The sequence below is a fragment of the Sphaeramia orbicularis genome, chromosome 2 (genome assembly GCF_902148855.1).
Source record: "Sphaeramia orbicularis chromosome 2, fSphaOr1.1, whole genome shotgun sequence".
Classification (NCBI taxonomy): Eukaryota; Metazoa; Chordata; class Actinopteri; order Kurtiformes; family Apogonidae; genus Sphaeramia; species Sphaeramia orbicularis.
Window position 1 is genome coordinate 442,483 of NC_043958.1, and position 132,405 is coordinate 574,887.

Sequence of the window (132,405 nt, forward strand, 5' to 3'; positions counted from 1 at the left end):
AAGAGAAAATAAATTCTAAAGTGGGTGGGGTCAATAAAATACCATCATAAATAACCTATAAATAACAACAGCTTTAAATGCTTGTCTTTGTTTTAGTGAGCGTTATGGGAAGCAGTGATGTAATAATATAATAATTACACCCAAAAGAAAAAAAAAAAACAGAAAAAACCACAGGAAATGTAGCTAAAGCAGACATCTAATGGTCAAAACAGCCACAAATGAAGGTTGAAAACATTAAACTTAAGATAAACAGACCTTTTACAGCGTCGATAAATTCATAATTTCCCCCTAAAAGCTACAACTAAACTCAAGATAAAAAAAAAACAATTAAGAATTAATGTTCCTAATGTTTTGGCCTCAGCTGGACTTGAACAGAAGTGCAGAATTCTGCAAGTGTGTTCCACCAATCAGCACTGTTCAGCACAAAGCCCCACCCCTGGAGAATTCTGGGAATCTGAGAAGTCCCATCCCCCGAAACGGGAATGTGTCTTAGTCGGGAATTTAAGTGGAAACACAGACGTTTTTTTAAAATCCAGGATAATTTAAAGTCCCTGATGAAGTTCATGAGGTAGAAAATGGATGTTCTGGCTCTGTTAGCTTAGCTCTGTTAGCTTAGCTCTGTTAGCTTAGCTCTGTTAGCTTAGCACTGTTAGCTTAGCTCTGTTAGCTTAGCACTGTTAGCTTAGCTCTGTTAGCTTAGCTGTGTTAGCTTGAAATAAGATTTAATAAGATAAAATTGAAATAACAATTTCAAGATATATTGAAAAGTTCCTCTGTAGGTGATTCTGTCTGATTTAAGTGTGATGAGACATTTGAACGAGAAATGACAGAAATACACCTAGAGTTAGATGTTTATGCAGTTACTGCCCATCGGTGCTGGTCTGTGGACTCTTTGGTCCAGGTGGTTTTGGTCTGTGGACCCTTTGGTCCAGGTGGTTTTGGTCTGTGGACTCTTTGGTCCAGGTGGTGTTGGTCTGTGGACTCTTTGGTCCAGGTGGTTTTGGTCTGTGGACTCTTTGGTCCAGGTGGTGCTGGTCTGTGGACTCTTTGGTCCAGGTGGTTTTGGTCTGTGGACTCTTTGGTCCAGGTGGTGCTGGTCTGTGGACTCTTTGGTCCAGGTGGTGTTGGTCTGTGGACTCTTTGGTCCAGGTGGTTTTGGTCTGTGGACTCTTTGGTCCAGGTGGTGCTGGTCTGTGGACTCTTTGGTCCAGGTGGTGCTGGTCTGTGGACTCTTTGGTCCAGGTGGTTTTGGTCTGTGGACTCTTTGGTCCAGGTGGTGCTGGTCTGTGGACTCTTTGGTCCAGGTGGTTTTGGTCTGTGGACTCTTTGGTCCAGGTGGTGCTGGTCTGTGGACTCTTTGGTCCAGGTGGTTTTGGTCTGTGGACTCTTTGGTCCAGGTGGTGCTGGTCTGTGGACTCTTTGGTCCAGGTGGTTTTGGTCTGTGGACTCTTTGGTCCAGGTGGTTTTGGTCTGTGGACTCTTTGGTCCAGGTGGTGCTGGTCTGTGGACTCTTTGGTCCAGGTGGTGCTGGTCTGTGGACTCTTTGGTCCAGGTGGTGTTGGTCTGTGGACTCTTTGGTCCAGGTGGTGCTGGTCTGTGGACTCTTTGGTCCAGGTGGTGCTGGTCTGTGGACTCTTTGGTCCAGGTGGTGCTGGTCTGTGGACTCTTTGGTCCAGGTGGTTTTGGTCTGTGGACTCTTTGGTCCAGGTGGTTTTGGTCTGTGGACTCTTTGGTCCAGGTGGTGCTGGTCTGTGGACTCTGGTCCAGGTGGTTTTGGTCTGTGGACTCTTTGGTCCAGGTGGTGCTGGTCTGTGGACTCTTTGGTCCAGGTGGTTTTGGTCTGTGGACTCTTTGGTCCGGGTGGTTTGGTCTGTGGACTCTTTGGTCCAGGTGGTGCTGGTCTGTGGACTCTTTGGTCCAGGTGGTTTTGGTCTGTGGACTCTTTGGTCCAGGTGGTGCTGGTCTGTGGACTCTGGTCCAGGTGGTTTTGGTCTGTGGACTCTTTGGTCCAGGTGGTGCTGGTCTGTGGACTCTTTGGTCCAGGTGGTTTTGGTCTGTGGACTCTTTGGTCCAGGTGGTGATGGTCTGTGGACTCTTTGGTCCAGGTGGTTTTGGTCTGTGGACTCTTTGGTCCAGGTGGTGTTGGTCTGTGGACTCTTTGGTCCAGGTGGTTTTGGTCTGTGGACTCTTTGGTCCAGGTGGTGCTGGTCTGTGGACTCTTTGGTCCAGGTGGTTTTGGTCTGTGGACTCTTTGGTCCAGGTGGTGCTGGTCTGTGGACTCTTTGGTCCAGGTGGTTTTGGTCTGTGGACTCTTTGGTCCAGGTGGTGCTGGTCTGTGGACTCTTTGGTCCAGGTGGTTTTGGTCTGTGGACTCTTTGGTCCAGGTGGTTTTTGTCTGTGGACTCTTTGGTCCAGGTGGTGCTGGTCTGTAGACTCTTTGGTCCAGGTGGTGCTGGTCTGTGGACTCTTTTGTCCTGGTGGTTTTGGTCTGTGGACTCTTTGGTCCAGGTGGTTTTGGTCTGTGGACTCTTTGGTCCAGGTGGTGCTGGTCTGTGGACTCTTTGGTCCAGGTGGTGTTGGTCTGTGGACTCTTTGGTCCAGGTGGTTTTGGTCTGTGGACTCTTTGGTCCAGGTGGTTTTGGTCTGTGGACTCTTTGGTCCAGGTGGTTTTGGTCTGTGGACTCTTTGGTCCAGGTGGTTTTGGTCTGTGGACTCTTTGGTCCAGGTGGTTTTGGTCTGTGGACTCTTTGGTCCAGGTGGTGCTGGTCTGTGGACTCTTTGGTCCAGGTGGTTTTGGTCTGTGGACTCTTTGGTCCAGGTGGTGCTGGTCTGTGGACTCTTTGGTCCAGGTGGTGTTGGTCTGTGGACTCTTTGGTCCAGGTGGTGCTGGTCTGTGGACTCTTTGGTCCAGGTGGTGCTGGTCTGTGGACTCTTTGGTCCAGGTGGTGCTGGTCTGTGGACTCTTTGGTCCGGGTGGTTTGGTCTGTGGACTCTTTGGTCCAGGTGGTGCTGGTCTGTGGACTCTTTGGTCCAGGTGGTTTTGGTCTGTGGACTCTTTGGTCCAGGTGGTGCTGGTCTGTGGACTCTTTGGTCCAGGTGGTTTTGGTCTGTGGACTCTTTGGTCCAGGTGGTGCTGGTCTGTGGACTCTTTGGTCCAGGTGGTTTTGGTCTGTGGACTCTTTGGTCCAGGTGGTTTTGGTCTGTGGACTCTTTGGTCCAGGTGGTGCTGGTCTGTGGACTCTTTGGTCCAGGTGGTGCTGGTCTGTGGACTCTTTGGTCCAGGTGGTTTTGGTCTGTGGACTCTTTGGTCCAGGTGGTGTTGGTCTGTGGACTCTTTGGTCCAGGTGGTGCTGGTCTGTGGACTCTTTGGTCCAGGTGGTGCTGGTCTGTGGACTCTTTGGTCCAGGTGGTGCTGGTCTGTGGACTCTTTGGTCCAGGTGGTTTTGGTCTGTGGACTCTTTGGTCCAGGTGGTTTTGGTCTGTGGACTCTTTGGTCCAGGTGGTGCTGGTCTGTGGACTCTGGTCCAGGTGGTTTTGGTCTGTGGACTCTTTGGTCCAGGTGGTGCTGGTCTGTGGACTCTGGTCCAGGTGGTTTTGGTCTGTGGACTCTTTGGTCCAGGTGGTGCTGGTCTGTGGACTCTTTGGTCCAGGTGGTTTTGGTCTGTGGACTCTTTGGTCCAGGTGGTGATGGTCTGTGGACTCTTTGGTCCAGGTGGTTTTGGTCTGTGGACTCTTTGGTCCAGGTGGTGTTGGTCTGTGGACTCTTTGGTCCAAGTGGTTTTGGTCTGTGGACTCTTTGGTCCAGGTGGTGCTGGTCTGTGGACTCTTTGGTCCAGGTGGTTTTGGTCTGTGGACTCTTTGGTCCAGGTGGTGCTGGTCTGTGGACTCTTTGGTCCAGGTGGTTTTGGTCTGTGGACTCTTTGGTCCAGGTGGTTTTTGTCTGTGGACTCTTTGGTCCAGGTGGTGCTGGTCTGTAGACTCTTTGGTCCAGGTGGTGCTGGTCTGTGGACTCTTTTGTCCTGGTGGTTTTGGTCTGTGGACTCTTTGGTCCAGGTGGTTTTGGTCTGTGGACTCTTTGGTCCAGGTGGTGCTGGTCTGTGGACTCTTTGGTCCAGGTGGTGTTGGTCTGTGGACTCTTTGGTCCAGGTGGTTTTGGTCTGTGTACTCTTTGGTCCAGGTGGTTTTGGTCTGTGGACTCTTTGGTCCAGGTGGTGTTGGTCTGTGGACTCTTTGGTCCAGGTGGTGCTGGTCTGTGGACTCTTTGGTCCAGGTGGTGTTGGTCTGTGGACTCTTTGGTCCAGGTGGTGCTGGTCTGTGGACTCTTTGGTCCAGGTGGTGCTGGTCTGTGGACTCTTTGGTCCTGGTGGTCTGTGGACTCTTTGGTCCAGGTGGTGTTGGTCTGTGGACTCTTTGGTCCAGGTGGTTTTGGTCTGTGGACTCTTTGGTCCAGGTGGTTTTGGTCTGTGGACTCTGGTCCAGGTGGTTTTGGTCTGTGGACTCTTTGGTCCAGGTGGTGCTGGTCTGTGGACTCTTTGGTCCAGGTGGTGCTGGTCTGTGGACTCTTTGGTCCTGGTGGTCTGTGGACTCTTTGGTCCTGGTGGTGTTGGTCTGTGGACTCTTTGGTCCAGGTGGTCTGTGGACTCTTTGGTCCAGGTGGTTTTGGTCTGTGGACTCTTTGGTCCAGGTGGTTTTGGTCTGTGGACTCTGGTCCAGGTGGTTTTGGTCTGTGGACTCTTTGGTCCAGGTGGTTTTGGTCTGTGGACTCTTTGGTCCAGGTGGTGCTGGTCTGTGGACTCTTTGGTCCAGGTGGTTTTGGTCGGTGGACTCTTTGGTCCAGGTGGTTTTGGTCTGTGGACTCTTTGGTCCAGGTGGTGCTGGTCTGTGGACTCTTTGGTCCAGGTGGTTTTGGTCGGTGGACTCTTTGGTCCAGGTGGTGCTGGTCTGTGGACTCTTTGGTCCAGGTGGTGCTGGTCTGTGGACTCTTTGGTCCAGGTGGTGCTGGTCTGTGAACTCTTTGGTCCAGGTGGTGCTGGTCTGTGGACTCTTTGGTCCAGGTGGTGTTGGTCTGTGGACTCTTTGGTCCAGGTGGTGCTGGTCTGTGGACTCTTTGGTCCAGGTGGTGCTGGTCTGTGGACTCTTTGGTCCAGGTGGTTTTGGTCTGTGTACTCTTTGGTCCAGGTGGTTTTGGTCTGTGGACTCTTTGGTCCAGGTGGTGTTGGTCTGTGGACTCTTTGGTCCAGGTGGTGCTGGTCTGTGGACTCTTTGGTCCAGGTGGTGTTGGTCTGTGGACTCTTTGGTCCAGGTGGTGCTGGTCTGTGGACTCTTTGGTCCAGGTGGTGCTGGTCTGTGGACTCTTTGGTCCTGGTGGTCTGTGGACTCTTTGGTCCAGGTGGTGTTGGTCTGTGGACTCTTTGGTCCAGGTGGTGCTGGTCTGTGGACTCTTTGGTCCTGGTGGTCTGTGGACTCTTTGGTCCAGGTGGTGTTGGTCTGTGGACTCTTTGGTCCAGGTGGTTTTGGTCTGTGGACTCTTTGGTCCAGGTGGTTTTGGTCTGTGGACTCTGGTCCAGGTGGTTTTGGTCTGTGGACTCTTTGGTCCAGGTGGTGCTGGTCTGTGGACTCTTTGGTCCAGGTGGTTTTGGTCTGTGGACTCTTTGGTCCGTGGTTGGTCTGTGGACTCTTGGTCCTGGTGGTGTTGGTCTGTGGACTCTTTGGTCCAGGTGGTGCTGGTCTGTGGACTCTTTGGTCCAGGTGGTTTGGTCTGTGGACTCTTTGGTCCAGTGGTTGGTCTGTGGACTCTTTGGTCCAGGTGGTTTGGTCTGTGGACTCTTGGTCCAGGTGGTTTGGTCTGTGGACTCTTTGGTCCAGGTGGTTTTGGTCTGTGGACTCTTGGTCCAGGTGGTTTTGGTCTGTGGACTCTTTGGTCCAGGTGGTTTTGGTCTGTGGACTCTTTGGTCCAGGTGGTTTGGTCTGTGGACTCTTTGGTCCAGGTGGTGCTGGTCTGTGGACTCTTTGGTCCAGGTGGTTTTGGTCTGTGGACTCTTTGGTCCAGGTGGTTTGGTCTGTGGACTCTTTGGTCCAGGTGGTGCTGGTCTGTGGACTCTTTGGTCCAGGTGGTGCTGGTCTGTGGACTCTTTGGTCCAGGTGGTTTTGGTCTGTGGACTCTTTGGTCCAGGTGGTGCTGGTCTGTGGACTCTTTGGTCCAGGTGGTTTTGGTCTGTGGACTCTTTGGTCCAGGTGGTGCTGGTCTGTGGACTCTTTGGTCCAGGTGGTGCTGGTCTGTGGACTCTTTGGTCCAGGTGGTTTTGGTCTGTGGACTCTTGGTCCAGGTGGTGCTGGTCTGTGGACTCTTTGGTCCAGGTGGTGCTGGTCTGTGGACTCTTTGGTCCAGGTGGTGCTGGTCTGTGGACTCTTTGGTCCAGGTGGTTTTGGTCGGTGGACTCTTTGGTCCAGGTGGTGCTGGTCTGTGGACTCTTTGGTCCAGGTGGTGCTGGTCTGTGGACTCTTTGGTCCAGGTGGTTTTGGTCTGTGGACTCTTTGGTCCAGGTGGTGCTGGTCTGTGGACTCTTTGGTCCAGGTGGTTTTGGTCTGTGGACTCTTTGGTCCAGGTGGTGCTGGTCTGTGGACTCTTTGGTCCAGGTGGTTTGGTCTGTGGACTCTTTGGTCCAGGTGGTGCTGGTCTGTGGACTCTTTGGTCCAGGTGGTGCTGGTCTGTGGACTCTTTGGTCCAGGTGGTTCTGGTCTGTGGACTCTTTGGTCCAGGTGGTGCTGGTCTGTGGACTCTTTGGTCCAGGTGGTGCTGGTCTGTGGACTCTTTGGTTCAGATTCCAGTTCAGGTGTTTTTTTTTTCTAAAACCAGGAATGAACTGACGATGAAAGAGTCAATCACGGGGGCAAACGTAGCGTCTGTTTGTCGTCGTCATGGAAACCTGCTGTACTTCTTTCTGCAGTGTCCGTTTCCGGGGCCTCTGCAGTTCCACACATTCCTCTTTTTTCCGTCAGGTCTGTTTCTGGCTTTTCCCCACAGTCATTACGTTTACGTTTTGCTGTTTTCAGGCCAAAACATTTATTAAATTCGACGGAAATGAGTGAATTTGAAGAAACAGAACTGAGGTCTGTGTACGACGGAATGGATGAATGCGTTTTTCGTGTTTTCTGGTGGTTTTTCGCAGAAATGACGCTCGTATTTTAACTGGAACCACAGAGTTTTTCGACCTTTGACTGGAATCACTTCTGTTTTGGACACTGTTGTTGTTTTGTGTCGTTTGTTTGTTTTTTTTTCTGTGTTTCTTGGTTCATTTCGACTCAGTCGTTGTTGTTGGTTTTATCGCCGCTTTAATGCGTCGTCTGATCTGTTTTTCAGACTCATTAAATAATTGTCTCGTATTTAAAGTGCCTGTTTATGTCGATTTGTTTCAGTCTGAAGTGTTTTTTTTTTTTACTGGCATTTGGACGAAACTGTTCAATATGAGTTTCATTAACCTGTACAGACCCAGAGCTGCTGTTGGCTCATTCCCCAGTGAATATGCCAATCAATCCCAGTTTATTTATGTAACACTTTACAACAACATAAAGAAATCCAAAGGGTTTTATCTAAAAACAGGATTAAATTAGACAATAGAAACAGCTTTTCTCTTCAATTAACCTTTTCTTAAGTGATTTATCATTTCTTCTAATATTATCCTCTGTAGTTTATTTTTCAGTGTAAATCCTGTATTTTCTTATGTTTAATTCACTGATCATATGGATTAATCAGTCCATCTCAGATTAAAGTTGAAGGTTATTACATGAAAAACAGAGAAAACTGAAGAAAAAGGGAATTTTACACAAATATATGAGTCATTGAAAGTCAAACCCAGTGTGTCCATCCACTGGCACTGGTCCAACTGCATGGGTTTGACTGGAGAATGAATGCTGTAGAAGATGACGGTGTTTCCACGGTAACTATGGAGCCTCTGAGCGTCCAAATATGGTCATATCTGATGACCATGAAAAGATGAAGTACTGTATTTTACACCAATTATTGACATGGATTGATCAGATTAGTGGATCAGCAGGAATTAAACAGTTTAGATCAGTAGATGGGTCTGGTTAAAGGTGGACGTTTGGGTTAAAGGTGGACGTTTGGGTCTGTAAGGGTTAAAGGTGGACGTTTGGGTTAAAGGTGGACGTTTGGGTCTGTGAGGGTTAAAGGTGGACGTTTGGGTTAAAGGTGGACGTTTGGGTCTTTAAGGGTTAAAGGTGGACGTTTGGGTTAAAGGTGGACGTTTGGGTTAAAGGTGGACGTTTGGGTTAAAGGTGGACGTTTGGGTCTTTAAGGGTTAAAGGTGGACGTTTGGGTCTTTAAGGGTTAAAGGTGGACGTTTGGGTCTGTAAGGGTTAAAGGTGGACGTTTGGGTCTGTAAGGGTTAAAGGTGGACGTTTGGGTCTGTAAGGGTTAAAGGTGGACGTTTGGGTCTGTAAGGGTTAAAGGTGGACGTTTGGGTCTGTAAGGGTTAAAGGTGGTCGTTTGGGTCTGTAAGGGTTAAAGGTGGACGTTTGGGTCTGTAAGGGTTAAAGGAGGATGTTTGGGTCTTTAAGGGTTAAAGGTGGACGTTTGGGTCTGTAAGGGTTAAAGGAGGATGTTTGGGTCTTTAAGGGTTAAAGGTGGACGTTTGGGTCTGTAAGGATTAAAGGAGGACGTTTGGGTCTTTAAGGGTTAAAGGTGGACGTTTGGGTGTTTAAGGGTTAAAGGTGGACGTTTGGGTCTTTAAGGGTTAAAGGTGGACGTTTGGGTCTGTAAGGGTTAAAGGTGGACGTTTGGGTCTGTAAGGGTTAAAGGTGGTCGTTTGGGTCTGTAAGGGTTAAAGGAGGATGTTTGGGTCTGTAAGGGTTAAAGGTGGACGTTTGGGTCTGTAAGGGTTAAAGGAGGACGTTTGGGTCTTTAAGGGTTAAAGGTGGACGTTTGGGTCTGTAAGGGTTAAAGGAGGATGTTTGGGGCTTTAAGGGTTAAAGGTGGACGTTTGGGTCTGTAAGGGTTAAAGGTGGACGTTTGGGTCTGTAAGGGTTAAAGGTGGACGTTTGGGTCTTTAAGGGTTAAAGGAGGACGTTTGGGTCTGTAAGGATTAAAGGAGGACGTTTGGGTCTTTAAGGGTTAAAGGTGGACGTTTGGGTGTTTAAGGGTTAAAGGTGGACGTTTGGGTCTTTAAGGGTTAAAGGTGGTCGTTTGGGTCTTTAAGGGTTAAAGGTGGACGTTTGGGTCTTTAAGGGTTAAAGGTGGACGTTTGGGTCTTTAAGGGTTAAAGGTGGACGTTTGGGTCTTTAAGGGTTAAAGGTGGTCGTTTGGGTCTTTAAGGGTTAAAGGTGGACGTTTGGGTCTGTAAGGGTTAAAGGTGGTCGTTTGGGTCTGTAAGGGTTAAAGGTGGACGTTTGGGTCTGTAAGGGTTAAAGGTGGACGTTTGGGTCTTTAAGGGTTAAAGGTGGTCGTTTGGGTCTGTAAGGGTTAACCTGAACAGTTTGTGTTGTTCTTGCTGCAGATGAAGAAATAATCGCAAATAACTATTGTATAATTGTGATAAAATGGTTCAAAGGTCATCACATTCAACCTAAACTTCCAGAAAATATGTTAAAGTCTGGTTCAAGATCAACTTTTCAGAGAATTTTCACTTGTTCCATTGGCAGATGTTTTGCTTAATGCAATATATTTTTTAATTGTTTTATATATATATATATATATATGTAACTTTGTTTTTTTGCTTAATTGAAGATTTTTTTTCTTGAATGTAGCACAAAAAAAATTAAGCAAAAAATCATGAATTAGGAAAAAAAATCTTCAATTAAGCAAAAAAAAGATTCAATTACACAAAAAAATTCTTCAATTAAGCAAAAAAAAAAAATCTCGAATTAAGCAAAACAAACCTTGAATTAAACCATAAATCTTGATATAAGCAAAGAAATCTCAAATTATGCAAAAAAAAATCTGGAATTAAGTTAAAAAAAAAGGTAAATTAAGCAAAAAAAATTTTGAATTAAGCAAAAACATAAATCTGGAATTAAGCAAAAAAAAAATCTTGAATTAAGCAAAAAAAAAATTTGAATCACAGAAAACAAAAACTTGAATTGAGTAAAAAAAAAAAAAAAAACTTCAAGCAAAAAAAACAAACCTTGAATTAAGCAAAAAAAAAAAACCCTCTTCCAGTGGAATGGGTGTAAATGCTGTTGTTCAGATCAGTGTGACTCTTTTTTTCAGATCTGTCGTCTGTGTTCAGTACTTCTGTCTGTGTTCAGTTCTTCTGTCTGTGTTCAGTTCTTCTGTCTGTGAATCAGTTCTTCTGTCTGTGTTCAGTTCTTCTGTCTGTTCAGTTCTTCTGTCTGTTCAGTTCTTCTGTCTGTGTTCAGTTCTTCTGTCTGTGAATCAGTTCTTCTGGAGGTGATTCTGTCAGATTTTAAATGTGATCAGACATTTGGAACAGAAATGACACAAACAGATTTTAGAACCAAATAAAACAATTGAACCCAAACGAACCAGTGTAATAATATTCCTCCTCTAATCTAGAACTTTATCACATTAGTTGTTTTGTTTTCCAGACCCTGTTAGAACAGAAAGCCTCTGTCTGTAATATAATGCAGACGTTCCACACACACACACACACACACACACACACGCACACACGCACACACACACACACACGCACACACGCACACACACACGTTTAGGTTTTTAAGGTTAATCAGGTGTTTGTTTTTTTTATCTGACATAAACTCGTCCACTTCCTGCTGAACGTTCTCTGTTTTTCTGTAAACACGTCTGTGTATTTGTCTTCGCTGTCGCTCCGTTTGACGTCTGTGGAGGTCAGTGTCAAACCGGCGGGAAAACGGAGGCGGGGTCAGAAATAGCGCCGTTCGTTCACGCTCGGGCGCCATCCGTCACGCGCCCCGGCCCCGGCGTTTATCGACACGGGTGGCTGCCGTCCCAGTGCTGACGCCGCGGCCTTCCGTCTATTTGTGTTGGTCGGAGGTCTTCTTCCTCCTCGCCGAGGTGAGCCGTGGCGGACGACACCCTCCGCGACGCCGGGCATTCATCACCGTGACGGCCAGGAAGCGGCGCATCACTCAAAACAGTCCCCTGTGTTTCCCGCTCTCTCGCCTCCAACATCTGTATCTGCGGAGCCCCCCCCACCTCATTAAGACATCACAACAAACGCCGGCGCCGCTAATGCCGAGCCGCCGCCGCTCAGGTGTTATTCTTAGCCCAGGATATCGCAGCCTGTTTCTCATGTTCCTCCAGAACTAGGTCTTTGTTTCGTTTACAGATGGCCCGTTGGAGTCCTTCCCCGCTCAGCTGAGTCCACCCCCCCACCCCCACCCCCGGCCCCCCTGGTGGGGGTGCCAGCGGGGTAATATGGATGTTAGCTGGGGAGCACGCTGACAGCCCCAGAAGCGACAATTTAATTCATTGTATTTTAATTATCGCTCTCATTCAGCTCCAGGCCTTTTCTCGGCCGTCCCTCTCGTTATCAATGGCCCGTCCGCTCAGATAATAAACTTTAGCTTTAAGGTAATTACTTAATCTGGACAAACCTGTGTGTTAAGCAGCGCTATTAAGCCGGGGGGCGATAAATCAGCCGTGCATTGGAGGTGGCTGATTACTCGACGGCGCAATCAGTCTTTGAACCTCGCCGTCTTTAAGTACCTAAATTACACAAACAGCATGCTAACGCCGCGCACAAGCCAGCAGCGCCTCGTTTGGCTAATGCCACACCACGACCACGCCAGCTCACCTCCAGCACGCCATGATGCATGGATGAGGTCTGAGCGAGGCTGACGGAGGCTGATAAGGACAGGGGGGTCAGGAGGGTCAGGGGGGTCAGAGGGGTCAGGGGGGTCAGAGGGGCTTGGACCCTGGGATCCTGGTCCTGCACTGGAAACAGTCTAAATCTGACCCAGTGTATTTGTGTCATTTCTGTTCCAAATGTGTGATCGCACTGAAAATCAGACACAAAGGTCATCACATCCAGCCTGAAGTTCCAGAAAATATGTTCGTCTGGTTCAGCTCACCTGCACCGTCAGACAGAAGAAGTGGTTTACACACAGTAGGTCTGAGGTCGGAGTTCCACCCATCTGAACAAAGAGTTTACACCGCTTCCACTGGCCCATTTTTCTGCTTAATTCAAGATTTGTTTTGTTTTGTTTTTTTGGGCTTGATTACAGATTTTTTTAAATTAATTTATTTATTTTTGGCTTAATTCAATATTTTTTTAATTAATTCAATATTTTATTTTATTTTTTTTGCTTAATTCTAGTTTTTTTTTTACTTCAAGATTTTTTGCTTAATTACATTTTTTTCTTAATTCTTTTTTTTTTTCTTATTTTGAGTTTTTTGCTTAATTGAAGATTTTTTTGTGCTAAATTCAAGCACAAAAAATCTGGAATTAAGCAACAAAAAAAAAAAAAAAAAAAAACTCTTGAAATAAGACAAAAACATCTTGAATTAACAAAAAGCAATCTTGAATTAAGCTAAAAATCTTGAATTAAGCAAAAGAAAAAAAATCGGGAATTAAGTAAAAAAAAAAAAAGTTCTTCAAATAAGAAAAAAAATCTTGAATTAAGAAAAAAATCTGGAATGAAGAAAAAAAATCTGGAATTAAGCAAAAAATAAATAAATCTGGAATTAAGCAAAAGAAAAAAATATCTTGAATTGAGCAAAAAAAAAATCATAAAATGTTCATATCAATCCGACGTTGACAAAGACGAAAACAAAGGAAATTTTATCCATAAATTTTTTCCGTGTTAGTTTTGTAAACACAATACAGTTTCAGTTAGTTATGGTTTTTTTCTTTTAATTATAGTTTTTATTTATTTCAGTTAACGAAAATGTTTTATCAATTCTAGTTTTCGTCATTTCGTTGGTTTTTGTTAACGATAATAACCTTGGTTGGGTTCAGAGTACTGGTTGGAGAGGTTTTTTGCGATATTTGGGATGTTCGGATCAAAAACTAACTTTGTCGCAGGCATGCGGTGTGACGGCCGAAGGAAACCCGCTGGCGTTCCGGCGTCACTAACTCTAACTTTCATCCACAATAGAACGACAATAACTCAACAACTGTTTCTGTCCAACAAACCTTGGACTTGAACGTTTCAGGACGAGTGCAGTGACGACTTCAGACGAACTCGTAACTTTGTAAAAGATTTCACTGCCAATAAAAAAAATAAAAAAAATTTGTCGAGGATTTGATGGACGTTTGGAGGACTGAGGTCTGGAAAACCCAAACTCCTGGAAAATAAACCCACTCAGGACACGGAGTATGGATTAAAGGTGAGGATCTGGATTAAAACCAGGCTGTTTGGGGTCACCGTCAGCCAGGCCCCCCCTCTTTGGGGACCGGCCCTGGTCTGGGTCCAGTCCCCGTTGCCGTCGCCCTGGTTTTGACCAGACCGGCTTATTCCATCACCCAGACAGATCCATTGTTCTGCCGCCACGGGGAGAACAAAAGGCGAGCGCTCATGAGGGTTCAAGAGGTGCGTTTACCTGATTCACAGGCCCGGGCCCCCCCAGGCCCCCCCGTCAACCCCCCCCCCCTTTGGGCGTAGGCGGCATCCTGCCCCCGCTCATACTCCAGCCATCTATTAGTCTTAGGCTGATGGCATTTGTTTTAGCAGCGCTGCAGTGGCGGACTCCAGTTTTTCATCGTCACCCCCCCCCCCCCCCCCCCCCCCCCCCCCCCGTACAGACACAGCACAAACCCAGGGTCCAGGACTCCATTAGTCACCGAGGTCCATGATGGAGACAGTTTTCCAGAGGTTTAACCGCAACACACGGGTCTGTGAACGCATCACAAAAGAGCTACGATGAAAATGTCACCAACAAACATCAGTCAAGATTTTTTTTTTTTGGCTCAAGTTGAGATGTTCTTCTTAGTTCAATATTTTTTTTTCTTAGTTCCAGATTTATTTATTCTTTTTTGTGTAATTTGAGATTTTTTTATTTGATTCCAGAATTTTTTTTTTGATTAAGTAATTTTTTTTTTGCTTGATTCGAGATTATTTTGCTTAATTCCAGAATTTTTTTTTTTTTGCTTAACTCAGTTTTTTGTTTTGCTCAATTCCCAAAAAATGTTGTGCTTAATTTAAGATTATTATTATTATTTTTTTTACTTGATTCAAGATTGTTTTCTAAATTCAAGCGGAAAAAAAAAAAAAAACTGGAATTAAGCAAAAAAAAAAATCTGTATTTAAGGAAAAAATGATCTGGAATTAAACAAAAAATAATAATCTGGAATTAAGCAAAAAAAAAAAAAATCTGTATTTAAGGAAAAAATGATCTGGAATTAAACAAAAAATAATAATCTGGAATTAAGCAAAAAAAAAAAATCTGGAATTAAGCAAAAAATTTTGTGCTTAATTCAAGATTTTTTTTCTTATTTCAAGAGTTTGTATGGTTTTTTTTTGCTTATTTCCTGATTTATTTATTTTTTTGTCTCAATTCAAAAAATTTTTGTGCTTAATTCAAGATTTTTTTTCTTAATTCAAGATTTTTTTCTAAATTCAAGCAAAACAAATCTGAAATCAAGCAAAAAAAATCTGTATTTAAGCAAAAAAATAATCTGGAATTAAGCAAAAAAAAAAAATCTGTATTTAAGGAAAAAATGATCTGGAATTAAACAAAAAATAATAATCTGGAATTAAGCAAAAAAAAAAAAATCTGGAATTAAGCAAAAAATTTTGTGCTTAATTCAAGATTTTTTTTCTTATTTCAAGAGTTTGTATGGTTTTTTTTTGCTTATTTCCTGATTTATTTATTTTTTTGTCTCAATTCAAAAAATTTTTGTGCTTAATTCAAGATTTTTTTTCTTAATTCAAGATTTTTTTCTAAATTCAAGCAAAACAAATCTGAAATCAAGCAAAAAAAATCTGTATTTAAGCAAAACAATAATCTGGAATTAAGCAAAAAAATGTGAATTAAGCAAAAAAAATAATAAATCTGGAATTAAACGACAAAATCTGCCAATGGAAGAAGTGGAAATGATCTCGTTCAGATTTGTTGAAATCAGATTTTCCAGATCTATTGTCTATAAATCCGTTCTTATATCTGCCTGAAAAGATGAGCTTAAACCAGACTTCAACATGAAAACGTCAAACTAACAAACATCTGAAATCCTGAACGTCACATGAAAACGTTCCTTTGAAATAAACATAACCTAAAATAAAATGACCAAAAATGTCACATGAAAACTTTGCAAGAGCTGAGATGAAAGTGTAAGAAGATGAAACACTGAACACATCAGGAAAGAAATTATATTAAAATGCTGCAAAAAAAAAAAAAAAAAAAAAAAACATACAGTGAAAATATTAGAAGATGTAAAACAAAGACACAATGAGGTGTAACCAGGGTGTGATTTGTCCAAAAAAACGGAGGGGGGGGTGCAGTCCATAACTAATGTAACTAACGCTCGCTTGAAACGAAAGTGAAACTTTCCGTACTTTCAACGTCCGACTCCTGCTACAGCATTTGGCCGATAATGTTATAACTTATTATGTTATTGACTCAGTTATTACATTTGCAAAGATTTTTTATTTTTTATTTTTTTAACCAGGCCTGAAATTTCCTGAAATTTTCCTCCAACTCCGTCCAGAATGTTTTCACTTATCTTCCACACAGACAAACTGACGCCGCCTAAACCAGAGCCTCGTTGGTGGAAGGAACCGAACGCTGAAGTCAGAAGCTGATGTTCACTTCAGTGTGAACAGTGACGTGGACTCGGTGAAGCTTCAGCGTTTGCACTTTTACCGCCGTCTGTTTTTAGTCGACTGGAGGAAACGCCGGCTGGATCTGCCCCCCCCCGTCGGCCTGGGGAGTCCGCCGCCGTCCCCTCAGGTCTGTTGTTTGGGGAGGGGCTGTCCATCAGCCTGTCAACCCCAGAGTGAGAGGGATGGGCCTGGACTGCTGACTCACTCGGGCGGGGGGGCCCCTGGGAGCCCCGCTGCCCCCCCACCCCACCCTCTTGATACCCGGTGGAGGGCGGATAATGATCCGTGGCCCTGACCCTGGTGCCCCCCAGTCCCAGGTCACCCAGTCCCATTCCAGTGTGTGAGGAATGCTAATGCCAGCCACACATCAGCTGGATCCTCCCTCTCCTCCCCCTCCTCCCCCTCCCTCCTCCCCCTCCCCCTCCTCCCCCTCCTCTTCTTCACTCCTCCTCCTTCATCGTCTTCTCCAGTTTGTAATTAACAGGATGAGAAAACTGGACCTGAGGCGATCGGAGACGACGACAGAAACCGAAAGAAAGAAAAACCTGAGAAATCTGTTAACGAGAAAAACAACCCGTTCATAAAGTCGTCATGAAAACACGCGCTTTATCGCAACATTTGATCAGCTCCGACGCTTTGTGGAAAGCACGGGGGTCAAACATACGGCCCATGGGCCAAAACCGACCCCCAAAGGGTCCAGTCCAGACCAAGAAATGTAATGGTTGGCGATTTGGACGTGATGGTGCGTTCAGGGACTCTGAAGGGTTAATGATTTGTTCTTGATTTTGGATCTGACAGAGATTCCACAGGTTTCAGATTTTTACGTATTTACTAAAAAATGTCGCAAAATTTTACTTGCACTGTTCAGTTGCTGCCTTGACCGTTGAATTTCCCTGTTGTGGGATCTATACGGTATTTATTGCATAAATATATGCAAAAAAAAATGCTGGAAAAGACAAACCAAATAAAATAGGTTAAAAAAGTGTTTAAAAAACAAGCAAAAAAAAAGTTTGGCAAGAAGGACGAAAAAATTAGCTTGAATATCATGTAGGATAATTGTGAATAACATAAGACAGCATAAAAAAAGTTCTGGAAAACTTTAGGAAGGACATGAGTTAAGTGACCATATTTGGACATGATGACACAGGTCTGGTAAACGTTCACATCAGAAACTGAGAAAAGGTTGAATTTTTGGAAAAGAGGAGCAGACGAGTGGAGTGTGTTAGGAAAACTGAACATTCTTCAAAAGGTCTGTTGAATTAAGACAATCTTACAGAGGTCAGCGGGACAGGATGAAAGATTAATTAAGCACGAATAAAAAGTCAAACAGGAACGATTTATCAATGAACGGACTCTGCTCTGATTTTTTTTTACAAACAAGATCAGTGTCGGATTTCCAATTCAATTTATCATCTACAATAACAGCTACAAATGTAACGTAAGAAACTGGAATTATTTCAAAGTTATCTGAGAATAATTTGTTGGTTTCATTGTTAAACTTCTTATTTTTGTTACAAAATATATGAGTATACATGAGTGAAAGTACACTATATGTGGGTAAAAGTACACAATACACGAGCAAAAGTGCACTATGTCCGAGTAAAAGTACACAGTATCAGAGTAAAAATAGACTATCTGAGTGAAAGTACACAATATATGAGTAAAAGTACACAGTATCTGAGTAAACATACACAACATATGAGTAAAAGTACACAGTATCTGAGTAAACATACACAATATATGAGTAAAAGTATGCAGTATGAATAAAAGTACACTATATCTGAGTAAAAGTACACAGAATCTGAATAAAATAAATAAAATGCTTCATTTTTGTTGTTTATTTAAATACTTAAATATCGTCCTCAGTATCAGTCTCAGTAGAACCCCAAATTCTCCTCTTTCTTCCGCAGACTCTCCAGAAACACTGATCGTAGGTGGGGGTGGCTGTGTTCGGACCAGGTGGAGGGTGGGCTTAACTGTTTACAGGGCTGTGTTCGGACCAGGCCCGGTGGGCGCCGCAGACTCTTCCCTGGCGCCGTCAGCTCAGCTTTGAGCCGACGCCGGCGCTTCCCTCCGCTGCGTCCGTCAGCCCGTCGAGTTCAAAGCCCGTCTAGCTGCAGGTCTTTGTCGAGAGCTCGGCTGGAGATCTTTTATGTTGAAGATGTAGGATTTCTTAGGACGACTTTGATTATTTATTTATTCCACTTCTCTTGTGTGATAGCGCCAATATTTTACACGAAAGTGCTCGACTGGCTGTGAAATCCGTCTTGCTTTATTGTAGCGCTTTTGCTTTGAAATCTGTTTTTTGAAGTCTGCCTCGTCTAACCCTCTCTCCTTCTCCTTCTTCTCCCTCTTCTTCTCCCTCTTCTCCCTCTTCTTCTTCTTCTGTGCTTTCTGTTCTTGTAGCCCCTCCCCACCTCTTCCCCACCTTCCACACGCCGATCCCCATCGACATGCGCCACCACGAGGGTCGCTACCACTACGAACCCCACGCGCTCCACGCCATGCACGGGTAAGTGAGTGCACGCCTTCATCCAGTCCCCGGAAGCATCAGAGCGTTTTGACGCAAATGGTTTTTTCCTCTGGCGCGTGTTCTTCAGAGGATTTGTCTGATGAGAGCTGAGCGTCCGTCAACTTCGGTATCAAAAGCTACCACCACGACGACGATGACGCGTCGACTTCCAAAGTGAATAATCGATGCGGCTTCAGAGTTTCCTTGAGTTACTGATGGGGTTTGATCGGCCGGTCTTCGGGAATCAAACTCCCAGATGATCGCAGAGTTGGTGTGAAGTTCAATCTGCCCACGCTGCCTTTGAGCAAGGCGAAAAATGTCACGAAAGATCCAACGAGACGAGTGCCACAAAAGATGTAACTGACGATTTTGCAAAAGATGTGAAAAGATGAAAACTTTACCAAAGAGGGAACGAAATGTAAGTAGTCGCTTTTCCACTGACCTTCAAATTGAGCGAATATAACTTACGCATAAAAATTTACCTAATGGAAAAACCACAATTTTGCGTCCGTCAACTTGGGTATCAAAAGCCACAACGACGACGTCGATGACGCACCGACGTCCAAAGTGAATAATCGATGCGGTGTCAGAGTTTCCTTGAGTTACTGACGGGGTTTGATCGGTCGGTCTTCAAGTATCAAATCCCCAGATGATCGCAGAGTCGGTGTGAAGTTCAATCTGCCGCCGCTGCCTCTGAGCAAGGCATCTTATGTGTGTGAAAAGACCTAACCAGCCGAAAAATGTCACAAAAGGTCCGAGACGACTTTTACAAAAGATGTAACATTGACGATTTTACAAAAGATGTGAAGAGATGAAAACTTTGCCAAAGAGGGAACGAAATGTAAGTAGTCGTTTTTGCATTGACCCTCAAATTGCGCAAATATAACTTGCACATAAAAATTTACCGAATGGTAAAACCACAATTTTGCGTCCGTCACCTTCAGTTTCAAAAGCCACAATGACGACGTCGATAACGCGCCGACGTCCAAAGTGAATAATCGATGCGGCTTCAGAGTTTCCTTGAGTTACTGACGGGGTTTGATCGGTTGGCCTTTGGGGATCAAACCCCGGATGATCGCAGAGTCGGTGTGAAGTTCAATCTGCCGACACTGCCTCTGAGCAAGGCATCTTACCAGCCAGAGCCGGTGTGAAAAGACGTAACCAGGCAAAAAATGTCACAAAAGATCCAACGAGACGAATGTCACAAATGATGTAACACTGACGATTTTGCAAAAGATGTGAAGAGACGAAAGCTTCGCAAAAGAGGGAATGAAATGTAAGTAGTCGCTTTTGCATTGACCCTCAAATTGCGCAAATATAACTTGCGCATAAAAATTTACCTAATTGAAAAAAATGACAATTTCACCAAAACTCTCATTTTTCGAATAAAAGTTTTTGCGCTGGAAAGAGGTGGTTTTTTGGGCATAGCGCAAATGGTATATCACGCAAAACTGCAATGGAAAGACTTTTTTCCACAACTAGAGTCAGGTGAATAAAAAAAACGGATGTTGACAGAGTTTGTATGTGTGGACACACCAGGGAACCAAATTTTCTTTTTTCAATTTAGTACAAGATTAGAGGGGTAATATAGAATAACTAGAAAAGCACTCGGAGAGCGCAGACCTCCGCCAAGGCAGATCAGACAATAAATACTAAAAACACCAAAAATGAAGCAAATAATGAAGAAATTACCAAAATAAACACTAAAAATGATTTTAAAAAAATTAAGCAAATGCTGAAGAATATTAACAAAATAAACACTAAAAATTATTTTAAAAAAATTAAGCAAATGCTGAAGAAAATTGCCAAAATAAACAACAAAAATGAAGCAAATGCTGAAAAAAATCAATAAAATAAACACTAAAAACGACAAAAATGAAGCAAATACCGAGGAAAATTAACACAATAAACACCCAAAATGAAAAATGAAGCAAATGCTGAAGAAAATTAACTAAACACTAAAAAGGACAAAAATTAAGTAAAAGATGAAGAAAATTAACAAGATAAACACTAAAAACACAAAAAAATTAAGTTAATGTTGAAGAAAATCAATTAAATAAACACTAAAAACAACAAAAATGAAGCAAATGCTGAAGAAAATAAATAAAACAAACACTAAAAAGGACAAAAATTAAATCCAAATTGTTCTTTTTGACTGTGATTGGATGAGTTGAGTGCCCCTCCAGTCAAAGTCCCGCCCACTTGTATAGTTAGGTTGACCGTTTCCTACTTGTTGCACCTTTTACACTTCTGTTCCACCTTTCTTTGCTTTCATTGGTCGTTTTTTCTACTCGTTAATTTTTTCATCTGTTTGGTCCAAATTAGCTTCGCAGTGGCAATAAATAAAACATCCAAAATACTGGAGGAAAAGTAGAACGTAGATTCAGAAAACCAGAAGAACATGAGGTCGTAAAAGTATGTGTGCAGGTCCGTTAGCGGTGTTACCCCCCCCCCCCCCACACACACACACACACACATCCATTAATGGCTGGTGGTGGACTTAATCTGAGCCCACGGGCTACGCCGATAATTACACTCCCCGAGTGGCGAGGTCGAGGGGCGGCCTCCTGCACGTGTTGCCACGGCGCTGGTGGTGAGGCCGCCGCCCCCCCAGCCCCCCGCACACGCTCAGTGCAACACACCATCCTGTTTGTTTACCTTAGGGAAATTTAGAGTGGACGGAAACACAGTGAAAATGAAACAGAGCTGGAAGTAAAAGTAGAAATGACAATGAAAACACAGAATCTGAGTAAAAGTACACAGTACATGAGTAAGAGTACACAGTATATGAGTAAGAGTACACAGTATATGAGTAAGAGTACACAGTATATGAGTAAAAGTACGCAGTATATGAGTAAAGTACACCAAAGGTGAGTAAGATTACACAATATATGAGTAAAAGTACACAGTATATGAGTAAGAGTACACAGTATATGAGTAAGAGTACATAATATCAGAGTAAAAGTACTCAGTATATGAGTAAAAGTGCGCAATACGAGTAAAAGTACACTATATATGAGTAAAAGTACACAGTATATGAGTAAGAGTATATAATATCAGAGTAAAACTACTCAGTATGTGAGTAAAAGTGCACAGTATGAGTAAAAGTACACAGTATATGAGTAAGAGTACACAGTATATGAGTAAGAATACACAATATCTGAGTAAAAGTACACAGTATCTGAGTAAAAGTACACAATATGAGTAAAAGTACACTATATGTGAGTAAGATTACACAATATATGAGTCAAAGTACATTATATGTGAGTAAGATTACACAATGAGTAAAAGTACACAATATATGAGTAAAAGTACACAATATATGAGTAAAAGTACACAGTATATGAGTAAAAATACACTCTATGTGAGTAAGATTACACAGTATATGAGTAAAAGTACACAGTATTAGACTCATTTTTATAAAGAAAGTTCAGTTTATTCACATTCTTTTGGTGAAATGATAGTTTTTAAATGTAAATATTTTTATGTAATTTTACTTTTTTTAATTCTGTCTGTTATTAAATATCTTGTGCATGTATTGGTCTGTGCGTTATATTAAAAATAACCTGCGATATAATAAAAGTTGAAACTTCAGCTTATTCGCTTTTTTTTTATTTTTATTAAATGACAGTTTTTAAATGTAAATATTTTTTTTATGTATTTGTACTTTTTTTCCGCTAAAACAGCCCATTTTTCCTTCCGTAGAAATCGTCATTATTATGTAATCATGGTACCGGTCCGGTCCATCTGCCCCCCCTCCCTGACCTGAAATGAGTTGGACTTCCTGTATCAGCGTGGGCTGGGGGGCGCAGCTCCTCCATGTAAATCCTCCTCTCTGATGGTGATGCATACTTGGCGCCTGGACTCGTGCAGGGTTATTCATCACGGCGCCGGCGGAAGTGGAGGGCTGTCCGCCGACTCGGCCACCTTGATTAATGTGATTTGATCTTGACAGTGGACCCCTAATTCATCAAGACCTTGATCTGGCTGTCGCGCCCCCCCGCCGCCCCCCCGCCTGTGCCAAATTCACCTAATTACAGGAACATTGCACAGCAAATTAAGTGCGTTGTCATTTGTGTGCTGGTGCGGTGCTTTATTATGAGGCCGTGGCAGCGTGACAGAGGTCCGCTGTGTGACTGTCGAACATGACACTTCCACGCCGTCCCCTTCATCACTGTTTGCATATCCCATAATGAGCGCAGGCCTGCTTGGTTTGTCAAGGCTGTCATAAAAGCAGTAGAGGAAGTGTCTGTTGTTTTTGGGGGTTTTTTTCACACTGCTTTTTCTTCCAAATGACAGTGAAGGTAAAAGGAGGAGGAGGAGGAGAAGTTCACACTCGTGCCTCGTTTGTCTAGAACTTCAGAGGTCTGAGAAGACGAAGCAGGTTTAGAACGGAACGTAGCGACCCAGTAACAGACCCGGTTCAACCAGTATGGACCCATGACAGAGGAACAAACAAACACAAGTTCAGTTCCTGTGGTCTGGATGAAGAAGGAGGTCAGTCTAACTAGAATACAAGTGGGCGGGACTTCCACTGGAGGACAACTCAACTCAGCCAATCACAGTCCATGTATGACTTTTGTCAGTGACCAATAGGAACTCGACTGATATCTGGAACCACTGACATGTTAGAGACCAGCAGAGTATGGACCAGAGATGGTTTATTTAGTTCACTGTCTTCAATTTCAATTGTTCAATTTCTTTCATAATTTGCTTCATTTTTGTCCTTTTTCGTATTTATTTGGTTAATTTTCTTCATAATTTGCCTCATATTTTACCCTTTTAGTGTTTCTTTTGTTAATTTTCTTCAACATTTGCTTCTTTTTTTTGTTTTGTTTTGTTTTTTTTGTTTTTGGTACTTAATTTCCCTCAATTTCCTTCATTATTTGCTTCATTTTTGTCATTTTTGCTGTTATTCTGTTCATTTTCAGAAGTCCACATGTGACTTCTATCAGTGACCAACAGGAACTAGACTGATATCTGGAACCATTTACATGTTAGAAACCAGCAGAATATGGACCAGTAGAAGGAAAGGAACATTTACAATATTTACAAAAATTCATCAAAAATCATATATTCCTCAAATCTGTGAACAAGCTTTGTAGACGTTGTCCCAATGAAGCTATATATAAAAAAAAAATCAGAAATGAATCTGACCAGTGGTTTCAGAGAAGATTGTTGAAATCTAGACTTTGGTGACCTTGAATTTGACCCTTTAAGGTCATTCAAGGTCAAAGGTCATGAGCCCAAATGAAAGTCCATATGCGACTTCTATCAGTGACCAATAGGAACTAGACTGATATCTGGAACCATTTACATGATATAAATCAATAAAACATTAGAAGGAAAGGAACATTTGGAATATTAATAAAATTCGGCAAAAAATTCAAAAATCTAAATTTGTCAAAACTGTGACCAGAGTTTATAGGCGTTGTTCAGCTTTTGCCTCATTTTTGTTGTTTTTAGTTTTTATTTAGTTAATTTTCTTGAGCATTTGCTTCATTTTTGTTGTTTTTAGGGTAAATTTGTCAAAACTGTGAACATCGGACATCTGCGCAAAACTTTCCCAATATTTACTAAATGTTGAAAAAACAGAAGTACATGTCATTTTTTCTGTGAAGTCACAAATGCATTAATTTGTTTGTTTATTATCGCGAGATGACATGAGATGTCATTCCACAAACATGTCGACAAATGTAAATATAGTGTTTATTTACAGATATATTCATTATTACTGTATATCAGCTACCTCTGTCTCCTAAATTATAAAATTATCGGGTTTTCTGGTGTGTGCACACATACAAACACGTTTCTTTTAAAACTCTTCTCTTGTTGTAGCATCCGTCAACATCCGTTTTTGTTTTTTTTTTTTCATTCATGTGACTCTAGTTGCAGAAAAAGGTCTTTCCATTGCAGTTTTGCGTGATATATCATTTGCACTACGCCTGAAAAACCACCTCTTGCCAGCGCAAAAACTTTTAATCAAGTTTGGGTGAAACTGTCGTTTTTCCATTTGGCAAATGTTTTGTCATTAGTGTAATTTGAGGATCAATGGAAAAGAGACTAGTGACAGTGGATGGACACACTGGGTTTATGTTCAGTTAATGAGAGATTTGACTGAAAAAGTCACTTTTTCTTCAGTTTTCTCTGTTTTTGATCTAAAACTCATTAACTTTAATCTGAGCTTTAATGAACATCTACATCAGGGGTGTCCAAACTTTTTTTAAAGAGGGCCAGATCTGATAATGTGGACATTGCCAGGGGCCAGTGGTCCCTTCGGACGTTTTTTAAACAGTAAAAATTACATATAAACGCGCTGTTCTACAGCAAGTTTATTTTCATTGTCACAATATCATTTTTTTAAATGGCAGTGTAACCAAATCTGAGCCACTCAGGTGTGAACAAATTTTAAAAAAAAAAACAATTCTGCCTTCCTTTCACATCTGGAGTCAGATAACATAGAACAAACTGTGTGGAGTATCTGAAACATCCAAGAAGTTGATAAAAATCTTAACCCCACATTCATTTTAAACGTGACTTATATGAGTAATCATTACTCATATATTACTCAGTAATGCAAAGTCTGTTAGCATTTAAGATGAAAACATATGACTCTTACTCTTGTCTTTCACAAAATTATTCAGAAAGTAATATTTGTGTCACATCTACAAGTACATAACACCAGCAATTATAGGCAACTAACCTGGCAACTTGGTATCCTGCCCTGGTGGTGAGTTCACTGAACTCAGGTTCACATGAAGAGTCACTGTTGAGTTTAAAGCAGCTTGAATTTGCTTCACTTTTTCGGAGCACACACTCCCTGCTAGCTTGTCATATGCGTTAGCATGTTTTATCTGCTAGTGTCTCTTTACATTGAATTCCTTAAACAAGGCAACAGTCTGTTGACAAATTAGGCAAAGATAATTGCCTCGATTTTCAGTGAAAAAAATTGTACTTCCCATCTCTCCTGGAAGCAGCGGCCCTCACTGTCAACTTCCGTTTTTTTATTTACAGGCGCCGTGGTTAGAAATTAGCGAAAAGGAGAGCAGAGCCAGATAGAGTTAGAGTGGTGCTGCCACCATGAGGTGAAAGGAGAAACTGCATTTTGAACCTTTTATGATTCATGTGCTCGGTTCAACAGTCCAGCGGGCCATAAATAACACATTCTAAAACTGAAGCTGTGGGCCGTATAAAATCTGACCGCAGGGCCGTGATTGGCCCCCGGGCCGGACTTTGGACATGCCTGATCTACATGATCAGTGAATTAAATATAAGAAAATACATGATTTTTATTGGAAAATGCAAAATGCAGAGGATAATATTAGAATAAAAGGTGACTTATCACTTAAGAAACTGATAGTTTTGTTGAGCTCAACTTTAAAGATTCATTTTCAATCCTCAGTTATTGACAGTTTAAAGATGTAACAAAGGAGAAAATGTAAAGAGGAAGCATAAAAGACAAAAGCAGACGGATGACCTGGGATTCACTGGAGGATAATGTTTAGTTGTTTATTTTACGACAGTCAAGACCATCATCAAGGCTTAGAACATGAGTGGTACTTTGAATATGAAGTGTTCTCCGGTGACGTTTGGAGTGTTCAGGATGATGGAAGGACTTTCAGAGCTCACTCATCTGTTTGTTTGTATCTAGGTCAGTTCTTCTGCATGCGGCTACAGGAGGAGGCCACTGGAGTTGGGGTGGGGGGTGGGGGGGGGGGTGGATGGTGGGGGGGTGTGGGGGGTGGCTGTTAAGTTTGAGGCGTCGGCTTCACGCCGCAGACTCATAAACCTACAGTGGGAGTTTATTCAGCCGCTCACCAGACGACGTGATTTATCTAAATCAGAGCCGGAGACGGGACTCACTGTCACACCGTTATTCATCTCCTGCGTCGGCGAGAAGCCGCGCTCGCACACGGATCGGTAATAAAAAAAAAAAAAAAAAAAAGAGGCGAGAACGTAGAGAAACCCACTATGAACACATGCAGCAGAATGCACGAGAACTTCTGCACATCTGACAGCCTTTAAGAGGCACTTCCACCGGAGAACCAGGAAGGGAGAACCCTGTTCCCTGGACCTGTGTTCCCCAGTACCAGTGTTCCCTGGACCTGTGTTCCCCAGTACCAGTGTTCCCTGGACCTGTGTTCCCCAGTACCAGTGTTCCCTGGACCTGTGTTCCCCAGTACCAGTGTTCCCTGGACCTGTGTTCCCCAGTACCAGTGTTCCCTGGACCTGTGTTCCCCAGTACCAGTGTTCCCTGGACCTATGTTCCCCAGTACCAGTGTTCCCTGGACCTATGTTCCCCAGTACCAGTGTTCCCTGGACCTGTCTTCCCCAGTACCAGTGTTCCCTGGACCTATGTTCCCCAGTACCAGTGTTCCCTGGACCTATGTTCCCCAGTACCAGTGTTCCCTGGACCTGTCTTCCCCAGTACCAGTGTTCCCCGGTACCAGTGTTCCCTGGACCTATGTTCCCCAGTACCGGTGTTCCCCGGTACCAGTGTTCCCTGGACCTATGTTTCCCAGTACCAGTGTTCCCCGGTACCAGTGTTCCCTGGACCTATGTTCCCCAGTACCAGTGTTCCCTGGACCTATGTTCCCCAGTACCAGTGTTCCCCGGTACCAGTGTTCCCTGGACCTATGTTCCCCAGTACCAGTGTTCCCTGGACCTATGTTCCCCAGTACCAGTGTTCCCCGGTACCAGTGTTCCCTGGTACCAGTGTTCCCTGGACCTATGTTCCACAGTACCAGTGTTCCCCAGTACCAGTGTTCCCTGGACCTATGTTCCCTGGTACCAGTGTTCCCAGGATCTATGTTCCCCAGTACCAGTGCTCCCTGGTGCCAGTGTTCCCTGGACCTATGTATTCCAGTTCCAGTGTTCCCCAGACGTATGTTCCCCAGTACCTATGTTTCCCTGGACCTACATTCCCTGGTATCTATGTTCCCTGGACCTATGTTCCCCAGTGCCAGTGTTCCCTGGACCTATGTTCCCCAGTCTAACATGCATGATATGTACTGAGGAACATGGGTCCAGGGAACACTGGTACTGGGAACACTGGTACTGGGGAACATAGGTGCAGGGAACGCTGGTACTGTAACTGGTAGTTACATTAGTTATGGACTGCACCCCTATGTACCCCCCCCCCCCCCCAAACATTACTGAATTTGATGAAGGGCCCTTCCATGGGGGCCCATAATTGGTATCAGTGCCCCAGGTTTGGAACAAGGAGACTAAGGGGGGGGGGGGGGGGGGGGGGGGGTTCTTCTGTGTGAGTATCAGTATCATGCACCATGTTATGTTAATGGTGAATTTCACTTATTGAGCTCCACCCCCCCTTTGGTGATAACATCCACCCCCCCCCCCCCCCATGTATAAGCTCCCTCACCTCAGACCCACTCCCACCCCCCTGCTCAACTACTCAAAGGGGGGGGGGGGGGGGGTGGAAGGAGGGAAATGATGAGGTAAGGGGGCGTTACCTATGGAGCACTATAACCCCCCCCATCTCAGTATTGGGTTTATGGGGGGTGGGGGGGACAGAGGCTCATGTTGACATAAAGGGGCGTTTGTTCCTAAAAGGTTGACGACCACTGATCTAGTTCCTATTGGTCACTGATAGAAGTCATACATGGACTGTGATTGGCTGAGTTGAGTTCTCCTCCAGTGGAAGTCCCGCCCACTTGTATTCTAGTTAGATTGATCTCGTTCATCCACAGGACTGGAACACAGACACAACCTGACAACCGCACACAGCCATGCATTTTTTTTTATTTTTTATTTTTTGGGGGGGGGGTATTATTTTCATTATTGATTATTTATTTATTGATGTCTGTATTTCTTTGGTGTAAACAAAGGCTGTGCGTGCGCTTCACCTGCAGGTTCGTCTCCATCCTACGTCAATAATTGAGTGGATGCGAGGGGATGATTACTGCGGCTGATGCAACGCACCGCTCGCTCTTGATGATGGCGCTGGTGTTTGAGCCAATCCCACTGACTTATTGATGACGGAGGCGGGGCCTGGTGCGGCGCTGCAGCCTTCGCCTCCTCCGGCCTCTTTTTCACACACTGTTCACTTCGACTTCAGTTCCGTTTACGCCGACGCAACAGACGGCGATTTGACCCGTAAACGACCACGTGACGGCGGTTTTATTCACCAGCACAAACAAACAGAGCTGAGGTTGTTTTATCTGGAAATGAATAAAAGACACTTTCACTGACGGGTTTGATCACCTCTGATCAGTTTACACATGTGTGGATCAGCTCTGCTCATTTGATTTATTAGTTTATTGGATTTTAGTTGTTTGTTTGTTTTTTTGAGTTTTTCTTTATTTCATTCACTTTTTGACCATTTTATTGATTATTTAGTTTATTTTATTCATTCTGAAATCATTTTATTCACAATTTTGACCATTGTTTTTATTCCTTTTTTTTGGGTCTTTTTTAGTTCATTTTATCGGCTATTTCATTTTATTGATCATTTGGAAAAGTTTTCTTCAGTTTATTTATTTGATTCACTTTTTGACCGTTTTATTGATTATTTTGTTTATTTTATTCACTCAAACCACTTCATTCACAACTTTGACAATTTTCTTGATTATTTTTTCATCTTTTTTTGTTCATTTTATTGACCATTTATTTCATTTTATTGATCGTATTGAATATTTTTCTTCATTTATTTCATTCACTTTTTGACCACTTTATTGATCTTTTTTCATTTCTGTTCACTTTAGTGATTATTTTCTACATTTTAATACAATAAATGTTATTAACTTTTTGACCATTTTATTGATTATTTTATTCAATTTTAATTCATTTTATTCACTATTTTGACCATTTTCTGGATTTTAAATTTTTTTAAAATCCTTTTTGCTCATTTTGTTGAGCTTTTATTTAATTTTGTTGATTGTTTGGAATATTTTTGTTCATTTTTACCGTTTGAAGTTAACTTTTCTAGATTTCGTTCATTTTTTCCTGTTCCTCCTCCGTCTGATAAATAATAAACTGAATAAATATTGATTATTGATGTTGTTTCCACATCGTCATCCTCTCATTTTGTGATATTTTTGTTTTTGTGTTTCAGGCCGGCCTCTCTGAGCGGCGGTCCCGTCATCTCGGACATCTCCTTGATCCGTTTGTCTCCCGCCACCGTGGCAACCGGCGAGTCGCCCTTCAGCCCCCCCCACCCGTACGTCAGCCCCCACATGGAACACTACCTACGCTCGGTCCACGGCAGCCCCACCCTGTCCATGATCTCAGCCGCCCGAGGCCTCAGCCCCGCCGACCGTGAGTCCTGTTCTACTGTTACGTCCAATATTATATAAATATTAGATCGAATATTAAAGTATTAAACATTAAAGTATTATATTGAATATTACTGAAATGTACAATAATCATCCAGTTCAAGGTGATGAAGCTTTTATACGTTTGATGCACATGTTTGGAAAAAAAAAAAGATGAAAAGTATCCAGAATGAACAAAAATAATGAACAAAATGAACCAAGATGGAAAATAGGTTCATAAAACAGTGATGAAAACAGGTGAAAATGAACAAAATAATGAAACAAAAATATATTAAAAAAAGGAAACAAAAATGAACAAAAATAATGAAGCATAAATAAATAAATAAATAAAGGAAACAATGATGAGCAAAACAATGAAGCAAAAATATAGCAAAATTAAAAAACAAAAAAAAAGGAAAAAAATGAACAAAATAATGAAACAAAAATTTCGCAAATTTTAAAAACAGGAAACATAAATGAACAAAATAATGAGGGGAAAATGTAACAAATTTTTTTTTAAAAAGGAAACAAAAATGAACAAAATGAAGCAAAAATATAATAAAACTTTAAAAAAGGAAACAACAATAAACAAAATAATTAAGAAAATAAATAAAAATGCACCCAGATCAAAAGGATCAACAAAATGGACTAAAATGAACAAAATAATGCAGATGAAAATGGAACAAAATGATCAAAATGAGACAAACTGAATCAAATAATGAATCTAATCATTCAAGTTCTGTGGTTTTTCTCTATTTTTGTCCATTTTTTTTATATTCACTGTGGGGGTTTTTTCAGTATTTTGTTGATTTTTGTTAATTTTCTTGTTTTTGTTGATTTTGGTTTAGTTTCTGTATTTTGTTGCTTCTTTTCTGATCATCTCATGGATGCTTTTTTAAAATTTTTTAGTTTATTATGATTAATATTTCTTTCTTCATTTTTCTCTCTATTATTGTTTTTGTTTTTTTTTTTGCAGTGTTTTTTTTTTTTTGTCTTTTTCAGCGCCACCTGAACCACTGATCAGCACAGTTTGTTTAAATTTTCCAGTTTTGGGTTTGTGTTCGTCTTTCGGTCGCTCCATTTTTATTCATTGTTGTCTTCGAACCTCGTCCATCTGAAGAAAATCTGCCACATCCATGTGACCACACCTCAGCTGGGTCCGCCTTTCGTGTTTTTCTCAACAAACCGGTATAAAAGTCAGATCTCCTCGCTTTGTTTTTTCATCTGTTCAGAAGATCTGGATCCACATTTACAGATCCCAGGGGTGGGGCGGGGTTCGGGGCCCCGGCGGTGGCTCCGACCACAGGTTCCCCCTTAAACCTTCAAATCAAAGAACGTCTTTTCCCTCCAGTTCAACAAATGCAGCTTCATCTGAGATTCACAGCTTCACTGAAGTCGACAACAAAAGGGAAAAATTAGAGGAAAGACGAGAGGCTGCGACTCCTGAGGTTCATTCAGAGGAAAAACATCTGCTTTTCATGTCAGAACGGCCTTTTAAAAACACAGGATTTACACCTGGAAACGGTCTCCAAGGAGATGAAACCTACCTGAAATGTCGAAAATGGCCTTCAGACTCAACCTCATACACAACAGCCTGCCTCAAATATGAACAGAAATTTAAAAATAAATAAATAAATCCACTTATTTAAGGAGCGAAGACCTGCAAAGTTTAGCTTATTTAACATTAAAATACACAAAACCAGTGTTTCTTCACAAAGTATCTGAAAATAGTAAAAATATCTGATATCCTGCCTGAAATATTATCAAATATGAAAATAAATAAATAAATACTCTTATTTAAGAAGCAAAAACCTGCAAAATTTAGCTTTTTTATTTACATTAAAACACAAAACCAGTTTGTTCACAAAGTATCTGAAAATAGTAAAAAAAAAATATATCTGATATCCTGCCTCAAATATTATCAAATATTAAAAAAAAAAAAAAAATCCTCTTACTTAAGGAGCAAAAACCTGCAATGTTTAGGGTTTTTTACATTTATTGACAGAAAATATGTCATATCATGTCTATAAGTTCATGTTTGTTCATAACACAACAGATATTTCTTTACTTTGGTCTAACTGATGCGTAAAAAACCTGCTCAGTATCAAATATAATGAAGAAAAAGCATCAAATCTGCAGAAGCTGAATCCTGATGAAATGACAATAACTTTGTTTTTATGCTGGAAAAATGTCACATTGTGTAATGTGTCAAACTAAGTTGAGTTTCTATCTGAGGCTAAAATATTTGTTTTATTTTCTCAAGTATGATCAGAAAAGACAAAGAAAAGCCTCAGATCTGCTCGTCTGAGAAGTCCGTTTGAGTCCGATTTGAATCTGAAACCTTCAGTCAGTTCTTCCAGATTTGAACAGAATTCAGTTCAATGATTAAAAAAAATTAGTGCTGGGCAGCAATTAAAATTTTTAATTGCAATTAATCATGTGGATTTCTGCGATTAATCATGATTAATCGCATAGTTATACGGGGGTGGGGGGGGAGTAGCCGTCATCAACAGCGTGTATTTCCTTTCAGTGATATTTCAGACTGCAGTACTCTGGTGATTAAAATAACTGCACATGTCAGTTCTTCCAAACACCTGTGTCCCCCCCCACCATCTGAAGACATTAAAATGAAAATGTCCATGGAACAGACCGCTACTGTTACACATGTTTATGTCCACACAGGTTTATTTCCACTTGTGAGTGATTGACAGGAGTCTTAGTCCCACTAATCAGTACTAATACTAATAAGAACAATAATATGTGATGTTCAGTTGTTCAAAGTAAACAAAGGGGGCCCTCTAGTGGTGGGAATAAGTGTCACTAATGTATGTTTTGTCCTTGCGGTGTTCCCGTAGTCAGTTCGGACATAAGAAGGAACTAACAGACACGTTTCTTTCACTCTGTTTGTATGGCCCCAAAAACGTTTGTCTGTGAGTATTTTATGTTCAGTTGTTGTCAGAATGAATAGTATCAAATATCTCTGATGTGAACCTTTGTTTCTGGAAAAAAAGATGTTGTAAATCTTAAATTAATCTGTAAATGCTAATCATTAGCGTGTCTATGAATTTTCCCATTGAAGTTAGCATCGACCTAGTGATCTTTTTCCCATTCATTTAAATGTATAATGCCATGTAAATGTACTAAGGCAGTGAACAGAACTCAGATTTAGTTTGTATGTGTCAGTTTTACAGTGAGTCTACAGGAACAGATTTGGACACAAGTTTTGGGCGTCTGTCTTTTCTTGGTAAACCTGTTGTCTATCTGCAGCTAATCGCTACACGCACACAAGCAGAAGAATAGGAGTTAGAATAAAACCGCATTAACAGGAGATTTTTAAAAATTGTCGGCGTTATTTAATGAATGCGTTAACGCGGTAATAACTCATTAACTTGCCCAGCTCTAAACATTTTTTTTATATCAGATAAGATGAAGAATGGCATCAAATCTTCAGTTTTCAGAAGCTAAAACAACATTCAGCCATTTTCAACAGGATTTCACTGGAAAAACATCTGATCGTGCTCAGTTTAATTTCCGTCCGTCCTGGACCAGAGCCCCTCCCCCTCTGACTCCACCCCCTTTGTCTTCCAGTGGCCCATGAGCACCTGAAGGACCGTGGCCTGTTCGGACTGGCCCCGCCCCCCCCAGGGACCAGCCCAGCTGAGTACTACCACCTGATGGCGAACCACCGCAGCCCCTACAGCGAGCTGCTGATGCAGGGGGCGGGGCCAACGGCGGGGACACACCCCCTGTCTGACTACATCAGCCCCATTGACGGTGAGTCAGACCGGGATCAGGTTTCACCTGAGGACACGGGGGGCGGGAACAAGACCAGGACTGATCTAATCTGGACCGGTCCAAAAACCAGGTCCCAGGACTTAGACGACAGTGTAGGGGACAAGACCGAGACTGAACTGATCTGGACCGGTCCAGTCTAGAGGTTGGTCCGGTCTAGAGGTCGGTCCAGTATAAAGGTCAGTCTGGTCTAGAGGTTGGTCCAGTATAAAGGTCAGTCTGGTCTAGAGGTTGGCCCAGTCTGGAGGTAAACCCAGTTGAGAGGTCGGTGTGGTCTAGAGGTCGGTCCGGTCTAATGGCCGGTCCGGTCTAGAGGTTGGTCCAGTATAAAGGTCAGTCTGGTCTAGAGGTTGGCCCAGTCTGGAGGTGAACCCAGTTGAGAGGTCGGTGTGGTCTAGAGGTCGGTCCGGTCTAATGGCCGGTCCGGTCTAGAGGTTGGTCCAGTATAAAGGTCAGTCTGGTCTAGAGGTTGGCCCAGTCTGGAGGTGAACCCAGTTGAGAGGTCAGTCCGGTCTAGAGGTCAGTTCAGTCTAGAGGTCGGTGCGGCCTAAAGTGTGTTTTATGACATCATTGTCTTGTGTTTGCGACTTTTTCTCAGTCTGTCGCGTCTTTCCAGACTTTTTCATCATTTTACATTTTTAAGTTTTTCCATCTCATCACATCTTCATCATTTTCATCCCAGTTTTCATTCTTATTAATTTTTCTTTAGTTTCATCTTACGTCTTTTTTCGTCAGTCTTTTGTCTTTTTTCGTCAGTCTTTTGTCTTTTTTCGTCAGTCTTTTGTCTTTTTTCGTCAGTCTTTTGTCTTTCTTCGTCAGTCTTTTGTCTTTTTTCGTCAGTCTTTTGTCTTTTTTCGTCAGTCTTGTCTTTTTTCGGTGCTCTTCCGTCTCTGATTCGCTGTGGGTTCATTCTTCTTCGTCCTAATCGTTACTGGTGTCACTGTTTTCTTTTTCTTCTGTTCTTTTCCTGGTCTTCTCTTGTCGGACGGTCTGTTCGGTGGCTTAATGCATGAGTCTCACCTGCAGCAGCTGATTCTTCCCAGCGCTGCTTTAGGACAGACCCTTTTTCACTCCCCCCCCCCCCCCTCCCCCCCTTACACCCCCCCCCCCCCCCCTTTTCCCAGCTGCTGTGCCATCGTTTGAACCTACAACCTTCAGTCCGCCAGTCGGAAAAGCCCCGCCCCGGGGACGCTGCGCACACATTGGTCCAGTCACATCAGTCGGCAGTCGGAGGCCTCCCAGTGTCGGCCGCTGATATAAATCACCACTGGGGGGGGGGGGGGCTCTGAGCCGGAGTGGAGCGGGGCTCTTCCATTGGTCCATTCATCAGGGGAAGTGGCACATTAATAAACATATCTCCCCAGAGGTGAGACCGAGCAACAGAGATGAATACGAGTGCCCGGTCCGAGCCGCCGCCGTCCCCTGATAACCGAAACAAACGCACCTGACCGGCTGCGCCCCCCCCCATCCTCTCGACACCGTCACCCTGAGCCACGCGTCAACTTCAGCCGCTTAAATGTCCAAATTAGCGTCCCATGACGACGCCCCCCCAAACGCTAACGTCTTTAGTAATAAACCCACGTCCCTGGAGGAAGCGCCGTCGACATTGTTCCTCTTTTGTCGCATTTGTTTTGTCATCATTCACGTCCCCGCTCTCGACCGACTGCGAGTCTCAAAGCGACGATTTCCAAACAGGTAACATATGTCGGAGAGACAGACTTAGAAACAACCTTTTAGCCCCCGTCATTAAGCAGCAAACGGAGCAGGATTAATGGAGGCGCCATGACGGCCTCCGAGCCGCGTTACGTAAAAGAGTCTGACAAGATGGACGCCAGACGATGAAGGGAAGGAGGCGGACTGTAAGACGGAAACCGGTTCAGTGGCGGACATTTTCATCTGGTTTGGTGATTTTGTCACCGTGTCTTTGACGTTTTAGATCAGACTGACTTCAGTCCACATTCAGGTCCACATTCAGGTCCACATTCAGGTCCACTTTCAGGTCCACTTTCAGGTCCACGTTCAGGTTCACATTCAGGTCCACAGTCAGGTCCACTTTCAGGTCTACATTCAGGTCCACATTCAGGTCCACCCAAACAAACCCATGCAGTGACATCCATCCCATAATATAAACCTATATTTGGACATTATTATGGTTTTGGATCCCAGAGCCCTGGTAGAAAACAAAGCCCTGAACTCAAGGCGTCCACATACTTTTGTCCACATGTTGTTCTTTCTTTAGTTTTATTTCTGACGTTCCCAAACTGGACCGTCCCAGTCTGACTGTGGTTCTGGTTCTGGTTCTGGTTCTGGTTGTGGTTGTGGTTCTGACCCGTACGTCCCAGTCTGAATGTCCGTTTCCAGCTCAGACTCTGGTTCAGATCCATTCTGTGTAAATGACCTTCATTAAAGCCAGTGGAGCTGCAGATGTTTATCTGAACTCATTAAAGGAATTCAGAGAATTAGTGTGAGTGCACTGATGACAGATGAGGGAACGGGGGTGGGGTCAGCACACGGCAACGGAAAACCGCTTTAGAATGAGTTTAGAACGGGTTTAGAACAGGTTTAGAACGGGTTTAGAACAGGTTTAGAACAGGTTTAGAACAGGTTTAGAACAGGGTTTAGAATGGGTTTAGAACAGGGTTAGAACGGCTTTAGAACAGGTTTAGAATGGGTTTAGAACGGGTTTAGAACAGGGTTAGAACGGCTTTAGAACAGGTTTAGAACGGGTTTAGAACAGGTTTAGAATGGGTTTAGAACAGGTTCAGAACGGGTTTAGAACAGGTTTAGAACGGGTTTAGAACGGGTTTAGAACAGGTTTAGAACGGGTTTAGAACAGGTTTAGAACGGGTTTAGAACAGGTTTAGAATGGGTTTAGAACAGGTTTAGAATGGGTTTAGAACAGGTTCAGAACGGGTTTAGAACAGGTTTAGAACGGGTTTAGAACAGGTTTAGAACGGGTTTAGAACGGGTTTAGAACAGGTTTAGAACGGGTTTAGAACGGGTTTAGAACAGGTTTAGAACGGGTTTAGAACGGGTTTAGAACAGGTTTAGAACGGGTTTAGAACGGGTTTAGAACAGGTTTAGAACTGGTTTAGAACGGGTTTAGAACAGGTTTAGAACGGGTTTAGAACAGGTTTAGAACGGGTTTAGAACGGGTTTAGAACAGGTTTAGAATGGGTTTAGAACGGGTTTAGAACAGGTTTAGAATGGGTTTAGAATGGGTTTAGAATGGGTTTAGAACGGGTTTAGAACAGGTTTAGAATGGGTTTAGAACAGGGTTAGAACGGCTTTAGAACAGGTTTAGAATGGGTTTAGAACAGGGTTAGAACGGCTTTAGAACAGGTTTAGAACGGGTTTAGCGGAACAGCTTTAAAATGGCTTTAGAACAGATGTACAACACCCCAAAGTGGAAAGAACTCTGAACAGTCAAAAGGTTTAGAACGGGTTTAGAACAGGTTTAGAGCAGGTTTAGACCAGGTTTAGGACAGGTTTAGACCAGGTTTAGGACAGGTTTAGAGCAGGTTTAGGACAGGTTTAGACCAGGTTTAGGACAGGTTTAGACCAGGTTTAGGACAGGTTTAGACCAGGTTTAGAAGGGGTTTAGACCAGGTTTAGGACAGGTTTAGACCAGGTTTAGGACAGGTTTAGACCAGGTTTAGGACAGGTTTAGACCAGGTTTAGGACAGGTTTAGACCAGGTTTAGAAGGGGTTTAGACCAGGTTTAGGACAGGTTTAGACCAGGTTTAGACCAGGTTTAGACCAGGTTTAGGACAGGTTTACACCAGGTTTAGACCAGGTTTAGGACAGGTTTAGAGCAGGTTTAGGACAGGTTTAGACCGGGTTTAGAACGGGTTTAGACCAGGTTTAGACCAGGTTTAGGACAGGTTCAGACCAGTTTTAGAGCAGCTTTAGAGCAGGTTTAGAGCAGGTTTAAGACAGGTTTAGAGCAGGTTTAGAGCAGGTTTAGGACAGGTTTAGAGCAGGTTTAGAGCAGGTTTAGGACAGGTTTAGACCAGGTTTAGGACAGGTTTAGAGCAGGTTTAGGACAGGTTTAGGACAGGTTTAGAGCAGGTTTAGAGCAGGTTTAGGACAGGTTTAGAGCAGGTTTAGAGCAGGTTTAGGACAGGTTTAGAGCAGGTTTAGAGCAGGTTTAGGACAGGTTTAGAGCAGGTTTAGGACAGGTTTAGACCAGGTTTAGAAGGGGTTTAGACCAGGTTTAGGACAGGTTTAGACCGGGTTTAGACCAGGTTTAGACCAGGTTTAGGACAGGTTTAGACCAGGTTTAGACCAGGTTTAGGACAGGTTTAGACCGGGTTTAGAACGGGTTTAGACCAGGTTTAGACCAGGTTTAGGACAGGTTTAGACCAGTTTTAGAGCAGCTTTAGAGCAGGTTTAGAGCAGGTTTAAGACAGGTTTAGAGCAGGTTTAGGACAGGTTTAGAGCAGGTTTAGGACAGGTTTAGAGCAGGTTTAGACCAGGTTTAGGACAGGTTTAGAGCAGGTTTAGAGCAGGTTTAGGACAGGTTTAGACCAGGTTTAGGACAGGTTTAGAGCAGGTTTAGGACAGGTTTAGAGCAGGTTTAGGACAGGTTTAGAGCAGGTTTAGGACAGGTTTAGACCAGGTTTAGGACAGGTTTAGAGCAGGTTTAGGACAGGTTTAGAGCAGGTTTAGGACAGGTTTAGAGCAGGTTTAGGACAGGTTTAGAGCAGGTTTAGAGCAGGTTTAGGACAGGTTTAGAGCAGGTTTAGGACAGGTTTAGACCAGGTTTAGAGCAGGTTTAGGACAGGTTTAGAGCAGGTTTAGGACAGGTTTAGAGCAGGTTTAGAGCAGGTTTAGGACAGGTTTAGAGCAGGTTTAGAGCAGGTTTAGGACAGGTTTAGACCAGGTTTAGGACAGGTTTAGAGCAGGTTTAGGACAGGTTTAGAGCAGGTTTAGGACAGGTTTAGAGCAGGTTTAGCCCAGGTTTAGGACAGGTTTAGAGCAGGTTTAGAGCGGCTTCCACAGCCCCCCAGACGGTGACAGTTCAGTTCTTTGTAAACCCGTCCACAGCTGGACTGGACCCTGGCCTCATGTTTGACACCCCCGCTCTAGATTCAAGATTGTTTATTATTGTTTATTATTTTGTTTTGTTTACAAACAACAACATTTGCAGTTTTCAGCTAAAACACAAACTTAAATACACAGATTTATTAAATGAGTGGTGTCAATCACAACAAACCCCGCCCCTCACATGTACTGTAGCTTATTTTGGTGTTGATCCAGATGATGTCATCATGTCTAAACCTGTGCTGATGTCATTGATGATGTCATCATAGACATATTTGGCCCATTCTAAGTAAATGGGAAACACCAGTAATCTATAAACCCAGTCTGGTCTGAATTCAAGACCAGAACCAGAACCAGAGGTGGAAGACCGGACTGAGGAAGACCACCTTCTTCTTCTTCTTCTTCTTCTTCTTCTTCTTCTTCTTCTTCTCCTTCTCCTTCTCCTTCTTCTTCTTCTTCTTCTTCTTCTTCTGGAGCTCCAGTTCCACAGCGTCCTGCCGTTCAGGTTTCTTCGTGTTTCCTCCACCGCTTCCATGAAAACGAAACTGCGTTCTCCATGAAAATCCATCTCCGTCTGGTATGGATGGAGTCGTCGTGCGTCCGAGGGGTCCGGGTGTCGGGGGGAGGCGGCCATCGCATCAATCAAACGGCGCCGTCAGGACGACAGGGAGGGAGGACGTGGGTGATGATTTCCCAGTCATGACTTTGTATTAGAAGAGCTGAACGTCCCACAGTCTGATATGAAGGATGTGCAGCATTTATCACCCACATCTGTCACCCATGGAAACGGGGGCGGAGCTTCTATTCAACAGATGGAAAACTGATCTGGAATCTAAACCAAAACATCTAAGCCGTACAGACCCACAGCGACTTTTAGGTCAGTTTTCTCTGTATTTCACATTTCTGAAGGGATTTAGCACCATTTATTCAAACACTGTCTTTCTTATTTTGTGGGTTTTGTTTTTTTTTTTTTTCAGTGTTAATCATGTTTTTTTTCCTGAATTTAATTCACTGATCATGTAGATGTTCATTAAAGCTCAGATTAAAGCTGAGGTTTATTCTATCAAAACCAGAGAATGTTTTATTTATTATTTTGTACATTTTCTCATTTGCTTTTGTTGATTTTGTTTATTGTTTTACTCGTTATGTTCATTTTCTTGCCTTTTTAAAATTCTTTTCTTCATTTTAGTTCAGTTTGTGGCTCATTTTGTCAGTGTTATTTATTGAATTGTTTTTACAAATTTTTGTTCATTGTTTTCATTAGTTTGGCTGTTTTTGTTCCTTTTGTTGTTTCTTTTATTATTTTTTTGACTCAGTTTTTGTAAATGTTTTGCTTGTTTATCCACTGTCATGGATCCAACTCCACAGGTTTTACTGGTGAATCAGTGTTTACATTTTTTATTCACTTTGTTCATTTTATTGCCTATTTTCTCCCTGTTAGTTATTTTGTTTTGGCTTATTCTCTCAATGTTACTAATTATTTTGTTGATTTATTAAATTCTGTTCATTTTATTCATTACTTTCACTGTTTTTGTTCATTTTGTTGCTTATTTTAGTCTTTTTTTCTATTTTACTTTTTTGTGCTTATTTTTTCCACATTATCCATTATTATTATTTATTTATTTTTTAAAATTCATTTTTGTTCATTTTTTCCACTGTCATTGATCCAACTCCATAAGTTTTACTGGTGAATCAGTGTTTACATTTTGGATTCATTTTGTTGTTTATTTTCTCCATGTTATTATTTTGTACATTCATTTATTTTTTAAACTTAATTTTAGTACATTTTTTTGCTCGTTTGAGCGTCATTGATCCAACTCCATGGGTTTTACTGGCGAATCGATGTTGTAGAAGATGACAGTGTTTCCATGGTAACTACACGTCCATATATGGTCATATCTGATGACCATGGAAAGACTGAGAACCGGCCCCTCCCAGTCTCGTAGACTGACAGCTGTAGTGCCCGCCCCCATTGACTCATTGAGAGCAGGCCCCTCCCAGTCTCGTAGACTGACAGCTGTAGTGCCCGCCCCCTGTTGACTCACCTGTGTCCCCACCTGTGTCCCCAGCGTCCCGGTTCTCTGGCCCCCGCCTGACGCCACGCCTTGGCAGGAAGCGCGCCCTGTCCATCTCGCCGCTGTCGGACGCCGGCATCGACCTACAGACCATGATCCGCACCTCGCCCAACTCGCTGGTCGCCTACATCAACAACTCGCGCTCCGGCTCGGCCGCCGGCAGCTCGTACGGGCACCTGTCGGTCGGCGGCCTCAGGTAAGACCACGCCCACACAGCGGGTGAAGGCGGTCCTCAGTCCTAATCTGACGGTGATGTCCCCGCCCCCTGCAGCCCGTCCTTCCCGTTCGCCAACCCCATCAACCCCATGGCCTACCAGCAGCTCCTGTCCCAGCAGCGGGGGCTCGGAGCCTTCGGACACGCCCCTCCCCTGATCCAGCCGCCGCCCACCTTCGCCGGCCGCCAGCTGGGTCTCGGCCTGTCGTCGCTGCCGGCCGCCGCCCACAAACGAGACCTGCCGTCCAAGGTGAGACACACAAGAACAGCGGAGAACCGAGACTGAAAGAACCTGGTCTGGTCTGCAGTCACCTCCTCCTCTACCTCCTCCTTCTCCTCCTCCTCTACCTCCTCCTCCTTCTCCTCCTTCTCCTCTTTCTTGTTCTCCTCCTCCTTCTCCTCCTCCTCTTCCTCCTCCTCCTTCTCCTCCTCCTCCTCCTCCTTGTTCTCCTCCTCCTTCTCCTCTTCCTCCTCCTCTTCCTCCTCCTTCTCCTCCTCTTCCTCCTCCTCTTCCTCCTCTTCCTCCTCCTTGTTCTCCTCCTTGTTCTCCTCCTCCTCTTCCTCCTCCTCCTTCTCCTCCTTCTCCTCCTCCTCCTTCTCCTCCTCTTCCTCCTCCTCTTCCTCCTCTTCCTCCTCCTTCTCCTCCTCCTCCTCCTCCTTGTTCTCCTCCTCCTTCTCCTCTTCCTCCTCCTCTTCCTCCTCCTTCTCCTCCTCTTCCTCCTCCTCTTCCTCCTCTTCCTCCTCCTTGTTCTCCTCCTCCTCTTCCTCCTCCTCCTTCTCCTCCTTCTCCTCCTCCTCCTTCTCCTCCTCTTCCTCCTCCTCTTCCTCCTCTTCCTCCTCCTTGTTCTCCTCCTCCTCCTCTTTACTGTCTGTCTCCTGACATAAATTTGTTGATCCATAACATGATCAGATTTTGGATTCACTGTTCACACAGTGTGATGGTCCAGTTACTGTCTGAGTAAAAAAAAAAAACTTTTAGTTTCTATTATTTCATTTAATTTATTCCCAAAATATGGATAAAATCACATCTAGAATCACATTTACAATCTGAGGTTCTATTGTATTTTTCACATAAATTTTCTTTGTGTTTTTTAAACAGTTGCTCTTCCATAGAAATACATAAAATAATAAGTGAAGTAACTTTTCAAAGTGTTTGTTTGGTTTTAAATAGTGTCTGTTCTTCAGTATCTGTGTGGAGCCTCCACAGTTCTGGACCCTTGAACTAACTGACACTGGGACTCCTACAGAAGTGTCTGATGACCTGTTTTCTTTTCTTTGACGTTCTTTACATCCTAATTACTGAGCACACACACACGCACACACACACGCACACACACGCACGCACGCACGCACACACGCACGCACACACACACACACACACACACACACACACACACACAAACACACACACACGTCCAAATGCACATGTAAATGACTCCACTCATATTTAAATCCGTCTCACTGATGTGACCCAGACAGAACAAATACAAACAGACTGAAAACTTCCGTTAGCGCTCCAACTGCAGGTTCCTTTGACAAGTAGATGGAGTGACAGCGGGGACGGCCAATCACATGTATGTTAGCAAAACCACAGAGCCAATCGGAGAGCGATATTTACATTAGAGGCGGGACTTCCAGTAGCGACCGACTGTTAACCCTTTGTGTTCCAGAATCAGTGACTAAACGCTACAGACAGCAGATGGACTGAGAGTGAGTACACAGCAGAGGATGGAGACTGGTACAGATGAGTCCTACACACCTGCCTGGACCACTGCAGGTGTGTGTGGTACCTGGACCACTGCAGGTGTGTGTGGTACCTGGACCACTGCAGGTGTATGTGGTACCTGGACCACTGCAGGTGTGTGTGGTACCTGGACCACTGCAGGTGTGTGTGGTACCTGGACCACTGCAGGTGTGTGTGGTACCTGGACCTCTGCAGGTGTGTGTGGTACCTGTGGTACCTGGACTACTGCAGGTGTGTGTGGTACCTGGACCTCTGCAGGTGTGTGTGGTACCTGTGGTACCTGGACTACTGCAGGTGTGTGTGGTACCTGGACCTCTGCAGGTGTGTGTGGTACCTGGACCACTGCAGGTGTGTGTGGTACCTGGACCTAGACCTTAGCAGCAGGTCCCTGGAGTTCTGTAATGTTCAGTGGTCCTGACACTGGGCTGTCCTTCTGTAGTCCAGACCAGTTGGGTCCAGCAGGTCCTGCAGTTGTGCACATGTCCTTCTGTAGTCCAGACCAGGAGGGTCCAGCAGGTCCTGCAGTTGTGTACATGTCCTTCTGTAGTCCAGACCAGGAGGGTCCAGCAGGTCCTGCAGTTGTTCTGGTTCTCCTTGTTCTTCACTAACGTCACTTCTCTGCAGTTTGGTGCTGGAATATTTCAGACTCTAATTCCTTGTGTGTGAAACCAGGTCAAAACCTGGGTCTGAACCCTGTCCTGTTCTGGTCCCCTCAGAACCCAGGTGGTGACCCTGCTGTCAGCAGCACCGTAGACTCCGCCATCACCAAGAGGTCAAAGGTCAAGAGTGAAGCCCAGGGTCTGAACTCCTCGCCTGCTTTATCTCCGGTATGAACACATTCAGTTGAACTCAACAGGAACTAAAAGCAGCTGCATTTCTGCCACTTTCACGTGTGTTTTCTGGAAAATTATGGAACGTTTTTGGATAAATTTCAGAGTTTATTCAATAACAAGTTGAATATACGAGGTTGTCATCATCAATATTCCCTTAAAGTTTAATGTTAGATGTTTCTTCTTGAAAGTAGGTGGTTAGAAGTGGAAGAGAATTAATATTTACAGTCAGAGCAGGAAAAATATTTTGGAAGAAGAACATGTAAAATCAGAGTCATGGATAAAAAACCCAAACTTCTGTTTGTTTCTGTAAACGGGTTTGAGTCTGGTTTGGACTGACTCCACATGTAAAGGGTTATGACAGAACTTCTGTTAGGATTTGGCGCTATATAAATAACATTTGATTGATTGAGTGGAACAAATGTCTGTTGCATTTTAGAAGCAACAATAAAAACTAAACCCAAACAAACCAATGTAATGATATTTAGTCAGTAGTTAGTGAAATATTGATGTTTCTAAATTATATGGACATAAATATTGGGACACATGTCTACAGCTGATCATGAGGATTTGACATAGAAACATAAATATTTATGATATTTATCCCATCATATAAGACTATATTATTATCTACTAGATAATAATATAGTTTTATGTTATGGGATAAATGTCATTACATTGGTTAATTTGGGTTAAATATTTATCTTTGTTTCCAAAATGACTCAGACATTTCTCTCAACATTAATTTTGTTTTGTTTTTTTTGTCCATGACTGATTTTAAATGTTCTTTCTCTAAATTTCTATATTTTTCCTGCTCTGACTGTAAATAATAATTTTCTACCACAACAAACGATCAACTTTCTTCACATTTCACTTAAACTTGAAGGAAATATTGTTTCTAAATTATATGGACATAAATATTGGGACACGTCTACAGCTGATCATGAGGATTTGACACAGAAACATTAATATTTATCATATTTAGAGCTGCAACTGATTAATCGATTAGGTGATTGAAGCGAATGCAAAAATTCCTGATTCAATTAATCAACTCAAATTGAAGGGAACTATTCTGTTGCAGTTTTCCTGAACTGAAGCTTCTTTGTTCGTCACAATAAGCGTCCGTGTGAAACACAACAGTGGAACCAATGTTTACCAGCAGAGAAATGAAGGAAACAAAGCTTTGATTCAGGAGAATTGTGGTTGAATGATTTGTTTGGATCACTTTGAGATGATTAATGGGTTGCAGCTCCAATCATATCTATCCCATAATATAAACCTCTACTGTGGCATTAGTTCCCAGATCCCTGTTAGAACAGAAACAGCTGAACTCATGGTGTCCACATACTTTTGTCCACATTTATCTGCTGCCTTTCAGCTCCGTCAGGCTGGGAAACGTTGGGTTTTTGAAGCAGTTCTAAACTGTCGCTGTGATTCTTGACCCCTGGGACCGGAGCCTCTGGTGACCCCCGTGTAAAAGACGTCTGGGATAAAGAAAAACTCCAGCTGATAAGAGCTTTGCATCCCTTCCTCCTCCTCCTCCTCCTCCTCCTCCTCCTCCTCCTCCTCCTCCTCTCCCTGGCCACTGTAAACTGTGCCAGAGCACTTCATTTTCATGAAATATTGGCCGGGCTTTATTGTCATGTGAGGAGCCTTTTCCTCTTTCTTTGACAAATTTGCGGCTGCTCTCCGATAGCAGGGCAGGTTTGGCCGTGATGCATGGGGACGGCGGTGCGCGGCGGCGTCTTGGGGCCACTAGAATTGATGAAGATAGCGTGTGCGTGGGGCAGACACAAACATGCTGCAGTCAGCGAGTTGTGTGTCGCTGCGAATCGCTGCGAGTCGCTGCGAATCGGTGAACAGGAAGCCGGGTGGGACGGACCACGCGTCAACGTACGAGGCAGGAAGAAGCGCTTGAATACGTTAGTCTGATGTTTAGTTGAACTTTCCGTGGCAGAAAAAGATTTGTTTTACAGAGTTTTCCTGTTGGATTTTTTTCGCTCACCGCAGCTGCGTCTGTTAGCTTTAAACATATTCTCCGACGAAAATACTAGTTGGATTCATTTCAAATTTGTTAAATACACTATAAAAAAATCTGTAATTTATCAGAATTTTCACTGTTTATTTGACAGATTTTTCCTGTATTTTTAAGATACAGGAAAATATTAATGTAATGACAAAAACAGACTGTGATTTTACATGTCAAGAGTAAAATAACATGAAAAAAAACTGCAACTGTGAATAAACAAAAAAATGTCAATTTTTTTAAAAGAAATTTTTTTTCTTTTTTCACAGAAAAATACAGTTAAAATACATTAGCAAATGTATCACAATTTCATAAATATTTCTTTTGTATTTATGAGATTAAACTGTTAATTTAAAGTTTAATACTGTAAAAAAAATAAAAAGACATAAAATTACTGACAGTTAACAGTAACAGAAGTATTAGTTCTGTCAGTTGAACCAGACTTGTTTGTTCATTGACAAATATATTGTGTAATTACAGGAGGTTTCACAACAAAAATGCTGAATAAATGTATTTTTGTGAATGTATAACATGTATAAGCACTGATAAACTGTCCAAATACAGTTTTTATCAGTGGATTGGACAACTGAGTCTCACTGAAAATTATTTATATATATATTTATAGGGAATTGGATTGTTTTAATGCATGTAAATATTCTTTATTCAACATTAAAAAGTAAAAAAAAAAAAAAAAAAAGAAGCAAAATCTCATGTAAAGTTAGGGCAAAAAACTGTATTTGAATTATGGAAAATTACCGTATTTTTATGAGATGTTTTTTTTTTCCCGTTATTTTACAGTATTGTTCTGGCACCCCTGCTGCCGGAATAATACTGTTTTTTTTTTTAACGTTTTTTTTGTTACCTCCGCCAAGGAGGTTATGTTTTTGCCAGGGTTTGTTTGTCTGTTTGTCTGTCCGTTAGTGTGCAACAGAACTGAAAAAGTTATGGACAGATTTGGATGAAATTTTCAGGGTTTGTTGGAAATGGGATAAGGAAGAAATGATTAAATTTTGGTGGTGATCGGGGGTGGGGGGGCCCACGGGGGGGGGGCACTGATCAGCCTTGGCGGAGGTCTGCGCTCTCCGAGTGCTTCTAGTTTTAATTAGTTTTTAGAGCAGGTTTGATAGTTTTTATTAGTGTTCATTTTTTTCTAAATGCTTCGCTGTAGTTCAGTTGTAGTTCAGTTGTAGTTCAGTGGTCTCTCTTCTTCTCTGTCGTCGTATTCAAATAAATCCCAGACAGGACTCTGCTGCTTTCTTTCTCCATGTTTCCAGGTAGAGTGGGGTTGTGGCGTTCACGTCAGCGCCGTGTACAAACAGACGTCACATGTTTGTGGCGGCGGTTGTCAAACCAATCCGACTCCAGCCTCTTTAACTTTACATGAGGGCTGGGACATGTTTACGCTGTAATTTACAGTCGAGTCCACCTGCACATGTGCAAACATCGCAGCTCATTTAGCCGCTGAAAGACCACGAGCTAACGTGACGGAGGCGACTGTTCGTTAGCAATTCCTTCAAACATCTGACAAAAGTATCGATCGGATTCATTTCTAATTTCATCGGTATCTTCCTCGGGACAGTGTCGACAAAGTCTGTTCACAGTTTTGAGGAATTTTGATTTGTGAATTTTTGAGGAACTTTTGTAAATATTCTAAATGTTCCTTTCCTTCTACTGGTCCATATTCTGATGGTTTCTAACATGTAAATGGTTCCAGATTTCAGTCTAGTTCCTATTGGTCACTGATAGAAGTCATATATGGACTGTGATTGGATGAATTAAGTTCTCCTCCAGTGGAAGTCCCGCCCACTTGTATAGTTAGATTGATGTGCATCCAGACCACAGGACTGGAACCTGATAGAACATCAGAACAGAGGCTGACCTACAGGGCCTGTTAGGACTGTTGTTTGTGTTTGCAGAACCATCATGGCAGCCTGTTGGACCTGAAGGACGACATGGACCGAGACGAGTGCAAACAGGAGCCTGAGGCGGTCTACGAGACCAACTGTCACTGGGAGGACTGCAGCAAAGAGTACGACACGCAAGACCAGCTGGTCCATGTACGTACCCACCAGACCACCAGTCCATCACTCCACCAGTCCACCAGACCACCAGTCCATCAGTCCACCAGTCCACCAGACCACCAGTCCACCAGTCCACCAGACCACCAGTCCATCAGTCCACCAGTCCACCAGACCACCAGACCACCAGTCCATCAGTCCACCAGACCACCAGACCACCAGTCCATCAGTCCACCAGTCCACCAGACCACCAGACCACCAGTCCACCAGTCCACCAGACCACCAGACCACCAGTCCATCAGTCCACCAGACCACCAGACCACCAGTCCATCAGTCCACCAGTCCACCAGACCACCAGACCACCAGTCCACCAGTCCACCAGACCACCAGACCACCAGTCCACCAGTCCATCAGTCCACCAGACCACCAGACCACCAGTCCATCAGTCCACCAGTCCACCAGACCACCAGTCCATCAGTCCAACAGTCCAGTAGACCACCAGTCCACCAGTCCAATAGTCCAGTAGACCACCAGACTACCAGTCCACCAGACCACCAGTATACCAGTCCACTAGTCCACCAGTACCCCAGTCCACCAGTACACCAGTACACCAGTACACCAGTCCACCAGTATACCAGTACACCAGTATACCAGTATACCAGTACACCAGTATACCAGTATACCAGTATACCAGTACACCAGTCCACCAGTATACCAGTACACCAGTACACCAGTACACCAGTATACCAGTATACCAGTACACCAGTACACCAGTATACCAGTCCACCAGTATACCAGTACACCAGTACACCAGTATACCAGTCCACCAGTCCACCAGTATACCAGTACACCAGTATACCAGTACACCAGTACACCAGTCCACCAGTATACCAGTACACCAGTATACCAGTACACCAGTACACCAGTCCACCAGTATACCAGTCCACCAGTACACCAGTATACCAGTACACCAGTACACCAGTATACCAGTACACCAGTATACCAGTATACCAGTACACCAGTCCACCAGTACACCAGTATACCAGTATACCAGTACACCAGTATACCAGTATACCAGTATACCAGTACACCAGTCCACCAGTATACCAGTACACCAGTACACCAGTACACCAGTACACCAGTATACCAGTACACCAGTACACCAGTATACCAGTATACCAGTACACCAGTACACCAGTCCACCAGTATACCAGTACACCAGTATACCAGTCCACCAGTATACCAGTACACCAGTATACCAGTACACCAGTATACCAGTACACCAGTATACCAGTACACCAGTATACCAGTACACCAGTACACCAGTATACCAGTCCACCAGTATACCAGTATACCAGTCCACCAGTATACCAGTATACCAGTACACCAGTCCACCAGTATACCAGTATACCAGTACACCAGTATACCAGTCCACCAGTATACCAGTATACCAGTCCACCAGTATACCAGTATACCAGTATACCAGTATACCAGTACACCAGTATACTAGTCCACCAGTATACCAGTACACCAGTCCACCAGTATACCAGTACACCAGTATACCAGTATACCAGTACACCAGTATACCAGTATACCAGTATACCAGTACACCAGTACACCAGTATACCAGTATACCAGTACACCAGTACACCAGTATACCAGTACACCAGTACACCAGTCCACCAGTATACCAGTCCACCAGTATACCAGTACACCAGTACACCAGTATACCAGTACACCAGTACACCAGTATACCAGTACACCAGTACACCAGTCCACCAGTATACCAGTCCACCAGTATACCAGTACACCAGTACACCAGTATACCAGTACACCAGTATACCAGTACACCAGTATACCAGTATACCAGTACACCAGTATACCAGTATACCAGTATACCAGTCCACCAGTCCACCAGTATACCAGTATACCAGTACACCAGTATACCAGTATACCAGTATACCAGTCCACCAGTCCACCAGTATACCAGTACACCAGTATACCAGTATACCAGTACACCAGTATACCAGTATACCAGTACACCAGTCCACCAGTATACCAGTACACCAGTACACCAGTATACCAGTATACCAGTATACCAGTACACCAGTACACCAGTATACCAGTACACCAGTACACCAGTATACCAGTACACCAGTATACCAGTACACCAGTCCACCAGTATACCAGTACACCAGTCCACCAGTATACCAGTCCACCAGTCCACCAGTATACCAGTACACCAGTATACCAGTACACCAGTATACCAGTACACCAGTATACTAGTACATCAGTATACCAGTCCACCAGTATACCAGTCCACCAGTCCACCAGTATACCAGTATACCAGTCCACCAGAATACCAGTCCACCAGTATACCAGTACACCAGTATACCAGTACACCAGTACACCAGTACACCAGTATACCAGTCCACCAGTCCACCAGTATACCAGTATACCAGTACACCAGTATACCAGTACACCAGTATACCAGTATACCAGTATACCAGTACACCAGTACACCAGTATACCAGTCCACCAGTATACCAGTCCACCAGTATACCAGTATACCAGTCCACCAGTCCACCAGTATACCAGTATACCAGTCCACCAGTACACCAGTATACCAGTATACCAGTACACCAGTACACCAGTATACCAGTATACCAGTACACCAGTATACCAGTATACCAGTATACCAGTACACCAGTATACCAGTACACCAGTCCACCAGTATACCAGTACACCAGTACACCAGTACACCAGTATACCAGTACACCAGTACACCAGTATACCAGTATACCAGTATACCAGTCCACCAGTCCACCAGTATACCAGTACACCAGTACACCAGTACACCAGTATACCAGTACACCAGTCCACCAGTATACCAGTATACCAGTACACCAGTACACCAGTATACCAGTCCACCAGTACACCAGTATACCAGTATACCAGTCCACCAGTCCACCAGTCCACCAGTATACCAGTCCACCAGTACACCAGTATACCAGTATACCAGTACACCAGTACACCAGTACACCAGTATACCAGTACACCAGTACACCAGTCCACCAGTATACCAGTATACCAGTACACCAGTACACCAGTCCACCAGTATACCAGTCCACCAGTATACCAGTACACCAGTACACCAGTATACCAGTATACCAGTACACCAGTACACCAGTATACCAGTCCACCAGTATACCAGTATACCAGTACACCAGTCCACCAGTATACCAGTACACCAGTCCACCAGTACACCAGTACACCAGTACACCAGTCCACCAGTACACCAGTCCACCAGTACACCAGTCCACCAGTCCACCAGTATACCAGTACACCAGTATACCAGTACACCAGTATACCAGTACACCAGTCCACCAGTACACCAGTACACCAGTACACCAGTCCACCAGTACACCAGTCCACCAGTACACCAGTCCACCAGTCCACCAGTATACCAGTACACCAGTATACCAGTACACCAGTATACCAGTACACCAGTATACTAGTACATCAGTATACCAGTCCACCAGTATACCAGTCCACCAGTCCACCAGTATACCAGTATACCAGTATACCAGTATACCAGTCCACCAGTATACCAGTACACCAGTCCACCAGTATACCAGTACACCAGTACACCAGTACACCAGTATACCAGTATACCAGTACACCAGTATACCAGTACACCAGTATACCAGTATACCAGTATACCAGTATACCAGTCCACCAGTCCACCAGTATACCAGTACACCAGTACACCAGTATACCAGTACACCAGTCCACCAGTATACCAGTATACCAGTACACCAGTCCACCAGTATACCAGTCCACCAGTACACCAGTATACCAGTATACCAGTACACCAGTCCACCAGTCCACCAGTATACCAGTCCACCAGTACACCAGTATACCAGTATACCAGTACACCAGTACACCAGTATACCAGTACACCAGTACACAAGTCCACCAGTATACCAGTATACCAGTACACCAGTACACCAGTCCACCAGTATACCAGTCCACCAGTATACCAGTACACCAGTACACCAGTATACCAGTATACCAGTACACCAGTCCACCAGTATACCAGTCCACCAGTATACCAGTACACCAGTACACCAGTACACCAGTATACCAGTATACCAGTACACCAGTCCACCAGTATACCAGTACACCAGTACACCAGTATACCAGTACACCAGTACACCAGTACACCAGTATACCAGTACACCAGTATACCAGTACACCAGTATACTAGTACATCAGTATACCAGTCCACCAGTATACCAGTCCACCAGTCCACCAGTATACCAGTATACCAGTCCACCAGAATACCAGTACACCAGTATACCAGTCCACCAGTATACCAGTACACCAGTACACCAGTACACCAGTATACCAGTCCACCAGTCCACCAGTATACCAGTATACCAGTACACCAGTATACCAGTACACCAGTATACCAGTATACCAGTATACCAGTACACCAGTACACCAGTATACCAGTCCACCAGTATACCAGTATACCAGTCCACCAGTCCACCAGTATACCAGTATACCAGTCCACCAGTATACCAGTATACCAGTACACCAGTACACCAGTATACCAGTATACCAGTACACCAGTATACCAGTATACCAGTATACCAGTATACCAGTACACCAGTATACCAGTCCACCAGTCCACCAGTATACCAGTACACCAGTACACCAGTATACCAGTATACCAGTACACCAGTATACCAGTACACCAGTATACCAGTATACCAGTATACCAGTCCACCAGTCCACCAGTATACCAGTACACCAGTACACCAGTACACCAGTATACCAGTACACCAGTCCACCAGTATACCAGTATACCAGTACACCAGTCCACCAGTATACCAGTCCACCAGTACACCAGTATACCAGTATACCAGTACACCAGTACACCAGTCCACCAGTATACCAGTCCACCAGTACACCAGTATACCAGTATACCAGTACACCAGTACACCAGTACACCAGTATACCAGTACACCAGTCCACCAGTCCACCAGTATACCAGTATACCAGTACACCAGTACACCAGTCCACCAGTATACCAGTATACCAGTACACCAGTATACCAGTACACCAGTATACCAGTATACCAGTACACCAGTACACCAGTATACCAGTCCACCAGTATACCAGTCCACCAGTATACCAGTATACCAGTCCACCAGTCCACCAGTATACCAGTATACCAGTCCACCAGTACACCAGTATACCAGTATACCAGTACACCAGTACACCAGTATACCAGTATACCAGTACACCAGTATACCAGTATACCAGTATACCAGTATACCAGTACACCAGTATACCAGTACACCAGTCCACCAGTATACCAGTACACCAGTACACCAGTACACCAGTATACCAGTATACCAGTACACCAGTATACCAGTACACCAGTATACCAGTATACCAGTATACCAGTATACCAGTCCACCAGTCCACCAGTATACCAGTACACCAGTACACCAGTATACCAGTATACCAGTACACCAGTACACCAGTACACCAGTACACCAGTACACCAGTACACCAGTACACCAGTACACCAGTACACCAGTACACCAGTACACCAGTACACCAGTACACCAGTACACCAGTACACCAGTATACCAGTACACCAGTACACCAGTCCACCAGTATACCAGTACACCAGTACACCAGTATACCAGTATACCAGTACACCAGTATACCAGTATACCAGTATACCAGTATACCAGTACACCAGTATACCAGTACACCAGTCCACCAGTATACCAGTACACCAGTACACCAGTACACCAGTATACCAGTATACCACTACACCAGTATACCAGTACACCAGTATACCAGTATACCAGTATACCAGTATACCAGTCCACCAGTCCACCAGTATACCAGTACACCAGTACACCAGTATACCAGTACACCAGTACACCAGTACACCAGTACACCAGTACACCAGTACACCAGTACACCAGTACACCAGTACACCAGTACACCAGTACACCAGTACACCAGTACACCAGTACACCAGTACACCAGTACACCAGTATACCAGTACACCAGTACACCAGTCCACCAGTATACCAGTCCACCAGTATACCAGTATATTTGAGCAGTGTTTTTCCAGACAGTCTGGTGCTCCTTTTCCGTGCGTAGTTTCCTTGAACAGCGGGTGTGTGTGGTCGTCCGTCTGTCTCACTCCTGTGTGTGCGGTCGTCCGTCTGTCTCACTCCTGTGTGTGCGGTCGTCCGTCTGTCTCACTCCTGTGTGTGCGGTCGTCCGTCTGTCTCACTCCTGTGTGTGGTCGTCCGTCTGTCTCACTCCTGTGTGTGCGGTCGTCTGTCTCACTCCTGTGTGTGCGGTCGTCCGTCTGTCTCACTCCTGTGTGTGTGGTCGTCCGTCTGTCTCACTCCTGTGTGTGCGGTCGTCCGTCTGTCTCACTCCTGTGTGTGTGGTCGTCCGTCTGTCTCACTCCTGTGTGTGTGGTCGTCCGTCTGTCTCACTCCTGTGTGTGGTCGTCCGTCTGTCTCACTCCTGTGTGTGCGGTCGTCCGTCTGTCTCACTCCTGTGTGTGCGGTCGTCCGTCTGTCTCACTCCTGTGTGTGTGGTCGTCCGTCTGTCTCACTCCTGTGTGTGTGGTCGTCCGTCTGTCTCACTCCTGTGTGTGCGGTCGTTCCTCAGCACATCAACAACGACCACATCCACGGAGACAAGAAGGAGTTCGTGTGCCGCTGGGACCAGTGTTCACGGGAGCAGAAGCCCTTCAAAGCCCAGTACATGCTGGTGGTTCACATGAGGAGGCACACCGGAGAGAAACCGCACAAGTGCACGGTGGGTAACAGACGGTCACCATGAGGTGGAAGGAGGAGCAAAACCAGGAAATACAGAAGACTATTATTATTATTATTATTATTATTATTATTATTATTGTTATTATTATTATTATTATTATTATTATTATTATTGTTATTATTATTATTATTGTTATTATTATTATTATTATTATTATTATTATTATTATTATTGTTATTATTATTATTATTATTATTATTATTATTATTATTATAGTAATGACAACTTAAAAGATTCCAACAAAACAAAAACATTTTGACAAAATAAGCAACAACCTGAATAAAACTGGGAAAATAAATGAAGACATTTAACAAGATAAACAGCAAGAGACAGAGCAGTGCATAAATTAAGCAACAAAATTACTGTAAACAAGCAAAACAAGCAACAGTTAAGCAACAAAACTCACAAAAATAAGCACAAGATGAAAAAAATGAACAAAGTAAATGAATGAAGTCATTGCTGCGTTTTTCGTACGTTTAATGTTTATTCGTGGAAATTCAGTCGAAAAAAAACAATTGAACAAAACAGAACAAAGGTTCACTCACATGCAACAGGATTTTTTCTGTTCCTGACATGCACATGTTTGATGACCCAGAAAAACCCAGAAAAAACCAAAAAAAACCCAGAAAAACGAAGAAAAACCCAGAAAACCCAGACTGGAAACAGACTTTTCACCCAGTCCTGTTCCAGTAGAACACTGGCCCATCAAAAGTGCCCAAAACCGGCCCACTATACGGTCCAAAACCAGCCCCCCAAAGGGTCCAAAACCGACTCACTAAAGGGTCCAAAACCGGCCCACTAAAGGGTCCAAAACCGACTCACTAAAGGGTCCAAAACCGGCCCACTAAAGGGTCCAAAACCGGCCCACTAAAGGGTCCAAAACCGACCCACTAAAGGGTCCAAAACCGGCCCACTAAAGGGTCCAAAACCGACCCACTAAAGGGTCCAAAACCGACCCACTAAAGGGTCCAAAACCGGCCCACTAAAGGGTCCAAAACCGACCCACTAAAGGGTCCAAAACCGACCCACTAAAGGATCCAAAACCGACCCACTAAAGGGTCCAAAACCGGCCCACTAAAGGGTCCAAAACCGACCCACTAAAGGGTCTAAAACCGACCCACTAAAGGATCCAAAACCGACCCACTAAAGGGTCCAAAACCGACCCACTAAAGGGTCCAAAACCGGCCCACTAAAGGGTCCGAAACCGACCCACTTAAGGGTCCGAAACCGACCCACTAAAGGGTCTAAAACCGACTCACTAAAGGATCCAAAACCGACCCACTAAAGGGTCCGAAACCGACCCACTAAAGGGTCTAAAACCGGCCCACTAAAGGGTCCAAAACCGACTCACTAAAGGGTCCAAAACCGACTCACTAAAGGGTCCAAAACCAGCCCACTAAAGGATCCAAAACCGACCCACTAAAGGGTCTAAAACCGACCCACTAAAGGATCCAAAACCGACCCACTAAAGGGTCCAAAACCGGCCCACTAAAGGGTCCAAAACCGACCCACTAAAGGGTCCAAAACCGACCCACTAAAGGGTCCAAAACCGGCCCACTAAAGGGTCCAAAACCGACCCACTAAAGGGTCCAAAACCGGCCCCTGGTATGAATTAGTGAATAGAAAAATAAATGTTCAAAACAAACCTATAAAAAATATTAAAACCAATAATAATGATAATTTTTTTTAAGAATAGAAAAAACGTTGACCAGTCAGACGTTGAACTGGTTTTGGTTCGACTGTCGGCTGAAGTTTAACATGAAGTAAAACACTGTCATCAAAACCTGTAAAGAATGAAAACTCCAGCTGTGTTTCTTTAATGTGAGTGTAAAACAGGTGTTTTTCTGTTTGACTTTTTGCAGCGCACATGCAGTACATGTAACCACGGTGGTGTTCTAACAGTATTCCGTGCTGCTGTTGTTTTGATCGTTGCAGTTCGAAGGCTGTTCGAAGGCCTATTCTCGTCTGGAGAATCTGAAAACCCACCTGCGTTCCCACACTGGAGAGAAACCCTACGTCTGCGAACACGAAGGATGTAACAAAGCCTTTTCCAACGCCTCGGACCGAGCAAAGCACCAGAACCGGACCCACTCCAATGAGGTACCAGGAAAGAGTTTATGGAAAAAACGACTGGAATTAGAAAAAACGAGTGAAAAACAAACGAATGAAGAAAAACAAAATGAGAACAAAAAAGAATAATAATGAATAAATGAAACGACAAAACTGGAACAGGAACACAGAGTGTTTATTATGTCATTTAGAACGTCCCTGATTAAAATTTACAGAATTTTGGAATCGTGTCCAAAATGTCCATTTTTGGACGTCATACTATAGCCTTAGTAAAAAATCAATTTTAGAGCATGTTTGAAAAAAACCTTGAAATGTTTTAAATTAACCTGAAAATCCCCAGAGAGTGTTTATTATGTCATTTAGAAAATGCCTAATCACTTTTGAGACAATTTTGGAATCATGTCCAAAATGTCCATTTTTGGACGTCATACTATAGCCTAAGTAAAAAATCAATTTTGGAGCATTTTTAATAAACACCTTAAAATGTTTTAAATCAACCTGAAACCCCTCAGAGAGTGTTTATTATGTCATTTAGAACATCCCTAATCACTTTTGAGACAATTTTGGAATCGTGTCCAAAATGTCCATTTTTGGACGTCATACTATAGCCTTAGTAAAAAATCAATTTTTGAGCATGTTCAAGAAACACCTTAAAATGTTTTAAATCAACCTGAAACACCTCAGAGAGTGTTTACTATGTCATTTAGAACATCCCTAATCACTATTTAGAGAAATTTGGAATCATGTCCAAAATGTCCATTTTTGGACGTCATACTATAGCCTTAGTAAAAAATCAATTTTTGAGAATTTTTAATAAACACCTTAAAATGTTTTAAATCAACCTGAAAAACCTCAGAGAGTGTTTATTATGTCATTTAGAACATCCCTAATCACTATTTAGAGAAATTTGGAATCATGTCCAAAATGTCCATTTTTGGACGTCATACTATAGCCTTAGTAAAAAATCAATTTTTGAAAATTTTTAATAAACACCTTAAAATGTTTTAAATCAACCTGAAAAACCTAAGAGAGTGTTTATTATTTCATTTAGAACATCTCTAATCACTATTGAGAGAAATTTGGAATCATGTCCAAAATGTCCATTTTTGGACGTCATACTATAGCCTTAGTAAAAAATCAATTTTGGAGCATTTTTAATAAACACCTTAAAATGTTTTAAATCAACCTGAAACCCCTCAGAGAGTGTTTATTATGTCATTTAGAACATCCCTAATCACTTTTGAGACAATTTTGGAATCGTGTCCAAAATGTCCATTTTTGGACGTCATACTATAGCCTTAGTAAAAAATCAATTTTTGAGCATGTTCAAGAAACACCTTAAAATGTTTTAAATCAACCTGAAACACCTCAGAGAGTGTTTATTATGTCATTTAGAACATCCCTAATCACTATTTAGAGAAATTTGGAATCATGTCCAAAATGTCCATTTTTGGACGTCATACTATAGCCTTAGTAAAAAATCAATTTTTGAGAATTTTTAATAAACACCTTAAAATGTTTTAAATCAACCTGAAACACATCAGAGAGTGTTTATTATTTCATTTAGAACATCTCTAATCACTATTGAGAGAAATTTGGAATCATGTCCAAAATGTCCATTTTTGGACGTCATACTATAGCCTTAGTAAAAAATCAATTTTTGAGCATTTTTAATAAACACCTTAAAATGTTTTAAATCAACCTGAAAAGCCTCAGAGAGTGTTTATTATTTCATTTAGAACATCTCTAATCACTATTTAGAGAAATTTGGAATCGTGTCCAAAATGTCCATTTTTGGACATCATACTATAGCCTTACTAAAAAATCAATTTTGGAGCATTTTTAATAAACACCTTAAAATGTTTTAAATCAACCTGAAACCCCTCAGAGAGTGTTTATTATGTCATTTAGAACATCTCTAATCACTTTTGAGACAATTTTGGAATCGTGTCCAAAATGTCCATTTTTGGACGTCATACTATAGCCTTAGTAAAAAATCAATTTTGGAGCATGTTTAATAAACACCTTAAAATGTTTTAAATCAACCTGAAACACCTCAGAGAGTGTTTATTATTTCATTTAGAACATCCCTAATCACTATTTAGAGAAATTTGGAATCATGTCCAAAATGTCCATTTTTGGACGTCATACTATAGCCTTACTAAAAAATCAATTTTGGAGCATTTTTAATAAACACCTTAAAATGTTTTAAATCAACCTGAAACACCTCAGAGAGTGTTTATTATTTCATTTAGAACATCTCTAATCACTTTTGAGACAATTTTGGAATCGTGTCAAAATGTCCATTTTTGGACGTCATACTATAGCCTTACTAAAAAATCAATTTTGGAGCATGTATGAAGAACACCTTAAACTTTTTAAATCAACCTGAAACACCTCAGAGAGTGTTTATTATTTCATTTAGAACATCTCTAATCACTATTTAGAGAAATTTGGAATCATGTCCAAAATGTCCATTTTTGGACGTCATACTATAGCCTTAGTAAAAAATCAATTTTTGAGCATGTTCAAGAAACACCTTAAAATGTTTTAAATCAACCTGAAACACCTCAGAGAGTGTTTATTATGTCATTTAGAACATCCCTAATCACTTTTGAGACAATTTTGGAATCGTGTCCAAAATGTCCATTTTTGGACGTCATACTATAGCCTTACTAAAAAATGAATTTTGGAGCATTTTGAATAAACACCTTAAAATGTTTTAAATCAACCTGAAAAAATTCAGAGAGTGTTTATTATTTCATTTAGAACATCTCTAATCACTATTTAGAGAAATTTGGAATTATGTCCCAAATGTCCATTTTTGGACGTCATACTATAGCCTTAGTAAAAAATCAATTTTGGAGCATTTTTAATAAACACCTTAAAATGTTTTAAATCACCCTGAAACACCTCAGAGAGTGTTTATTATGTCATTTAGAACATCTCTTATCACTATTTAGAGAAATTTGGAATCATGTCCAAAATGTCCATTTTTGGACGTCATACTATAGCCTTACTAAAAAATCAATTTTTGAGCATGTTCAAGAAACACCTTAAAATGTTTTAAATCAACCTGAAACCCCTCAGAGAGTGTTTATTATTTCATTTAGAACATCTCTAATCACTATTTAGAGAAATTTGGAATCATGTCCAAAATGTCCATTTTTGGACGTCATACTATAGCCTTACTAAAAAAATCAATTTTTGAGCATGTTCAAGAAACACCTTAAAATGTTTTAAATCAACCTGAAACACCTCAGAGAGTGTTTATTATGTCATTTAGAACATCCCTAATCACTTTTGAGACAATTTTGGAATCGTGTCCAAAATGTCCATTTTTGGACGTCATACTATAGCCTTACTAAAAAATCAATTTTTGAGCATGTTCAAGAAACACCTTAAAATGTTTTAAATCAACCTGAAACCCCTCAGAGAGTGTTTATTATTTCATTTAGAACATCTCTAATCACTTTTGAGACAATTTTGTAATCGTGTCCAAAATGTCCATTTTTGGACGTCATACTATAGCCTTACTAAAAAATCAATTTTGGAGCATTTTTAATAAACACCTTAAAATGTTTTAAATCAACCTGAAAAACCTCAGAGAGTGTTTATTATGTCAGTTAGAACATCCCTAATCACTTTTGAGACAATTTTGGAATCGTGTCCAAAATGTCCATTTTTGGACGTCATACTATAGCCTTACTAAAAAATGAATTTTGGAGCATTTTTAATAAACACCTTAAAATGTTTTAAATCAACCTGAAACACCTCAGAGAGTGTTTATTATTTCATTTAGAACATCTCTAATCACTATTTAGAGAAATTTGGAATCATGTCCAAAATGTCCATTTTTGGACGTCATACTATAGCCTTAGTAAAAAATTACTTTTGGAGCATGTTAAAAAAAACTCTTTAAAATGTTTTAAACCAACCTACACTACACCAGAGAGTGTTTATTATGTCATTTAGAACATCCCTAATCACTTTTGAGACAATTTTGGAATCGTGTCCAAAATGTCCATTTTTGGACGTCATACTATAGCCTTACTAAAAAATCAATTTTTGGAGCATTTTTAATAAACACCTTAAAATGTTTTAAATCAACCTGAAACCCCTCAGAGAGTGTTTATTATGTCATTTAGAACATCTCTAATCACTTTTGAGACAATTTTGGAATCGTGTCCAAAATGTCCATTTTTGGACGTCATACTATAGCCTTACTAAAAAATCAATTTTGGAGCATGTTTGAAAAACACCTTAAAATGTTTTAAATCAACCTGAAACCCCTCAGAGAGTGTTTATTATTTCATTTAGAACATCTCTAATCACTATTTAGAGAAATTTGGAATCATGTCCAAAATGTCCATTTTTGGACGTCATACTATAGCCTTACTAAAAAATCAATTTTGGAGCATGTTTAATAAACACCTTAAAATGTTTTAAATCAACCTGAAAAACCTCAGAGAGTGTTTATTATGTCATTTAGAACATCTCTAATCACTATTTAGAGACAATTTGGAATCGTGTCCAAAATGTCCATTTTTGGACGTCATACTATAGCCTTAGCTAAAAAATCAATTTTGGAGCATTTTTAATAAACACCTTAAAATGTTTTAAATCAACCTGAAACACCTCAGAGAGTGTTTATTATGTCATTTAGAACATCTCTAATCACTATTTAGAGAAATTTGGAATCGTGTCCAAAATGTCCATTTTTGGACGTCATACTATAGCCTTACTAAAAAATCAATTTTGGAGCATGTTTAATAAACACCTTAAAATGTTTTAAATCAACCTGAAACCCCTCAGAGAGTGTTTATTATTTCATTTAGAACATCTCTAATCACTATTTAGAGAAATTTGGAATCAGTGTCCAAAATGTCCATTTTTGGACGTCATACTATAGCCTTACTAAAAAATCAATTTTGGAGCATGTTTAAGAAACACCTTAAAATGTTTTAAATCAACCTGAAACACCTCAGAGAGTGTTTATTATGTCATTTAGAACATCCCTAATCACTATTTAGAGAAATTTGGAATCGTGTCCAAAATGTCCATTTTTGGACGTCATACTATAGCCTTACTAAAAAACGATTTTTTTGAGCATGTTCAAGAAACACCTTAAAATGTTTTAAATCAACCTGAAACACCTCAGAGAGTGTTTATTATTTCATTTAGAACATCTCTAATCACTATTTAGAGAAATTTGGAATCGTGTCCAAAATGTCCATTTTTGGACGTCATACTATAGCCTTACTAAAAAATCAATTTTGAGCATTTTCAAGAAACACCTTAAAATGTTTTAAATCAACCTGAAACACCTCAGAGAGTGTTTATTATGTCATTTAGAACATCCCTAATCACTTTTGAGACAATTTTGGAATCGTGTCCAAAATGTCCATTTTTGGACGTCATACTATAGCCTTACTAAAAAATCAATTTTTGAGCATGTTCAAGAAACACCTTAAAATGTTTTAAATCAACCTGAAACCCCTCAGAGAGTGTTTATTATGTCATTTAGAACATCTCTAATCACTTTTGAGACAATTTTGGAATCGTGTCCAAAATGTCCATTTTTGGACGTCATACTATAGCCTTACTAAAAAATCAATTTTGGAGCATGTTTGAAAAACACCTTAAAATGTTTTAAATCAACCTGAAACACCTCAGAGAGTGTTTATTATGTCATTTAGAACATCCCTAATCACTTTTGAGACAATTTTGGAATCGTGTCCAAAATGTCCATTTTTGGACGTCATACTATAGCCTTACTAAAAAATCAATTTTGGAGCATGTTTGAAAAACACCTTAAAATGTTTTAAATCAACCTGAAACACCTCAGAGAGTGTTTATTATTTCATTTAGAACATCTCTAATCACTATTTAGAGAAATTTGGAATCATGTCCAAAATGTCCATTTTTGGACGTCATACTATAGCCTTAGTAAAAAATCAATTTTTGAGCATGTTCAAGAAACACCTTAAAATGTTTTAAATCAACCTGAAACACCTCAGAGAGTGTTTATTATGTCATTTAGAACATCCCTAATCACTTTTGAGACAATTTTGGAATCGTTTCCAAAATGTCCATTTTTGGACATCATACTATAGCCTTACTAAAAAATGAATTTTGGAGCATTTTTAATAAACACCTTAAAATGTTTTAAATCAACCTGAAAACCTCAGAGAGTGTTTATTATTTCATTTAGAACATCTCTAATCACTATTTAGAGAAATTTGGAATCATGTCCAAAATGTCCATTTTTGGACGTCATACTATAGCCTTAGTAAAAAATCAATTTTTGAGCATTTTTAATAAACACCTTAAAATGTTTTAAATCAACCTGAAACACCTCAGAGAGTGTTTATTATGTCATTTAGAACATCTCTAATCACTATTTAGAGAAATTTGGAATCGTGTCCAAAATGTCCATTTTTGGACGTCATACTATAGCCTTACTAAAAAATCAATTTTGAGCATGTTTAAGAAACACCTTAAAATGTTTTAAATCAACCTGAAAACCCTCAGAGAGTGTTTATTATGTCATTTAGAACATCTCTAATCACTTTTGAGACAATTTTGGAATCGTGTCCAAAATGTCCATTTTTGGACGTCATACTATAGCCTTACTAAAAAATCAATTTTGGAGCATTTTTAATAAACACCTTAAAATGTTTTAAATCAACCTGAAACACCTCAGAGAGTGTTTATTATGTCATTTAGAACATCTCTAATCACTATTTAGAGAAATTTGGAATCGTGTCCAAAATGTCCATTTTTGGACATCATACTATAGCCTTACTAAAAAATCAATTTTGGAGCGTGTTAATAAAAACTCCTTAAAATGTTTTAAATCAACCTGAAAAACCTCAGAGAGTGTTTATTATGTCATTTAGAACATCCCTAATCACTTTTGAGACAATTTTGGAATCGTGTCCAAAATGTCCATTTTTGGACGTCATACTATAGCCTTAGCTAAAAATAAATTTTGGAGCATTTTTAATAAACACCTTAAAATGTTTTAAATCAACCTGAAACACCTCAGAGAGTGTTTATTATGTCATTTAGAACATCTCTAATCACTATTTAGAGAAATTTGGAATCGTGTCCAAAATGTCCATTTTTGGACATCATACTATAGCCTTACTAAAAAATCAATTTTGGAGCATTTTTAATAAACACCTTAAAATGTTTTAAATCAACCTGAAAACCCTCAGAGAGTGTTTATTATGTCATTTAGAACATCCCTAATCACTTTTGAGACAATTTTGGAATCGTGTCCAAAATGTCCATTTTTGGACGTCATACTATAGCCTTAGTAAAAAATCAATTTTGAGCATTTTTAATAAACACCTTAAAATGTTTTAAATCAACCTGAAACACCTCAGAGAGTGTTTATTATGTCATTTAGAACATCCCTAATCACTTTTGAGACAATTTTGGAATCGTGTCCAAAATGTCCATTTTTGGACGTCATACTATAGCCTTACTAAAAAATCAATTTTTGAGCATTTTTTAATAAACACCTTAAAATGTTTTAAATCAACCTGAAACCCCTCAGAGAGTGTTTATTATGTCATTTAGAACATCTCTAATCACTTTTGAGACAATTTTGGAATCGTGTCCAAAATGTCCATTTTTGGACGTCATACTATAGCCTTAGTAAAAAATCAATTTTGGAGCATCTTTGAAAAACACCTTAAAATGTTTTAAATCAACCTGAAAACCCTCAGAGAGTGTTTATTATGTCATTTAGAACATCCCTAATCACTTTTGAGACAATTTTGGAATCGTGTCCAAAATGTCCATTTTTGGACGTCATACTATAGCCTTACTAAAAAATCAATTTTGGAGCATTTTTAATAAACACCTTAAAATGTTTTAAATCAACCTGAAACACCTCAGAGAGTGTTTATTATGTCATTTAGAACATCTCTAATCACTATTTAGAGAAATTTGGAATCATGTCCAAAATGTCCATTTTTGGACGTCATACTATAGCCTTAGTAAAAAATCAATTTTGAGCATGTTCAAGAAACACCTTAAATGTTTTAAATCAACCTGAAACACCTCAGAGAGTGTTTATTATGTCATTTAGAACATCCCTAATCACTTTTGAGACAATTTTGGAATCGTGTCCAAAATGTCCATTTTTGGACGTCATACTATAGCCTTAGTAAAAAATCAATTTTGGAGCATGTTCAAGAAACACCTTAAAATGTTTTAAATCAACCTGAAAAACCTCAGAGAGTGTTTATTATGTCATTTAGAACATCCCTAATCACTATTTGAGACAATTTTGGAATAGTGTCCAAAATGTCCATTTTTGGACGTCATACTATAGCCTTAGCTAAAAATCAATTTTGGAGCATTTTTAATAAACACCTTAAAATGTTTTAAATCAACCTGAAACACCTCAGAGAGTGTTTATTATTTCATTTAGAACATCTCTAATCACTATTTAGAGAAATTTGGAATCGTGTCCAAAATGTCCATTTTTGGACGTCATACTATAGCCTTACTAAAAAATCAATTTTTGAGCATTTTTAATAAACACCTTAAAATGTTTTAAATCAACCTGAAACACCTCAGAGAGTGTTTATTATTTCATTTAGAACATCTCTAATCACTATTTAGAGACAATTTTGGAATCATGTCCAAAATGTCCATTTTTGGACGTCATACTATAGCCTTAGCTAAAAAATCAATTTTTGGAGCATGTTAAGAAACACCTTAAAATGTTTTAAATCAACCTGAAACACCTCAGAGAGTGTTTATTATGTCATTTAGAACATCCCTAATCACTTTTGAGACAATTTTGGAATCGTGTCCAAAATGTCCATTTTTGGACGTCATACTATAGCCTTACTAAAAAATCAATTTTGGAGCATTTTTAATAAACACCTTAAAATGTTTTAAATCAACCTGAAAAACCTCAGAGAGTGTTTATTATGTCATTTAGAACATCTCTAATCACTATTTAGAGAAATTTGGAATCGTGTCCAAAATGTCCATTTTTGGACATCATACTATAGCCTTACTAAAAAATCAATTTTGGAGCATGTTTAATAAACACCTTAAAATGTTTTAAATCAACCTGAAACACCTCAGAGAGTGTTTATTATGTCATTTAGAACATCCCTAATCACTATTTGAGACAATTTGGAATCGTGTCCAAAATGTCCATTTTTTGGACGTCATACTATAGCCTTACTAAAAAATCAATTTTTGAGCATGTTTCAAGAAACACCTTAAATGTTTTAAATCAACCTGAAACCCCTCAGAGAGTGTTTATTATTTCATTTAGAACATCTCTAATCACTTTTGAGACAATTTTGTAATCGTGTCCAAAATGTCCATTTTTGGACGTCATACTATAGCCTTACTAAAAAATCAATTTTGGAGCATGTTTGAAAAACACCTTAAAATGTTTTAAATCAACCTGAAACACCTCAGAGAGTGTTTATTATGTCAGTTAGAACATTTCTAATCACTATTTAGAGAAGTTTGGAATCGTGTCCAAAATGTCCATTTTTGGACATCATACTATAGCCTTACTAAAAAATCAATTTTGGAGCATGTTTGAAAAACACCTTAAAATGTTTTAAATCAACCTGAAAACACCTCAGAGAGTGTTTATTATTTCATTTAGAACATCCCTAATTACTATTTAGAGAAATTTGGAATCATGTCCAAAATGTCCATTTTTGGACGTCATACTATAGCCTTACTAAAAAATCAATTTTGGAGCATTTTTAATAAACACCTTAAAATGTTTTAAATCAACCTGAAAAACCTCAGAGAGTGTTTATTATGTCAGTTAGAACATCCCTAATCACTTTTGAGACAATTTTGGAATCGTGTCCAAAATGTCCATTTTTGGACGTCATACTATAGCCTTACTAAAAAATCAATTTTGGAGCATTTTTAATAAACACCTTAAAATGTTTTAAATCAACCTGAAACACCTCAGAGAGTGTTTATTATGTCATTTAGAACATCTCTAATCACTATTTAGAGAAATTTGGAATCGTGTCCAAAATGTCCATTTTTGGACGTCATACTATAGCCTTACTAAAAAATCAATTTTGGAGCATTTTTAATAAACACCTTAAAATGTTTTAAATCAACCTGAAACCCCTCAGAGAGTGTTTATTATGTCATTTAGAACATCCCTAATCACTTTTGAGACAATTTTGGAATCGTGTCCAAAATGTCCATTTTTGGACGTCATACTATAGCCTTACTAAAAAATCAATTTTGGAGCATTTTTAATAAACACCTTAAAATGTTTTAAATTAACCCGAAAAACCTCAGAGAGTGTTTATTATGTCATTTAGAACATTTCTAATCACTATTTAGAGAAATTTGGAATCGTGTCCAAAATGTCCATTTTTGGACATCATACTATAGCCTTACTAAAAAATCAATTTTGGAGCATGTTTGAAAAACACCTTAAAATGTTTTAAATCAACGTCAAACACCTCAGAGAGTGTTTATTATTTCATTTAGAACATCCCTAATTACTATTTAGAGAAATTTGGAATCATGTCCAAAATGTCCATTTTTGGACGTCATACTATAGCCTTAGTAAAAAATCAATTTTTGAGCATGTTCAAGAAACACCTTAAATGTTTTAAATCAACCTGAAACCCCTCAGAGAGTGTTTATTATGTCAGTTAGAACATCCCTAACCACTTTTGAGACAATTTTGGAAATGTGTCCAAAATGTCCATTTTTGGACGTCATACTATAGCCTTAGTAAAAAATCAATTTTGGAGCATTTTTAATAAACACCTTAAAATGTTTTAAATCAACCTGAAACCCCTCAGAGAGTGTTTATTATGTCATTTAGAACATCTCTAATCATTTTGAGACAATTTTGGAATCGTGTCAAAAATGTCCATTTTTGGACGTCATACTATAGCCTTACTAAAAAATCAATTTTTGAGCATTTTTAATAAACACCTTAAAATGTTTTAAATCAACCTGAAACACCTCAGAGAGTGTTTATTATGTCAGTTAGAACATCTCTTATCACTATTTAGAGAAATTTGGAATCATGTCCAAAATGTCCATTTTTGGACGTCATACTATAGCCTTACTAAAAAATCAATTTTGGAGCATTTTTAATAAACACCTTAAAATGTTTTAAATCAACCTGAAAAACCTCAGAGAGTGTTTATTATGTCAGTTAGAACATCCCTAATCACTTTTGAGACAATTTTGGAATCGTGTCCAAAATGTCCATTTTTGGACGTCATACTATAGCCTTAGCTAAAAAATGAATTTTGGAGCATTTTTAATAAACACCTTAAAATGTTTTAAATCAACCTGAAACACCTCAGAGAGTGTTTATTATGTCATTTAGAACATCTCTAATCACTATTTAGAGAAATTTGGAATCGTGTCCAAAATGTCCATTTTTGGACATCATACTATAGCCTTACTAAAAAATCAATTTTGGAGAATTTTTAATAAACACCTTAAAATGTTTTAAATCAACCTGAAACCCCTCAGAGAGTGTTTATTATGTCATTTAGAACATCCCTAATCACTTTTGAGACAATTTTGGAATCGTGTCCAAAATGTCCATTTTTGGACGTCATACTATAGCCTTACTAAAAAATCAATTTTGGAGCATTTTAATAAACACCTTAAAATGTTTTAAAGTCAACCTGAAAAACCTCAGAGAGTGTTTATTATGTCATTTAGAACATTTCTAATCACTATTTAGAGAAATTTGGAATCGTGTCCAAAATGTCCATTTTTGGACATCATACTATAGCCTTACTAAAAAATCAATTTTGGCGCATTTTTAATAAACACCTTAAAATGTTTTAAATCAACCTGAAACCCCTCAGAGAGTGTTTATTATGTCATTTAGAACATCTCTAATCATTTTGAGACAATTTTGGAATCGTGTCAAAAATGTCCATTTTTGGACGTCATACTATAGCCTTACTAAAAAATCAATTTTTGAGCATTTTTAATAAACACCTTAAAATGTTTTAAATCAACCTGAAACACCTCAGAGAGTGTTTATTATGTCAGTTAGAACATCTCTTATCACTATTTAGAGAAATTTGGAATCATGTCCAAAATGTCCATTTTTGGACGTCATACTATAGCCTTACTAAAAAATCAATTTTGGAGCATTTTTAATAAACACCTTAAAATGTTTTAAATCAACCTGAAAAACCTCAGAGAGTGTTTATTATGTCAGTTAGAACATCCCTAATCACTTTTGAGACAATTTTGGAATCGTGTCCAAAATGTCCATTTTTGGACGTCATACTATAGCCTTAGTAAAAAATCAATTTTTGAGCATGTTCAAGAAACACCTTAAAATGTTTTAAATCAACCTGAAACACCTCAGAGAGTGTTTATTATGTCATTTAGAACATCCCTAATCACTTTTGAGACAATTTTGGAATCGTGTCCAAAATGTCCATTTTTGGACGTCATACTATAGCCTTACTAAAAAATCAATTTTTGAGCATGTTCAAGAAACACCTTAAAATGTTTTAAATCAACCTGAAACCCCTCAGAGAGTGTTTATTATGTCATTTAGAACATCCCTAATCACTTTTGAGACAATTTTGGAATCGTGTCCAAAATGTCCATTTTTGGACGTCATACTATAGCCTTACTAAAAAATCAATTTTGGAGCATTTTTAATAAACACCTTAAAATGTTTTAAGTCAACCCGAAAAACCTCAGAGAGTGTTTATTATGTCATTTAGAACATTTCTAATCACTATTTAGAGAAATTTGGAATCGTGTCCAAAATGTCCATTTTTGGACATCATACTATAGCCTTACTAAAAAATCAATTTTGGCGCATTTTTAATAAACACCTTAAAATGTTTTAAATCAACCTGAAACTCCTCAGAGAGTGTTTATTTTTTCATTTAGAACATCTCTAATCACTTTTGAGACAATTTTGGAATCATGTCCAAATTGTCCATTTTTGGACGTCATACTATAGCCTTAGTAAAAAATCAATTTTGGAGCATGTTTGAAAAACACCTTAAAATGTTTTTAATCAACGTCAAACACCTCAGAGAGTGTTTATTATTTCATTTAGAACATCTCTAATCACTATTTAGAGAAATTTGTAATCGTCTCCAAAATGTCCATTTTTGGACATCATACTATAGCCTTACTAAAAAAATCAATTTTGGAGCATTTTTAATAAACACCTTAAAATGTTTTAAATCAACCTGAAAAACCTCAGAGAGTGTTTATTATTTAATTTAGAACATCCCTAATTACTATTTAGAGAAATTTCGAATCATGTCCAAAATGTCCATTTTTGGACGTCATACTATAGCCTTAGTAAAAAATCAATTTTTGAGCATGTTCAAGAAACACCTTAAAATGTTTTAAATCAACCTGAAACACCTCAGAGAGTGTTTATTATGTCATTTAGAACATCCCTAATCACTTTTGAGACAATTTTGGAATCGTGTCCAAAATGTCCATTTTTGGACGTCATACTATAGCCTTACTAAAAAATCAATTTTTGAGCATGTTCAAGAAACACCTTAAAATGTTTTAAATCAACCTGAAACCCCTCAGAGAGTGTTTATTATTTCATTTAGAACATCTCTAATCACTTTTGAGACAATTTTGTAATCGTGTCCAAAATGTCCATTTTTGGACGTCATACTATAGCCTTACTAAAAAATCAATTTTGGAGCATGTTTGAAAAACACCTTAAAATGTTTTAAATCAACCTGAAAAACCTCAGAGAGTGTTTATTATGTCAGTTAGAACATTTCTAATCACTATTTAGAGAAGTTTGGAATCGTGTCCAAAATGTCCATTTTTGGACATCATACTATAGCCTTACTAAAAAATCAATTTTGGAGCATGTTTGAAAAACACCTTAAAATGTTTTAAATCAACGTCAAACACCTCAGAGAGTGTTTATTATTTCATTTAGAACATCCCTAATTACTATTTAGAGAAATTTGGAATCATGTCCAAAATGTCCATTTTTGGACGTCATACTATAGCCTTAGTAAAAAATCAATTTTTGAGCATGTTCAAGAAACACCTTAAATGTTTTAAATCAACCTGAAACCCCTCAGAGAGTGTTTATTATGTCATTTAGAACATCTCTAATCACTTTTGAGACAATTTTGTAATCGTGTCCAAAATGTCCATTTTTGGACGTCATACTATAGCCTTACTAAAAAATCAATTTTGGAGCATGTTTGAAAAACACCTTAAAATGTTTTAAATCAACCTGAAAAACCTCAGAGAGTGTTTATTATGTCAGTTAGAACATTTCTAATCACTATTTAGAGAAGTTTGGAATCGTGTCCAAAATGTCCATTTTTGGACATCATACTATAGCCTTACTAAAAAATCAATTTTGGAGCATGTTTGAATAAACACCTTAAAATGTTTTAAATCAACCTGAAACACCTCAGAGAGTGTTTATTATTTCATTTAGAACATCTCTAATCACTATTTAGAGAAATTTGGAATCATGTCCAAAATGTCCATTTTTGGACGTCATACTATAGCCTTACTAAAAAATCAATTTTGGAGCATTTTTAATAAACACCTTAAAATGTTTTAAATCAACCTGAAAAACCTCAGAGAGTGTTTATTATGTCAGTTAGAACATCCCTAATCACTTTTGAGACAATTTTGGAATCGTGTCCAAAATGTCCATTTTTGGACGTCATACTATAGCCTTGCTAAAAAATGAATTTTGGAGCATTTTTAATAAACACCTTAAAATGTTTTAAATCAACCTGAAACACCTCAGAGAGTGTTTATTATGTCATTTAGAACATCTCTAATCACTATTTAGAGAAATTTGGAATCGTGTCCAAAATGTCCATTTTTGGACATCATACTATAGCCTTACTAAAAAATCAATTTTGGAGAATTTTTAATAAACACCTTAAAATGTTTTAAATCAACCTGAAACTCCTCAGAGAGTGTTTATTTTTTCATTTAGAACATCTCTAATCACTTTTGAGACAATTTTGGAATCATGTCCAAATTGTCCATTTTTGGACGTCATACTATAGCCTTAGTAAAAAATCAATTTTGGAGCATGTTTGAAAAACACCTTAAAATGTTTTAATCAACGTCAAACACCTCAGAGAGTGTTTATTATTTCATTTAGAACATCTCTAATCACTATTTAGAGAAATTTGGAATCGTGTCCAAAATGTCCATTTTTGGACATCATACTATAGCCTTACTAAAAAATCAATTTTGGAGCATTTTTAATAAACACCTTAAAATGTTTTAAATCAACCTGAAACACCTCAGAGAGTGTTTATTATTTAATTTAGAACATCCCTAATTACTATTTAGAGAAATTTCGGAATCATGTCCAAAATGTCCATTTTTGGACGTCATACTATAGCCTTAGTAAAAAATCAATTTTGAGCATGTTCAAGAAACACCTTAAAATGTTTTAAATCAACCTGAAACACCTCAGAGAGTGTTTATTATGTCATTTAGAACATCCCTAATCACTTTTGAGACAATTTTGGAATCGTGTCCAAAATGTCCATTTTTGGACGTCATACTATAGCCTTACTAAAAAATCAATTTTTGAGCATTTTTAATAAACACCTTAAAATGTTTTAAATCAACCTGAAACACCTCAGAGAGTGTTTATTATGTCATTTAGAACATCCCTAATCACTTTTGAGACAATTTTGGAATCGTGTCCAAAATGTCCATTTTTGGACGTCATACTAAAAAATGGTGGTTGTGTATTTGTAGAAGCCGTACATCTGTAAAATCCCTGGCTGTACCAAACGCTACACCGACCCCAGCTCACTCAGAAAACATGTGAAGACGGTCCACGGACCTGAAGCCCACGTCACCAAGAAGCAGCGCGGCGTCGGCGACCATCAGCCCAGACCGCCGGCGCCGCGAGAAAATGGAGAGAACGAGAGGGTTCACAGCGACCGGATCCAGAGAGGAGACAAGAGCTCAGATGACAGCGGCTCCCCTAGAGGAGTGGAGGACTACCTGCACATCAAGTCCATCAAGACCGAGACCTCAGTGGTGAGACGCAAAGAAATGAGCTGAACCACTGAGTGACAACTGAACTATAGAAATGAACACAGTAGAAATGAACACAGTAGAACAGATTTTTTTCACAAAATTTTACAAATGGAAACAAACACTATAAATAAGACAAGAGAAAATACAACTGTACAGAATATGTATACGAACAGTATTAACAGCATGTATTACTAAAAAATCAAAGTATATATCTATGAACAGTAGTAAACCAACACTAAAGTACGGAACATTCAGTACACTAATGTTCCATCCCTTCTGTGTTTCTGCTGTTTCCTCCTGACGCTAACCCTCTGGATGCTAACCCTCTGGATGCTAACCCTCTGGATGCTAACCCTCTGGATGCTAACCCTCTGGATGCTAACCCTCTGGATGCTAACCCTGCTGCTCTTCTTTCCTACTGGACAGACTTTGCTAAGGTGAGCCTCATATTCTAATACATTCAAAGTCTGTATGCTGGGGGGGGGGGGGGGAGACAAGCCATATTTGACCCCCATCCACATAGAATAGAATACCATAAAATAGAATCAAACAGAACAGAATAAATGTTCAAACTTACACAGTGAGCACAACACAGAATAGTTGAACTTAATAGAATAAATGTTCAAAGTTAAACACTGATAACGACATAGAATAGAATACAATAGAACAGAAGAGTATAAAATACATTCTATAGTCTGTTGTATCCTGGGGTACATAGTCCAGCCTGGGTGGGGGGGTGTGGCCTGTTACACCCCCACTATAACACAGTGGAATTCAGTGTTTGGGTCAAACTGAGCGGAGATAAAGCGTCCCATCCTTAAATCTGAACTCCGTCTTCAGAGGTGGATTTGTTCAGAAAAGCGGAGAAAACGTGCCTTTCATCCTGCACATTTATGATTCACAGACAGACTCAGACCATCTGTAATCTACGCTGCCCCCCCCCCCCCAAAAAAACACCCATTATTTACAATTAGGCTGTAGGAGGATAAAAGAGCCCATGATGCACTGCTCCACTTCTCTGACGGAGCTGCTGCATCCAGGACTGAACTGGAGGTTTCTGTAAACACATACAGAAGCATCGGGATCAGAGCGCTTCTTAATTCAAGAAATTGTCCAAATTGGAAACATCATGATGCAACGGTGAACAACTTCGAAGTCGACTCCATCACAAACCGTCCGTTTGTTTACATACCGAACCAAAACCGAAACTAAAACGTCACTCGGGCCTTTTCAGAATGAAGCCATTTCTGTGTTTGTTTCTGCTGCAGCTGGAATTCTGAAAAAAATGAGTGACGGTTTGTTTTAGGTCTGGGTTTGGTGTGTAAACGAACAGACTGTGTTTGGATTCAGGTGCATAATCATGTATAATGTGTGCATTATACTTCGGCTATGACTCTAGGTTTTAACAAAAAAAAGCACAAACACTGACAATTTAGAAAGAATTCTTTAAGATGGAATGAATTTACCCTTACATCTTTAAGTTATTATTTGTCTTTGCATTATGTTTATTTTTGATTCTGATTTTATTTGCTAATTTATTTGCCACTAATCACGCTAATCGCTAACCCCAAACCTAAAACTTACCAAAAATCGCACTAGCTGCTAATCGCACTAAAGGCATGCTATTGTACGTGGTGTGAATATACACGCTGAAAGCTTCTAATGCGTTCAGACAGCACGCCAAATAAAACTGGTGTGTTATCGGTACACAAGTCATCATATCACATTGCGTCATGACTAGGGGTGTTAGAAAATATTGGTTCTGCAATGTATTGCAATATTTTATTTCACAATACTGTATCAATATTTTTAGGTATTTATTCAAATGCAGATATGGCAGAGGTTCATTTTTGTTTTTCTTTAGTGCTTATATCTTATTATTATTAAATAATGGTTATTAGAAGCAGATGGTTGTTGTTAGTTATGAACTAATATGAACATTTGAGCAGGATCTTATTCTGTAGTTGTCTGTAAAATATAATTCAATTTTTCAAGGAAATAATCATTAAAAAAAGAAACAGACAAAAACTTGCCTTTAACAGTCTCATATCAGTATTGTGATTTGCATCGTATCACCAGATTGTTGCCCTGGTCATGACACGTTTGGTTCAACACGTACTCTAACTCCATGCACACTAACCTGGGACTTCTGACTCCACTTGGGCCCAGGTGCATCAGTCCAGCCCTGGCGGTCGGTCATCATGTAGCGGCGAACCATCACCACTTGGCAGCGCCACCGACAATGACAGTGGAGTAGAAATGGCGGCGCCCAGCGGGGGGGGCTGGGGGACCTCAGCACCCTGGACCGCCTGCCCTTCGTGGAGTCCGCGAGCTTCGAAGACTCCCCCGGTGGGGTCGCAGCGGCGGGCTTCGGAGGCGGCTCGGCACCAGTCCACGTCTGGAGCGCCTGAAGAAGCAGAACACAGTGAGGGACTCCTGTCGGTGGGCCGGCACCCACAGCCCCCGGCAACGAGCTGCCACCCATACTGCCGAGCAGTGAGTACACCTGGGACCGCTGGGACCACCCACCAGCTCAGGGTCCACATTCAGACCAAGATGATCTGCACAAAAATAACACAATAACGTACAAATGTTTGACTGTTTTAACGCAAAAAAATAAGACATTATGAAAATATTTACAAACTGCATGTGAATAACCTGAAGAAACTGAACACTCAGAAAAACAATGCAATTTTAACAACATGTTTGTATAATGTTCATTACAGATCAGAGCTACACAACACATTTAAAAACTGGCAGAATGTCAGTAAAAGTTCACTTAATTTTCTTTAGATGTTTCAGGTTCTTCATATTTGTTTCAGTTATTCACATTTTACCGCTCAAGGAGAGTTTGTTCATGTAAATATTTCCATAATTTAATGGTTTTTACGCACTAAAACAAAGAGAAAAATATGGATTTGTCATTATTTACAGGCGTAATGTAGAATTATTCTTAAACCATGAATTATTGGGTCGTCCAAATCTGGTCCTCGGGGGCCGGTATCTGCATGTTTTAATTAATGGTTCAGTTAATGATCAGCTCGTCAAGAGGGAACTATCTAAAACATGTGGATACCGGCCCCCGAGGACCAGATGTGGAAACCCCTGCTTTAGATCATATTGGTCTGAATGTAGAACCTGAACTAAAACCAGTTCGTTCTAGGTTCAGCTGGACTAGTTTGGCTCTTTTGAAAACATTTCTTCAGAGTGGACCAGACCAGCTGAACCTATAAGAACGATGACCTAGATAAATGTGAACTTACACACACAACGCCCTGACTGTTAATATCCTCAGTGTAATTTCTGTCCTCCTTCATATGGGCTAGACTGGAACCTTTGGGGGGCTGGTTTTGGGCCTGGGGCCGCATGTTTGACACCTGTATTCTAGTTTGTTAATCCTCAAACATCAAAAGCTGAATGGTTGTCCTCTGCTTTCAGGGTCCTTCTTGGAGAGTCCAGGTGTGGGTGGTGGTCCTCGGTCCTTCCCTGGTTCCGGTGATCTGAGCTCCACTCAAACGCCTGGGCTCGGAGGTCTTCCAGAGCGCCGGGACAGCACCTCCTGCTCCCTGAGCTCGGTTTACACCTTCAGCATCTCCCACTGCTACTGGAGCCAGCGCTCCAGTCAGGCGTCGCAGCTCAGCGCCAACAACGTCAGCTCTGCGGACATCTCATGACGCTCGGCCTCCTCAGCCTGACTCCGGCCCAGCGCTACCGCCTCAAAGCCACGTACGCTGCTGGTGTCTTAGCCACCTTAGACCGGTCCAGGCCAGGAAAAAACTGCCAGTTTTTCCAGTCAAGGTTTTCTCTTTGGATTCTGGTACTTTGAGACATACTCTTCTAAATAAGCTCTGGGGCCATCTTGAATTTTGCCTCAAATTCAATATGGCCGCCAAAATACCTAAAGTGTTATGTGGAAGAAGCCTATTAGGTGAAATGCTAAATTTTTTTGATGCGTGAGTCGGGTTTTTTTCAACCCACGGGGCTTTTGTGGAATTATTTTACTCACCCCAACCCGCCAAATGTTCTAATTTATCCCACAGTATGAATTTGGAGAGTGCAAAAATTTGACTAAAGTTATTAAGAGTCAAAGACGTCAAAGTTGTTTAAGTTCAGATCAGTATTGGCAAAACTAATCCTAAAAAATATCAGATCTGAAGGAAAAAAAATGGTATCCCAGGTCAGGACATTGCTACCACCAACGGCGTTCTGTTAGCATCACAAGTTAGTGCCAATAAATTCACCAAATAGGCTTCTTCCACGTAACATTTGACATATTTTGGCAGCCATATTGAATTTGAGGCAAAATTCAAGAGCTTATTTTGAAGAGCATGTCTCAAAGTACCAGAATCCAAAACCTTGACGGGAAAAATTGGCAGTTTTTTCCTGGCTTGGACCCGTCTACATGTGGTTTCTACCGACAGGATCGTAAATAAACCCTCAACCACGGACTTGGACTAATTCGTGGAACCAAACGTGATCGTGTACCAGGTGTGGTGTTCTTGTACAGTTTGATGATTATTTACCAATGGCGGTTTTCTATCCTTTGGAAAAGCCATACTTTGTTTTTTTGCCTTATGGTTGGTAGTTGAATAGCCGTATTGGACTGTAAAGATCCCTTTTACTAAGTGCCTGGCTCAGCCAATCAAACATGAGGAAATGTAACCAGGCAGTGACTGAATGCCTACATTTGGAATGTACCATCACCTGCAAATTCTTAAAAAACTGTTTGATCGTTCCATTTTTTCCATTGCTGAGTTTACAGTCGCTGTCATCATCGCAGACTGGAATTATGAGCCTGTACGTTGATAAATCACTTTTTGCTCTTGCAGAATGATGAACAGACTTGTCAAATACAGAACATCTGAGGAGACACTGTTTTTTTCTTTCCTTTTCTACATGGTTGTACCGGTTGATTTGTTAATATCATTTGTACATTTTTATCAAATACAATATTGACATTGATTTTTTTAAACTGAAGGTGTTTGGTGTTGTTTTTCAAATACATTAAACGCCTGTAAAAGTGCAGGTGTCAAACATGCGGCCCGGGGACCAAAAACCGGCCCACCAAAGGGTCCAATCCGGCCCCTGGGCTGAGTTTGTGAAATGCAAAAATTACACTGAAGAGATCAACAACTATTTTAGTTCAGCTTCCACATATAGACATATACAGAGTGGGTCAGACCAGTACAATATTATCCTATTAAACCGATAAATAATGAAAACTGCAAAAATTATCTTTGTTTTAGTGTAGAAAAGTAAAATTACATGAAAATATTTACATTAACAAGAAGAAAATGTGAATAATCGGAAATGTCTTAAGAGAAGTAAATGCAACTGTACCAATATTTTATCATATTAAACTGATAAATAATGAAAACTGTGTTTTTTTCCAGTATTGTGCAGCCCTGAACATAATCACTACAAATTTTTCTTTATTTTAGTGAAAAAAAAAGTAAAATAACATGAAAATGTTGACGTTTACAAACTATTCTTTGACAAAAAAATGTGAATAACCTGAACAAGTACAAATAACCTGAAATGTTTAAAGGCAAAGCAGTGTAATTGTATTAATATTCTGCCTGTTATTAGATGTTTTATGTATTTGTAGATCCATAAACTGAGGCGTGTTATTCACATTTTTAAGTAAACTTGGAAAAAAAACAACTGCATTATAGTTAATGTACACTATATGGACAAAAGTGTGTGGACACGTTGAGTTCAGGTGTTTCTGGGATACAAAACAATAATGACTAATGTCAGAATATAGTCTTATATTATGGGGTGAATATCATTGCATTGGTTCGTTTGGGTTGAATTGTTATCTTTGCTTCTAAAATGACTCAGATGGTTTGGACTGAATTTCTCTCTTTTTTTTTTAATCTGTGGCTGATTTTAAACGTTCTTCCTCTAAATTCCAACAATAATTTTCTACCAAACCTAACCATCCACTTTCATCACATGTCACTGAGGAAGAAAAATCTAACATTAAACTTCACAGATTATTAGAGATTATTATTTGCATTTTTTTTACACTGACATATTTCTAAAAAAAAAAAAAAAAAGTACTTATTAGCATTAAGAATATAAAAACAGATTATATGGGTTTACCACATATCGTATCAGGGCTAAAAGGAGCTAACAGGTGCAGTATATATGTTAAATATTTATAGCACATGTTCATTCTAACATACAGATCACAGTGGATCTAAAAGACACAAAACATTTAATAACAGAATATTGGTACAACTGCAGGACATTTCATGTTCATATTTGTTCAGGTGATTCACATGTTTTTGTGACAGGATGCTGTAAACATGTTCATGTCATTTTAGTTTTTTAGACCAAAACAAAGTGAACAAGTGGTGCCAGATACAACAAACCCCGCCCCTCGCACATATTTCATCCATCATAAGTAAATGGGAAGATTTAAAAAATTTATTTAAAAAAAAAAAAAAAAAAGTGAACTTTGACCTACTTTTCCCAAAGTATAATAACATCTATTCTGGGTCACTGGTAATCTATAAACCCAATTTAGTATGAATTCAACCAATAGTTTTGCTGCTGAAGTGTAAACAAACAAACAAACCGAACCCTTTGCCTCTCTTTAGGGGGCGGGGTCAAAATTTGGTTTTGAGATTATTTATATGTTATAATGATAGTATTTTACTGGTTCTGACCCACTTGACTGTACTGGTCTGAATGAGGAACCTGAACTAAAACACTGTAAAAAATCTAAATCTGACCGAGTGTATTTTTATCATTTCTAGTGCAAATATCTCATTACACTTAAAATCAGACAGAATCACTTAAAGTGGAACTTTTCAGTGAGATATAAGAACTGATTTATAGACAATAGATCTGGAACATCTGATTTCAACAAATATGACCAAGAGAATTTTCACTTTTCACTAGCTGTTTTTTTTTTTTTCTTGAATTAAGCAAAAAAAAAAAAAAAAACTGGAATTGAGCAAAAAAAAAAAAAATCTTGAATCAAGCAAAAGAAAAATAAAAAAATCTTGAATTAAGAAAAAAAAAAAAAACCTGAATTAAGCAAAATAAATCTTTAAGTGAAAAAAAAAAATTGAATTAAGTAAAAAAAAAACTCTTGAATTAAGCAAAAAAATCTTGAATTAAGCAAAAGAAATCTTGAATTAAGCAGAAAATATCTTGAATTGAGCAAAAACATCTTGAGTTAAGCAAAAAAAAAAAAATCTAGAATTAAGCAAAAGAAAAATCATGAATTCAGAAAAAAAAAAAAATTGAATTAAGCAAAAGAAAAATTGTGAATTAAGTAAAAAATATCTTGAATTGAGCAAAAACATCTTGAGTTAAGCAAAAAAAACAATCCAGAATTAAGCAAAAGAAAAATCATGAATTAAGCAAAAAAAAAAAAAAAAAAAAAATCAGCCAATGGAACAAGTGAAATTTCTCTTGGTCAGATTTGTTGAAATCAGATTTTCCAGATCTATTGTCTATAAATCAGTTCTTCTGTCTCAGTGTACAGTTCCTCTGTAGGTGATTCTGTCTGATTTTAAGTGTGATCAGATATTTGGAACAGAAATGACAAAAATACATTTGGTCAGATTTTGATTTTTCTGCTGAATGACTAACATCCTTGATTGTTAGTATCTTCAGTGTAATTTTTGCGTTTTACAAATTCACCCCATGGACCCGACTGGACCCTTTGGCGGGTCGGTTTTGGTTCTGTAGCTCAACGGCATGTTCTATCAAGAATCACCAACTTCCCAAAACCCTGTGGACCTTCAACAGGTAGAAGCTTTTAGGGCTTACCTTCTGCCTCCATGTCATCTGGACCCATTTTATTCACCTGGAGATAGAACAGAGAACACAGAACCCATCAGGTGAGGACAACTAGGTTCAGGCGTGTGTTTTTATCATGTTCCGACATTATTCACATCGGTTTATGAAACCAAACAGAAGCCGATTTTACTTTTCCACTCAGGAGAAGAGAAGAAATGAGACTACCAAAGCCCATGACTGAGACGACGGGGCCTTCAGTCCACAGCTACTAAAACTATCAAGAATCAATAACAACTCGAATGTGTGAGGTTGTCAGGTTCGGTCTCTATGTTCCAGTCCTGTGGTCTGGATGAAGGAGATCAGTCTAACTATACAAGTGGGCGGGACTTTGACAGGAGGAGGACTCAAGTCATCCAATCACAGTCCATATATATCAAAATTTCTCACAACTGTAACAACATCTTTGTAGACATTGCCCCGAGGAAGATACATAGAAAATTTTAAATGAATCTGACCTGTAGTTTTGTCGGAGAAGATGTTTGAACTAATTGCTGATGATTGCATCAATGAAGACACAAAGACAATGACAACAACGGAGATGACAAAGACGACAGACAGAGACAACAACAAAGACAACAACGGAGACAACGACAAAGACAACAATGGAGACAACGACAAAGACAATGACGAAGACAACAACAAAGATAATGATGGAGACAACGACAAAGACAACAACAAAGACAACGATAATGACAATGAAGAAGACAACGATGACGGACACAGGTCGTGGTCCATCGGTAGCTAAAGACGTTTTTCCAGACTGTCCTTGTGTTTTCTCAAATACCCAGGTGTACATCCAACAAACTTAAATTTAAAGTTAACATGTCGGTAAAAGTGTACATTCATTATTTTCTCGTAGATAAATCTGCGCTGTTCAACGCACCCTGAAGTCGGCCCGGTTTCCCAAATCCGATCTGATCTCCTGCCTCTTGTTGTAACTGAGTAAATATTATTCATAAGTCGGTCCCCACGGAGGGAGAAGTGTTGATCATTTCAATAATTCAACAACGAAACTTTTGTCTTTGAAGGCATGTCGGGGCTTCCTTTGCCGACGACGCACTTTCCCCAAACCTTTCTCGACTGCGACGCCACACGATCTGAAGACGACCTCTTTCGGGGGCAGCTTTGAAATAACTTCCTCTGACCTCGTCTTACCTCAGCGGTAAGAGCGGGTTTGACATAATGTAAATCCTCACTGCGAGGGCTGATGAAAAAGAATCCTAACAGGAGGGGAAAAGGCGGGATGTGCCGCCACTGCCGCCGCTCGCCGTGTGTACTTCAATATTAGCCCTGACAGAGCGACCCAGAGGAGGCCGCCGCCGAAAACCACATAAAACAAAGCAGCCGAGAGGACGCGGCGCTCAGCCACGCAGAGGGGAACAAATGATTTTAGTCTGTCAGGGAACTCAGCTGAGGATACGTTTGATCTGGGGTTTGTGATTGCTTTTGCCACTGGAATACCTTATCCTCTCAGAGATGTGAAGTGGGAGAGAAAATTGCCCTGGGCTGTGAAATCCAACCAGGCCCCGAACAAGAGGTGGAGATAAGACTCACAAAGACGGAGAATTAGCAGCACCTTCATTTACGGACGGAAACGAAACAGTGAAGATAAAAGACTGTCTTCAGCGCTGCGCCGCCAAATTAATGGATTATTAATGCAGGAAGAAATGCACTGTAAGCGAACCGAAGAGGGGGGGTGGACTGATCAACCCGGGTTCTGTTCGGAAACCGGGTACCCACATCTGCCGCAAAGTTCACTGTGACTTTTTACAACAACAAACGGCTCAGTACAACACCTGGTCTGTAAGAAAATAAAAAATATGAAGCTGTAGGAAGATAAGCAGAGTAAGAAAAAAAAAAAAGAGTAGACTAATCCAAGATAAGCAAATAGTCATTACTAGTATGGACTGAAAAGTTGATTTGTCTGACCCTAACCTGTCGACGTCTGTGGCACAAGTTGACGTTACTTTGGAGGAGTCGACTAGTTGTGTGTTATTCTCTCTCTTCCTTCCATCACCGACAGCGCACAAGCCGTCATTCAGTGCATGTCGATACTCTCATCCTTCTACATGAACACATGGAGCGCAGTGAGCGGTAGTGATGCACGGATCAGCGGACCTGGGTCGGGTTAATGCGGGTCCAAAAAATGTCACTTTATTTGCGAGGTGGGTCAAAAAATTCCACAAAGCTATAGACAAAGTTATAAAAAAAAAAAAAACACCTGCGCATCACTAGCACAAAGCCAAGACTGAAGGAAGAAGACGACTCAGTAGGATTATTAAACTGACTGTGATCTATTTAAACTCTGGTCTCAGGAATGTTCTGTGAACCATGCAAACACGACCGATGCTGAATAATAATTTGAACCGCCAGTGTGTTTGGATTATTCTGTTCATTTATTTCATGAAGACAATGTGCTCTTTTCTCTAACATGATGTGTGTCTTTTCTGCTGCTGTCTGAACTTTTTCCCACTTTATGTTGTTCACTTCAATTTAAAAGAAAATTCCAGGTGTTCACCTGTTTAGTTTGGTTAAATGTCTGAGAAGGACTGTTGATGCTTGTGTCTTAGTTTTTTATTCGGCTCTTTACTGAACATTGTTCATGTTCCAGTGAACGTTAGTATCAGTTGTTCATTGTGTAACGGCTGTGAGTCTGTTGTTCCTCTGCCTTCAATGTGATGACGTCATCATATGAAAAGTCGACTCGACTTCAACTTTATTGACAAATAAAGTCGATCTGAAAAAATCTGAAGTCACTAATGCCCTAGTATGGACTTAAAGTGAGGATAAAACAAAGATCAGACAGTCAAGCAGTGACAGGTGAGATCAGTGGTGATCTTCTTGTGAACAGGCACCAAAGATTTTCAGTCACTGATGAGTTTTTAAGACTTTTTAATAACACTTTTAAGCAAATTAACCCTTTGGGTCCACGGTCAGGGCCCTGTGACTCAATCACGACATTTTCAATGCGTTGTAGCATCGGAAGTCGGTCACGTAGACCACTGGGGACAACTGCTTCGAAAGTACGGACTCGAAACACTCTCCCACTCTTTATTTGATGTGGATAGAGTAAATACAACTGGAGTTATGAGGGTTTGAGACCGGAGCAAACAAACGTGAATAAAAGTATGAAAATGAGGTGGGTGGGAGGTGTGTGTGTGTGTGTGTAGGGGGGGGGGGGGGGGGGCTGAGATTTCTGACCATATCTATGTCATTTTTTATCCTTTTTCAAAACAGAAAAAACTGGACGAATGTGCAGATTCTAATCCACAGACCGCATTAGCATAACAGGTAACCAGGTGAGGAAACAGGGAGGACCAGGGGGGAGGAGTGGAGAAAGCGCCCATGTAAAGATATGCTTTTATGTCAAATATTTGAGTATAGGTCTTTTAAGTTGTCTCAACTAGTGCTTCCTTCACTAGTTACACACTTATGAGTTACACACTTATGAGTTTAAGCAACTAAAATGATCAGGTAGAGTGTACTTGATAACTTACTTTAGATGTACTCTCGACTCAGTAAAGACTACTGTCTTTAATCCCTATAACACGCTTACCTACGTTAGATTAATTTAGCATTTTTAAGTTAGATTTACTTGAACAGCAATCTGACTGATTTACTAAAACCATACAAACTGAATGCCTTGAAAAAAGCAAGTGTTACTTCAGCAATCTAAGTGCCTTAAATATCTATACAGGAATGAAAAACAGGTTCCATTCTCCTAAAATAATCTGAATAACAATTAAACATCATAAATCAAGGTAATAACACAGTTGAAAGTTCAATTATATCAATAGTTTTTTTCATTTTTATATCAACTTTTTTTTAAAGATTTCCTTTAGTGACATTCACAAACACAGGTTTAATACTGTAATGTCAAGAATACTATAAACACAGCTTTAAAACTGTAATAGGTATTTTTTTAGACCACCCTTGGTGGTAGAACCAACATACTGACAAGTGTATCCCTGAACCATGTTATTCAAACATCCCAAAATAAACATTTCTATATACACACACATATACATATGTGTAGTCTAAATGTAAGGTGTAGGAAAGGATCATCCATTACAATACCTCTGTCAACATGATGATGGCAGTAGACAGTGGGTGAAGGTGGAGCTGATGTGGAGTGAGTTGCAGATCTTCATGGACAACAGTCAGCACCCTGACAGACACATGACCCAGGTCTCATCAGTGTCACAATCCTGTGATGAAACCAAACAAAAACATTACATTACAACAGGGAAATGTTATAAATTGTCAATTTGAAAATTGTCACCATTACATCTGGCCTGAGGCTAAAAACTAGCTCCACGTCATCAGAATACACCCCCACTAGAGATGTGCTAATTAGCAAATTAGTCACCAGGAATTAGTAATTAGTAATTTGAGTCTAAAAGTAAGAAAACAACCAGAAAACTGTCAAAATTTACAACAATGTAAGCGACACAGTCCAAAAAAATACCACGTGTGTGTGGGAGCCATTTGAATTTCCAGCTGAGTGGAGACTGGGGCTGGGGGGGGGGGGGGGTCGCAGCCCTGGCTATTGGTCAGTGGCAACATCTTAGATAACATTTTAGATGCAATATATACATTAATGATATACTAATAACTAGTTTAACCAACAAGTGTTTCTGGTGCTAACTAGTGATATTAGAAATGTTTAACTGACTCTTCAGGAACATCCCTAACCCTAAACCACTTCAGTTCATTCCAAATGTTCATATAACAGTATTATAGAGTGCCTAAGTCACACCCCTTCCAGTGGACCTCATTGGACCTTTGATCAGAAAAAAATAAGAATGGCGCTGAATAAGAGGAAAAGTATTATCTTTTGCTCCTGTTTGAGTTGTGACATTCAAAATGTAAATTTTAAAGTCAAGAAAATCATACTTTGGAGTAAAACTGTGGTGAAACTGTTGAGATATAAGCTTTTGAACAGATGTAATTAGAAAATCTACATTTCACACGTGTGACATCATAGCGTTCGCTTGCTTCCTGCAGCTCTTACATCGAAGAAGAGCTGTAGGATCTGCTTGAAGCTGCAGGAAGTGAGCGAATGCTACGATGTCACACATGTTCTAATTACATCTTTTTATACTTAAATGATTCACCCAAAAATGAAAATACAGTCATCTACTCATCTCAATTTACCATGACAAACAAAGACAGAAGAAGCCTTTCATAGACCTACCCCTGCACCAGCTCTGTCAGGGTCTGTCCCACACTTCCTGTCTGTCTTGAAGATCTCGACAAAGCGTGGCGTGTGTGTGGCGGTCCAGGACCTGGAAGAAGTCCACCTGTAGGTTCTTGGTGACTACCCTACTGAACTCTGCAAACACCTGCAACACAAAGCAAAAAGCATGGTGACTACACAGGGTTGGGCCAGTGTGGAAAAATACATTGACAATTGTTAATTTTATTACAACAGTAATTGACAGACTGTCATTTAGTATTTAGTCACTAAGTAAACTTACAGAACTATGGAAGATTGGAAAAGTATTAGGGCCACTGAAAAAAAAAATAGTACAGGGATTAAAAAAACAAAAAGATAAAACAACAAAAAAAAAAAACATTATCTGTTCCAGAAAAAAGTCAGAATTCTGAAGAAAAAAGTCAGAAATTCTCAGATTACTGACTTTTTTTTTCCTCTCAATTCTGAGTTTTTTCTGAAACAGATGAAAAAAATTTCAACCCTTTAATTTTTTTTCTGCGACCTTAATAGGCTACTCCTTCGGACAGAACAGAGAAGATGGAGTGCTGCAAAAAAAAAAAAAAAAAAGGCTCACAAAGGAAAAAACTATTTGATCATTATCATTATTATTATTATTATTATTATTATTATGTCAGTATTTACTTGTTTCTCTGTAAATAGAGCTAGCCACCGCTCCTTCAAAGTTTTCCCATAACCCATAGCTGGGTCTTAGGAGGTTATCAGTCTTAAATTATAGAACACATTTCAAAGACACTGCAACAAAAACAAAAAGCACAGGTAAGCAAGGGCACAAAAAATAGACAGCATTATATAAAGAAACTAATAATGGAGGCACCTTGCTTAAATTCAGGCTTAAAATATGTCTTCAGATTGCTTTTTTAAAACATCAGACATGGAGGTTATAACTAAAAATACTTTTGACAGTAAAATTGCATATTGAATAACAACCTTTTAATGTAACACTCAACATAAATGACACAACTTCACAGCTAACATTAGTAGGGGGTGTGTATTGGCAAGAATATGGTGATACGATGCAAATCACAATACTAGGATCACAATACGATATATCCCATGATACTGTTAAAAAAGGTAATTTTTTTGTTTGCTTCTTTTTTTAACATGATTATTTCCTTGAAAATTTGAATTAAACCACAAATATGCCCAAATACTAAACACATTTTTATTTGATCACAACAGGATCTAATCCTATATCATAAAATTTTCCTCTGTTGAAACTTTACTCATATTTTACAGATAATTACAGATTAAGATCCAGTTCAAATGTTCATATTCTGTTAGTGCAGGGGTGGCCAACCCTGATCCTGCAGAGCCACAATCCAGCATGTTTTAGATGTTTCCTTTTCCAGCACACCTGATGGTCATTATCAGGCTTCTGCAGAGCTGGATGATAGGCTTATCATTTGAATCAGGTGTGTTGGAAGAGGGATCCATCTAAAACATGCACGACTGTGGCTCTGCAGGACCAGGGTTGGCCACCCTTGTATTAGTTCATAACTAACATCACAACATTATTTTTGTGCGATCCCAACAAAGGAACGAACATCTGGCTCTCAGACAGTAAAAAGTGCTTTTAGGATGCTTCAAATAAACATTATTTAATATAAAACAGTGTTAAATAATAATAAATAAGATATTAAGATGAGCAGTAAAGAAAAACAAAAAAGAACCTCCATAATATCTGCCCTTGAATAAATACCTAAAAATATCGATACAGAACCTTTTAATATCGATACAGTGTTGCAAAATGAAATATTGCAATATTTGCAGAATCCATATTTTCTAACACCCCTAAACATTAGCTTTACAGGTAAGCAGCTTGTCTGTGTCCTCTTGCCAGCCTTCACCATTTCTCCAACAGAAGACAGTATCAGTGCATTAAGAACCTTGTTTATTCATGCTGCGTTCCAGGCCGTTTTTTCAGCCCGTAAGTCACAACTTCAAACCAACACTCACAACTTTATAGCATTCCAGGCAAGTCACACCAAACTGCCTGAGTGCAAGGAAGTGTGGTAGTTAGATGTAAACAAACCAGCAGAGCGGACCGTACGTTATGTTCATTCACAATCATTTCTATCGCTAAAGGTGCTTGCTCTTTGGTTATTTGAGGGAAACAGAAGAGGAAAAACGGCGCATAAGGCAAGAGAAGCTGTTCTACATTTTATGTTATTTGATATTAATTTATTCTTGCACTCAATGAACTGAAAAGTAGCTAACACTAGAGTAGCTGCTGATAATGCAGAACATTTGTAGATAAATAACGTTAGAGCATTACCTTGTTTAAATAAATAATCTGTATAAACACTGCATCCATTGTTATGTGACGTCAGAAGTCGGAACTGGGAGAACATGGATCTAGTACAAGTTTAATGTTGTTTTTACTTAATTGGAATTTCTTTATTTTATTTATTTTTCTTATATTGTTTTATGTCTTTTCGTTATTTATTTTGAGAGCATATGTCTGTCATTTTTTGTACACTTCAATTGGTGTTTACACACTGTGCCTTTATGTACAACGAATATGTGGTTGTACAATGTTTGTGCCTTTTTGTATACTGAATGTTTGAGTAAAACATTGTGAAAAAAAAAAAAAAGGATCTAGTACAAGTTCGCATGTGGGAAGTCACAGGTTTGACTGACATTCCAGTGCATTTTCACCGGTAGAAGGTTGGAAAAACATGAGTTACAGGTGGACTGGAACACAGCATTAATCTTTATTTTGCATGGAACACATTCATGCTGCATTCACTGAAAACCATCATTTCCATGTTGAAAATTTGAAAGTCCTGCCAAAATGTTTTCGCCTTCAACCTAGGACAGGGGTGTCAAACTCATTTTAGTTCAGTTCCACATTCAGCTAAATTTGATCTGCAGTGGGCCGAACCAGTAAAATAATAACATAATAATATATAAATAATGTCAACTCCAAACTTTTCTCAATGTTTGAGTGAAAAAAGTAAAACTGCATTATGAAAATGTTTACATCTACAAACTGTCATTTCAAACAATGTATATAACATGAACGAACTGGAATTTTAACACTATTATGCTTTAGTTTATCATTTCCACATGTATATTATAACTTAATGATCACAGTGGATCTACAGATACAAAAAATATTTAGTAACAGGTGGAATATTATTAAAATTGCATGTACTTCTCATTAAGACATTTCAGGTTGTTCATATTTGTTCAGGTTATTCAGATATTTTTGCAATATTATACTTTGTTTTAGTGTGAATACATGAAAACATTTATATTTACACAGAGAAAATTTTGGAGTTGTGAGTATTTATAGGTTATTATGAGATTGAATTGGTCTGAATGTGGAACCTGAACTAAAATGTTTGTTAATATCTTGGTGTAATTTTTGCATTTCACCAATTCATCCCAGGGGCCGGACTGGACCCTTTGGCGGGCCGGATTTGGCCCCTGGGCCGCATGTTTGACACCTGTGACCTAGGACAAACTGAAAACTCCTGCTACAACATTTCAAATGTGGGACTTTCAAAGTTACTCTAGGCTTTGAAACTGTTCAATGGTTTGAAGTTAACCCTTTCATGCATGAATTATGAGAACCTTAATCGAGATTTTTTTTTTTTCCTTAATGTTGTTATTCCTCTTTAGGCATGAAAAAAGAGTGACTGAATTTTTTTATTAACTTATTTTTCATGGAGTTACAAAAATGTCCACTCAGCTAGACATCATGCATTTAATTTTAGAAGCAAAGAAACATGAATTTATTGATATACTGTGTGAGAACTATGAAACAAAAACATTTTTAATGCTGCTAATCGGATGTTTTCTCACATTTTAACATACTCTAATACTAGTTATGACTCACTTCATGGAGATGATACATAAAAAACCCCAAAAACTTTTTAAAAAATCATGTTAATTACAGTCTAATCACAATTACCAATTTTATTTTATTTTTTCACTCAAACATGTTAGTGCAGATCACGCTTATCTAGAACAGTAAAGTTACAGTAATGGTATGAATTACAGTGTATGTGATGATGCACAAGTGTCCACTGTGTTGGCTGATATGGGAATAAAACAACAAAATCCATGAAAATACAAGAGAACAGCTGTAGAAGAACTGTCCACTGTAGTGACCACTATGCATGAAAGGATTAATGGCAGGACTATAGAGGGTCTGCGCGTGACGTCACCGCTAACGGAAATCACTGTGGTTCCGTCCACTGAGAGACAGAAAGAAGGAGATGAGTAGCGGCTTTGGCTTGAATACTGCGAAAACTTTAGAACAATCTAAAAATTGGGGCAGAGCTGTTGTGCCATTGATCACACAAACAGGTTTCAAACGCACTGGGAGCTATCGTTTTAACGGAGACCTAAAGCCAAAGACAGAAGAAGCAGATGGATCGCTGTAATTCAGAGAAAGAACTGGAATCCAGGCAACGAAACCTGGATTTGTGGTTGCCATTTCGTGTCAGGTAATGTTAATTTATGCTGTGTTCTTGCGTAAAATCACACCTTAAATTCCATCTGGTTTCGGCTAACATTCCTTCTTAGTAAAGCTCTTAATGTTAACATCTGTCATTTCATTCTATATTCATAACTGAAATGTTTTTGTCTTCAGTTGTGTGATTATGAACCTTGTGCTCTACATGATTTGTAAACTAGCTTAAACTGAGGCTAACCTAGTTTTCCAAATCAGGGGCTCCTCTAGCACACAGCTGTTGGATCTGTGTTGGATCCAGTATTTGATGTGAACTCTCCTTAAATCTCCACAGTACCAGTAGATCATCCACTCACTTGGGTCAGTACTAAGGGTTCAACTCCAGTAAATCAGTAGTGAACTGTGAGCACTACTGCTGGGCCTTTACCGCCCAAATCACCGCCAACAAAATCCGTCTGCACTGACACAAAACCTCCAAAACAATAGTATGCTGAATGAAAGCACTCACCAGCTGGAATCCTCTAATGAACCAGGACCAGGATGGACACAACTCTGGGTCTGTTGGATGCTTTCAGCCTTTGCATTGGGGATTTTCCCAGTGTTGAACTCAGGTTCATCTAAATGTCAGGATAGGTGATTTCTGTCCCAGATCAGTGTTGGTAGAACACTGGTTGTTTGGTAGCTTGGATGGATCCATGTCCAGTCCAACTGTCTTTAATTTCATGTTATATTCCACAGTTTTCCCGGTCTGGCTGTAGTTACTGCTATGCTCCGCCATGTTGAGCTGATTTGTTTTTGCCACTCGGTCTGACTTAGAGGGGCGTGGCCCAGGGGGGAAGTGACGTATGTGCATCCCTCTATGGTTGGAAACCGCCCAAACTGGCCTCAACAGGCTAATGCTACATACAATTAGTACGTCAGCTAGCTAGCTAACTAACGCTAACGTTAGCTCGCGAACGCTAACAGTCATAGCAGTAATTAAAACATATTAACAGAAGTTGCTCGATAACTTACCTTAATATCCTTCTTCAAAAGCCTAAAATCCACGGCTCAGTAGTCTGGTCTTCAGTGTGTCCTCCGTGACCCGGGTCGGTGAACCGGACTCGGTGCCATTGTTGAGCAGGAGAGTGAATGCTGCTACTGCGCATGCTCACTTCTTCGTCTCCTCTGAGTGCACAGTGGGCGTGTCTGTTGGACAGTCAGATTCACTCTGAATGAAGTCATCTCCACTCCAAACATTTTTTGTTGCATGTTTTCACATTAATACCTCTTTTTTTAAATTAATTTCTTTATTTATTTTGAACTTGTGAAAGAATACAATCTCTCAATGAGAATAATACCACAGTAATACAAATGAACATAAATAAACTAAAGCACAAAAATCATGCAAGGCAAGAGCAAAAAAAATACATTCACATACAAAACAGAGTAAATAATCAGGCATTTTAAAGGAGCACAGATGCAACAGAGAAGACTTTTTAAATTAAAATAATTACATTAAGTGTAACGAGGAATGTTCTGGCTTATTTTTATTGCAATTTTGTTTCTTTCTAATTTTCTTAGGGACAAGACAAACATTTTAAATTTGTTTGTAAATCCAGAAAAGGAGGGCTTGTTATTTCTCCATTTTGCACAGTGGATATGATGTTTACCCAACAATAAAATTACATGAATGATACCTGAAATAGATGAGGCCAAATTATCCATATAAAAAATAATACGATATAATTCAAAACATGCAATATCATTAATTTTTAGTGAAATCCAATTTTTTTTGTCTGACCAAAAACCGTGGGATGCAGGACATAAAAATAAGTGTTCTAAGGTTTCATCACCACCACTGCAGAAGGAGCTTTGCTCCACCTCAAACTTAAATATTTTCTTAAGGAATCCACTCCAAACATTAAGTATTTAGCATTTTTCTGCATGCAAGGAACTGTTACTTCATAAATACAGGCCATAAGTGCATATTTTAGATCATTTTGTAAGGTTAACTAATGAATGTATCAAGGTTCTAATAGTTTTGGATTTTTCATTATAGTTTGGTTTTATTTAGTTTTGACTTTTTTTCCTTAATTCAGTTAGTTTTAATTAGTTTTTAGAGCAGGTTTCTTCACAGTCCTTCGACTAATGCTAATGTGTTGATAGTGGGCGGGGCTAATCGTCTCAGTATTTGGTCTTTGTGTGTAAACCCTAAATGAAAATAAAACTTCACAGAATGTTCTGAGTTCTCCATTATTCGATGAGTGGGTACGACTTTATTCACATTATGTTATAACTTTATTCTCATTAAATAATGAGGTTTTTTTTTTTAAAACTACAACTTTATTCTCATTACATACTGACTTTATTCTCGTAGTGACAAGTGTTTTTCTTTTCTTGGCCCTAATACGCCGTCATATAATCTAACTTTTGTACCATCTGCACATTAGCATTAGTCGAAGGACTTTGAAGACAGTTCGCACACGTTTGGGTTTGTTTCATCATAAGAACTGAACTGATTTGGAACAAATTTCCTCTTTTGTGAAGGATGAACTGCTGAAGTGTTGGTCTGCAGGACGATCAGTGGAAACACCAGAACTAAAGGGTTTGTGTTTCTGAACAAACTGAGGGTTCGACTGTGACTTTGAGTCCAACAGAAGTGACTGCTTCACTTGTTGCCTTCACTGTAAAACAGGAAACTCTGTTGAATTTTCTAAATATTACGACTTTAATCTCATAAAACTACGAGTTTATTCTCATTAAATAATGAGGTTTTTTTTTAAACTACGACTTTATTTCTCATTATATAATGACTTTATTCTTGTAGTGACAAGTGTTTTTATCTTCTTGGCCCTAATACGCCGTCGTATAATCTAACTTTTATATCCAGTCATCTTCATCTTAGATCAATTTAGACTAAATTTGTAATTCTAGTCACTGAAAAGTGAGTGGAATTGTATTATTTTCCTCTATTCTTATTTAATTATTTATTTCTAAACTATTTTTGCACATTTGTACACAATAGAATAAATGTTCTAAACCAGGGCTGTCAAACTCATGTTAGTTCAGTTCCACATTCAGCTAAATTTAATCTGCAGTGGACCGAACCAGTAAAATAATAACATAATAATATGTGAATAATGTCAACTCCAAACTTTTCTCTACGTTTTACAGCAAAAAAAGCTAATTTACATATGAAAAGGTTTACATCTACAAACTATCCTTTCAAACAATGTGAATAACATGAACAAACTGAAAAAATCAGTGTAATTTTAACAATATTCTGCCTCAGTTTATCATTTTTACATGTTCATTAGAACTGACAGATCACAGTGGATTTACAAACACACAAAACATTTAATAACAGACAGAATATTGTTAAAATTCTACTGACTTCTCTTAAGACATTTCGGGTTGTTCATATTTGTTCAGGTTTTTCACATTTTTTGTGAAATTATATTTTGTTTTAGTGTAAATACATGAAAATATTTACATTTATAAAGAGAAACATTTGGAGTTGTCTTTATTTCTGTGTTCTTCTGATCGTATTTGACTGCTCTGACCCACTGCAGATTGAACTGGTCTGACTGTGGAACCTGAACTGAAAGGACTGTTCATATCTTCAGTGTAATTTTTGCATTTCACACATTCATCCCAGGGCCGGACTGGACCCTTTGGTGGGCTGGATTTGGCCCCCGGGCCGCATGTTTGACACCTGTGCTCTAAACTGTTCAAATGTTGTTTGTGTAATGACCAGGATCTGATAATACACTCACTTTCACCCGGTTTTGTTTTTTTTCCACCCCCTGTTCCTCAGACACTCATCTGAGGTGGGTCGTCCTCGCTGCCGCCTGTTCCCATCTCACTGAGTACATGTTAATATTCATGGCTGATTCCTGACATCCGGATGGTCTCCAAACGCAGACGGACAGGCCTCTGCGCCGTCACTTGGACCACGAGTCTCTCAAATTGATTCCTAAATGAATATCATCTTCCAGCTCCAGCAGGCGGAGGCTGAACTCTGGAGGGAATTTACATACGACTCTAATAGAAATGAATGAGGCGTCAGTGACCATCCATCATCGCCGCTGACACTGGGGTGGCAGCGGGGACTCCGTACTCTCGGTACGCGGTCGCGAGTGTAATAAAAGCCACGATAACGGCGGTCGGTGGCGGCGGCGCTGCTTAACGCTCCCCGACCGCAGCCGCCGCCAACGCAGACGTCAAACCCAAACCCTCATGAAGACGCTACCGTTCAGGCTGATGAAGCAGAGAACAGGCTGAAATCTGAAACTCAGATGGATTCAGTTTGAGTTTAGTCTGAATTAGAGATGTAAACGATAAACCACGCACCGTAAAAAAAATCTGTAATTTAACAGAATTTTCACTGTTTATTTGACAGATTTTTCCTGTATTTTTCAGATACAGGAAAATATCAATGAAATGACAAAAACAGACTGATTTTACATGTCAAATGGAAAAGAACAGGAAGAAACTGTAACTGTGAAGAACCAAAAAAATTTATTTTTTTTTTCCACAGAAAAATAGTTCAAATACATTTGCAAATGTATTGTAATTTCACAAATATTTCTTTTCTATTCATGAGATTAAACTGTTAATTTAAAGTTTAATACTGAAATAAATAAATAAGTAAATAAATAAATAAATAAATAAAACCAGATAAAATTACTGACAGTTAACAGTAACAGAAGTATTAGTTCTGTCAGTTGAACCAGACTTGTTTGTTAATTGACAAATATCTTGTGTAATTACAGGAGGTTTCACAACAAAAATGTTGAATAAATGTATTTTTGTGAATGTATAACATGTATAAGCACTGATAAACTGTCCAAATACAGTTTTTATCAGTGGATTGGACAACTGAGTCTCACTGAAAATTATTTATATATATATTTATAGGGAATTGGATTGTTTTAATACATGAAAATATTTTTTATTAAACATTAAAAAGTCAAAAAAAATATGAAAAATCTAATGTAAAGTTAGGGCAAAAAACTGTATTTTAATTATGCAAAATTACCGTATTTTTATGAGATGGTTATTTTCTGTTATTTAACAGTATTTTTTTCGGCACCCCTGCTGCCAGAATAATACAGTCTTTTTATGTTTTGTTTTGGTTTTTTTTTTACAGTGTACTACCTGTTCTTGTATTGAGAAACATATTAAGTTTGCCATGTACCAAGCCTTTGAAAAGCTCAATATAAAACTTGAATTTAAAAAAAAATCAAATGAAATGAATCTGACCTGTAGTTTTGAAGACGACTGTTGAAATCTAGACATTGGTGACCTTCAGACCTTCAAGGTCAAAGGTCACAGACTCAAATCGAATTCCACACACGACTTCTATCAGTGATCAATAAAAACTGGAACTATTTACGTGTTATAAACGTCTAAATATGGAACGCTAAAAATTAGACAAATTAAAAAAAAAAAAAAAAATCTAAATTTCTCAAAACTGAAGAAACCTCATAGACACAAGTCACTTTTCCATTGGACATCTGCGCAAAACTTTACCGATATTTACTAAACGTCAAAAAAACAGAAGTGGGTAATGTTGCTTTTTCCATTAAATCCCAAATGCGATGATTTGTTTATTTATTATCACGAGAGGAAACGAGAAGTCGTTCCATAAACACGGTGATGAACGTAAATATGGTGTTTATTTACAGATATATTCATTATTATTACATATTAGCTACTTCTATCTCGTACTAAATTATAAAATGATGTGGTTTCCTGGTGTGTACACACATACACACACGTTTCTTCTTCTTCTCTTGTTGTAATGTCCGTCAACATCGGATTTTTTAATTCACCTGACTCTAGTTGCGAAAAAAGGTCTTTCCATTGCAGTTTTGTGTGATATACCATTTGCGCTACGCCCAAAAAACCACCTCTTGCCAGCGCAAAATAACTAGAATTTTGGCAAAATTGTCGTTTTTCCCATTAGGTAAATTTTTATGCACAAGTTATATTTGCACAGTTTGAGGGTCAATGGAAAAGCGACTACAGTCACAAGGAAGATACATAAAAATCTGAAATGAATCCGAACAGTAGTCTTGTTGGAGAAGATGTTTGAAGAAATTGCTAACAGAAAAAAAAAACGACGAAGTTGACAAAGATGCCGCCGGACACAACGCCTTCACAGTGACGTAAAAATAAAAGTGTTTAAATAACTGAATGAACGCGCAGGTTAAAAACACGAGTTCAAACCTAAAAGTTGTGTTCATACATGTAAGTGTCCAGCGAACATAAAGACTTCGAACTAAACCGAGTGTAAAGACGTGATCGTTGAAGCAGCGGCGCAGCGTTCCGTCCTTTCTGCCGTTATTGACCCTGAGATTATTCATTCAGCCGGTGGTTAATATTAAGCAGCGCTGACACGGGGGCCCCGGTCCGGCCCTCAGCGGGGAGGTGGCCCCGTCCAAATGAGCCCCACACAACTTTAATAAAACATGAGTCCCACAGGGGCCACCCATGGAAAAAAAAAAAAGACCTGGCTGAACCTGGAGGAAGTGCAGACGTGGACCAGCGTCAGTGAGTCCTCAGAAACAGCTCAGTGTGGTTCCGTAACGGGAAGGCCGTCTGGGTTCACAAACGGCCTATTTTCAAAGTTAAGTTTATGTTAATGTTCATGTCTTTCTTGGTGTCACCATCACCGACGATCTCAGCTGGCACTTAAAATGTTAAAAAAAAAATCACTGCACCGGCTTTTCTTTCTGCGCAAATGAAAGGAATTTACTGGAAACTGTCAGATTTGATCAAATTTCTATCGTTGCGTGATTGAAAGCGCCCTAACCTTCTGTCTGTATCTGTCCCGGTTAGGCCTTAGGGTCTGTAACGGACCTTCCTGGTCCTCCCTGGAGCTGGTCCGTTTATTCTTCTTCCATCCAGTAGACGCCATCATTCTGTCGGGGCAAGGCGGATTTATTAGTATAGAACAGTTCATACACAGGGCAATTTACAGAACTTTACAAAAACAGGACCAATGGCCCTGTAGTTTACCGGCCAAATTCAAAGCTGTGTTAAATGTCTCCAGATCCATTTCTTCTGCCCCAGTTCTGTGTGTTTATTCTATTACAGAAATAGTCCATGTTTTGGTCATATTCAATCAGATCTGTAAAAAACTCATATTCACACTTGATATCATTGATACTGATTTATTGGATCTATCTATCTGTTCTAATGGGAACATTTGTCAAAGCTGCACCAAATCCAGAATCAGATCCAGATCCAAATAATTTCAGTCCCTTGTGTTGACATCCTCATACAGAAGCTGTATACCAAGTCTGAAGTCAATCAGAACTGGAGTTTCAGAGAAAAAGATGATTGAAATGTTTTCCCCATAAGAGCCCATGTGAAATTTTGCGTCAGTTCCAGATCCAGAAGAAGATCCTGATCAGCATGTGGACATTATGTTCTGGTCATCTCCCCATCAGGGCTGGACTGGAGACATTTACACTGGAGATCATTTACATTTACTGAGTTACTGCATCCATCCACTTCCTATCTCTGATAATGGGGACATTTTTCAAAGTGGCACCAAATCCAGAATCAGATCCAGATCCAAATAATTTCACTAACTTTTGATGACATCATCATAAAGAAGCTGTATACCAAGTTTGAAGTCAATCGGAATTGTAGTTTTGGAGAAGAAGACGATTGAAATTTTTGACGACAGTAGCTTAGGGCCTGTCGGCCGGTAAACTAAAGATGGAAAAGAGACGAGTTAAAAAACACACAACTACAATGAAAACATTATCAATAAAACATCAATAATAATGAATTCAAGTAAAGTAGCAGCAGAGTGAGTGCAGGTAGAACCCGTTCAGTTGTTCTATGCACAGTTGAACAGAAGTGTTTTCAGCCTGGACTGAAACTGTCAGAGTTAGGGGGGGGGGGGGGGGGGGGGGGGGTTAGAAAGTATCAGTTCGGCAGTATATCGCGATATTTCATTTTCATTCAAGTACTGTATCAATATTTTTAGGTATTTATTCAGACTAGTGGCATTGTACCCGTGGTGCCATTGTACGACAGAATGAAAGGCTCAGATCTCCCAGCATGCCTCACAACATCTGAACACAGACGTTCAAGTGTTCCTCGTACTCGTCCGGGAATGTTTGTGTTCATGTGGTGAGTCTGGTGGAGACGGGCCTGTGAAGGCGGAGGAGAACCTGTACCAACGCCCTCCTGTGATGGAACACAGCACGGACACAGAACGTGTGTTATATGGTAGGACGCAGATATTGTGGAGGTTCAGTTTTGTTTGTTTTATTTTTTATTATTTAACATTCGTTTATTAACCCTTAGGGCTCCACGGTCACGGCTCCGTGACTGAATCACACGACATTTTCAACACGTCGTAGCGTCGGAAGTCGGTCACGTAGACCACTGGAGACAACTGCATTCCAAAGTGCGGACTTCAAACACTCTCCTACTCCTAATTTGATGTTGATAGAGTAAATACAACCGGAGATATGAGGTTTTAAAAACTGGAACAAACAAGCAATAAAGCGTTATTACAGCGACATAAAGGAAGTGTTAGATTTCTGACCATATCGACGTCATTTTTTGTCCTTTTTCAAAACAGAAAAAACTGGATGAATCTGCAGATTCTAATCCACAGACTGCATTAGCATGACAGGGAAGGGTGAGGACGACCCCCACCTGAACCGGAGGAGGAAACCAGGAGGACCGGGGGGGCGCCTATGTACAGATCTGCTTTTATGTCAAATATTTGAGTATAGTTTTAATTTATTACAATTTGAATTTTCTATACCTAATATTTGGAACCAATATTCACTTTTCAAGTCTGTGAAAAGGTTCGTTAAACATCTGTGTGTTATTTATGCAATAAAGTATATACAGCTTTCAAATCGGATTTTATATTTTTGTGTTTTTTGTCCTTTTGTGTTTTTATAGTAGGTTAAAGTGAAAAAATAATAGACGAGATAGATGAAATTGTGCGGAAAAAAACCCTGAACATGCGTATAGTAAACACTTGTTTATATAATATATAAAGGCCAAATCCAAAGGACTGAAAAATAGGCTCAGACCCCTAAGGGTTAAATACTGTTGGTTCCTTTGTTAGATTGAACTCCAATCCTGTTCTGATGTTAGTTTGAACCAATAGAATCTGAACATTTGAACAGGATCTGAAACTGGAATGTCTGGAAAACAGAAGTTCAGCTTTAACACAGTTGGAACATTTGGTGATAGAACATAAGATCCTGTTGGGATCAAATACAAATGTGTTTAGGATTTGGGCAGATTTATGGTGGAATTCAATTCTTCAAGGAAATAATCATTACAAAAACAAACAAACAAACAAACAAACAAAAAATTGCCTTTTTAACAGTATCATGATATATTGTGATATATTGTACTGTGATGTGTATCCTCTCACCAGGTTCTTGCCGTTACACCGCCCCGGTCGGAGTCGAGGCCTGTTTTTACCGTTCCAAAGTTTCACTCATGGAACTGAAACACAGCTTCACCCTGTTCAGTCCTGACTCTGGGCTCCAGCACAAGACCAGACCCTGAGGTTCTCAGACCAGACCCTGAGGTTCTCAGACCAGACCTTGAGGTTCTCAGACCAGACCCTGAGGGTCTCAGACCAGACCCTGAGGGTCTCAGACCAGACCCTGAGGTTCTCAGACCAGACCTTGAGGTTCTCAGACCAGACCCTGAGGTTCTCAGACCAGACCTTGAGGTTCTCAGACCAGACCTTGAGGTTCTCAGGGTCCCAGATGGTCCAACATGTCCCAGATGTGCTTTGGTTCTAGACCATGGACAGACTTGTAGACCAGCAGAGCTGTTTTAAAGTCTATTCTCTGAGCCACAGGAAGCCAGTGCTCAGACCTGGACCAGGACTAATGTGGTGGTCCTTCCTGGTTCTAGTCAGGACCGAGGTTATTATCGTTAACGAAAACTAACGAAATGACGAAAACTAGAATTGTAAAAACATTTTTGTTAACTGAAATAAATAAAAAGAAAAAAACGATAACTAACTGAAACTGTATTGTGTGTTTACAAAACTAACTAAAACAGATAAAAATTATGGATAAAATTCCCTTTGTTTTCATCTTTGTCAGTGTCGGATTGATATGAAATTGATTTATTTCCCTCAAGCAATTCTCTCTGCTGGCACCGTATGATATTTAAGGGTCCGTCACTTGTGTTCACTGTGGTTTCCAGTCGTCTTCTGGTCCCCACTCTACCTGGAAACATGGAGACTAAAGCAGCAGAGTCCTGTCTGGGATTGATTTGAATAGGAGCACAGAGAAGAAGAGAAAAGAGACCACTGAACTACAACTGAACTACAACTGAACTACAACTAAACTACAACTGAACTACAACTGAACTACAACTAAACTAAACTACAACTGAACTACAACTGAACTACAACTAAACTACAACTGAACTACAACTGAACTACAACTAAACTACAACTGAACTACAACTGAACTACAACTGAACTACAACTAAGCATTTAGAAAATAAAAACTAATAAAAATTAAAGCTGCAAGCAGCATTGGGCGGGACCTCGCACCGGGCGTTCCGCCTCCCCCGCGATCCGCCTCCCGTGACCGTCCACACCTCAGCTCCACTCACACCTCTCCATCCCCATAGGAGTTCCCACCCTTTAGTGTCCGTCCTCCTCACATCTGTACAGAACACCAGTGACCCTCTGCTGAAACCACCATCACCTTTAAAATGAGACTTTTATTTTGGAAACCCTACTGTGTGTATGTGCATTTGTTTTGTATGTGAGAGAAAGAATCAGTTAGAAACATGAATTGAAATTGTATGAATAATTGAGCATTAAAGTGATGATTTACCACATTTAAGGCTTTTATTTTGGAAAAACCCTATTGTGTGAGCATGTGTGTCTGTGAGAAAGAGTACTTTTGAATGAAGAAACATTGTACAAACAGTTGAGCGTTTGATCATAAAAATGAAAAGAAGTTATGTAATAGAAATTTTGTATTATTGGTAATTGGGGTTTTATTTTGAAAAAATGTACTCCGTGTACTTTTGAATGTGTGCAAAATTTCCAATATCGAAAATACAATGCAGTAAAATCTGTTTTAAAATGGAGAAAGAAAAAAAAAAAAAAAAAAAAAAAATCTGGATTGCCTGGGACTTGAATGTGGGTCCTCTTGTTTCATAGGCAGCTACATGAACCACTGCACTAAGGACAGACACATACAGCTGTGCACCAGGAAGAGTTTTATAGGGACTTTGTCATTGTTAAAAGTGAAAGTAAACATAGTCTTCAAAAAATCGCCATTATTCCATAACCGTAGGTCGTATCTGAAAAATTCTTTCACTTTTGGATTCTGCAGACTTGTGGGAATTTAATGAGGTATAACTTTTTGGTCAAAAGTCTGAAATGAATAAGCAGTAATTGCACAAACGTAGAGTAACTTTCAAAGGCAGATTGCCAACTTCCTGTTGGAGTTAGCTCATGAGTGTCAGTGTATGATTTGTCGGCTCAATCAGACCAACATTTTGGCATTTGTTTCATGTTTCTGTGACATTCCTACTGGCCGCTAGGGCAGATTTTGTGTGTTTTTTAGTACATAGGTGGCGCTACAGAGTCCATTTTGGCACCCAAGGGGTTAATTTTGATATTGACTCAAAGTGTTCACCAACCATGACATACATGGCAAATTTGGTGAGTTTTGGAGCATGTTAAGGGGGTCAAATGGCAGTCTAAAATAAAATAAGTATGAAAATAAACAAATTGTTATAAATCAATAATCGTAGATCGTATCTCAAAATTTTTTGCATGGGAGCGTTGTGCTGAGTCCCGTGAACGCGTAGATATGTCACATGTGGAGGAAAACTCCAAAGTGAAAAATGAGTTCCAAACATCGCAACTTTGCAGGCTTGTAAAAAAAAAAACTAAGACAGTTCTGGAAAAAGTACGAGATCACTTTTTTGGGGAGGGTTGACTCTATGTTTTGGCGCTATTTAGAAGTCAATACGACAAACGGTGTCGTTGGAGTTAGTTTTAAAAATTTTATTTTGAAAGGCACATTGCGAACTTCCTGTTGCAGATAGGTCATAAGTGTCAGTTTAACATTTTTAGAGCATGTTCCAACCAACATTTTGGCGTATGTTTCATGTCTCTACGACATTCCTACTGGCCACTACGGCTTTTATGGTGTTTTTTCACATAGGTGGCGCTAGAGAGGCCATTTGGGCACCTATGGGGTTAATTTTTACATTTTATCAAATTTTTCGCCAGGCCTGACATGTGTGCCAAATTTGGTGAGTTTTCGAGCACGTTTAGGGGGTCAAAATCCAGTTTAAAGCGTCACGGAAAAATAATAATAATATAAAAACGAACGAATAACAATAGGGCCTTGCTTGCAGGCAAGGCCTCTCACTGTGTGAGAGGGCCTTACCTTTCGGCTCGGTCCCTAAAAATAAAACTAATAAAAACTAGCACACCTGCTCTAAAAACTAATGAAAACTGAATTAGAGGAAAAAAAGTCAAAACTAAACTATAATGAAAAATCCAAAACTATTAGAACCTTGTTCTGTTCTTTTTATTAAGTTGAGATCATCATGACAGATATTGATTTTTGACCAATATATAAAATTTTAAAAGGAAAATAAATGAGAAATCACTTTCAACTTAGTTACTTGTTACAAAAACACCTCTGATGGAAGTGTGTTCATTCCGAATCACAAGACAAAAAATGTTAGTCATTATGCATAGGTTGTTGCGTTATAATTATTATTATTTTACTTCAGATCATATCGGTGTGAATGTGGAACCTGAAGGTGCATTAACCGGTCGGTCCAAACCATTCAGACGTTCCAGAAGGTCCAACCTCTGTGGAACAAACGGGAATGTGTCACGACTGAAGAGCAGCAGCAGGACCTTCAGTGTCATGAACTAATACACATGCATATTCATGACATGTTCCTCTGCAAAAGAACATCTGGTTTCCAACATCCTGCCATCTGTCGGAGGGATGAGCTCATATTATTACAGCTCATCCCGACTCAGAGAGAGGGTTTTACAGAAGTCATCTACACTGTGAAAAAAAACAAACAAAAAAAAAAGTAAAAAAGCATAATATTCCGGCAGCAGGGGTGCCGAAAAAAATACTGTTAAATAACAGAAAATAAACATATCATAAAAATACGGTAATTTTCCATAATTAAAATAGCTTTTTGCCCTAACTTTAAATGAGATTTTGCTTTTTTTTTTTTTTTTTTTTTTTACTTTTTAAAGTTTAATAAAGAATATTTACATGTATTAAAACAATCCAATTCCCTATATATATATATATATAAATAATTTTCAGTGAGACTCAGTTGTCCAATCCACTGATAAAAACTGTATTTGGACAGTTTATCAGTGCTTATACATGTTATACACTCACAAAAATACATTTATTCAAGTTTTGTTGTGAAACCTCCTGTAATTACACAAGATATTTGTCAATTAACAAACAAGTCTGGTTCAACTGACAGAACTAATACTTCTGTTACCGTTAACTGTCAGTAATTTTATCTCACGGTATTTTTTTTTTTACAGTATTAAACTTTAAATTAACACTTTAATCTCATAAATAGAAAAGAAATATTTGTGAAATTATGATACATTTGCAAATGTATTTGAACTGTATTTTTCTGTGAAAAAAGAACAAATTTCTATTAAAAAAATTAAATTTTATGGTTATTCAGTTACAGTTTTTTCATGTTATTTTACATTTGACATGTAAAATCAGTCTGTTTTTGTCATTTCATTGGTATTTTCCTGTATCTGAAAAATACAGAAAAAATCTGTAAAAGAAACAGTGAAAATTCTGTTAAATTACAGATTTTTTTTACAGTGTGTGATTGGACGCATCATGAGGTACAACAACTGGGACGGCGCCCACACAAGCCCCGCCCACTAAATGATTCAAACAAAATGTGCATTATGTCAAATATCAGTGTGTTTGGAATAAATGCAGTTTATTTGAGAATTCAGAACTGGGTCACTTTACATTCACATTCTGAAAACTCCTCGTTTTTTTTGTTTTTTGTTCGCTACTTTTTTCTCATTTCAAAATACATTTTCCTGAAAATATAAGTAATTACGACCCACAAATATGTTTGGTGTATGTCACTGTCATTTAATTTTTTTGAGCAGAAGTTAACCTTCCCTTGAATTCACTCCTGTGTTGTTTTATTTAAGGACTAAACATGGAAGTTAGCCTCGGCTATAATCTTGCACACCGGCACATATTGCATTTATTAATACGCACGCATCAACAAAATGAACCAAAATAGACAAAATAATTGAAAAATGAAAAAAAAAATAGACAAATTAATCAACAAAATAAAAAAAAAGAAAAAAAAAAAAACAGCAAAAAATGAACACAATAGACACATCCCTAGTCTAAAAGTTTCCATCCGTTTACAGAACGTCATCTAAAATGAACCTTTATTTCCAAACTATTACATGATCCAAAACACATTTTCTTCTTCTTCTTCTTCCTCCTCTTCTCCTTCCTCTTCTTCCTCTCCTCCTCCTTCTCCTTCGTTCTTCTCCTTCTTCCTCTCCTTCTTCTCCTTCATTCTTCTTCTCTTTCCTCTCCTCCTTCTCCTCCTTTGTTCTTCTTTTCCTTCACTCTTCTCCTTCTTCTCCTCCTTCGTTCTTCTTTTCCTTCACTCTTCTCCTCCTTCTTCTCCTTCTCCTCCTCCATTCTTCTTCTTTTCCTTCACTCTTCTCCTCCTTCTCCTCCTCCTCCGTTCTTCTCCTCCTCCTTCTTCTCCTCCTTCTCCTCCATTCTTCTTCTTTTCCTTCACTCTTCTCCTCCTTCTTCTCCTCCTCCTCCTCCTCCGTTCTTCTCCTCCTCCTTCTTCTCCTCCTTCTCCTCCATTCTTCTTCTTTTCCTTCACTCTTCTCCTCCTCCTCCTCCTCCGTTCTTCTCCTCCTCCTCCTCCGCCTCCTTCTCCTCCTCCGTTCTTCTTCTTTTCCACACTAATGGAACCTGTTCCTACAGTTGCTGCTCCTCTTGGTGTCTTTCCAGCTGTGAATCTCTGGGTTCAGTCGAGTTCACTTCAGACGTTGGAATGTGAATTGTTTCGGGGGTGAGGGGCCGCCCAGGTTTTTCCCAGAGGCGGATCCCGGTGGCGGCTCCGAGGGGTCGGCGCCGCCCCGGTGCCTTCTGGGCCGCCGGGCGCCCGACCCCTCCCCGGGCCCCCGAGGATGAAGGTTCTCATTAAAGCCTCCTCAGAGGAGACACCGCGGTCCACGTGGACCAGGACGGACCAGGTGTCATCCGGCAGGTGTCTGCGGGGTCCTGATGAGACCAGAACCACCGAGTCCTGGCATCTGTCAGTCTAGTCCGCCGCCATCCCATCATAAGCACGTCATCTCCATCCACAGTAAAACTACGGCCGCTTTGAACGCAGCAAAGTCCGATTTTCACTGGAACATTTGTACCGAGTCCGAACAAATACCAGCTGCAGGTCCAGTCTGCAATAACAGTACTGTCCAAAAAAACCAAAAGAACAGTACTGTCCAAAAAAAACCAAAAGAACAGTACTGTCCAAAAAAAACAAAAGAACAGTACTGTCCAAAAAAACCCCCCAAAAGAACAGTACTGTCCAAAAAAACCAAAAGAACAGTACTGTCCAAAAAAAACCCCCAAAAGAACAGTACTGTCCAAAAAAAACAAAAGAACAGTACTGTCCAAAAAAACCAAAAGAACAGTACTGTCCAAAAAAACCAAAAGAACAGTACTGTCCAAAAAAACCCCCCAAAGAAAAGTACTGTCCAAAAAAAACCCCCAAAAGAACAGTACTGTCCAAAAAAACCAAAAGAACAGTACTGTCCAAAAAAAACCCCAAAAGAACAGTACTGTCCAAAAAAACAAAAGAACAGTACTGTCCAAAAAAAACCCCCAAAAGAACAGTACTGTCCAAAAAAACCAAAAGAACAGTACTGTCCAAAAAACCCCCCCAAAAGAACAGTACTGTCCAAAAAAACCAAAAGAACAGTACTGTCCAAAAAAACCAAAAGAACAGTACTGTCCAAAAAACCCCCCCAAAAGAACAGTACTGTCCAAAAAAACCAAAAGAACAGTACTGTCCAAAAAAACCAAAAGAACAGTACTGTTCAAAAAAACCAAAAGAACAGTACTGTTCAAAAAAAAAAGAACAGTACTGTCCAAAAAAACCAAAAGAACAGTACTGTCCAAAAAAAAAAAGAACAGTACTGTCCAAAAAAACCAAAAGAACAGTACTGTTCAAAAAAAAAAGAACAGTACTGTCCAAAAAAAAAAAGAACAGTACTGTCCAAAAAAACCAAAAGAACAGTACTGCCCAAAAAAACCAAAAGAACAGTACTGTCCAAAAAAAACAAAAGAACAGTACTGTCCAAAAAAAACCAAAAGAACAGTACTGTCCAAAAAAAACAAAAGAACAGTACTGCCCAAAAAAACCAAAAGAACAGTACTGTCCAAAAACAAACAAAAGAACAGTACTGTCCAAAAAAAACAAAAGAACAGTACTGTCCAAAAAAAACAAAAGAACAGTACTGTCCAAAAAAAAAAAAAAGAACAGTACTGTCCAAAAAAACCAAAAGAACAGTACTGTCCAAAAAAAACAAAAGAACAGTACTGTCCAAAAAAAAAAAAAAGAACAGTACTGTCCAAAAAAACCAAAAGAACAGTACTGTCCAAAAAAACCAAAAGAACAGTACTGTCCAAAAAAACCAAAAGAACAGTACTGTCCAAAAAAAAAAAAAAAAAAAAGAACAGTACTGTCCAAAAAAACCAAAAGAACAGTAGTGTTAAAAAAAAAACAAAAGAAAAGTACTGTCCAAAAAAACCAAAAGAACAGTACTGTCCAAAAAAAAAAAGAACAAAAAGAACAGCACTGTCCAAAAAAAAAAAAAAAAAAAAAAAAAACAGTACTGTCCAAAAAAAACAAAAACAAAAAAAGAACAGTACTGTCCACATGTTCAGTAGAACGTACACACAGTGGATCTGAAATACACCCAACATTTCATAACAGACAGCATACAGGTCGTTTTAATGTTTATTTGATTCATTTTCTTCAGTATTTGCTTCATTTTGGTCGTTTTTAGTGTTTTTGTTCATTTTCTTCAGTATTTGCTTCATTTTGGTCGTTTTTAGTGTTTTTGTTCATTTTCTTCAGTATTTGCTTCATTTTGGTCGTTTTTAGTGTTTTTGTTCATTTTCTTCAGTATTTGCTTCATTTTGGTCGTTTTTAGTGTTTTTGTTCATTTTCTTCAGTGTTTGCTTCATTTTGGTCGTTTTTTGTGTTTTTGTTCATTTTCTTCAGTATTTGCTTCATTTTGGTCGTTTTTAGTTTTTATTTGGTTCATTTTCTTCAGTGTTTGCTTCATTTTGGTCGTTTTTAGTTTTTATTTGGTTCATTTTCTTCAGTGTTTGCTTCATTTTGGTCGTTTTTAGTGTTTTTGTTCATTTTCTTCAGTGTTTGCTTCATTTTGGTCGTTTTTAGTGTTTTTGTTCATTTTCTTCAGTATTTGCTTCATTTTGGTCGTTTTTAGTGTTTTTGTTCATTTTCTTCAGTGTTTGCTTCATTTTGGTCGTTTTTAGTGTTTTTGTTCATTTTCTTCAATATTTGCTTCATTTTTGTCGTTTTTAGTTTTTATTTGGTTCATTTTCTTCAGTGTTTGCTTCATTTTGGTCGTTTTTAGTGTTTTTGTTCATTTTCTTCAGTGTTTGCTTCATTTTTGCTGTTTTTAGTGTTTATTTTGTTAATTTTCTTCAGTGTTTGCTTCATTTTGGTCGTTTTTAGTGTTTATTTTGTTAATTTTCTTCAGTGTTTGCTTCATTTTGGTCGTTTTTAGTGTTTATTTTGTTAATTTTCTTCAGTGTTTGCTTCATTTTTGCTGTTTTTAGTGTTTTTGTTCATTTTCTTCAGTGTTTGCTTCATTTTGGTCGTTTTTAGTGTTTTTGTTCATTTTCTTCAGTGTTTGCTTCATTTTTGCTGTTTTTAGTGTTTATTTTGTTAATTTTCTTCAGTGTTTGCTTCATTTTGGTCGTTTTTAGTGTTTATTTTGTTCATTTTCTTCAATATTTGCTTCATTTTTGTCGTTTTTAGTTTTTATTTGGTTCATTTTCTTCAGTGTTTGCTTCATTTTGGTCGTTTTTAGTGTTTTTGTTAATTTTCTTCAGTATTTGCTTCATTTTGGTCGTTTTTAGTGTTTTTGTTCATTTTCTTCAGTGTTTGCTTCATTTTGGTCGTTTTTAGTGTTTTTGTTCATTTTCTTCAGTGTTTGCTTCATTTTGGTCGTTTTTAGTGTTTTTGTTCATTTTCTTCAGTGTTTGCTTCATTTTGGTCGTTTTTAGTGTTTATTTTGTTCATTTTCTTCAGTGTTTGCTTCATTTTTGCTGTTTTTAGTGTTTATTTTGTTAATTTTCTTCAGTGTTTGCTTCATTTTTGCTATTTTTAGTGTTTATTTTGTTCATTTTCTTCAGTGTTTGCTTCATTTTTGCTGTTTTTAGTGTTTATTTTGTTCATTTTCTTCAGTATTTGCTTCATTTTAGTCGTTTTTAGTGTTTATTTTATTCATTTTCTTCAGTGTTTGCTTCATTTTGGTCGTTTTTAGTGTTTATTTTGTTAATTTTCTTCAGTGTTTGCTTCATTTTTGCTGTTTTTAGTGTTTATTTTGTTAATTTTCTTCAGTGTTTGCTTCATTTTTGCTGTTTTTAGTGTTTATTTTGTTAATTTTCTTCAGTGTTTGCTTCATTTTGGTCGTTTTTAGTGTTTATTTTGTTAATTTTCTTCAGTGTTTGCTTCATTTTGGTCGTTTTTAATGTTTATTTTGTTAATTTTCTTCAGTGTTCGCTTCATTTTTGCTGTTTTTAGTGTTTATTTTGTTCATTTTCTTCAGTGTTTGCTTCATTTTTGCTGTTTTTAGTGTTTTTGTTCATTTTCTTCAGTGTTTGCTTCATTTTGGTCGTTTTTAGTGTTTATTTTGTTAATTTTCTTCACTGTTTGCTTCATTTTGGTCGTTTTTAGTGTTTATTTTGTTAATTTTCTTCAGTGTTTGCTTCATTTTGGTCGTTTTTAGTGTTTTTGTTAATTTTCTTCAGTATTTGCTTCATTTTAGTCGTTTTTAGTGTTTATTTTATTCATTTTCTTCAGTGTTTGCTTCATTTTGGTCGTTTTTAGTGTTTATTTTGTTAATTTTCTTCAGTGTTTGCTTCATTTTGGTCGTTTTTAGTGTTTATTTTGTTCATTTTCTTCAGTGTTTGCTTCATTTTTGCTGTTTTTAGTGTTTATTTTGTTAATTTTCTTCAGTGTTTGCTTCATTTTGGTCGTTTTTAGTGTTTATTTTGTTAATTTTCTTCAGTGTTTGCTTCATTTTGGTCGTTTTTAATGTTTATTTTGTTAATTTTCTTCAGTGTTTGCTTCATTTTTGCTGTTTTTAGTGTTTATTTTGTTAATGTTCTTCAGTGTTTGCTTCATTTTTGCTGTTTTTAGTGTTTTTGTTCATTTTCTTCAGTGTTTGCTTCATTTTGGTCGTTTTTAGTGTTTATTTTGTTAATTTTCTTCACTGTTTGCTTCATTTTGGTCGTTTTTAGTGTTTATTTTGTTAATTTTCTTCAGTGTTTGCTTCATTTTTGCTGTTTTTAGTGTTTATTTTGTTCATTTTCTTCAGTGTTTGCTTCATTTTTGCTGTTTTTAGTGTTTATTTTGTTCATTTTCTTCAGTGTTTGCTTCATTTTTGCTGTTTTTAGTGTTTATTTTGTTCATTTTCTTCAGTGTTTGCTTCATTTTGGTCGTTTTTAGTGTTTTTGTTCATTTTCTTCAGTATTTGCTTCATTTTGGTCGTTTTTAGTGTTTTTGTTCATTTTCTTCAGTGTTTGCTTCATTTTGGTCGTTTTTAGTGTTTTTGTTCATTTTCTTCAATATTTGCTTCATTTTGGTCGTTTTTAGTTTTTATTTGGTTAATTTTCTTCAGTGTTTGCTTCATTTTGGTCGTTTTTAGTGTTTATTTTGTTAATTTTCTTCAGTATTTGCTTCATTTTAGTCGTTTTTAGTGTTTATTTTATTCATTTTCTTCAGTGTTTGCTTCATTTTGGTCGTTTTTAGTGTTTATTTTGTTAATTTTCTTCAGTGTTTGCTTCATTTTTGCTGTTTTTAGTGTTTATTTTGTTCATTTTCTTCAGTGTTTGCTTCATTTTTGCTGTTTTTAGTGTTTATTTTGTTCATTTTCTTCAGTGTTTGCTTCATTTTTGCTGTTTTTAGTGTTTATTTTGTTCATTTTCTTCAGTGTTTGCTTCATTTTGGTCGTTTTTAGTGTTTATTTTGTTAATTTTCTTCAGTGTTTGCTTCATTTTGGTCGTTTTTAGTGTTTATTTTGTTAATTTTCTTCAGTGTTTGCTTCATTTTGGTCGTTTTTAATGTTTATTTTGTTAATTTTCTTCAGTGTTTGCTTCATTTTTGCTGTTTTTAGTGTTTATTTTGTTCATTTTCTTCAGTGTTTGCTTCATTTTTGCTGTTTTTAGTGTTTTTGTTCATTTTCTTCAGTGTTTGCTTCATTTTGGTCGTTTTTAGTGTTTATTTTGTTAATTTTCTTCAGTGTTTGCTTCATTTTGGTCGTTTTTAGTGTTTATTTTGTTAATTTTCTTCAGTGTTTGCTTCATTTTGGTCATTTTTAGTGTTTATTTTGTTCATTTTCTTCAGTGTTTGCTTCATTTTTGCTGTTTTTAGTGTTTATTTTGTTAATTTTCTTCAGTGTTTGCTTCATTTTGGTCGTTTTTAGTGTTTTTGTTCATTTTCTTCAGTATTTGCTTCATTTTGGTCGTTTTTAGTGTTTTTGTTCATTTTCTTCAGTGTTTGCTTCATTTTGGTCGTTTTTAGTGTTTTTGTTCATTTTCTTCAATATTTGCTTCATTTTTGTCGTTTTTAGTGTTTATTTTGTTCATTTTCTTCAGTATTTGCTTCATTTTGGTCGTTTTTAGTTTTTATTTGGTTCATTTTCTTCAGTGTTTGCTTCATTTTGGTCGTTTTTAGTGTTTTTGTTCATTTTCTTCAGTATTTGCTTCATTTTGGTCGTTTTTAGTGTTTTTGTTCATTTTCTTCAGTATTTGCTTCATTTTAGTCGTTTTTAGTGTTTATTTTGTTAATTTTCTTCAGTGTTTGCTTCATTTTTGCTGTTTTTAGTGTTTATTTTGTTCATTTTCTTCAGTGTTTGCTTCATTTTTGCTGTTTTTAGTGTTTATTTTGTTCATTTTCTTCAGTGTTTGCTTCATTTTTGCTGTTTTTAGTGTTTATTTTGTTAATTTTCTTCAGTGTTTGCTTCATTTTGGTCGTTTTTAGTGTTTATTTTGTTAATTTTCTTCAGTGTTTGCTTCATTTTGGTCGTTTTTAGAGTTTATTTTGTTAATTTTCTTCAGTGTTTGCTTCATTTTGGTCGTTTTTAATGTTTATTTTGTTAATTTTCTTCAGTGTTTGCTTCATTTTTGCTGTTTTTAGTGTTTATTTTGTTCATTTTCTTCAGTGTTTGCTTCATTTTTGCTGTTTTTAGTGTTTTTGTTCATTTTCTTCAGTGTTTGCTTCATTTTGGTCGTTTTTAGTGTTTATTTTGTTAATTTTCTTCAGTGTTTGCTTCATTTTGGTCGTTTTTAGTGTTTATTTTGTTCATTTTCTTCAGTGTTTGCTTCATTTTGGTCGTTTTTAGTGTTTATTTTGTTCATTTTCTTCAGTGTTTGCTTCATTTTTGCTGTTTTTAGTGTTTATTTTGTTCATTTTCTTCAGTGTTTGCTTCATTTTTGCTGTTTTTAGTGTTTTTGTTAATTTTCTACAGTGTTTGCTTCATTTTTGTCGTTCTTCATGTTTATTTTGTTAATTTTCTTCAGTGTTTGCTTCATTTTGGTCGTTTTTAGTGTTTATTTTGTTCATTTTCTTCAGTGTTTGCTTCATTTTTGCTGTTTTTAGTGTTTATTTTGTTCATTTTCTTCAGTGTTTGCTTCATTTTTGCTGTTTTTAGTGTTTTTGTTCATTTTCTTCAGTGTTTGCTTCATTTTTGTCGTTCTTCATGTTTATTTTGTTAATTTTCTTCAGTGTTTGCTTCATTTTGGTCGTTTTTAGTGTTTATTTTGTTAATTTTCTTCAGTGTTTGCTTCATTTTTGCTGTTTTTTAGTGTTTTTGTTCATTTTCTTCAGTGTTTGCTTCATTTTTGTCGTTTTTCATGTTTATTTTGTAATTTTCTTCAGTGTTTGCTTCATTTTGGTCGTTTTTAGTGTTTATTTTGTTAATTTTCTTCAGTGTTTGCTTCATTTTTGCTGTTTTTAGTGTTTTTGTTCATTTTTCTTCAGTGTTTTGCTTCATTTTGGTCGTTTTAGTGTTTATTTTTGTTCATTTTCTTCAGTGTTTGCTCATTTGGTCGTTTTTAGTGTTTATTTTGTTAATTTTCTTCAGTGTTTGCTTCATTTTTTGCTGTTTTTAGTGTTTATTTTGTTCATTTTCTTCAGTGTTGCTTCATTTTTGCTGTTTTTAGTGTTTATTTTGTTAATTTTCTTCAGTGTTTGCTTCATTTTGCTGTTTTTAGTGTTTATTTTGTTCATTTTCTTCAGTGTTTGCTTCATTTTTGTCATTTTTCATGTTTATTTTGTTCATTTTCTTCAGTGTTTGCTTCATTTTGACCCACCTCCAAACAGAAGGTCAAGGCCCTAACACGTTTCTTCTCTGAACTGCTGATGAGTGAAGGCGGATTTGTTCCCGTTGCGTCCGTTCTTCCTGGAGGCGGAGCTCAGATCCTCGTTTCAAAGCCGAACCTCGTTTTGCGTCTCAATCCAAAGCTGACGAGTGAACGCTATTATTTCATAGCCTGTGAAGACAGAGCGGGAACCGTGAGCACGTTTTAACAGTGAATCATAAATACCTGAGTCTCCTCAGACGAGTAATTAGAGTGAAGCAGCAGCCGCTCCTCCACCTTTGTTCTGCTGGAGGCTTTTACCAGTGAGTTCAGCCTGCATCAAACATTCACCGCCTGATGCAACCGCACTTTAACTGTGTTCAGGTTTGTCTCCCTGTGGTGAAAACGGCCACTGCAGCACCTGAACGCCTCCAAAGCATCATCCCTATTCTTACTCCTGGAGGAGGAGGAGGAGGAGGAGGAGGAGGAGGACGGGGGGGGGGGGGTAGTTTTCTTTACAACAGGAGGAAAACACAGCCTGGTTTAACAGCAGAACGAAGAAGGAGGCCCTGACACCGAGGGGGTGGATGTGGTAGTGGACAGTGGCCGTAGTGGTGGACAGTAGTGGTGGTGCACGTAGATGGTGGTAGTGGACAGTGGTGGTGGACAGTAGTAGTGGACAGTGGTGGTGGACAGTGGTAGTGGACAGTGGTGGTGGACAGTGGTAGTGGACAGTGGTAGTGGACAGTAGTAGTGGACAGTGGTGGTGGACAGTGGTAGTGGACAGTGGTAGTGGACAGTAGTAGTGGACAGTGGTAGTGGACAGTGGTGGTGGACAGTGGTAGTGGACAGTAGTAGTGGACAGTGGTGGTGGACAGTGGTAGTGGACAGTGGTAGTGGACAGTAGTAGTGGACAGTGGTAGTGGACAGTGGTGGTGGACAGTGGTAGTGGACAGTGGTAGTGGACAGTGGTGTGGACAGTAGTAGTGGACAGTGGTGGTGGACAGTAGTAGTGGACAGTAGTAGTGGACTCCTCGTGTAGTAGAGACTCAAAAACCTAACCCTATAGAGACTTTAGGAGTGAGACCAAATAATTTAATACAAATAGTTCCGGATTGCAGTCAAATTAAAAGTCAAATTAAAAGGACATCTAATAAACATATTAAATGTGGATTACTAAACATTAGGTCTATTTCATCCAAATCTCTGTTATTAAATGACTTAATTGGTGACCATAAAATTGATATTTTGGCTCTGACAGAAACCTGGCTTCAGCAAAACGAATATGTGAGACTAAATGAATCCACGCCACCAAGTCATGTGAACTTTCACACAGCTAGAAGCACTGGTCGAGGTGGAGGAGTGGCAGTAATTTCACACTCTAGTTTAGGTCTGAACCCTAAAACTAATCACACTTATCAATCCTTTGAAAGTTTATTTCTGTCAATTACTGATCCCAATTGGAAAAACAAAAAAACAGTTCTATTTGTAGTGGTCTATCGCCCTCCTGGTCCTTACTCACAGTTTTTATCAGAATTCTCTGACTTTTTATCCACTGTAGTGTTAAACTGGGATAGGATTTTAATAGTTGGGGACTTTAACATTCATGTTGATAATGACAATGACTCTTTTAGTGGAGCTTTTAGTGGCCTATTAGATGGGATTGGCTTTGTTCAAAATGTAAATAAACCAACTCACCGTCACAAGCACACCCTGGATCTGATCTTAACATATGGTATTGAGATTAGTGACCTTGTTGTCCTCCCCCATAACCCCTTACTCTCAGACCACTTTTTAATTACCTTTCAGTTTGTGCTTGAGGATAAGTCTACACCTGTGATTAAAGCTCAGATGAAAAGGACGTTATGTGATCATTCTGTCTCAAGGTATAGAGAGATAATTCAGCCAATATTTCCTTCCCTGTTGTCTGATTATGTAGAGAACATGTCTAGTCCTGCTGCATGTGATGAGTTTGTTGATAGTGCCATGCTCACACTACAGACTGCTCTGGATGTAGTTGCCCCCCTCAAGCCGAGGATTGTTAAGCCGAGGCCAGCTTCTCCTTGGTATAATGCCGAAACACGTTCCTTTAAACAAGCAGCACGTAAATTAGAGAGGCTATGGCGCCGTTCCAGCTCAGAGCATTCTTTTAGTGCCTGGAAAAACAGCTTATTGGCCTATAAGCAGGCCCTGCGTAAGGCTAAAACTAGTTACTACTCATCCTTAATCGAGAAAAACAAGAATAACCCTAGATTCCTGTTCAGCACTGTTGCCAGGCTGACAAACAGTCACAGTTCAGTAGAACCCTCTATCCCACTTACTCTCAGCTGTGATGACTTCCTACAATTCTTTAACGATAAAATCTCAACTATTAGGAACAAAATAGATGAACTACTTCCAAATATTAGGTCTGACAAAGCACAGGCTACTAACCAAGAATCTCTTCTAAACCCCCTACAATGTTAGATAATTTCACTACTGTAGATGGAGCTGATGTAGCATCTATCATTATGTCCTCCAAACCATCGACCTGCCTCTTAGACCCGATCCCAACCAAACTTTTCAAACAGACTCTGCCCCTAACTATTGACACAATTCTAACTATAATTAATACCTCACTAGTTACTGGCTACGTGCCACAATCTTTTAAATTTGCAGTTATTAAACCACTTCTGAAAAAACCTACTCTAGATCCTGACCTCCTGGTCAGTTACAGACCTATATCTAATTTACCCTTCCTCTCAAAAGTTCTTGAAAGAGTGGTAGTTAAACAGCTGTGTCAGCATTTACAGGACAATAGTTTATTTGAACACTTCCAGTCTGGCTTTCGTGCTCATCATAGCACTGAAACCGCATTAGTCAAAGTAACCAATGACTTGTTATTAGCTGCTGACGATGGTTTGGTCTCGATCCTGGTCTTATTGGACCTGAGTGCAGCTTCTGACACTATCGACCACAGTATCTTACTGCAGAGATTAGAATGGGACATAGGCATTAGAGGAGCAGCCCTCTGCTGGTTTAAATCCTATTTATCTAATAGGTACCAGTTTGTTCATGTAAACCAACAATCATCAACATATTCCAGAGTTAGTTGCGGCGTGCCACAAGGGTCGGTCCTCGGGCCCATTTTGTTTACACTATACATGCTGCCTTTAGGTAACATTATTAGAAAACATGGCATTAAGTTTCACTGTTACGCAGATGATACACAACTGTATTTATCGATTAAACCTGATCAGACCAGACAAGTAGATAAACTAAGTTCCTGTGTCCGTGACATTAAAACCTGGATGAGCGCTAATTATCTTTTACTTAACCCTGAAAAAACAGAGGTCATTATAATAGGCCCTAAAAATGCAAGACACTCCCTATCTGACCAGATAGTCACTCTGGACACTGTGAATGTAGCCTCTAGCACCACAGTTAGAAACCTAGGAGTTCTATTTGACCCAGATCTATCATTTAAACCACATATGAACCAAGCCTGCAGAACCGCCTTCTTCCACCTGCGCAACATAGCCAAAATTAGAAATATTCTTTCTAAAAATGATGCAGAAAAATTAGTTCATGCGTTTGTTACATCTAGATTAGATCACTGCAACTCCCTTCTCGTAGCATGTCCTAAAAGCTCTCTAAAAAGTTATCAACTGGTTCAGAACGCGGCAGCGAGACTACTAACAGGAACAAATAGAAGAGAACACATCACCGCTGTGCTCCAAGCCCTTCACTGGCTTCCAATTGAGTTTAGAATTAGATTCAAAATCCTCCTCCTCACATACAAGACCATTAATGGTATGGGCCCCTCTTATCTCAGAGATGCTCTGGTGCCGTACCATCCCAACAGAACCCTTCGTTCTCAGAATGCAGGTCTACTGGTAGTTCCCAGGGTCTGTAAAAGTACAGTAGGAGCTAGAGCCTTTAGTTACCAAGCTCCTGTTTTATGGAATCAGCTTCCAGTTAACATTAAAGAGGCCGACACAGTCTGTACATTTAAGGTCAGGCTGAAAACGTTCCTGTTTGAAAAAGCTTCTGGTCAGGCTAGTTCAAACCAGACTAAACCCACAGTTCAGTCTAAGCTGCCCTAGGAGCAAGAATGCTGGGGGAAGTACAGGCACTGAGTCCTATCTCCTGTTTCTGGTTCTACGTACCATTCTGGTCTGCACTTATATTTTTAATATTTAGCCAACTTAGTTTGTGCAGTGCTATTCACCCGATGTCCCCTTTCCCCACTCCCCTCCGGGGGAGTGGCTACTTTTTCAGTTGTAACCACTTGGGAGCCAATGATGGCAGGATCTGCGCTGACCCATCTGTGTCCTGCCCTGTCCTGTGTCCTGACCCCCTCCCCCACCTGTCTGGATGGACGTCCTCGGCCTCACCACTGTGGATGGGCCTCCTCGCCCCTGCCTGTCTCATCCAGCGGGATGGACCCCCCATGTGTCCACCCTACTGCATCCTTGTAGACTAGAACTACATCTGCAAATGGACGTCCATCAGTCCTGGTGCATCTATAGCCTGTCCGTCCATGGGAGTGGATCTCTCCTTCACTGTGGTTCTCCCCGAGGTTTCTCCCTTTTCCCACTGGGTTTTGAGTTTTTCCTTGCCGAGAAGGAGGGTCTAAGGACGGGGGATGCCCTGGACACTACTCATTTTCTTGCTGTTCATTTGACTGTTGTTTACTCTAACTGACTCTGTAAAGCCCTTTGAGATAACCTTGTTGTGATATTGGGCTATACAAATAAAGTTGAATTGAATTGAATTGACAGTGGTGGTGGACAGTAGTAGTGGACAGTGGTGGACAGTGGTGGTGGACAGTGGTGGTGGACAGTAGTAGTGGACAGTGGTAGTGGACAGTGGTAGTGGACAGCCTGTTTCTGGACTGTCTTTCTCGGACTCAGTTTTGGACTCATAGAGGTGGACAGTATGAGGACGACCTCTGACCTCTGCTCTAACTCTCTTTCCATTCCTTGTTTCCTCTCCTCAGTTCCTCTTTTCTCTCCTTCCTCGTCTCCTTCCTCCTCCTCCTCCTCCTCCTCCTCTCTTCTCCCTCCTCTTCCTCCTCATCTCTCCTTCCTCCTCCTCTCCTTCTTTCTCTTCTCCCTCCTCCTCCTCCTCTCCTTCTTTCTCTTCTCCCTCCTCCTCCTCCTCCTCTCTTTCCTCCTCCTCTCCTTTCTCGTCTCCCTCCTCCTCCTCCTCCTCCTCTCTCCTTCCTCCTCCTCTCCTTTCTCTTCTCCCTCCTCCTCCTCCTCCTCCTCCTCTCCTTCTTTCTCTTCTCCCTCCTCCTCCTCCTCTCTTCTCCCTCCTCCTCTCCTTCCTCCTCCTCTCCTTTCTCTTCTCCCTCCTCCTCCTCCTCCTCCTCTTTATTCAGAGCCTGCTCCGTCCTGTCTCTGTCTAATCATCTGGAGGATGATGGATGGATGTTTATTTTCTGATGATGGAATACAACCCCCTGCCTGATGATAATTGGAATAAAAAGGACAGATCAAGCTGCTAAACTTATTAAATTATCAGACCATAATTTGCATTAACGCTGCTTTGGCCTGCGTTGACGTGTGGGGGGTGGGGGTGGAGGGGTCGCTTTGACAGAAGCTGCAGTGACGGCTCGTTAGTGGGGGGGCGGGGGGGGGTTGTCCACCTTGAAACGCTCCGAGTGCCCTTGGCCCACCGCCGATCCTCACGATGTCACATGACCGAGGCACCGTCGAGTGCGGTTTTGGTCTGGGGTCCAGCTTCGACACCAAAACCTGCAGCGGGACCATCTGCCCTGGACCGTCCTCCAACCAGCAACCAGCAACCAGCAACGCAACAAGACAAACTACTGCCACCATCAGCGTCTGTTCTGTGTTGAATGTGTGAGGTGTTCAGGTTCTGTCTGTATGATGGAGATCAACCTAACGAGAATACAAGTGGGCGGGACTTTGACTGGAGGAGAACTCAACTCATCCAATCACAGTCCACATAGGACTTCTATCAGTGATCAGCAGGAACTAGACTGATATCTGGAACTGTTTACATGTTAGAAACCAGCAGAATATGGACCGGAGATTGTTGATTTAGTTCATTTTCTTTAATTTCTTTCATAATTTGCTTCATTTTTGTCCTTTTTAGTTTCATTTTCCTCAGCATTTGCTGCATTTTTGTTGGTTTTAGTATTTATTTAGTTAATTTTCTTAAGCGTTTGCTTCATTTTGGTCATTTTTAGTGTTTATTTTGTTAATTTCCTTAAATTTCTTTCATAATTTGCTTCATTTTTTGTGTTTATTTTGGTAATTTGCGTAAGCGTTTGCTTTATTTTTGTTGTTTTTGTTGTTTATTTTGTTAATTTTCTTCAATTTCTTTCATAATTTGCTTCATTTTGGTCGTTTTTAGTGTTTATTTTGTTAATTATCTTAAGTGTTTGCTTTATTTTTGTCGTTTTTGGTGTTTATTGTGTTAATTTTCTTCAATTTCTTTCATAATTTGCTTCATTTTGGTCATTTTTCATGTTTATTTTGTTAATTTTCTTAAGTGTTTGGTTTATTTTTGTCGTTTTTAGTGTTTATTTTGTTGATTTTCTTCAACAGTTGCTCCATCCACTGATCTGCCTTGGCGGAGGTCTGCGCTCTCTGAGTGCTTTTCTTATTCTGTTATTATTTTACCGGCCCACTTGAGATCAAATCGGGCTGAATGTGGAACCTGAAAGAAAATGAGTTTGAGGGCCCTGGCTTTAAGGGTTAAATCTGTTTTTGGGAGTACATCGGGGAAAACATGGACTAGTTTTTACTTCGTGAGCATACTGTCAAAAAATATCGCAATAGTGTCTGTGTGAAATGGATCGTATAACCTTCAAACGCAGACTTAACCTCCAGAAACCAAAGAAACTAATGGAAAAGCAGATTCAGAAACTGGTCTAGACTTTACAAGAGCGTCGTGACTCGACCCAAAACGTTCCGAGGCAGACCCAAGCCCACATGAACTCACCAGTCGTCCAAAACCAGAAAAACCTTGAAGTCAAACCCTGAAGGACTCTGGACAGATTCAGAGCTGCTCATTAGCTCACTCGTGTGCCCCCCCCGCCGTTTGTTTTCTGGTGTTTGAACGGGTCTCGGAGGGTTGGAAACCGACTGAAGAGAAGGAAAACCAAGATGTGCAGAAAGACACGAGGGCCGCTGCTAATGTGGCCTGCCATGCTTTTAAGTGAGAGGATTAACGCCAAGTGTGCGGACGGAGAATTCAAAGATGAACTTCAAACAGTGTTAGCAACAAAGAGAGCAAGCCCCCCCCCCCCCCCCCCGCCCAGAGGAAGTACAACTGCCCCCACCCAGGACTGACCAGAGGCAGATGGAAATACTAGAACTTCCCAAAAGCCTTTAGGGCTTACCTTCAGCCGTGACGTCAGCCGGAACCGTTTCTGCACCTGGAGAAAAAAAACGTAGAAAGAATCAGGTGAGGACGACGACTGTGGAGTTCACAAACTGAACTAATGGGTTAAAGGGGGACGTTTGAGGGTTAAAGGGGGACGTTTGAGGGTTAAAGGGGGACGTTTGAGGGTTAAAGGGGGACGTTTGAGGGTTAAAGGGGGACGTTTGAGGGTTAAAGGGGGATGTTTGAGGGTTAAAGGGGGACGTTTGAGGGTTAAAGGGGGATGTTTGAGGGTTAAAGGGGGATGTCTGAGGGTTAAGGTGGATGTTTGAGGGTTAAAGGGGGACGTTTGAGGGTTAAGGTGGATGTTTGAGGGTTAAAGGGGGATGTTTGAGGGTTAAAGGGGGACGTTTGAGGGTTAAAGGATTAAAGGGGGACGTTTGAGGGTTAAAGGTGGATGTTTGAGGGTTAAAGGTGGATGTTTGAGGGTTAAGGTGGATGTTTGAGGGTTAAAGGGGGACGTTTGAGGGTTAAAGGTGGATGTTTGAGGGTTAAGGTGGATGTTTGAGGGTTAAGGGGGACGTTTGAGGGTTAAGGTGGATGTTTGAGGGTTAAAGGGGGATGTTTGAGGGTTAAAGGTGGATGTTTGAGGGTTAAAGGGGGACGTTTGAGGGTTAAAGGGGGACGTTTGAGGGTTAAAGGGGGACGTTTGAGGGTTAAAGGTGGACGTTTGAGGTTAAAGGTGGACGTTTGAGGGTTAAAGGTGAATGTTTGAGGGTTAAAGGTGGACGTTTGAGGGTTAAAGGGGGACGTTTGAGGGTTAAAGGTGGACGTTTGAGGGTTAAAGGGGGATGTTTGAGGGTTAAAGGAGGACGTTTGAGGGTTAAAGGAGGACGTTTGAGGGTTAAGGTGGATGTTTGAGGGTTAAGGTGGACGTTTGAGGGTTAAAGGGGGACGTTTGAGGGTTAAAGGTGGATGTTTGAGGGTTAAAGGATTAAAGGTGGACGTTTGAGGGTTAAAGGTGAATGTTTGAGGGTTAAAGGTGGACGTTTGAGGGTTAAAGGGGGACGTTTGAGGGTTAAAGGTGGACGTTTGAGGGTTAAAGGTGGACGTTTGAGGGTTAAAGGATTAAAGGTGGATGTTTGAGGGTTAAAGGTGGATGTTTGAGGGTTAAAGGTGGATGTTTGAGGGTTAAAGGATTAAAGGTGGATGTTTGAGGGTTAAAGGATTAAAGGTGGATGTTTGAGGGTTAAAGGATTAAAGGTGGATGTTTGAGGGTTAAAGGATTAAAGGTGGACGTTTGAGGGTTAAAGGTGGACGTTTGAGGGTTAAAGGTGGATGTTTGAGGGTTAAAGGATTAAAGGTGGATGTTTGAGGGTTAAAGGATTAAAGGTGGACGTTTGAGGGTTAAAGGTGGATGTTTGAGGGTTAAAGGTGGACATTTGAGGGTTAAAGGATTAAAGGTGGATGTTTGAGGGTTAAAGGATTAAAGGTGGACGTTTGAGGGTTAAAGGTGGATGTTTGAGGGTTAAAGGTGGACGTTTGAGGGTTAAAGGGTTAAAGGTGGACGTTTGAGGGTTAAAGGTGGACGTTTGAGGGTTAAAGGTGGATGTTTGAGGGTTAAAGGATTAAAGGTGGACGTTTGAGGGTTAAAGGTGGATGTTTGAGGGTTAAAGGTGGACGTTTGAGGGTTAAAGGGTTAAAGGTGGACGTTTGAGGGTTAAAGGTGGACGTTTGAGGGTTAAAGGTGGATGTTTGAGGGTTAAAGGATTAAAGGTGGACGTTTGAGGGTTAAAGGTGGACGTTTGAGGGTTAAAGGTGGATGTTTGAGGGTTAAAAGGTTAAAGGTGGATGTTTGAGGGTTAAAAGGTTAAAGGTGGATGTTTGAGGGTTATTTAATAAAACAGTGTTAAATAATAATAAAGAAATTATAAACTAAAACCTAAAATGAACCTCCACTATATCTGCATTTGAATAAATACCTAAAAATATCCATACAGTACGTTTTCATATCGATACAGTATCGTGAAATGAAATATTGCGATGTATTGCAGAACTGATATTTTCTTACAGCCCTAGTACTGGGTCCTATTCCTGGAGACAGTTTCCATTACAGGATACTACTGACTTTAGAGTACCTGGTCGTCATAGCGACAGTGCGTGTAGCTTCCATGACGCGTGCTCTCAGAGTTGCTGATAAACTCGTTTGTTGCGTGTCGTCCCGTTAAGCTCCGCCACCAAGGACAGAAATGTCGGAACCTCCTGGACCGACCACTGGGACGTTTTACACGCTGTCATCGTGGACTAGCCTACCGCTATATTTACTGCACACTTCCAAACCTGTTTTTTTTTTTTTTAATGACGTGTCGTGCACCGATAACGAGACAACTCTCTGACCAATCAGTGGTCTGCAGTGTTTTTGGGCCTTTTTTGGCTCGTGACCCCATCTAAACATCACAAATTTCAGGTGACCCCAGACATTCAAAACGGAGACATTTTTTTGGCAAAATTAATTTGTTTTTGATCATGCAATAGTTTGTTATATACGTTGCAAATAGGGATGTAACGATTACCGGTGTAATGATAAACGGCGGTAAAATCCCAGACGGTTAGTATTACCGTTTAAATTCTAATTCTCATGATAACTGTGTTTGATGACCGCACTTTTAGGGGAAAAAACCCTATGGAAAGATCTGCTTTTATATCAAATATCTGACTATAGCTTAATTTATTACAATTTTAATTTTCTATACCTAATATTTGGAACCAACATTCACTTTTAAAGTCTGTGAGAAGGTTTGTTAAACATCTGTGTGTTATTTATGCAATAAATTATATACATTTTCATACTGAATTTTATATATTTTTTGTGTTTTTTGTCCTTTAATGTTTTTATAGTCGGTTAAAGTGAAAAAATAATAGACAGATGATATAGATGAAGTTGTGCTGAAAAAACAGATCCCAAACATTAAACATTTCTTCATATAGTATATAAAGGCAAAATCAAAAGGACTGAAAAACGGACAAAATAGACTCAGACCACAAAGGGTTAATATTTGAATGGTTCTGCCAAGAGAAAGTACATTGTGTCAATTATCATTATTATTATTATTTTTTTAAGTACAACTTGGTTAAATTATTTCAGTTTGTGTATTAGTACTTTTTGAACATTTTGAGCACAATTTCAACAATACCTTGATAATAATGATAACTGTGATCATTCTGGTCACAATAACCGTGATATGAAATTTTCATATGGTCACATCCCTAGTTGCAAATAAATGATCATTTTAGAGGACATTTAGTTTATATTACAGGTGTCAAACATGCGGCCCGGGGCCCAAATCCGGCCCGCCAAAGGGTCCAGTCCGGCCCTTGGGATGAATTTGTGAAATGCAAAAATTACACTGAAGTTATAAACAATCCCTTTAGTTCAGGTGCATTACAGATCCGATTTTACAAAGGTATGAAACATTCAGTAACAGGCAGAATATTGTTGAAATTGCACTTAATTTACTTCAAACATTTGAGGTTTTTCACATTTTATTGTTACAGGTTAGTTTGTTAATGTAAACCTTTTCATAATTTAATGTTTTTGCACTAAATCAAAGAGGAAAAAAAATGGTGTTGTCATTATTTGTTTATTATTATGATATTATTTTTTAGTTTGATGCACTAACTTGCACTTTGCAAATTCATCCCACAGGCCAGATTGGAACCTTTGGTGGGCCGCTTTTAGCCCCCGGGCCGCATGTTTGACACCTGTGCTCTAAAACATAGAGGACGGTTTGGAGTTGACATTATTTTTATATTATTCTGTTATTATTTTACTGGTTCAGTCCATTTCAGATTAAATTTAGCTGAATGTGGAACTGAACTAACATGAGTTTGACAGCCCTGTGTTAAGACGTCGGTTCTGATCCAAATGGGGGGGGGGCATGGACGGAGGCGGGGCTCTGATGTGGCGTTCAGGAACCAGCCCTGCAGACCGCGTATCCACTGTGATCTATAAGTTATAATGTACAATTAAAAATGATAAACTGAGGCAGAATAGTGTTAAAATTACACTGTTTTTTTCAGTTTGTTCATGTTATTCACATCTTTTGAAAGGAGACTTTGTAGATGTAAACCTGTTCATAATGTAAATTTTTTTTTTTTTCACTCTAAAACATACAGGAAAGTTTGGAGTTGATATTATTTATATATTATTCTGTTCTTATTTTACTGGTTCAGTCCATTTCAGATTAAATTTAGCTGAATGTGGAACTGAACTAACATGAGTTTGACAGCCCTGCATTAAGACTGGAGCTGCGTATCGGCAAGAATCTGGTGAGGCAATTCAAATCACAATACTAGGATCACGATACGATATATCGCGATATATCATGATACTGTTAAAAAGGCAATTTATTGTTTGTTTCTTTTCTAAAAATGATTATTTCCTTGAAGAATTGAATTCCAGCAGAAATCTGCACAAATCCTAAACACATTTGTATTTGATCCCAACAGGATCTAATGTTCTATCAGCAAATGTTCAAACTGTGTTCAAACTGAAATTGTGTTTTCCAGACATTCCAGTTTCAGATCCTGTTCAAATGTTCAGATTCTATTAGTTCAGAACGAACGTCAGAACAGGATTTGAGTTCAATCCAAACAAAGGAACCAACATTATTGAATAAAAGAGTGTGAAATAAGAATAAATAAAATAGAAACACAGAAGAAAAAACAAAAACGAACCTCCACAAAATCTGCATTGGAATAAATACTTAAAAATATCCAGACAGTACTTTTTAACCCTTTCATGCACAGTGGTCACTCCAGTGGACAGCTGTTCAACGATGTTCTCTTGTATATTCATGGATTTTGTGGGTTTAGTTCCACATCAGCCGACAGTGTGGATTCTTATTCATCATCCCACACACTGTAACTCACACCAGTACTGTAACTACGCTGTTCTAGATAAAGCTGATCTGCTCTCATGTTTGAGTGTAAAAAAATGCTAATTGTTATTAGATTCCCACATAGCAAATCTTTCTGTAGTATTATGGCACACATGTGGCATGTTTGTCTTTCTTTTGTCATTCTGAAACCCTTTAGTCTGAACTGTGGTCTGGTTCTCCAGACCAGATGTGGAGGCTCCAGCAGTATGTGTCTGAGTTCTGGAACATGTGGTGAACCACAGACTGGGCACAGAGCGGATCCAGTACAGGGATGGTATGGCATGTTTACGACAAGACAGAAGAGTGACTGAAGAGGCAACATCTGATTCCATATGTGCATGTGTTCTGGTTGTGTTTGGCAGATTCCTGTAAAGATAAAAAACACTGCGCAAAGAGCAGGAATTTCTACCCAGAAGAAAACCCACTTCATTTTAAAAGCATGATCGACACAAATTTGGGTGAATTTTGTCCTCCTTTGGGCCTCTGTTTGGGTCAGTTTTGGCTACTTTTTGGCTGAATTCTGGGGATTTGGGGCTTTTCTGGGACAATTATGGCTATATTTGGAAGTCTGCAATTAGTTTTGGGTGAATTGTGGCTTCCTTCTGGTTTGATTTTGGCGTGCCTATTTTGGCATGCCAAATACATCCACCCAGAACTTTGCCAAAATGGCATGCCAGTTTTAGGCCAGATTTAAGCCACAAGGATTTTGCTATCTGGGTTATTATTATAAAAGGGTTTGGTTTTTTTTTTTAAACAAAAAGTTGTTTCTTTTGCATATTATCTCCATGAAGTGAGTAATAACTAGTATTATAGTATGTTAAAATGTGAGAAAACATCAGATTAGCTGCAGTAAAAGGTTTTTTTTTCATAGTTTTCTCACAGTATGTCAGTAAATATATCTTTCTTTGCATCTAAAATGAAACACATGGTGTCCAGCTGAGTGGACATTTTTGTAACGCCATGAAAAATAGGTTCATTAAAATTTTTTTTATCTCATTGTTTGTTTGTTTTTCATGCCTAAAGAGGAATAAAAATACCTAGGAAAAAAAAAGTTGATTAAGGCTCTAATAATTCATGCAAGAAAGGGTTAATATCGATACAGTATTGTGACATGAAATATCGTGATATACTGCAGAACTGATATTTTCTTACAGCCCTAGTTAAATACGTCAGTTCTGATCCAAATGGAGGGGGCGGGGCTCTGATGTGGCGTTCAGGAACCAGCCCTGTAGACCTTGTATCCACTGTGGTAAGTGATGGGACTGTTGGTTCTTTGAAGGGAGTCGTTCAACCAGGAGTCGTTCACTGAAAAGAGTCGTTCAACAGACTGACTCTGTTCTGTTTTTTTGCATTGTTTTGAAACACTAATGTTTGAATGACTAAATAGGCTCCATGTGATGATTGACATTACATTTTAAAGGTGTTTAATTGGCGCGGCAGTAAATATTATCTTAGTGTAAAAAAGAATCGTTAGTTCAAATGTGTGGGTTAAATCCATGACATGAGAGGTGACATTAGACAAATGATGGAACTGGAGCAAAAACATCCCAGTCCATTCTGTGGACTAGTCTGTAGAAGAAAAATGAAGAAGAAAATAAAACATTTTCTGATGAAAGAACATTTGATTCTCCTCAAAACAAGAACAATAAATGTGTGGAAACATACGGAAAAAACTGCACAAAACACACCAGTGATGAATCAGTTCAGTGACTGAAATACCTGAACTAGGGATGTAACGATTACTGGTATAACGATAAACCGCAGTAAAGTTTCTGATGGCTAATATTACCGTTTAAATTCTAATTATCATGATAACCATGTTCAATTACCACACTTAGAAAACTTCATATGTAAATGGTCAAACATGCTCCACTATGACCTGTCCAACTGTTTTTTTTTCCACTCAAAAAACACTCAGGAATCAATAGGAGAACTGATAAGGGATTGGATTGGTAAACAGAATGGACAGAGGCATTTACATTGATCAAATCCTACCAATTCCCACTCCTAATGCAGATATCTGTGGCCATAAGGTGCCGTCTTTACTGCACATTTGGATGTTTGATGTTTCCATGTTAATATTTGAATGTTTCTGCCACAGACAGTACATTATGCATGTTATTTTATTAGGTTTTTTCAAAGTACTACTTGGTTACATTGTTTTAGTGTGCGTATTAGTACTTTTTGAACATTCTGAGTATATTTCAAGAACACCATGATAATAATGATAACCAGGATAATTTTGGTCACAATAACAGTGTGATGAGATTTTCATACGTTCCATCCCTAACCTGAACTATAGTGCAGCTCTCAGAACAACAGTAGGTTGGTAAACTGACAGGAAACTGGACACGCCCTCCTTTAACCAAAAATAAAAACAAAAATAAAAATAAAAATAAAAATAAAAACAAAAACAAAAATAAAAATAAAAATAAAAATAAAAATGAACGGCTCTTTACAAAGACTCGGTTCCCGTCGTTCATTTCAAAGAGCCGTTGAAAAGATTCGCTTCGTTCGTGCCCTCAGTGCCGGTGTGGCGGAGGCCGGTCACCGTGTGGAGCCGCCGGTCCTTCTGCTTCTGCTGGAGGCGTTCTGTTCGGTAATCATGATGAATAATGAAGCCGTGGCTCCGCCGGCACCGGGGCCTCTGGGCGGACGTTTACCGTCAACCTGACAGTTCCGGGCTCCGCGCGGGGACAGGGGGCGGAGCCGCGTCCATATTCAGCAGGCGGATTAGAGCCGCTAAACGGGGGCGGGTTCAGGGAGGCGGACCTCCGGGGTCTGCACGCCATTATCAGAGCCGGGCCCGGGCCGCACCTCACGTGTCCCGCATCCGCAAACCGAAGTGACCCCGCGCTTCTGCCAGCCCGGCCCTTCCCATCATGCACAGGGGCCGCAACGAGCTCCCATGAGCCTCCGCCGGTCCCTGCCATCTGCTGTGATTTATAGAAAACGGCCGATGATTTATGGCCCAGTCATCTCACAATGAAGTTGTTCTCTTTCATTTGCACGACCTCTGACCCCCCCGCCACTCTGCGCCAGGTCGGGGAAGCGCGCGCTAATCATACACTATGAGGGCTTTTAAAGGGGGGGGGCTGTTTAATGAAATTAATTTTCAACAGAGTGTGCATACTGATGGGACGACCGGCTCTGATCTGCCAATGAAACGGCCCGTTAACATCCACCGATCACCCCCCCCCCCCCAAACACTGGGACCATCTGTAACCATGACAACAACCCAAACACAGACCCAGACCTCATCTTCTTTAACCCATAAAGACCCAGTGGTACCTGTGTGGTAAGGCAATAATAGTGTGGATTTGTCATTCTAGTTTAGTTTATTTAGTTTGGACTTTTTTTCTCTAATTCAGTTTGTTTTAATTAGTTTTCAGAGCAGGTTTGATAGTTTTTATTAGCTTTCATTTTTTTCTAAATGCTTAGTTTTAGCTTATATATATATACACATATATACATATATACATATATATATACATATATATATACATATATATATATATATATACATATATATATATATATATATATATATATATATATATATATATATATATATATACACACACACACACACACACACATATATATATATATATACAGGGTGGGGAAGCCAAATGTACACTGAACATTTAGTTGTTTTTTCTCAGCAGACACTACGTCAGTTGTTTTGAACCCAAACATATACTGATGTCATAATCATACCTAACACTATTATCCATACCTTTTCACAAACTTTTGCCCATATGAGTAATCAGGAAAGCAAACGTCAAAGAGTGTGTGATTTGCTGAATGCACTCGTCACACCAAAGGAGATTTCCAAAATAGTTGGAGTGTCCATAAAGACTGTTTATAATGGAAAGAAGAGAATGACTATGAGCAAAACTATTACCAGAAAGTCTGGAAGATACTATTAAAGAAGAATGGGAGAAGTTGTCACCCCAATATTTGAGGAACACTTGCACAAGTTTCAGGAAGTGTGTGAAGGCAGTTATTGAGAAAGAAGGAGGACACATAGAATAAAAACATTTTCTATTATGGACATTTTCTTGTGGCAAATAAATTCTCATGACTTTCAATAAACTAATTGGTCATACACTGTCTTTCAATCCCTGCCTCAAAATAGTGTACATTTTGCTTCCCCACCCTGTATATATATATATATATATATATATATATATATATATATATATATATATATATATATATATATATATATATATATATATATATATATGTATATATGTATATATATATATATAGGTTTACTGTCTTGTCTGCTGCTTTTTGTTGTGATACTGATTAATTAGACACACCAGGATTAACCAGTGTATCCAATAATGAAAGACAGGAAATAAAGGACTCAGCTGAAGTGCAGAGTCTATTTGTTGGACTAATGTGTGACTATGGATGACACTTGGGTCCATCACTGTCAGCCTCAAACAGTGTCCAGTTCTGTTGACGTTCTGCATCAGTTTGTGCATTTTTTAGGAAACATTTGACACAGAAAGTGCAGGGACCTGGAAATGTAGTGGATAGGCTTAAGATGTGTGAAAGGTTTCATGGACCAAATTTGGTCTTCATACCTTAATCCACAGGTGTCAAACATGCGGCCCGGGGGCCAAATCCAGCCCGCCAAAGGGTCCAGTCCGGCCCTGGGATGAATGTGTGAAATGCAAAAATGACACTAAGAAATGAACAATCCTTTGAGTTCAGGTTCCACAGTCAGACCAGTTCAATCTCATCCAGGTCAAAAGAACATATAAATACTCATAACTCCTAATTTTTCTCTTTGTAAATGTTTTCATGTATCTACACTAAAACAAAGTATAATTTAGCAAAATTATCTGAATAACCTGAACAAATATGAACAACCTGAAATGTCTTAAGAGAAGTAAGTGCAATTTTAACAAGATTCCACCTGTTACCGAGTATTTTGTGTATTTGCAGATCCACTGTGATCTGTACGTTATAATGAACCTGTGGAAATGATAAACTGAGGCAGAATTATTATAAAAATTACACATTTTTTTTCAGTTTGTTCATGTTATTCACATTGTTTGAAAGGATAGTTTGTAAATGCAAACATTTGCATCATGTAATTTTACTTTTTTCGCTCTAAAACATTGAGAAAAGTTTGGATTTGACATTATTTACACATTATTCTCTTATAATTTTCCTGGTTGGGCCCTCTGCAGATCAAATTTAGCTGAATGTGGAACTGAACTAGAAGGAGTTTGACAGCCTTGTCTTAATCCTTTCCATGTTCGGCTCTAAAACTCATCAGTGGCCCCTCGTACATGATCAGTGAATTAACCCTTTCATGCATCAGTTATAAGAAGCTTAATCAAGATGTTTTTGTCCTGTTTTTATTCCTCTTTAGGCATGAAAACAAATAATGTGATTACATGTTTTTTTAGAACTTATTTTTCATGCAGTTGCAAAAATGTCGACTCAGATGGATACCATGTGTTTCATTTTTAAAACAAAGCAACATGCATTTACTGATTTATTATGTGAAAACGAGGAACTAAAAACAGTTTTTATGCTGCTAATCAGATTTTTTTCTCATATTTTAACATACTCTTAATATTAGTTACGCTGTATGTAAAGTGTCTTTGAGTACCATGAAAAGTGCCATACAAATACAATATATTATTATTACAAGTAGTAGTAGTACTAGTATCAGTTATTACTCACTTCAAGGAGATAATATGCAAAAAAAAAAAAAAAATTGTAAAAACAAAACCGTTAATTACAGTTGAATAATAATCCACAGTTGATTTCCACTCAAACCTGTGAGTGCAGATCAGGTTTATGTCAAACAGCACAGTGACAGTACTGCTCTGAATGGACGTGTGTTATTATGGGATGGTGCAGAAGTGTCCACTGTGTTGGCTGATATGGAACTAAAACAACCAAACCCATGAATATACAAGAGAACAGCTGGAGAAGAACTGACCACTGGAGTGACCACTGGAGTGACCGCTGTGCATGAAAGGGTTAAATACAGGAAAGGACCTGAGGGTCACTGAAAAAATGCAAAATACAGAGGATAATATTAGAATAAAGGGTGATAAGTCACTTAAGTTAACCCTTTCATGCACAGTGGTCACTCCAGTGGTCACTCCAGTGGTCACTCCAGTGGACAGTTCTTCTCCAGCTGTTCTCTTGTATATTCATAGTTTTTTTTTGTTTTAGTTCCAGATCAGCTGACACACTGGACACTCATGTATCATCCCATACACTGACACTGACACCATCACTGTAACTTTATGTTCTTGATAAAATGGATCTGCAGCAACAAATCTGACTGTAACATAATTACTTATTATTTTTATTAGACTGTAATTAACACCAAAAAGTGTTTTTTGTTTTTTCATACTATCTTCATGAAGTGAGTAACAACCAGTAGGGTATGTTAAAATGTGACAAAACATCAGATTAGCAGCATAAAAAATGCTTTTATTTCAGTTTTGTTTCATGTTTCTTTGCTTCAAAAATTAAACACATGCTGTCCAGCTGAGTGGATATTTTTGCAACTCCATGAAAAATAGATTAAAAAAAAAAAAAAAAAATCGAACATTTTTTTAATCCAATCCAACTTTATTTGTAAAGCACAGTGGATTAAAGTACTGTACAGAAAAATAAATTTAAAAAAAACCCAAAATAACAGTAAAATACAAGAAGAGATTAAAAGACAAAAAACTGTAAAAAAAAAAAAAAAAAAAAAAAAAAAAGGTTTTAAAAAAAAATTAAATAAAATAGACAAAAATACAGAAGAATAGATAAAACCTAAATAAAAGAATAAAATACAAGAATAGATTAAAAACATAAAAATGCTGTACATTAATGCCAAATTTAAAAGGAATAAAAACACTCAGTAAAAATATCTCGATAAAGGTTCTCATAATTAAAATCATCTGTATTTCATTTTGTTTTTTGACCTCAGTGAATAAACATTTTTCTGCCTCTGCCTGAAGCCAATCATTTAGAACAAACTAAACTAAACTAAACTATTCCACTGCTGATGCTGCCCCCTAGTGGTGAAGAGGCCATCCTGCACAAACACAGAAAACCAGTGGACTCTGCACAGCTCCAGTACTTCTGAACTTCAGCTGAGTCCTTTATTTCCTGTCTGTCATTCTTGGACACACTGACTAATGCAGGTGTGTGTGACCACAGCAGTCACAACAACAGGCAGCACACACACCAGGATTAAACAGTATGTCTAAGAATGACAGACAGGAAATAAAAGACTCAGCTGAAGTTCAGAAGTACTGGAGCTGTGCAGACTCCTTTAACCCTCTGGTATCCTGTCCACTAAGGCCCTTACTGAGCACCCAGTGGGCCTTTTTGGCACACTTGTGGAATAATGTCAAAAAAATTTCATACAGTTTGTTTTTAATTCTTTTACACTTTTTTTTCTACTTTATCAGCTTGAGCCGTAAAATAAAAATACCAAACACTCAAAAACTGTCACATTTTTAACCCTTTAAATGTTATGTTTGTAATGGAAACAAACCATTTTTAGATGCAAAAAACACACACACACACAAAAAAATGTTTTTTCAATATACTCCATAAAAAGTGGATCACATATTATTTGATTTTTTCATCCTGGCACATGTCAGTGATTAACTCCAACACTGGTTAATTTGTATTATTATTTTTGTCGCTAGGTCAAATGTTCAA

At 39.4% G+C, this 132,405-nt stretch overlaps 1 protein-coding gene across 1 annotated transcript; it reads left to right on the forward strand.

The window, feature by feature from the left end:
- The first annotated feature begins 11,686 nt into the window (after positions 1-11,686).
- Positions 11,687-76,993, forward strand: LOC115436143 (zinc finger protein GLI2-like). Its single transcript, XM_030158908.1, is given in 18 exon segments — positions 11,687-11,784; positions 15,780-15,896; positions 17,634-17,886; positions 18,102-18,235; positions 29,310-29,512; positions 33,097-33,282; positions 40,416-40,617; positions 40,693-40,885; positions 43,096-43,206; positions 47,152-47,292; positions 53,974-54,123; positions 56,080-56,244; positions 71,986-72,273; positions 74,443-74,551; positions 74,554-74,640; positions 74,643-74,769; positions 75,000-75,040; positions 75,712-76,993. Coding segments are annotated over 18 exon segments (2,841 nt in total). The 3' UTR covers positions 75,948-76,993.
- The last annotated feature ends 55,412 nt before the right edge of the window (positions 76,994-132,405 follow it).